The sequence below is a fragment of the Limanda limanda genome, chromosome 2 (assembly GCF_963576545.1).
Source record: "Limanda limanda chromosome 2, fLimLim1.1, whole genome shotgun sequence".
Taxonomy (NCBI): domain Eukaryota; kingdom Metazoa; phylum Chordata; class Actinopteri; order Pleuronectiformes; family Pleuronectidae; genus Limanda; species Limanda limanda.
The window spans coordinates 8,412,146-8,555,482 of record NC_083637.1 but is presented as its reverse complement, the minus strand read 5'-3'; the positions used below and the strand labels follow the sequence as shown (position 1 = coordinate 8,555,482).

At 42.4% G+C, this 143,337-nt stretch overlaps 7 protein-coding genes across 9 annotated transcripts in view; 6 read left to right on the top strand and 1 right to left on the bottom strand.

The window, feature by feature from the left end:
• Positions 1–65,431: 65,431 nt before the first annotated feature.
• On the top strand, positions 65,432–73,964 carry frg1 (FSHD region gene 1). The gene is made up of 9 exons (XM_061089864.1): positions 65,432–65,548; positions 66,672–66,739; positions 67,361–67,483; positions 69,883–69,940; positions 70,279–70,393; positions 71,486–71,590; positions 71,728–71,819; positions 73,212–73,322; positions 73,817–73,964. The coding sequence occupies exons 1-9, from the start codon at positions 65,490–65,492 to the stop codon at positions 73,851–73,853; spliced, it is 768 nt and encodes a 255-aa protein (XP_060945847.1). The 5' UTR covers positions 65,432–65,489; the 3' UTR covers positions 73,854–73,964.
• A 1,618-nt stretch (positions 73,965–75,582) lies between these two features.
• On the top strand, positions 75,583–80,178 carry asah1b (N-acylsphingosine amidohydrolase (acid ceramidase) 1b). Its single transcript, XM_061083959.1, has 14 exons — positions 75,583–75,700; positions 75,790–75,836; positions 76,620–76,710; positions 76,805–76,891; positions 76,981–77,059; positions 77,159–77,233; positions 77,323–77,368; positions 77,461–77,605; positions 77,695–77,749; positions 77,820–77,901; positions 78,137–78,268; positions 78,652–78,775; positions 78,861–78,917; positions 79,521–80,178. The coding sequence occupies exons 1-14, from the start codon at positions 75,632–75,634 to the stop codon at positions 79,608–79,610; spliced, it is 1,179 nt and encodes a 392-aa protein (XP_060939942.1). The 5' UTR covers positions 75,583–75,631; the 3' UTR covers positions 79,611–80,178.
• A 618-nt stretch (positions 80,179–80,796) lies between these two features.
• pcm1 (pericentriolar material 1) lies at positions 80,797–103,385 on the bottom strand. The gene is made up of 45 exons (XM_061085768.1): positions 103,238–103,385; positions 101,536–101,646; positions 101,053–101,301; positions 99,580–99,891; positions 98,621–98,791; positions 98,016–98,135; positions 97,568–97,754; positions 96,524–96,633; positions 95,961–96,234; positions 95,731–95,881; positions 95,273–95,479; positions 94,979–95,145; positions 94,606–94,835; positions 94,266–94,408; positions 94,022–94,151; positions 93,512–93,682; positions 93,245–93,426; positions 92,875–93,102; positions 92,493–92,775; positions 92,187–92,332; positions 91,840–92,105; positions 91,391–91,571; positions 90,974–91,290; positions 90,540–90,701; positions 90,252–90,308; positions 89,925–90,097; positions 88,946–89,074; positions 88,225–88,351; positions 87,708–87,785; positions 87,523–87,620; positions 87,178–87,312; positions 86,884–87,087; positions 86,709–86,801; positions 85,554–85,650; positions 84,733–84,830; positions 84,377–84,511; positions 84,083–84,286; positions 83,907–83,966; positions 83,668–83,812; positions 83,383–83,531; positions 83,230–83,293; positions 82,921–83,114; positions 82,720–82,812; positions 81,665–81,788; positions 80,797–81,473 (listed from the first exon to the last, which is right to left on the bottom strand). Exons 2-45 carry the CDS (start codon positions 101,629–101,631, stop codon positions 81,448–81,450), a joined length of 6,966 nt encoding a protein of 2,321 aa, XP_060941751.1. The 5' UTR covers positions 101,632–101,646; positions 103,238–103,385; the 3' UTR covers positions 80,797–81,447.
• Positions 103,386–106,311: 2,926 nt separating this feature from the next.
• sart1 (spliceosome associated factor 1, recruiter of U4/U6.U5 tri-snRNP) lies at positions 106,312–109,103 on the top strand. Its single transcript, XM_061085922.1, has one exon. It carries the CDS (start codon positions 106,615–106,617, stop codon positions 108,955–108,957), a length of 2,343 nt encoding a protein of 780 aa, XP_060941905.1. The 5' UTR covers positions 106,312–106,614; the 3' UTR covers positions 108,958–109,103.
• Positions 109,104–109,949: 846 nt separating this feature from the next.
• On the top strand, positions 109,950–119,775 carry osbp (oxysterol binding protein). 2 transcript variants are annotated; one of them, XM_061083499.1, is made up of 17 exons: positions 109,950–110,036; positions 110,921–111,091; positions 111,330–111,538; positions 111,647–111,809; positions 111,933–112,044; positions 112,136–112,334; positions 112,439–112,553; positions 112,673–112,736; positions 112,847–113,014; positions 113,108–113,353; positions 113,618–113,738; positions 113,861–113,964; positions 114,074–114,169; positions 114,353–114,537; positions 114,618–114,847; positions 115,201–115,248; positions 117,202–119,775. In XM_061083499.1, exons 2-17 carry the CDS (start codon positions 110,958–110,960, stop codon positions 117,342–117,344), a joined length of 2,337 nt encoding a protein of 778 aa, XP_060939482.1. In that variant the 5' UTR covers positions 109,950–110,036; positions 110,921–110,957; the 3' UTR covers positions 117,345–119,775. The 2 variants fall into 2 exon arrangements, with proteins under 2 accessions (XP_060939482.1, XP_060939483.1); XM_061083500.1 differs by lacking the exon at positions 115,201–115,248.
• A 1,154-nt stretch (positions 119,776–120,929) lies between these two features.
• casp3a (caspase 3, apoptosis-related cysteine peptidase a) lies at positions 120,930–127,363 on the top strand. The gene is made up of 6 exons (XM_061086289.1): positions 120,930–121,063; positions 121,782–121,915; positions 124,822–124,950; positions 125,041–125,216; positions 125,320–125,431; positions 125,529–127,363. The coding sequence occupies exons 1-6, from the start codon at positions 120,996–120,998 to the stop codon at positions 125,756–125,758; spliced, it is 849 nt and encodes a 282-aa protein (XP_060942272.1). The 5' UTR covers positions 120,930–120,995; the 3' UTR covers positions 125,759–127,363.
• Positions 127,364–129,209: 1,846 nt separating this feature from the next.
• The window catches only part of stox2a (storkhead box 2a), a 19,591-nt gene continuing 5,463 nt past the window's right edge, over positions 129,210–143,337 (top strand). Inside the window, exons 1-3 of one of the 2 annotated variants that reach the window (XM_061086643.1) lie at positions 129,210–129,732; positions 139,435–139,587; positions 142,649–143,337. The exon at positions 142,649–143,337 is cut by the window's right edge and continues 1,850 nt beyond it. In XM_061086643.1, the coding sequence (XP_060942626.1) occupies positions 129,399–129,732; positions 139,435–139,587; positions 142,649–143,337 (1,176 nt within the window). In that variant the 5' untranslated portion in view covers positions 129,210–129,398. Of the gene's footprint in view, positions 129,733–137,824; positions 137,970–139,434; positions 139,588–142,648 lie in introns of those variants that run through there. The other variant, XM_061086644.1, reaches the window with a different exon arrangement.

Here is a 143,337-nt window from a genome sequence, read left to right as displayed (position 1 = left end):
GGACGACATGAACCGTTAATGACAGAAAGCGTTAGCAACACTTTGTCTTCACAAGTCCTGTCGAGTCTGACAGGAACCAATCAGGAAGCAAATGTGGGCAAATACCATTGTTTCAGTTTCTACACGAACTACAAGGTGTCGCCCTGGAGTTGTGTAGTTGGCCTTCATGCAGCTGCAGTGTTACACACACCGTTGTGTGGATGGAGCCTAGGCTATCAAACCCCTCCTTGTCTCACCTGTATAAATCACAGGGGTCACGTATAAAGCCAGTGCAACAGTTTTCACCTTGTATGGACGTGACCACCCTCCAAACCCCCCCGACGTCCTTGTGTGGTTTCCAATGCTTTGCACTGGAGTCGAGCCAAAACAAGGAAAACATTACATTAACGGAAAGTGGGAGGACGGTGCAACGCTTTGGGGACAGTCAATGTCAGACGTCAAGCAAGATGTTTGGATCGCCCTCCGTCCCCCCTCCGCCCCCCCCCCCCACCCACTTTGTCCCCTGTTCCGTCTCAGTGACTCTGCAGGAAGCAGCTCCGATGAACTATCTTCAGGAATCACAGGCATTGACACGTCGGCAGCAGCTGGCGTCGGACTCTGTGTCTGTGTGGCTCGAACCCTGTCGACAGTTCGGGTTGACAAGTTCCCAGAAGTTTTTCACAGCATCTGCAGCTTCCCCCTGTCTGTGGAGAATTTGTCACGGTGGTGATTGCTGCAGCGGTGGCATTAACAGACATCACTGTGCCCCCCCGCCCCCCCCGATGGTGCTATATAAGCCGTCTTTGATGAAAATATTCACTGAGCACATGAAGGAAATGCACTCTCTCTCTCTCATGCAGACCCCATACTGACAAGTCTCGGGGAAACTTTAGGGACCGGCTCTTCCAAGGAGAGGGTCAGTCCAGAGCGGGGGGTGGGAGGGGTTGGGGGGTAGACTGACGTGACCTTCTTCCCCGCAGTGGCAACTGGTCCCGTCAACGAAAACTGTAACACAGACGTCGGCAGCTTTAAGCCCACGCCGTATTTTTGTCGCCGTTTGATGCCGTATGTTTGTCGCGTCACTCTATATATGGAAAACAGTGGGAAGTTCGATTGAGGTTCAGATGCTTGTGATCTTAAATTCTTGTGAAAACTGATGAGTCCCAAAAAACAACTTGATGAAATGTAAAACACTGTGAAGCATCTGGGATTTGACTCAGACGTGTTAAAAACACAAAGCCAACACTTGTCAGTTTTGCTTTTAGAGCTGGAGTTAAGAGGAAGAATGCAGTTGTGACTGTTGTTATCTTTTTTGGCAAAGTTTTGTCTCCGTACTCAAGAGAAGATCAGATTTCGGTCGCTCCACAATTATCAAGTTAGAAAATCTCTGATAATCAAAGATACATTAACATTTAATTAGTTTGACATTTTTAGAAATACCTGTATTTACTGTTTTGCTGAGAATTTGTGAAGATGCGAAGTTTCCTTATGTCCCTGTTTTTTAAGTCCTGTCTAAGAATCTCTGATCTCTCTACAGCAAATCTCCATCTATCTGTTTTTCTGTCTGAGGCAGGAAGTCATAACTGTCATCATTTCTGTTTGTTGGTTTTCTTCTGTCACTGGGACTAGATGATCAGCTGTGTTGCATCAGTCCCGATGATGAAATGCAGGTTTTTCTACTCAAGTTTTTAAAACAATCTGCAAAACAAACGATCAACAAATCAAACGTGAGTTTCTGTCCAACGTTGATGTGCAAATATTAGCAGTTAGTTTTGTAAATGTTCTAGTCAGGTGCTTTGAAGACATATTACACAATGGAGGCTGCAACAAGATGATAATGTGGGAAAAGTTATTTCTGTGCAAATAGTACCTGCTGTCCCATTAACAATTTATATATTTCCTTATATTCACATGGCATGTTTACATATTTCTATATTTTATTTGTCGACTTTTGTTACCATCCTCTTTTACTGCTGCCACACAGCTAATCTCCTCCCCTCTCCACATGGACCTGTTGTTTTTGACTGTTTCCATTCTGTTGCTGGAATTCAAATCTTTGGAGTCCCAACATCAACGAGATAAGCAACTTCACAAACCCGACAAACTTTCGCGGTGCACTCTTGGGCGAGTGGTTGCTGCTTTAAAGCTTTTTTTATTATAGTTAATGAAAGTTGCAGGAAAGTTCTTAAAGTCTCCTCCTGCTCCGTTCAGATAACACTGAAAACAACAACAGTAATTAATAAAAGTGCTCAGTCTGTTCAGACCTCACTATCTAATGATTTCATGTTGTTACACCGGACGTCTGCTGCCTGCGTGTGAATTAAACACGCCGAGATTTATTTGTCCCGTGGGAGCTTTTCTAAATACAACTTCAGGCGTCGTGAAGCTCGGTCTGATTGTGAGGATAAGAGCGACGGGCAGAGCTCTGTTAATTATGAAGACGCACGAGGTGGCTGACCCACAAACACCTGCCGATTTATATGGATCCTGTTGCATTTGTGCTCACAGCTACAGCAAATACGTCTGCATCTACCGTGATAAAGATTTTTGCACCGCCACCGCTCCTCGGTGATTTAAAGAGGAAAGAAAATCAATGCAATAAATAAACACATTAATTATTAAGTTAAAGCCGAAGTTGTGTTTGCAACAGTCTGAGAGGCGAGAGGACAGGAGGCGAGTTTTGGAAGCAGGTTAATGATTTGCCCTCTTTAATTTAGTCTGAAGTAAAGTCAATACAGAAATATTGCAGTTAAACACAAAAATAAACACACATACACTAGCGAAAGATACAACAAGCAGTGTGTACACATGTTGGGAATATGGCCTTGTCCTGTTTCCTTGTTTGTCCCTTATCCCTGTGTGTGTGTGTGTGTGTGTGTGTGTGTGTGTGTGTGTGTGTGTGTGTGTGTGTATGTGTGTGTGTGTGTGAGTGTGTGTGTGTGTTGCTTCATGATTCTTCCACACACACCTGAACAACATAACTTAATCTTCCCTTAAGGCTGCTGCACACTGGAGGATAACGATTCCGACTGGAGGTCACTTTGAGTCGATTGTTCACCCAAATAATCCTGAATTGTCCCAAAAAATTACGAAGAAATACGTTTCTTTAAGATTTCAGGTTTCTGAAGTTGTCGATGTGAAATCGTTTCATACAAACAACAAGTGTTTGGTCTGAGTTTCTGCTCAAATCGTCCAGTGGGTGTGTTGTGAAGATTATAAGATTAAAAATCGGTTAAATCTGTGGCTTCAAACCTTTTAAAAAATCGGTCAGGAGTCTAAAATCTTCTAGTGTGCAGCTGTAACCTCATACACACACACACACACATACACACACACACACACTTGATGTGTCTCACCCGTGTCTCATTGTTTCCTCATTTCCTTTAATTGTCAGTTTGTCTTGACACCTTTGAGTTTAGCACTTTGTTTAGTAGATTTCCTTCATCTTTGACCTCTGATCCTTCTGCCGACTTTTGCCTCATCACTCTGTTGCACTGAACTTTTCTTAAACACTTAAACACTGTTTCCAAATCGAATAAAGTTGTGAATAGCATGTTTTTTGATGAAATGTAAAAGAGGAACAGCCATTTACAAGAGATAATTCATCAGTTATGCTGCAGCTGAATGATTGACAGGAGCTGATCTTGCAGAGTGGGAGTAAATTTGACGATGAATAACTTGCACCTAGAACTTTTTTTTAGAATATTTCCTCCCGAGTGATTGAGTGCTAAGAACCGTACTAATGGATTTAAACACTGAAAAGATTGAGGTCATTAATAAATCTCTTTGTAATTACAGCGCTCCTTCATTGGGCTGAACTTCCATTCACCACTTGTCATTGTGCAACATTATTTGATCCTCAGTTTATTAGACCTGCTTGTCGAGGCAGATGAGATTTTTTTAAACCAAGTGCAAAAGCCCATTGTGTGTTTTTTACGACTGTCAGATTTTTACCATCAGAGGAAACGAGGGCTCTGCTTCGCATTTAACAAAGTTGACAGCTTTAAAATTGCTGCTGATTTGTGCGTAGTTATACGTTTCTGCTTTCTCGCTAATTACAGTTCCACATTTACAAGCATGTTAAACCACAAACATGTGTTTTGCTGCTATTCCGGTACAATGAGAGAGACAATACGATTATAATTGAGGTCTCCGGCTTTCCCTGTGTTTTTAGTTTCAGCTCATTGGATTTATCATCCAAAACATGTGTAAACAGGAGCGTGCCTATGTTCCCACAGCCCTATATTCCCACAGCCCTATGTTCCCACAGCCCTATGTTCCCACAGCCCAATGTTCCCACAGCCCAATGTTCCCACAGCCCTATATTCCCACAGCCCTATGTTCCCACGGCTCTATGTTCCCACATTTCCAATATTCATTACAAAATTAGGCCCTATGTTCCTACAGTTCCCACATTTCTACCCCTGCCTGGTAGTTAAGGGTTCACCATTCCGTAGCTGGCGATTTGAAGGAGCTAGCTAGCTTCCAAACTCTCTTGAGCTCAACACCGCTTACCCTAACCCTAACCCTAACCCTAATTATCAGAAAAATCTAGAAATGTGGGAACATAGGGCTGTGGGAACATCGGGACTAATTTTTCAAAATAAATCTGGGAACATAGGGCTGTGGGAACATAGGGCCTAATTTTCAAAATTGTCAGTGAAAAAAAAATCCTTAGAAATGTGGGAACATAGGGCTGTGGGAACATCGGGCTGACCCTGTGTAAACTACTCGTTTGGGGCCTTTTAACTCTTGATCACAACGACAACAAAAGGCAAAGCTTTCTCTTCAGGTTTTTAAACGGCTCGCAGTTCTGGAAAGTGCCGCTGGATTCCCTTGAGCTTCATCAGCGATACCTTTTGATGGCTCCGCTGGTTTGAGAACTCGGGGCACAAATTGAATTCACTCATGTGACACGACGAGGGGCTGACACCATTTCATCTCGGTGGATCGCGGATGCCCCCTTTCAGGACCCGTGTTCCGTTTCGGAGCTTCCGTCTGTGCCCGGGGGGGGAAGCAAGAGTCACCTTCTCGTCAGGTAGAGAGCCAACCACCTCGGAAACGTAATTAACCGTCAGGACCGAATGTGAAATGACTCGGGAGAACGCTGCTGTCAGCTCCGGTGCACGGGTGTAAATCCTCAAAGTGGATCGTGCTAATTAATGACACACCACGGGGTCGTCGATAGAGAACTCTAATTGGAGTCAAATGTTTGACTCGTCCAACTGTTTCCTCAAAGAGTTTGTACACAATGAAAGGATTTTGCTCATTATAGCTTTTAGAATGAAAGTATAACTGCTTCCAGGGTTCTGTTCGACAGAATCTATTATTATTATTATTATATCACCATTATGTTAAAGTGAAGGATTTTGTAATTCGGCTACTGATATTGACGTACCTCCAGACTTGTGCTCAAGCTTTTCCAATTTGATTAAAAATTGTTTTTCAGTAACTTAACCCTGGAGTCATCAAAACCAATTTTGTTTTTGAACATGTTAATTATATTTGTTTGCGAAGTACTTTATTAGATGTGATTATGAAAATGTTTAATAGTTAATAATAGTTTGAATGTTCATGTACAGTTTATTGCATTAAGGTTCAGCTGACGCTTCCTGTCAGAAACTGCCAGGGAGAACGTTCCCTCTCGTAAACGTTCGGGATTAAAAATAAACTTAGGACCAGGGTGATGCAACTATACGACTGTCACTCATGGCCACTGAATCTCAACTCTGCAGGACCTTGATGATTTTATCAAAGAATTCCAGAGAAAAATACTTTTTCTGTCAATTTGATGATTCATGTAAACTATCATGATAATCCTCCCATGGCTTTGAGGGCCCTAAATATAACCATATATGAATTACACATAATAAGTATTTGACATTGACGTGTGCAGGTTGCAACTTGTCACACATATAAATCATTAACATAGGTTCACTGTTATATTTATTTAAAACAGCCCTAACCTGGTGGTCTGAGGGTTGAGGTGTCAGGTATGAATCACGTCTCTCTGACCTCACTTCTCTCTGACCTCACTTCTCTCTCACCTTACTTCTCTCTGACCTCACTTCTCTCTAACCTCACGTCTCTCTAACCTCACGTCTCTCTCACCTCACTTCTCTCTAACCTCACTTCTCTCTCACCTCACTTCTCTCTAACCCCACACTGCCAGACTTGAAGTATATTTTCCCACTCGTCCTCCTCAGACTTCCACTGCTCTGATATTCAGGACATGCTCTGCCTCCTGTGTTATCCCCAGAAACTCGGGTTAGCTTTATGCAAAGGCCTTAAAAAAAATTTGACATGGACATATTTCACTATGACTCGTTATTATACAACGTGATAATTCGGCTCTTCCTCATTCACTGGGTTTAGGCCCTGCATCATCTGTAATGGGGTTCCTGGACAACAGTCCTTTTCCTGTCTCTTCACAAACTATTGCTCTCTCCGGAGCTTTTAGCTTCCTCTCCACTGCCTCCTGCCTCGGCCTTATCAATAGCACACAGCCGAAGTGAGGAGTGCGTCGTGCACATAATTCTATGGCAATCCCCCCCCGAGCGGTGATAAGCTTCAGGAGGAGACGTGGCTCATGAGCCAAACTTTCTCTCTGGTTTCCACCTCACTGGAAGAAGCCTAACAGGATATGTCTCAGCAAAGCTTACTGTACTGTATGTCCAGTCACTTCCACGGCATTAGCGATGCATGAGCTCAACACGCTTTCATTCTCTACTTACTTACGCCTCATCATGTGTGAACGAGCTGGAACCGAGCGCCTGAGTTAAAGGGATATTCACTGAAAAGGTGGAGGAAGTTTGAGAGTCCACAAAAATCATATAAATCCAATAGTTTTGGATTTGGCAGCAACACTCTTTACCCCGAGACTCCAAAGGTGTTGCTGCCAAATCCAAAACTATTGAAGTAACTGGTGACGTATGAAAACAACAACAACAAAAAACATAAAACACCTGCACACTCCTCCTGTGGTGTCATCCAAGTGTCCACAAGCCCTGAGATTCAAATTCGACTTGAAATTAGATCAATTACACCATGTTCTTAGGCTTAAACATTGAGGTGGTCACCATTAACTTCAATTGTTTTAGATTTGGCTGCAACGTTGTTTACACCTGACATTCCAAAAATTGTTTTGTGGATTCCAACACTTCTCCCGCTGTCCCATCGGCTCAGTGGTGAGTGGATAATGTGTGAATTTTCTCTTTTTACCCATCTCTATAAGGACACAGTTTAAACAGGTTGGAAGCTAAAAGATTAACACCGACGTCACAAGAAAGCAAAACAAAGGGATTTTCATTCTGTTTAAACGGCTCCATTCAGGTGAAACCGGCGCTGCAGGTGTGGGGAGATAATGAGGCTTTTAGTCGGAGGTTATTTCCTGGATTTGATTGTGTTAAAGTAACATATGAAACATCCGGATGAGCCAAGCTTCCACTCGATGCACACACAGGCGAGAGAGAGCACGCTGTTAGGAGGCACTCACATCAGGGGATATGAACATAATAGCTTTCCTAGGAGCATTTGTCCCCTCATTGATTCATTGAAAGGGGCATTAGACAGTAATTCATTCTGTTTATTTGGCTTTTGCAAATTTTGTATTCATTACTCCACGAGGAGGCCATTCGGATTCCGTTCTCTCAGCAGCCTCGTGTTACCGTTGTTTAGATGCACTGCAACAATAAAAACTGGACGGAAGCCTGATTTCATTTCGCACAGGGCTTCACGGAGCTCATGATTTTCCCCATCGCTGAGTTTTATGAAAATGAAAAAAAAACGAGCAGTAACAAGAAGCTGGTGCATTGCTTTTAAACACTTAGACTCGGGATGAAAACTCACATTTAAGAGACAGGATCTGATCAACGCTCTTAATGGAACTTGCCAGCACAACACAAGCTGGAGGAAGGAGAAACGAGCAGTGAAGAGTTCCGGCCGAGTCGAGTCCACCAGACAACTGCCTTCGCTCCGTTTCCTTTAATAACCCTGCATCATAAATAAAGTGCTTTAAAATTAATATCCTCTGCATTTAAGAAGTTCATGGCCCAGAGAGGCTGTGTTATTACTGGATTCTCCGAAATGGAAGACTTTTTGTTTTCCACTCGACACACCGTCTGGAGTTCAGCGCTCAGGTATCCCTTCGAAAACAAACACGAGTCGGAAGCAATTTCACAGTGTGATTATATAAATGTAGCTGAAGCCGACTGGGGTTCGGTCCCGAAACTTCAAATGATGCAGATTTACTGAGTCGGAGTCGCAGACTATTTGATTCAAATGGCTTTTACTCTTTCTGAATGCTGATGTCTAGAGTAGTGCAGAGTGTGATTATCACAACAGGCCACCTTGATTGTAAAGCATGAGAAGTGTGTGTGTGTGTGTGTGTGTGTGTGTGTGTGTGTGTGTGTGTGTGTGTGTGTGTGTGTGTGTGTGTGTGTGTGTGTGTGTGTGTGTACTTCTACTACGTAAGCTAGCTTTTTCCAAGAGGTCTAAAATGTTGTTAAAAACCCATGGTGAACTTTTTCAATTTCTTCTTCTGCTTCTTTTCCGTCCTCAGTACAGGAAATGCACAACTGCCTCCTGCCGGTTAAAAACAACTTTGCTGAAATAATGTACATGTTTATTTGCATGTCAATTGAGCAGATCTCGAGTGGTTTCTTGAGATGCATGTGGAGATGTACTGTAATTCAGCTGACGTACTTAGAGCTGTCCAGTCGGGATCAGATCCTGCAAGACGCATGTTAATGCCAGGTCTGAACCACAGAGTGTAAACATGAACAGGGTCTTTCCATACCGAGCTCCCCAGCGTCCCACAGCTAGGGGCAAGGACTAATCCCTAGAGGACGTGTTGTTATTCATGCTATTACTCATATTATTTATGTGTTTTTAATACGCCTCTGTATCCATGATGCATTATTTAGATCACTTCAGTTATGAAGTGGATTCAACGGTCATGAACCGGTGTCTCTGCAGCGCTAGGACTTGAAGTGGACGACAGCATGTACAGGAGAAGTGATTTCTAAATTAAAAATTGAACATTGAGGAGGCATAAAAAAACGTGCGCCTGCCCATAAGTGCAGAACGTGTGGCTGCAGGCCGGAGCGCCCGTATGGAAATCAGCCGCCGCCTCCAAGCCACAGACTAATGTAAACGGAGAAGCATGTGCAGAGTTAAAGACTGGAGCAGCCTCAGAGTCTGCACTGAGGTGAAGCCTATTTAAGGCGCAGACAGGCCGACTCCTGCAGGAACCGGGCAGAGTAAATGACAGAGTAACACATCGGAGCGGAGAGCAAGCCTCGCTCTGAAAGAAGAGGAGGAAAGAAGAGGAGGAGGAGAGAGAGAGAGAGAGGGAGAGCGGTTGGACTGAGCTGAACTCTTCAACCACACAAGTAGTCACAAGGAACTCCTGCTTACATCATCCTCTGAGTGCTGGAGTTTACAGTGTCTCTCTATAGGTACACAAAAAGGATAGGAGTGCAGATGTGTTGATTAGGTGTGTGTGTGTGTGTTGTATTCTGTGTGTGTTTTTGTGCTTGTGTGTGTGTGTGTGTGTGTGTGTGTGTGTGTGTGTGTGTGTGTGTGTGTGTGTACGCACATGAGAGTGAGGATGGAAAAGCTGGAGTGAAGGCGAAAGAGTGTGAGTCAGAGTTTACACAGAGTTCAAACCGAAAGAAAATAATGACTCCCCTTCAGACAGAGGAGTCCCAATATTTCACTTTCTTTCGTCTGTGTGTGTGTGTGTGTGTGTGTGTGTGTGTGTGTGTGTGTGTGTGTGTGTGTGTGTGTGTGTGTGTGTGTGTGTGTGTGTGTGTGTGTGTGTGTGTGTGTGTGTGTGTATGTGTGTGTGTGCTCACCCTCATATATCTCTCTTTGTGCTTTCGACCTTTAGAGTGAAAACACATTTGGAAAGTCGGGACATTTTGACTCTTTCGTATCTTCTCGGGGTTAAAGTGAGATAAAAACATTTTGAACAGCACCAGTTATACATCAATACACAAAAGACAATTTGGGGACATGGGGGTCAGTAGCAAGGGATGATGGGAGTTGCTGTCCTGGTGGGATTCCTACAGGTTTAATTATTTTTTTATTGTTAAAAATAAGCAGAACCAGCAGTAACACATGTTCTTGGCCACTTCTGGAAACATAAGCGAGGTAAAAAATAACATTGATTCCCACTCTACAACACCATCTGAAAATAAAATAAAAAACTCATACTCTTTGTACTATTTCTAACAGAAAATAACTTTTGAGCACATTAGTGTCATTTGAACATCACATTATGTCCTTATATTTATCTACAAAGTGTTTTTTCTGCTTGCTCGTGTAATAATCCTGTTGCACTGCGTTTTACTTATTACATTTCTTTATAAACCACTACAGCTAAAGGTGTATATTATCTTTAATGTAATTTAAAAATGTTATCCTATTGCCTGTTTATATATTGTTATTCTCTTGTCTGCCTCATTCTGACCTGCCTGCTGCTGTAACCACTGAATTTCCCCAGTGTGTGGATCAATAAAGTTTATCTTATCTTATCTTATCTTCAAGAGATTCAAGATTTTTATTGTCAAATGCACAGAGATAACATGAAGCAGTCGCTGGCAATTAAATACTTCGGTCACAGGCTCTCTTTAAGCAATGCTCAGTAATTTCAACCCCAAATAATAAAATAAAAATAGAAATAGTATAAAATAGAAAATCAATAAAATAGAATAAAATAGAATATCAAAAATTTTAAATAGAAAATAAAATATATATATATCTTAATATATATCTTTACAGATGAAGAGAAAAATAAAACAACAATAGTTCAATTTGTGCAGTAGTGCAAATATTCAAATATGCTTATTACGGTGCTGGTGCAAATATGCCAGGGTGCTGGTTTGGTGGAGTTATTGTAGTTCAGATCTTCTTAGTATCTTATCTTATCTTATGATGCGACCCACCTAACAAGCATCCAGCAGCCGAGGAGCAACATTGATTTGGAGTCCTGTCCCGGCCTCCTGACGAGCGATGAAGGTTCAATATGCTGCCAGTTTCTAAAACCCTCCTGAGGGAAGTGTTCTGGCTCTGCAGCTGCTAAATGCTTCACCGTGTCCAGCAGCTAATTGTAAATTCCTTATCTGCCATGTGGTAATGGACAGGTAGCAGCGAGTGGATTCACCAGAGACGTTCAGGCGCCAAACAGCTGCGTCGGGGACATTAGGCTGATGAGAGCGACGAGTGGACAAAACAACGGCGAGGTCGCGAGCCAGAAACCAAACAACGAGCTGAAAGACGCCATTAGGCCCCATCCAGCTGAGGGGGGGGGCTGAAGAGTGAAGTGATAATTGTCTTTTGAGTTCAACAACACAAGTGGCTCCTTTTAACGTAAAAACAGACATGTGATTTGTTTTGAATCCAGCAAACGCATTATGTCAATGAAGGTCGGCTTGAGCATGAAAGCACAAACATGCATATTAAAAATATTAAATCAAGCTCATTTGCAAACAAGGTTCGGTTTTCTTTGCTGCCGTTTGTCCACAACATCTGATATTTCACAAAAATTGGAAACCAGATATGTATCTTTCATAGATTAGGTCCATAATTGCAACGTGGCAGCCGCACCACTGTCTGTTTTGGTTTGCCATGTAACAGCTGATGGAGCCGAGCTGAATTGTAATTTATCGTCCATCAGAACAGGATGGGTCATGTTATTTCGTATCATTTGCATCTGAGAAATAAAGCAGAGAAAGAACAAAGTGCAGCCTGGAAGCACAAATATATATAAAGTTTCTTCTCTGGTTTCCAGTTGCTCACACGTTCACCCGTGTTAAAAGAGAAGGTGGTAAAAACAGACACTTTGTGAGATGAGAATTATGTTGAATTTTAAAAAAATTCCTCTGACACTCTATTTGCACTTTTGTGTGAATGCTAACTTGACACCTCCGCTCGAGAGGAGAGGAGCTGATAAAAGCAGAGGCGAAACGAAGGTGAGTGGGTAAACAATGTGTGTTGTGTGCGTCCTGCTGTACAACAATGTGTGTCTTTCATCTACAATATCGTCCATTTAATAATCCTGCAGTTACCTTATGCTGTAGAAGTACATTATAGAAATGACTTTGTCTACTTTATAAATTATTGTGTTTTTTATTGAGTTGTGCTTTTGTTGGCACTAATGTTAATATTAATACTATCTGGTGAGGTCGAAGTGGAACTTTTAACTATAATTTCTGAATTGTTTTTATTGTTGTGATTCATTTATGTTGAGTTGATAAATTTCCTCTTTAAGCAGGATATCCGAGTGGAACGTAACACAAATAGGAATCATTCACATCAGTGAACAAACTTTAATATCAGGGCAGAAAAAGCAGATTTTAGTTTTGCTTACAACTGGAATAATTGGGCTGATCCATCCAATCCTGGAGCCTTTTATCCCCTAAGTGTGGTAACTGTTGTCAGGTGAACACGGAGTTGTGTATCTGCAGCAGACGACACTCACACTGTGTGAAAACAGACGTGTGGGTACATTTCCTCTCCGGTGTAATTTACAGCCTTGGAAACAACAAACCCTTGTTCCTTAAAAATACTATAAAACATATTTACAGTTTCTTTGCATGACACTGGGTGAGAAGTGTATGATGCGATACATAATTAACTTAATGTATGTTTAGATATTGTTGTAACATACCAGTTACATTTACAGTATAAACACTTTTATTCTCTATTCTAATTGAAGCCACAACAGAAAATCATGTCGTCGCTGTCAAACTTTGAACCAATTAAAATCAGACAAAAAAGGAATGCATAATTAAAGCCAACAGAAATGACATATTTTAGAAACAGTCCTTAAAACTAGAATTAAAATCCCACCGAAAATGAACACTGATTGAATCCAGAGCCCTATTGTAGAGTGAGAGCCGTGAGATGGAGTCAGGGTCTGCTTACAGAGTGAACCTCTCTCCTCTTCATAATGCATTCCATTCATCCATTAGTTTGTGTAATCAACACTCTACAATGCTTTACAGTACAGTAAGTGGTCAGGCAGTACAGTTATCAGCTCAAGGTTTCTGGCATAGGGAGGGAGGAGGAGATTTTAGGGTTCCGATGAGTGAATTTCCGCCACCACATTCACCTCCAGTCTCCAGATTCAGATCCCTGGTCGAGCTCCTCTGAGTCCACTCATCTTCTCAGTCACATCCGCAGCATCTCTCCATCACGTCCATCAGTGTCCACATGCCTCTGGCGCCTCTTTTCCCGAGGGGTCTGAACACAAATAGACTCTTATTGATATCACTCTCTCTTCTTGAGCCCAGCAATACATTTTGGTTAATGGTCAGAAGAAGTGTCTCCTGATTGTTTCTAATCTCCCGTCTGTCTCCGTCTCATCACTGGGGACGCGTGGTGGACCCTTCAGCTACCGACCCTCTGCTCCTGTGGTTAAACTCCAGCTTCTGTGAGTTTCGCTGTACACACCCGTGTGAATTATGCAGGAGCACGAATCCACAACAAGAGCCCCCCCCCCTCCTCCCTGTAAAGTCTTATAGATATCTGAGGGAATAAATGCGTGAACATGGAGCTCCACCGAGTCTCTTGTTGTCAGAGTCGTCTCTCTCTCTCTCTCACTGAGGCTCTTGATTCATTCCTCTCAACTCTAATGACACCGTTTCCTCTCAAGCCTCATTTGCATTCTTCAGAATCACTATGGCTCCTAATGGAGGCACAGTAATTAACTCAGAGGAATCAGCGTCCCCTATTGACACACTCTGTGTTATCTTTGCTGTTCGGATAAGTGGCCAATATAATGGGAATAAAAGCCCATTTGTTTATTTGGGCTAATGCCAGTGTAGCAAATTACAAAAATTCATGGGTCAGACAACAGTCTATTGTTCAGCTTGGTATAAGAAAGGCAACAGATATGTAAGATCAATAGCAGGTAAGTCCATCTGCCGTGTGTCTTTCTCCTTATTTCCATTTAAAAAAGAGCCTCAATAATAAGACGGTAAAATTGATTTATAATTGCTGACGTCACTGAGCTGCTGCGGAAACCAGAGCAAAAGTGTAATTTACTGCATCACACACACATAAGCTCAGCGGTGCAGAAACATGTCTACATGCAGAACAGATTGAACATATTAGTGAAACCTCTACATGCGTGTACGCAGCCGGTAAGTTTAGTTCCGTCCGACTGATCCTCCTCTGAGATTAGAAACTCTGTTAAACCGATTCTCACAGTCTCCTCTGACCACGCATCCAACTTGTCATTCCGTTCATTTCCTCTCTGGAGCCGAGCGGTTTGCAGGAAGTGTCTCCTCGACTTCAATTAGGGGGAAATTGATGAAAAATATTTGTTTATCAGCCAATTTCTAAAAAAACATTTAACAGTCACTCTGCCGTTTCCTTTTTCTTAAATACATTTTTCACACCTAAAACACAAACAAGAAACCAGCTCAGAGGCAGCAGGGGATTGTGGGTCATCTTCAAAGCAACATCAGCTGGAGTGCTGAGGAGGGCTTGGTACCAAATTGGACCTGGATCATACCCAGGGGGGGGCGACCGACCCGGTGAAGATGGAGAGACCGATAATAATGAGATTAGAGCCAGAGGAGTTTGTATTTGGTTTTATTATCAATGGGATTTTAGTTAGATTTCTGCACTTATTTATGTCGGTATATTTAAGTTGAGTAAATGTGTTCAATTTCAACATTAAATTGGTTGTGGAAATAAAAGAGCTGCTGTTATTTATCGACTTTTGTTTTAGAAGCACAAATATATATAAAGTTTCTTCTCTGGTTTCCAGTTGCTCACACGTTCACCCGTGTTAAATGAGAAGGTGGTAAAAACAGACACTTTGTGAGATGAGAATTATGTTGAATTTTTTAAAAATTCCTCTGACACGCTATTTGCACTTTTGTGTGATTGCTAACTTGACACCTCCGCTTGAGAAGAGAGGAGCTGAGGCGAAACGAAGGTGAGTGGGTAAACACTGTGTGTTGTGTGCGTCCTGCTGTACGGCGTTGTGTTTCTTTCATTTACAATATCGTCCATCCAATAATCCTGTAGTTACCTTATGCTGTAGAAGTACATTATAGAAATTACTTTGTCTACTTTAAGAATTATTGTGTTTTTATTGGTCTGTATTTTTGTTAGGGACCAGGGATTTTAATTCAAATTTTAATTTTGCTGTACGTGCACATGCCTCTGGCACCTCTGTTCCCAAGGGGCCTGAACACAAAAGTTGAGTAAATGTGTTCAATTACAACATCAAATTGGTTTTGGAAATAAAAGAGCTGCTGTTATTTATCGACTTTCGTTTTGTGTTTTTAATTAAAGAAAAATGTTTCTAGCACCATTTGGCCACCGGTAATGTTTAAAAAGTAATGATTTAGTATCGGATAAATAAACAATCCCATACTATGTAATGTTTATTTATAGATTATTAATTGTCACCAGAGCTGGACCTTGATTATTTGATGAGCTTGTGGGCAGACATGTCTCTTTATTGGGAAAACATCAGTCGCGTGTGTGAAATGAGAATCTTCATAATTACAAAACTTGTTTTAGAAAAAAGTCAGAAAAAGGGTTAAAGACTAAAATAAAGTCAATGGAAGCGGTGCAGGAATAACAGAAAGTGCAGCGAGTTGCCTTCAGCCTGAAGTTAGTTTGGCTGTGGCCTCTCCTCCGCTCTGAGCCTCCTGCTGCTGTGTGTCCACTAAACACTAACATTAGAGGACAGTTTCCTCCCTGCAGCCAGGAGGCGCAGACGCAGCCTCCTCCTCTGATGCCTCCTCAGTATCTGAACCTGAGGTACAGTATGGTTGGAGCTCGGGTCGCTGGAGGAGAACTGCTGTTTAGCTGTGGATGTTATGGGGAAGAGAAATCGGACGACGTCTCCCCCATCTTTATTCTTCTCTGGGAGGAAAATGGATGTCGCACATTAAAGTTTGATGTGTGTGATGGCATGTTTGTGAGTGCATGGTGCTTTCAGACACTGAGCTCCTATCACTGCCTCTGCTGCCAGGCTTTGTTGTTGTTGTTGTTGATGGTCTTTATTTTTGGAGGGGCCCACAGAAAGCACAGCTCGGCTGCCACAGCTACTGGTGATCCCGTGATCCTGCCAACAAATGTGTCAGAGGTTCCCAAAGCTCATATCTCACTCTGTACCACAGGGTGAAATCACTGTGTGAGTCGGGTGCTAATAAATACAATCGATGCTTAGATGTAGGTACAATGTTAGAAAAGTCTATGGAAGCAACACACAGACATTTTATGGGATAGAAGAAACACAAAGAGGCATAAAGTGAGAACAGCCATAATATCACGACTTAAAGATTCATATTTCTATACATGTGAACTTTATTTATGCTGGTATTGGGGATAAACATCTTAACGCGTTCGCCTCGGCCACAATCTTCTGTCCGAGCCCGAGAGAAAACCAACCGAGCCCGACAAGCATTCAGCCTTTTCTGTCTGAACCCAACATGAGTCCAACGAGGACAAACGAAACGAAAAGTATAACCAGGACAACTGAACCCGATCCAAATGTCATCAAAACGTGTCTGAACCCTGAACACAGTCTGGCACCAACAGGACATGGACCCACATGTGAGAACTAGAACTATGTCCATGTAGATAAGGTTTTAATTGCTGTTTGTCTCATTGTTTATTTTATTATTTAATCGTTTGTCGGCTTGGCAGCAGAATTACACTAAAACAACCAAACCAATTTACAATTTACATTTTGTGGAAAGGTGGGAGGTGGCCCAAGAAAGAGCTCATGAAATCATGGTTTGGATTTAGCCTTAGCAGCGTAGGTACAATGGTTTATGGAAGCATTTTATGGGATAGAAGAAACACAAAGAGGCATAAAGTGACAACAGCAATAATATCACGACTAAAAGACTCTATGCATTTCTATACATGTGAACTTTATTCATGCTGGTATTGGGTATAAACATCTTTACGCTTTCGCCTCGGACCACAATCTTCTGTCCGAGCCCGACTGAGCCCGAGAGAAAACCAACCGAGCCCGACAAGCATTCAGCCTTTTCTGTCTGAACCCAACATGAGTCCAACGAGGACAAACAAAATGAATGGTGACATGGACCCACATGTGAGAACTAGAACTATGTCCATGCAGATAAGGTTTTAATTGCTGTTTGTCTCAATGTTAATTTTATTATTTAATCGTTTGGCAGTTTGGCAGCAGAATAACGCTAAAACAACCAAACCAATTTCCAATTTACATTTTGTGGAAAGGTGGGACCGACATGGCACAAGCAAGAGCTCATGAAATCCTGGTTTGGATTTAGCCTTAGCGGCGTATGCACTTGATCAACTTTTAGTTTTGTGTGCATTTGTGAAGCTTGTGTTTGGTTTAACACTGCAGAAAGAAACCTTATATATGCACCAAATAACATTTAGATTCCCAACATTAATTGAAGTTTAATGTTCAATTCCCTCTGTTTGCTGTGAGCGAGGAGAAAACTCTCTCATTTCAGCTCCGCATTTCTCTCTGCTGGGACTTTGTTCGGCTGCCAACGGGTGCAGTGCTTTCATGACATCCCTTCCTCATTTTTTAAACTAACAACCAAAGATGATTGCTGTCACATTTTCAACAAAACCCTAGCGTTAGAGGAGGGAGGGGGGGGCTTCTTCCTCGCCCGTCTGTCTGACAGTGAGCCGAGTCGTTCTGGTCCCGCTGTGCGGAGCCGGGCTTTTTATGCCAGGAGAGATTATAATCCAAGTCACAGCCCTGTCGCTGCCATATCTGCTGCAGTGTAAACACGCATGAGCAGCAGACAATGCAAATAATTATTCTGTAATGAGCAGAGAAAGTGCCAGAGTGGGATCCCACCAGAGAGAGGACCCCCGCTGCCAGACATGGGTTGCGTCTGTGATCACTTGGACTCGCTCCTTCGCAGAATGCAGTCGTCCTCTTTCTTTTCCAGAAAACAAAAACAAAAGAAATCAGGATTTTGATATGTTTCCAGAGCTTTTCCAGAAGTGACTGAATGTTAATGATGCAGAATGAAGCAGAGTTAACCTTTGATTGTGCTGCTAATCCTGGGTTTGTTCATTTAAAGACATCCAGCGGTTCGGTATCAAATTTGTTTGTATACCATTTTTAGCATGGTCAAGGTTATACAATGTTTAAAATCAATTAAAGAATAGTTTAAAACATTCAGATTTAAAGACAAATGCATAGCAAAGCAATCTCTAATGCAAAAGATGATAAAAGAAAGTTAAGATAAGACATGTATCATCAAAATTGTAATAAAATTTGATATAACAAGATACATTTTATCCTGATGTCTACTTTTACATTTACTAACATGTTGTGCAATAGGAGTAGACTTGACGTTGGCTAATCAAAAATAATTAAATTATTAATTGAAGATGATCAGTAATCAAATAACAATAAAACCACTAATGAGAAAATAGGAATTATCAATTAGAAAGTACAAGCTATCAATTAACAATGATAAGGTTATCAACCAAGAATAATGAAAATAATTAGTCAAAAACAATAAAATTATCAATTTAAGAATAATACTATCTATATTAATAATTGAGAAAGGGGGGCACCACCCTGGTTTCCCAGGGACCAACGATGTCAAGCTATAATTATCAGTCTCATAATGATAAATGTCAAATTAATAATGTCAATATTTTAATTTTAACGATTACTTAATAAACAGTGAAGGCTTCTAAGTTCGAGCACAGGCAATCATAATCCAGCTGTATTCACACACTTATGCACAAATAATCACAGACTACAGATACTTTAATTACAAAAGTATTTATTAAGAAGGGGAAATAAAGTTATGTTATTCAATGATTCCTCATTTTAACAAGCTCCAATATTTCAAAGATAAACACAGCAGCAGCACTTATCACAATTCAGAAAATACATGGACAACCTGCGGTCTACCTATGTATGTCTGTCTCTATGTGTGTGTGTGTCTGTGTCAAAGTGTCTCTGTGTGTGTGTGTGTCTGTGTGTGTGTGTGTGAAATAAAGTTAGTGTTATTTAATGATTCATCATCTTAACAAACTCCCATATTTCAAAGATCACAACAGCAGCAGCATTTATCACGATTTAGAAGACACATGTATCCACCTATGTGTATCTGCGTGTGTATGCATCTGTCTGTGTCTATCAAGGTGTCTGTGTGGGTGTGTCTATGTGTGTGTATGTGAAATAAAGTTAGTGTTATTTAATGATTTATCATTTTAACAAACTCCCATATTTCAAAGATAACAACAGCAGCTTATCACAATTTAGAACACGCATGTAACCTCTGGTCCATCTATGTGTCTCTGTGTGTGTGTATCTGTCTGTGTCTATCAATGTGTGTGTGTGTGTGTGTGTGTGTGTGTGTGTGTGTGTGTGTGTGTGTGTGTGTGTGTGTGTGTGTGTGTGTGTGTGTGTGTGTGCGAGAGAGAGAGAAAAAGAAGGGGCGTGGCGATGACGCGTAGTGACATCACATCTAAGATGGAGGCCAATCATGATTCGTGGAATCAAGGCCTAAAAACTCTCAAAATGGCGGATTGACTACAAAACAAGATGGCGGAGCCGTTATGAATTTAGAGCCAGGATGGGAGGAGAGAGAGAGCGGAGGCGTGGCAATAATAGACTCAAAATGGTGGGTTAACTTGCGTTATTCAAGATGGAGTCTATGTTAATGACACCATGTGGCCGGAGCGCACACTGGTGGTCGTCACATGAATTACACAAAGGAAATTTTAGACAAAGAGAATTCTTATCTCTGCTTGGCTTTGGGGCCGAATGGTTTCCAGATGTGTTCAGCCTCTCTAAGCATAGATTTAACTATGTGACATGACCTGTATTATAAATACAGGTCAGAAGTGTGTATAGGTCGGTTTAGAAGGAGAGAGAGAGAGAGAGAGAGAAAACATGTAAGGAGAGTTCAAAGAAGCTCTTAAAAATACGCCTGAGATGAGTTAACAGTGATTCACCCCTCAGCCCTCAAGCGAGCGTTGTGGGCCGAGGTTCTGATCGGTGAAATCACTGCAGACTCACACAGACGTTAACAGTGCGGGCGGAGGCGCTTCTCGCGGCCCTATTTACTGCAACACAAAACATTGCGATCAAACCGGAAACCGGAAGTAGCGGCTCGGAGTAGTGGCCGGCTAAAACAATGGAACACGGAAGTTCCATCAACAAAATACACTCAAGTATTAAATCAACACGCTACATATTAAAACTAACATCTGCCCAGACAACATAAGCCTCTTACTGTGACCGTGATTTCGTGGGTTGCATGCGCATTGGCGCGAATCCCCGGAGGTTCAGTGAATCGCTTGAAGTCTCTCAGGCGGGCTTTCGTGAGCACCGCAGCTGGGCCGGAGCCGATCCGTCGTGCTCCGTGGCGAGATGAGGTTTCGTCTTCTTCTGCAGCAGCGGAGATCGTGGTCACTCACAGGAACGTGCGGCTGTTTGTAGCCGTTGTAGATCGTGCGGAGAAAGAATAAAGTAAAGTCCGTGTGGAAAAGGAAACAGTCTGAGATCGTCCAGCGAGCCATTTCCTGTTTGATCTTTCCAAGTTAAAACAGGAAAAGTCCTTTCCAAAATAAAACGTCAACTAAGATAAAAGAATGAATGAATGAAATGAATTGAAATGAATAAAACAAACGTCTTATCGTCTCCATTAGCTTACTGGGTCGACTATGAAGACCCCCGGGGGGGGGTCTAGTGGGGACGTCAGCATCGGAGGAAAGAGAGAAAGAAGTTAGTTGCCTCCTTAAGTTGCTGGGTTAACTGGTGAGACCCCGGGGGGGGTCCCGTTGTCACATCAGCATCGGAGTGAAGAGAGAGAGGTTTCTGTGAGCTCAGCCTTTTTAAGTCATGTACCAGGTGACTCCCCCCTGGGAGGAGGGGTCAGGGGTCAGTGTGGCCCCCGGCCAATTGAATTGTCAGGATTTGGCCCCCAGGGGCGGGCTTACAAGGGGGACCCAGGAAGTGACCTGCTGCCACATGGAGATAAGGGCCCATGCTGGATTTTTAAATGTAAGGGGTTACCCGAGCCTGGCCTAAGGTTTTACGACTCTTTGTTCTATGTCAGATCACTGGGCCTTGCCCAACAAACATATAGGAGGCAGGGTTTATGACCAGTGTTGCAGCCAGACACCAGGGGTCAATCAAGATGGGCTGCTGTGGCTCAGGGGGAAGAGCGGGTCGTCCTCTAACCAGTGGGTCTGTGGTTCGATCCCAGTCTTCCACATAAACAACTTCAGTGTCAAAGCTCTTTGAGTGGTCACTTCAAAACTGCTGTAAATAAATAAATACAGACCATTTGGATTCACTATCTCTCGTGATATTATTAATAATATAATTAATAGGCTATGTCTTGATAGAGCAGACAGGATCAAACTTCTCAAACTATTTGGTTAAATGCCAAATTGGAATCTTGGTGAATGGAAGACAAGTAATGGAATATGAATTGTCTGACATCTCATAAGCATCACGACGTGAGGAAGGAACAGTTAAACTATGTCTACCTACAAGTACACATCTCGATTTGTCGAACCACAGCTGAGCAGCTCCAACATCTCGGTCTGAACTCTTTCCTGTTCCGGTGAAGAGAGAATCTGAGACCGGCGTTAACGAGGTGAAGCTGCTTGTTAGCGAGCTGCTTAGTAGTCACGGACCGGCTCACACGGCTGAGAGCAGAGAGTGGCCACAGATTAGGGCCTTGGCAGAGCAGAACCTCTCTCTTGTCAATGCTGAGTTCAGGGAGTTCTGGATTTCTGTCTCACACACTGACGAGTCAAAGTTCACACAGAGAAGTCAAGTAAAGTGGAAGACGTGGCTCTGTGAACTTCTCCTCTTCTGTTTGATAGACTCGTTAAAGATGTGTTTATCCGATTTGGTTGTTTTTGTGTTGGAAATACAAAGATTTGTGATTTGCAATTTGCAGACAGGAGCTCCCGAAAAGTTGACTAAATAAAGTTGACAAAAATATGAATTTAACGTATCATTTCAGCACATTGACGTCGGCATCTACCCTTATCACCGAAAGCTCTCAAATCGTAATGTCTTTTTGAGTTCTCCAGAGTTTTTATTCTCTTCGGAAAGTTGTGGCAAATTTTGGGAGTTCCGTGCATGTCTGCAAACAGCCTTAGTATTTGGAAAAGACCGATTTTTGCTCTGGGCTTTCGTCCTTAATATAAGGCACTTTCAATCGAACCCTTGTCATTGATTCGCTCTGGGGTGCAAAAATTGAAGAGTGTATAAAAAAAACGATTTGTGAGAAAAATCCCAAAACACTCTAAAAGCTGCGAGTCAGCACTCTCACGTCGGTGTTATCGTTTTAAATCCAATGTGCTTTATTGGAAGAACCGAACCTGCAGCCACTGACCACACACTCCCAGCGCCGCACTGTAGATAATAACAATATATAAAGTGTTATATTTAAGTTATTTTTTAGAGTCCATTCAGTTGCTGTAATGTCTCGCTCCACCTCAGATGAGGACAAGGACGTCCCCAAATGGTTTCTCTCTCTCTCTAGCTCTCTCTCTCTCGCTCTCTCTCTCTCTCTGTTTGTGGACGAGCGGTGCTAAATTCAACCAATTTTCCCTCAATAAACAGCATAAGACAGATGGAGTGCTTTCATCCAGTCAGCAAATCACGTTGGCAAAGATTGATGTTCCTTCGCTTTTCTCTCTCACACACACATTCGCGCACAATCCCTTTCTCATCTCTCTCTGGTCGTTGTGCAGGCGTTTGTGTGTGTGTGTGTGTGTGTGTGTGTGTGTGTGTGTGTGCGCGCTCATGTGGTCAGCAGCAGGCGCTCTAAATTGGCAATACAGGGAGAACTCTGTCACTCCAGGTTCCACAGCCGCCTTCTTATAATCACATTGTTGAGACACACAAAATCGACTATTGACGCAGTTTGAGATAAGACGCCACTTCCCTGCTTCTTTCAGTTGTAATGGATGCTGTGATTATAAAGGACTGATTCATGCAATGGAAGAAAAAGAGGTCGAGTGAAACTTCATGACACAAATCATCCGACAGTTCCTTTAAATTCTGCACCAATTCTGTCATATTTAGTTGGACATAAAACTACTGAAGATACATATAAACCGTTGATTCTCCTTTAAAATCCACATTATTACAGAAACACATTTGTGGTTATGTCGTGTATTCGTTAGAGTAGAACATGTTGGTGTATGTTCAAAACATAATTACGGGCTTACGTTTATGATACCTGCCTTCTGGACTCTCAGACATTCTCAGAGAGTCCTCCAGATGTTCATCTTAGAAGTTCTCTACCTTTTTGAAATGACCTTTGACTCAGGGAGTGACCTTTGACTAGCTAATGGATGGGAGTAGAAGAAATGTTCTTGACCAATGTGTCTTCATGTTCGGACACAAAAACATGTCCATCTTTAGCCAGAAATCCCATGGGGGACGGCATTTACCTGAAGTCATGGGCGGAACCAAACTCTCTATATAATGTGTGTTTGACCAAGGCCTGTCAGACTTCACCTTTTGGCTGTGTGATTTCTCCGAGTCTCTAGAGCTCGTCTTGACCTGTGAAACTTCTGTGTAATAAACACTCTGTTATACTGCAAGTTCTGGGTCCGCGGTCTTTTCCTTCATCATCAACTTCTACAACCACATCAACCTCTCGGCCGACCAGAATATACATCAGTAGTTACATGTTTGTAGCCCTATTTGTTATACCCACAAAATTTGCAAATATATATTAGCACTCTACACATGCCAAGTTTTTTCGTAAGGTCAGACAACAACGTGAAAGGAGGTAGAAAGAAAATGTATAGATCTGCATCAAAACTCAATGGGTTCTTCCCTGATCCATAACGCACACTTCCACCAACCGCGGTAATCTGTCCAGTAGTTTTTGAGTTATCCGGCTAACAAACAAACAAATGGACAGGGGGGGGGACATAACCTCTCTGGCAGAGGAAACAAGCAAACTTCACAAAAGCAGCCGTTTGTCCGACCGAGAGAAACACAGTCATCTTCTTTTATTTATTTTGGTAAAAATGCTAACAAGCAGTTCACAGTTGATTCCTAAAGATTCTCCCGATGTTCTGTAAATTCTGTTCACTGTTGCAAGCAGGTATCCGGAGTAATGGCTGTAAAAATCCGTCTGCCGTTGTATTGTGGCGACAGCTCGTCGATGATCCCGGAGGATTCCTCCAGTAACTGGGGGCATCTGTGATCCACACTGGTCTTTTCTCATTGTGGGTTTGGCAGCGATTTCAGTCGAGGTCAAAATTCTTCCGCTGGCGCTGCTGTCCTGAGAGTGAATGTGAGGCGTCACGCTCCACAGAGGCTTTTAGACAAAACACTGGAACATCACCAGAAAAGTGAAAAGACGAGCAGCAGTTTAACAAAGTGACGAGAGGCTGCGTAAAAATACACGACTGCCATTTGTTCCTTTATTTAACAGCACACTGTCCTGGAAGAAGAGCAGCTCGGTCAAAACAGTTAAAGAAGCTATTTAGCGACCGACCGCCTCACGCGATGAAGATTACGGCCTGGCCAGATGGCCGGGAGCTGATGGTGAACAGGAGGTCACGGCTCAAGGGAAGTTGTTTGTAAATATTTGCAGTGGTAAGATTAATACGGCGTTATTAATTTAATGCACATTATATGTAAAATGCAGCGTGAGCAAACCCGCCGCGTGTAATTTGCCAAGACTTAACCCCGAGTGGTGCCGGCGACCCCGGCAGATCACCACGACGACGGTCTGATGCGCCGTCACTGAGAAATCACTCACCTCCAAATGCAAACACGCAGGAAAAGGTCACAAGAACTCCAACAATTTACAGGAGGCCGACTCTTTCCCGGAGGGAGACAATTAGCAGAAGCACAATCCTTCATTTCATCTCAGAAGAATCTCTTCTTAATCTCAGCAGTGTTTTCCGCCGGCGCCTCTGCCGCGGCTTCATTCACATTCCGAGCAGCAGCCGATTTATCGCCGGCTGGATTTCTTGTGAAAACTTCAATATGGATCTGGGCTTTTGACTGACTTTGTACTTTGGAAGGTCACCGGCAGGTTGAGTCCGACAGCGTTCAGAAAAGAAAACCCTAGTTAACTTTAATCCACTATTACGCCGTCTTATTCTCAAATAAAGCCCCTGTGGCGGTTTTAGCATGAGGGCATTTTTAAGTGGACAGATAAAGCGCAAAAGCTCTGCCAGACTGAAATCAGGTGATGTGGATGTTTTATGTTATTTATTAATGCGCTGAGAAATAACATGAAGTAGATTTCCCCACGTAGCAGGTGAGATGGGAAACAAAGAGCCTCGGTTGGATGTAAATTTACAGTTGAAGCAGATATTTTTGGGAACCTTCCAAAACTACTCAGATTACAACATTTCCTGGCAGATTATTTTAATAAAAAGTAACTAGTTCTTAATCTCAGAGGCTTCTAACTGTTGCTGATGATGAATTAGCAAATATTTGGGGGGGTGTTGGTGTAAACAGCGGATATCTGATCGTGAGTGGAACATTTCTCCACACAAAACACAAGTGGCCTCTTCATAAATCGCCTCCAGTTTGCAGAATCTGTTTATAGAGAATATTAAACTCTAAACTTTTCCAAGAAAATTCAAAGGAACTGTCATTTGGTGACTCAACAAAAGCAGGAAGTGCATCTATGAACCAGTGGATTACAAGGTCGACCTTGATAATCTATCATAATGCAAACACATGTATTCGATCGCCTTCTGCAAAATTAGATGACCCACAGAGGATTTACGTAGAATTGGGTCTTTATTTGGACTAATCTTTTGGCAGATGACCCCTTTACGTCTTTGATCCGAGTTTCTGAAAGTGAATATTTGCCAAACGTGAGTGCGGTTTCTTGCCAACACAGCATAAATCCCCCTTGTCTCTTTAAAAGAGAGGAGTACTGTGAAACAGTGCAAACGATAGTGGTGTGAAGAGGACCAGTGCTCAGTTCCCCCGAGCTTAGGAGGAACAGATAAAGCCGGTGAAAAGGCTTTGTGTCAGGCTCGATTAATCCGCGGCTGCGCTTAAGAACTGGTTGTTAAATCATCTGTGAGTGTGCGGTGAGGTAGCTTAGTGCTGATGTTGCACCTCATTCCACAAATGGGAAAAGACCTCCACAAGTTCCTCTGCAGCTTTTTTTATTCTCTAACTGCCAAGATCCACATTTACCTGCCTGGAAATATCAAAGCAAATAGAGGACGGACTGAAATTCACTTTTTCTTCTCACATAACGATGGGATTTTTTGTTTAAAGTGTCTCTACAGCTGATCAAATCTACTATACGCTGAATATATAACCATAGACATTCATGCTTTCTACATACAGGATGAATTGCAATACCAATAACATTTTTATTCGTCAAATTCTTTCTTAATGATCAAATAGCTGAAAAACCACATTCCCATCGGCCTCAGCTGTACATTGTATACATTACTGTAAGCAAATGTTAAAGCAGCACTATGCAGCTTTTTTATTTCACCCTAAAATAGCAGCTTCAAAAGCAGTTTGACGGTTCACTGACTCGGAATGAGGTGAATGTTTCCTCTTTCATTCCAACTCTTCACCCTGAATACCTGCAACACACCTGCACCGATGAGGTTAGGATTTGTTTGATATTTAGCAGAACCGCACAAGAACTACTGAACCGATTTCCATTACAATCTGAGGCGGGTGGGACGTGGCCCAAGGAAGAACCCATTACATGTTGGAATGGATGCAAATTCTTTTATAAACTTTTTTTGAAGTAAGCAAGACCTTGGGCTCGGTCGAGGTGAACACAGTCACAGTAGCTGCTCTGTGAAATCTGCTGTGAGAAGTTTGAGAACTGTCACAGGTGAAATTGTCAGAATCGGGTCCAGTTCAGGAGAAGTGCTGAGGTGTAGATCCGATAAACCAACTTGAAAATCGTAAAAAAGTCTGCTTATATAAGAATATGACAAATTCTAGTTTGTTTTAAAAGCGTATGAGGTTCTCTTACAGTTCTCTTAACAATCCCATAATGTAATTGTGATCTATGTTACAGTGTGATCATTTTATTAGACATCACCAGCCTTTCACTTTGGGGTTCAACACATATCAACACACATTTAATAACCGGCTCCGAGCGCACCCACCTCCACACCTCCTTTAATTAGGAGAAGAATTTAAATTTAGATCCATTGTGCGTGTGTGTGTGTGTGTGTGTGTGTGTGTGTGTGTGTGTGTGTGTGTGTGTGTGTGTGTGTGTTTCAGACAGAGGATTAAACCAATGTGTTGAGTATCTTGTCACAGTTGCCATTCTGGGTGTCAAAAGTAAAAAAGCCTAAGGACAGATAAATGACTCCACTCAGACTCTCCCCTCCTAATGGCTGCAGCGCCGTGTGGCTGTAAAGAGGGGGAGGAGCCTGTAGGCCCCGATGGTGACGCTTCACGCATCAGGAGCCGAGCAGGGTTAGAACTCACGCCCCCCCGTCCCTCAGCGGCGCGCTCACGTGCATCTCATTTGAAACAAAATCACTGTATTTAAAAATCAATAGAAAACTCTCTCCGAGGAGCCCATTCTGCCTTATGAATCTATGAATGTGTAATTTGGAGGAAACCTGCTCACAAATTAGGAGATGAATGGGTGATATTATGCCGCATTTGTGTGGTTTAAGAAAAGGATCCCTCCGTGTGTTTATCTATCGGTAGAAAAAAAGACTATTCACGTCTCTATTTAAAAGCCGGGGAGTGGACATGAATAATTCATGGTTTCAACAATGAAATATTGGCCCAAGTGACACGTCGCTGATTTTCCGTGGCAGTTATCACCTCGGAGGATTTGATGGGAGGCACAGGAAAGTAAATGAAAATATACTTCTATTAGATATAATACATTAATGCATGTGACATAAATGTGTCAACCTTATCAAAATAAATCTCACTGCAGCGCTGTCATATGTGGATTAACGTACAATGAAGAAATAGCTGCACACCCACTCTGCTTTCTTTTCTTTTCTTAACTTGATGAGACTGAGGATTCTTTTTCTTCAGGCCTTTTAAACATTTGTCATAAATGTGAGTCACACTCAAAGCTGATTTATCTGTAGAAAGGTGGAAGGTTTGTGTATTTGACTTTATCCAAACTTATTTAAATAGGGTAATCGACCAACTACAGTGGAAACTCTGGGTATTATCCAGCCACATCTTTGTCTGAGGCGCTGTTAGCATCCTGCATCTCTGTTCTCTGGGAAACTCTCTGCAGCTGAGGGCGGATCACCTCTGCTTCAAACTCAATAATTATCAAATATCCACACACAGGTGTATAATTAATGAAACTAACATTTGAAGAGTGTCTTTAATGGAAGATGAAAGTGGACGAGGATTTCAAGGACATGCCTACAGGTGACTGCAGGGCACAGAAACCCTCCTCCTCCATTGCGGTGGCCTAACACTTATATATGGTTGTGTCAAATCCACCTGACTGTGAATGCATGTGCCGTGTAGCCTTCAGAATGTAAACTAATGTTTCCCACTGCGGATTTCTGGCCTTCCATCACTTAGCGCACACGTCTACTCACCGTGTGGCCGTGTGCGTACGGAGCTGGGGCTTAGAGGGAGGCAGGTACGGCTACTAAGCAAGGTCGTATTTCATTTAATAAATATGTTGCCTCCTCTGAAGGAACACTTAGAGTCAGGGAAACACAGCAGAGAGAGAAACTTCAAGCTGGTTTTGTTACCGGGGATAAAAGACTCCACACGCCAGCCGGGCGAGGATGTGGAATTATGGCCTCTGATGTGAGAGAGTGACAGTGTAAAATCCCAGTGAGCAGAGTGAATACGCCACGACAGGCAAACTCCATAATATTCAGTTGTCAAAATGATGCCTCAAGATAAAGCCAATGTGTTCATGCAGCAGTGCACCAGCACATTAGCCTGGGTTCCAGACCTCGGGAATCATTGCACACGTCTACATTTTGATTTACAGACGTATCATTTAAATCAGCACATTTCTTTTGTGATCCATATTTTGTATTAAAAGCAACAACAGTAAACTAGTGGCTTCAAAATTAATTTGACGGTTCACTGATTTGGAATGGTGTTGCGCTCAATTCCAGTCTTTACCCCAAACACCTGAGCAGGTACAGCCTTCTGTGAGAAAAGTGCAAACACAATCAGAAAATCAGGGAAAAGCTTAAGGTCGTTTAAAAACGTGTTTATCTCCAATACTCAGCGAGGAAACTTTTAAAAGTTTGAAGAATTATAAACAGAGTTTGGTGCATTTGCTACAGCAGCGCCTCTTCTGGTTTCAGGAAGCCGGGGATTGTGGGTAATATCTGAACGGTTCCTGTTGTGTATCAGTTCAGCGAGTGGGACAATGCTAGTGTCGGATGTGCATACTCCAAATCCTTCTGAAATGAAATGAGGATACACATGTGTACTCATTCAAAGGTATGAATGGAACCGTGGGCGTGTACATTTGACAGGAAGGAGCACGAAACTCAATAATCCCCACATGTGGCTGCAGAGGGCGCTGTTGCTCATTAAAAGTTACACACTGTTGCTTTAATATTAGCTCAACTTCATTATACTGCATGAGCAAAGTATTTTAGCATCTTTCAGCTCATCGTTTTGGATTCACAGGCCGTTCACTTCCCCTTTCTTTAGTCAATCTCATCGTCCTGACTCCAGCCTGATAAACCCGCTCGACGCCGCCCACCCAGCCCCAAACATAAGAGAGACAAATTTAACAACTGCACATGGCGGAGCATTTAGACGCTGAAGAGACGGATATTTCCCTCGAGGGTTTGGAGGAGAGAAAAACAGAAGAGGACCTAGAATGAATATCTGACTGAAATTGATCACAAGGCCTAAAACCGGGCTGCAGATGCATACTAATGATGCTTCCACCGCTGGATGTGTAAATAGGAAGTTGTTTCCTTGTACGCTTGGCGTGAGGAGTTTATAAAGTGATATGTGTCAGTGTTGTGTTTGCAGCTTGTTTCACTGCCTCAAAGGCTCCAGGAATCAATTAGAGTTTAAGTTTAAGTAAACGGCGCCCGGCACTGCAGCCGCGTCTGTGTGGACTGAACATGATGCTGATGTCACTCATCCGTCGTTCCTGCCTCCGGAACAATTAGTTTGAAATTACAAACCAGCAGCAAAGCTACAAACAAGAATAAACACAAAAGTGTGGGCAGAGGATAAGCTCAAGAAATATTCCATATGCACTTCAACTCAAGAACAAAAGAGGAGGTCTTTATGATTGTGCACCAGAGTGACACTTCTGTCATGGTCTGAAGGGGATGACAATTTTCTGATCATAAAGAGTGGAGAGAAAAGGTTTTAAATCAGTGTCAGTGGATGTCAGAGCAACACCTACTCAAAAGAATAGAAAGATATTTTTCATTTTGGTAGAATGTATGATAATAACATAGTTATAACTGTTCACATAACTGTTCCCCAAATGTGAAGCCAAATTGTCTTGATCACCCCCTAGTGGCTTGCTGCAGTACAGGTCTTAAAATGCTATTTTCCATGTTAGTGGATAGGACAATGGCCAAACTAAAAAGTAAAAGTACATAATAAAAAACATCCCTAAAGTGCAGACTCTGGATATAAATAACCTCAAAAGTAGACAATGGAAGCACGTCCATCTTTATTTACAGTTTATGGTCATAATTAACATGATAAAGTGGAGCAATTGTTTATCCCAACGTTAGTATAATGTTGAATTTGCATTTGAGTTAATAAATATGTTTATAATTAAATTTACCTTCAGGTTTCAGAATTTCCTCTACTATCATAATTTAGAGCTTTATTCACGTTTCTGACTATGCTGCTTGTAATTAACGCCGCCTCACTTGTTCATGTGTAAGACCCAGGATTACCTGAGATAGCTGATAACCAGATTCACAGGTCAGACGAATGTTGAATCTAGATAATGAAAATTCTCGGTATGTTGAGACCCGAGGTTCATGCGGCTGTGAGAAGAAAGAAGGCCGGATTCTGATGTGTCCTTGTTGAGGCACGGCCATCATATCTCCTGAGCCCTTATTCTTTATAGCGGCGGGATATTAGGTCACGTTTTGAAAACATATTTATGTCCTTTATTTAAAAGTTTTCTTATAAATTCAAACTCCTCTTTCTTTCATTCATTCAAACTCGAGGAAATGATGTTGAATTGTCGTCAGGGATTCATTCTGTCCCTCGTAATCTGAAATGTTGTTGCAGTTTGTGAAATCCCGTTATGTGTTGACCTTCAGGATCACGGTATTCATCTCATCCCAAATAGTATCACATCCTCTCATTCAGTCCCGCGATTGCTCAGATTGCCGCGATGCGGACAGAGGGTCGAACCATAATAAAAACGAATGAGCGCTGAGCGACAGGCTTTTTTTTTTTAAGGTGTCCTCGGAGACACGGTGAACTTCTGGGCCAATAACGACCGAGATGAACCCCTGTGATTGAGGAGGAGGAAACCGCAGGCTGTCCTTCCGACGATAATTCAAGTTTAATCTGAGCTCTGCAGACGCTCACACACACACACACACACACACAGACACACACACACACACACACCACTGCAGATTTACTCCCAGTAGTCTAATGTTATCAAACTGCAGCAAGTAAACACTCACACACACAGACACACACAGGCACAAACAGCTCTAAGAGAACTCTGGATATAACCTGAATTACTCTGATTGCCAAAGAACTTATGGTTGATAAGGGAGGAATTGCAAGGAAATTGTGTTTACATGCTGGGAGCTGATACAAGGAGCTATCTCCTGCAACACAGAGCGTGATACCGATCGCGTTCAGCCACCAGCACGTTTGAAAGAAGTGTTTCACAGACACTCCCCCCCCACCCTCCGGAAAAAAGAAAAGTGGAGACTGGCAACATCGAAGTACAAAAGCGATGATAATTGTTACCATGGTGACACTGATTAAACTGACAGGCTGTGATTCTGCCATTGAGCTACAGGTCCAAACACATTTTTTGATAAATACATGACACGATGAAAAAGATAAGTCGGCTGCGCTTCGTTTTTCTGAGAAGTTTCTGTATCGTTTCCTCGGTGCACAAAAGGAAATACAGTCTTTATTGTGTTACACAGGGAAAGAAACAGTCCATCCATGTTTATGTATTTCAGAAAAAGGGAGAGAACAACAGCATTGGTTGTGTAATGAAAAGACACACGGATGGGCAAATTAAAGGAAAACCCTGAATAATCCCTCATTCACAGAAAACGTCCTTCCAAGAAAACATAAAACATAATTTCTTTCCGTTCTCCCCACAAGAAAATGACTAGATGTTTACATTGAAGCCCGGAGGCAGCTGTAGTAATTATGAGTATTTTTGGGTACGAAGGAGGAAGTGAGGCGGTTTTATTTTATATTCCGCAGAAGAAGGAGGGTTGGGTCAACTGTTCATTTCCTGTTATCTCCCCTGAAAGTCCATGTTTTCCCTCTTTTCACCACGACTGCAGTCGTTCCCACAATGAACCCAAGTGGTTATTACTGTCCCCATGATGAAAAGGGGTCGCTTCTCAAAGTGGTCATTTTAAATCCGAGCAGACGTTAAACCATATTTGAGTCTGTGGCCTAAAGAATACAGCGTTACAGTATGTTGTTGTTGTTGTTGTTCCATAGAGCCTGGACCAATAATTCACTGTGTTGTTTAATTCTCAAGGACTTGTTGACAATCCGATCCTTTGTGGTCGATCTGAGTGGAACCACGAATGTGAACCAAGGCTCCACACTCTTCTGGGCAGTGTCAGATTCTGTCTGGATGGTGAACAGCCAACTCTGCTTGGGGTGGAGATTAATTCAATGATATCTTAATGCTTATTAAAAAGGTAGAAATAGCCCAATTTCATCATTATCACTTTTACTATCATATTTCACAAGGAACACGTTGCTCATTTCCGATATAGATCTCAAAGAGTGCGTGACACTAAGAGGTGTTTACAGCAACTTTGACACATCCCCTCTTCTGTCAGACTCCAGACACTAAACTTCACTTTATCCATGTTGCTTTTTTGAGATCACGTCCTAATTGGTTGATGTTGAAGCCCTGAGAGCTGTTTCAGTGCGTTTGCCCTTGGGTAATGTCAGCTCTTTTGTCAACAGCAGTTGATATACCCTGAGTTATGCCCTGTCGAGCTGATTTGTCACATTTGGCAAGATGAATGATCACGGCAATATATTCATCCTCACTGTAGCAATCCATCAGACGTCAGCATTGTGAGGGGGGGGGGCAGTCTGCTGCTGCAGGGCTGCAGGGAAGAGAGAGGGGAAACAGCATGTGGATCACACATCAACAGTTGGGAGTCAGAGGAGTTTGTTCAACATGGACTCAAACAACATGAAGGACACAATGAGATTTTAATCAGGCAACACATTACACTTTGCTGATCCTGTCATGACAGAGAATTATGATCACACTGCTAACGAGTGATTCTATTGCCGCCTTCTGACTTACAAATCACCGGCGAACTTTTTATAAAATCGTGTCTCTTTGTGTCTTACGTGAAGAATATATGGGCACAAACTTAATAGTAGTGGATAGTCCATCAAGCCACTCAGTTCCCTGCTGCTTCTCCTATTACCACAGAGGAGTCCGAGAGCCCCTAGGGGAAAAGTGGCACCAAAAAGCCTGAGACCACTACCGAGTGTCTTCCTGAGAACTGGCTACAGGCAGAGTAAAGTGTTTGGGAGAGTGAAGGCCGTATTTTGTACATTAAAGGAAAAAGGAAACGGGTAGGAGGCAGTGTGGTTCGTTACTGGCATCAAACACGAAGCTTCAGAGTGAAGAATCACGGCCGAGCTGCTGTTCACAGACTTTTGATGGGGGAGTTTTTGTTTGGTCTAAAAACCCGACATCACCCATTCACTAACATCTGGCTTTGGTCTGTGTGAGGCTGTGATGCACACTGACCATCCGGGCGTTGGCACGGAAATAGCCATGTACATTTTGTTCAGGGGCGTCGTCAACAGACAGAAGCTACAAAAACCAAGTGTTTGAGACAGAGGATGAAAAGAGGAGCTGCAGCTAATATCTGAGGGAAAGTGATTGACTGAACATTATTAAACGTTTTCACGCAGTAGCACAATAACAATTATGAACCTGAATATGGATGAGGTTTCTTTTATTGTGACATATCAAAAGAGGGAGACAGGCTAAAAATAATTGAAATAGTCACTCGCTGTCACTGTAGAAGTCGATAAGAGGAGTTTTGATAATTGGTTGTCTTTCACATTAAGTCTAAAAAAATTCTCTTTGTTTGTGGCTTTTATTTATTTTTCCCTAAGTGATGCAAATATTTAATAATCAAATTATTCATTGAATTTAAATGGCAGCTCTATCAGCAACAGTTCATTACTGAGTTTAGTTGACTGAGCTCTGAAATGCTTCTCAGAAATGGACTCGAGCACAAAGCTGATGATTAAAAAATACTTTCAACTTTTTCAACAACAGGCTGGAATGAACTAAATGTACTCTGCAGTTTTAGCTCAATTACTGTTGTTTTATAACCTAACGGACATAAGTTAAATTAAAAAAACAGCATAAAGTGTCTCCGTCAGGGGTTGGCTTGGTTGGATTATTGAACTTGCCTAACTGGTTAAGTTCCCAGGAGCAAAGAGGGTCACTGACTCCAGTCAGGTCTGCCTCATTTAACAGAATTATTTAATCAGCCCGGTGACTAATTTGTGGCTTTTTCAGTTTTTTACATTTCTCTGCGTCCTCCTGGAGTAAAAACGATTGCATTTACTATTGAAATGAAACAGTCAGATACATTGAAAATATACAAGTAGATAGCAATAGCTGAATTGTCCTTAAATATGTTACACAGGTTTTGCATTGACCATATGTTTCACATTAAAATCATTATTTTTATAAATAATTAAATTTCAAACCCCTCAGTGACTCCTCGTGTCCCTTGCATTGAGGTCAAGGTCAAATGAGGTTGTTCAGCGTCTCTTAAATTATCATAACGTATTATCATAAATTATCATAGCAAATTGTTTCTATTAAAGTCTCTGCATTCATTAGGTCTCTCCTGTGATGTCTCAGGGTTTTGCCTTTGATTCGTCTCAATCTGTTTGTGGTTGGAGACGAGTGCGATTTCAAACCTTTTAACGTTTCTGCAGCTCACAGCAAAACACCAGTCAGGAACAATCAAGACCCCAAGCCCCTGCAGGAGGTCTCAGTGTTTTCTAAAGTGCTCGGAACAAGGAGGGGGTGAAGGTGACCCACAGTGTCGACATGACACAAAAAGCAGGTTGGGGACAAACTTTGGAGAAACAAGTCAGTCTTGGAGGAAGGAGTAATAGAGGAGAGTGTTATATAAGGATATCCTACAATAACCTGGTGGGATGTGGGAAATATGTGCCAGGGTATTAGTTTAAAACTTCTTAAACCCCGTGGCAGGCAGCTCAGTGAGCACTATATCGGGAGGCTTACTTGACAAAATGTCAGGCTTACTTTCTTCCCAAGTGTAGTTGATCACTTCACGGCTCAGACTGTAAAACAGCAACGTGTCGCTGCACTTGAGAGAGTTGTTCCTCGTGCAAAATGTGATTTGGAAGAATTCTCCACACTTCGTTTGAGGCAAAACTACATATAGCTTTTAAATGTATATGTTACCTGGAGTCTATAGGAACAAATTGTGTGATGATAACCGGAGAGCTTCTTCTGTTCTATACACTCACTGACATCACTAAGACTTTAAGTAGAGTTCTTTCAAAAATGTATTGGTCTCATATTTTATTCTGCTTTTGAATCTTTGATTTTGTTTTCTCCGTTTTGTTATCAGTGCCATTTGTTATCCTCTTGTTTATCGCCTCATCTGTGGAGATCTTATTTCTCTCCTGAGCTTTGGCTTGTTTAGTTTGTTTTGATTTTAATTATTGTTAATCTAACAACCACTTACATTCCCCTAAAGAAGTTATGTTAATGAAGAAGAAGAAAAAAGTTACATTAATGAAGAAGTTATGTAACCAACACAGCTTTAAAGAAAAACCATAATAAATCAATAATAATTAATAATTTATGATTATAGTATGAATGAAGTTGACTTGTTTTATCTAGATGAATTTGAATGAAGATACTTTAATAATAATGATTCATGTTGATTTTAACATGTCAGTTAGAGATAAACAAATATGCTTTATTTTTCGCATTGACTAGCTGATACATGCATGTCTGTAAGATCAAATAAAATGCACATACTGTAAAAACAAATATCAGCAGAGAGCACAACCAAATAGCAGAAAGTGGAAATGTCGTCAGAAATGAGTTCCACAATGAGACGTGCTGAGGCAGAGCGTTCTGAGCTGTGTTCTCAATATATTCAGCCAGAATCCCATCTATCCTGACAGCTTATCCTCTTTTTAAGCTTCCTCCTTACTTCCTCCTCAGTGAAGGCAGAGGCTGATAGACCTGCAAGCATTTCAGAGATCAGTGCCTGAATTGGACAAACTTTACTTCAGTTAAAGAGATAGAAGTGGAACTCAGGTAAAAAGATTAATAATAAAAACATGTCCAGTGAAGGGACCTGGGCTTCGATGAGAGAATGTCTTCACACACTTCATACTGGTGGATCTTCTTCTGAGAACTTTGGTTTGGAGGATGATGAGTTTTCTTGTTTCCTGTTTGTTTTGCAATAACTGACCCTGTGACTGTGCATGTTTGGTGTCGAGAGTCTCAGTGTGTCCTTCATTCCACCAAAGTCAGACAAAGTGCCGCAGTAACAACAAGCAAAACTTTGAATCTCCGAGTACTATCGTTGTTTGGTTAGATGTCCTCTCCTGCTCAGACCGGGTCAAAAGTGCAGAATGTCCAGTTTGATATTTCAGAACTGTTCTCGCCCTCCAGCCTGTTGTAGGGACAAAGTAATATTTTCTGACTGTCTGACTGATATCTGAAGAACACCTTGAGAGAATCTTTTCCAATTTGGTACAAACTCTCACTCAAGGTTGAACAGATTCGATTTTGGTTGCCCTTATGAACGCAATATCTCAGGAACACCTCAAGCAAATTCTTTAAAATCTGGTGCAAATGTTTACTTGATCTCACGAATGGCCTGATTCGATTTTGGAGGTCAAGGGTAAAGGTCACTGTGACCTCAATACACCCTTCTGTGCCTCATGAACATGTTATCTTAATATTACCACGAGAGAATCCTTTCATACTTTAATTTAGACTCAAGGATAAAATTTGAGTGAACAAAGGTCAAGATCTTAATGGCGTCATGTTTTTTGGCCTCTCGAACAGGATATCAAATTTTTCAAATCTAGGCCAGTTGTCACTCTGACCCAAAGACTAATAGATTTGATTTCAGTGGTCAAAGATCACAGTGACCTTATGTGAGTCTGGAAAAATCCTTATGTGGACTGAAAGAGCACTGGTTGGCAGAGACAGACAACTGCAGTGTGGAAATTCATTTTTCAATATAAACTCCCTGAATAGGACCAAATTAAATACAGCTTTTATTCTCATTTTCTCTATCTATACATGCAGCCACAGAAGTTGGCACGAGGAATAACACTTTGGGTCGTGTGAATTAAAAATATCGGCGTCTGGCTGCTGGATGTTTTCACTCTCTGTGCCCACTGTTCAGTTTGCCACCACCTTCTGTTTGGTTCATTTCTCCATATCAGTGAAATGTCTCCTCCATCATCCAGCGATTCTCTTCGGACCACAACAACAAAGTAACCAAATGTGTTATCTCTCTTCGAGCTGATTTCATGTGGAGCCCCAGATATTCCCTCGGGGGCTGTTCTGCACTTCCCCGTACAAGGGCATCAGATTTTGTTCCACAGAAACGTCTGTGGCGGGATCCAGACTGTTTTTGACATCACAGAGAAGTGTGCCAGTGACATTGGACTAAAAGGAAAGCACTGCTCTGACAGACAAAGGGTTGGTCGTAACCTCTCTGTGCATCTCGTCGTTTGTTCGATTGCACTTTGATGTCGGTGGAAGACAAGGTGTTTGGGACACACGCAAAGAGTTTCCTTTCCACACAGCACCTGCATCATGTTCCATTAACTGTGCTTTATGTCAATCCTGCTTTGATTCTGCAAAACTGAGCCGCAAGGCACAGAAGCTCTTATAAAATCAACCTGTTTACAAACCCTGTCTTCCTTGACATTATCTTAGGGAAAGAATAAATCGCTTATCCACAGACAGGATGGGATGGGAACTGGACTGTGGATATCTGAAGTGAGCCTGTCAGAAATCTTGAATGGTATTGGACCTTTGGATTGGTCACGTTGGCCGAGCTATCTATTGGATTTTGTACGCTGCACATGCCTGTAATCGAGGAAAAAATTGGAAAAGATAGAATTCATATAGCATTCTGGTCGGCGTCGGCTAATTTTCTCCCTGGCTCTGTCGGCTGCAGACAGAAAAGAGGAACCCTAGTCTCTAGTGTGACAGTCATATGCTTCATATGCCCACCACAGAACCACAGACCACTCCACTGCCTTTAATAAATGTAGTGCTTCATTCAGCTGTCCATTTGTGTTAACTTCTATATGTATAATTTTAGGTATTTAGCAATAGCTTGAGGTTAAAAGTGTTTTTTTTGTTAATCCACAAGGACACCGTGAGGAATAAACAACTGAAGAACTGACGGGAGAATTAATTAGTTTCAGAAATGTCTGACGTGATTCTCAGGGTTTTCACTCTCCTGCCATTTTATCGCAGCTCGGAGGTAAATGTAAGAGCTTAAGTCAAATGTTGTTTTTTGCTGGATCTCACACAGTGCATACAAATCTCTTCAGTGAGATAATCACATTTTAGTATTTCTTTATGCAGCACCACTTACTTTTCCGACCCACTCGAAAAATAAGTACTTAGCCACTAACAGCACCTTGGCAAAAAAAGTGCCTCATTATAGTGCGAGGTTAAAAAACCAAAGACATTCTTAGGACAAACTTTTCACTATTGTTTCTGGGGGTAATTGCAATTCCAGTCTCCAGTTAATAGGGAAATATGGAACATTTAACCGCCTATAAAATAAATCTCCCTTAAGAAAAGCTCCACATTTTTTCCATCCCTTGGTGACTGGTATTAGACATCAAAGCAAAATCCAATTAAGAACTGTTGGGTGAATTAAATACCACCACCGCCTCCTCCTCCTGCCCCTTAACTCGTACCTCTTCAGTCCTGTTTTTGAAGCACCTCTCTTATGCTGTACTTAACTCTCAGCTTAGCTAAAGCCCAACACCACGCGGAAGTTTGTCACCGTTGTTTCTTTATTGGGTCTGACTTTGGATGGCACAATCGGAGCAGTTCACAAAAATTGTAACCAGCTGTTTCACAGAGTGGGAGGATAATCCATGGAAGGGCTTTACCAGACCTTCATATATATTTTTTTGACACTGCCAATAATGTATTTCTGGTGGAGAAGTTTTATTAGAAATTTTTAAACATGGGGAAAAGTTCACTGCTCAGTCTGTTATCTTCATCCATCAATTATCTACACTGCTTGTCGCTTATGTGTGGCCGGGCTGGATCCAATCCTCGCTGACATCTGGCGAGAGGCAGCGTGCACTCTGGACAGGTTTTAGCCTAACCCCAGTTTGCATGTCTGTTGACTATTGGAGGAAGATGGAAAAACTCATGCAGGCACAGAATGGACCCGACCAGGCCAGGATTCAAAGCAGGAACATTCTACTTAAACTCAACTATGCAACAATACTAACCTCTGCACCATTGTTTTACTATCAGTCTGAAATTATACAAAACTATGTTACTTAGACAGAATCTTCATCTGTTTAACTCACATTTGAAAACCACCGCCTTTTTAATTTTTGTTTTGCCTGAAAGGAGGGCGATATTGGAATTTGTCTATAACTCAACCACGGGATGTAGGGTATATTTATTAAAGACAATTCTTCATACAAATTTCAAAAATCCATATATATATATATATTTGTGTTGTACATTATACAAAATGTTTCAAACAATACTTAAACCCAGAAAAATCCTCAATTTTATCCAAGGTAACGGGAAGTATCATTTTGATCGGCTCAATATTGCGTCAAAATCGCTTTACCGTGGCTTTGTCCATCTAGGCTGTAGCTACCGAGGCAGATGACTGATGAGGAAGGAAAACACTCAGGTAGCCAGTTAGCTAATCTGCTTTTATCCCCTAGCATTGTGAAGAATACTTCAATAAGTTACAAGAACAACTCCTATGATCCCTGCTTCACAACGTCATCAAACTATGTCTGTCATTGTTTTGGCCAAAATTGCACATTTACGTTCTAACGTGTAAATACATTTGGCTGATAAAAAACGTTATAGACACGTCTACAGTCTTGAAGAGTGATGATGCACCACAGAGGGAAAAAATCACTTCTAATAAAAATCTGGACATTTTTAAAATGTATTTGTGGGAAAGATTTCATCAGCAGTCTGTTGTCTGACCTTGGTATCGTTAGGACTCCTCTGTGACACGTTTACAGCCGTCATAAAGTAAGACAGGGGCATTATCAAAGCTTTATTTCACCAGCCCCTCACTTCCTCTGTGCAATGTTTAAACCCAGTGAAGAGACAACTTGACAAAGGCCGGATTAAAACAACACTGAACAGCTGCTCAAGAATCACTGAGTGATCTTATACCTAATACCTCTCAGCTGCCCCCCCACTGGAGGATAACTGGGCAGATTTTGGATTTGTTTCAGTTGCGGAAGTGTTTTCAGATTCAAGGCCGGTCGCCAAAAATCATTGTGCACTCCTGGGGTGAGGATCCTCTCTGCTGACCTCCACACTGACCTCTCTTATGTGAGGGCTGGAACTGCTGCTGTCTGGTGTCTGATGTCAGATGGTAGTGATGATGCTGATGATCAGCTGGTTTTCCAAGTTTGGGAAAGTCAGTCTTGAGTCTTATTAATAGGCCGGATAGTAAAATTGGAAATATCCAGCAGTTTTTTTTCAATATTTATTAATTCATATACATTTTGTGTAACTTAACTTAAGATCACGAGCTTTCATTCTAGATATTGAATTCCCCATGAACCCGTAAGACAGATTCATGTTGTAGTTTTTCTACTTTGTGTATGGCCTTCAAATAAATCCACAAGCCCAACTCACTGCACAATAATAATAATAAAAATGATTCATATTGCATTTTTCCAAACACATTTAAACACATTACAAGTACAAAAAAGTAAGAATTGAAGCCAAACAATAGAGAACAATTAAAAGAAATGTGAAGATCACACAGCATTAGAACACAAATCTAAGAATAAAAATAATACGGATGATCTACCTATATATTTTATCATATGATATTTTAAGTCCACATATATACGGTTACTGGACCTTTGGCTTAACATTGTATTCTCTAGTTTTAAACACGGAGAGAAGAACAGAGTGTTTTCTCTCTGTGCAGCAGTGGGCTCCCACTCTGACAGGCCCACACCACTCTCCCAGGAATCTCATGAATATATTTCGGCCTATTAAACCATTTTTAAACAGCTATTTTGCATGCATACAGTCTAATCATTACAATGCAAATGAGACCGGTGGGATGGTAAATAAGGTGTGAATGAGAAAAATGATAAGGAAAAACCGAGTGGATGCACATCTGTGGGAGCAGAGATATTTGTTTGGATGCCTCATTTCAGACAACTTTTATTTGTGTTTTTGTTGTTTTGATGTCAAGCTGCATAAATACACACTGTAATTTTCTACAACAACACAACCTACCGGTGTGTATACACAGGCTTGTGTCACACACTAAACAATGATGCACGCTGTCCTTTCGCATTTGCTATTAGCTCTTTTTGAGAAAATACGAAGAAATCAACAACCGTGAAAATGAGAAACGTCCTATTAGAAATCGAGGAGACGTTTGTCACTGCAGCAGCGTGTGGTCGTGATCTGCTGGGCGGGGGGGGGGGGAGACGGGCCTGTGAAGGGACGCCTAAACTCATCATCCTTATAAACCACCGGGGGTCCTGCCACACAAAACTACACACTCAAACAATGAGGAGGAGCTGCACACAAATGTTGTCATCCGTCTCATTTTACAAACACGACTCGCGTGTGTGTTGTCGGTGATGGGTGTGGGGTGAGGGGGGGGGGGGGGGGGTACAGAGCCATATAAAAGATGTGGGTGTTGTGTGATATATTTGTGTGTGCTAATAAATACCAGACCAATAAAACTCTCAGGAAGACGTCGTGAAAAATGTGTCTTTGATAAGGAGATTTTTAACAAACTAAAGAATCTGGTGCAAATAAAACACCTACATTTTTTAGATTATAACCATGTTTGTAAACTGTGCTGACTATTGTTGTAATAATCCACCCGGAGTCTTGGTGTTGCTATGGGGACGTTGCTTTGAAGATGGCGATTTCATTAACCTAACACAGGCTACGTGAGGTGAACAAACCGTTCCTTGCAGAGTTGGATCAGGAGATACAGTATCTGTTAAATTAACCCCTTATTGCCCGAATTAATTTCCAATTATATAAAAAAAATATATTATTTGTGTTTTTTGCTGTCATACAGATGCTAAATTAAGTGGAGATTGTTCATTTCAATATAGCAAATACAATAGATATACATTTAGGTATGAAGCAAATTAGCGACATTAGGCATAATGGGGCATAACCTTAATTTAACAAATTTTCCAGTCTCTGGTATGTAGATTATTATATTGATGCTGCTTTTGCTTGAAATTGAATAACAACATATGTTTCTGTACAATCATTGCAGTTCCATCATCACAGTATTTCAAATACAGCTTAATATCTCAAAATAACTTTGCTGCACAGTCCCAAGGGGCTAGTATGTTTTTTCCACTCCGACCACTAGATGGCGGCAGACTGCTTCCAATACGCCATTAAGACCGGAATGGGGTTTAAGGCGAATTCGCGACATTCGTCTGCAAGGGGTTAATTAGTCAGGAGAGCATAAAATGTTACGATTGGACCTTTTGCCCTATTTTTCCCTGTGTCCCCCCCCCCCCCCCCCCCCCTGCCTCTCTCCTCACATGTCATCCGTCCCTGTTTCGTCCTTGCCTGTGTAGACGTGTGTGGACGCAGCGTTCTGTCCCCACTTCCCCTCGAACTCATCTGAACGCCTGATCTGCATTCATCAGCCGAGCAACAAGACTCGTCCACATCCTCTTTCTGACTTTGGGGTCAGACGCTCTCTGCAGCTGCGTCTCAGTCTTTTCACTTTGAAGTCTTTTCACCAGCCTCACTTGCTAATACCTGTTTTTGTCTGCGCCCGGGATGCCCCCCCCCCCCCCCGTTCACCTCAGCGATATCCGCTAAGCCCACCTCGCTCTGCCCTTTTCTCTCAGCTTTCGACTTCTGCTTGGTTCCATGGCCGCTCCCCTCAGATGGAACTCCTGTAAACCTGTCAACCTGGCTGCCGGCTCACACATTTGCATCCTGTTATCAGTACATTTTTTTTTATTCAACTGTTTAAAAAGCTCCTCTTTGTCTCTGCATCCTGGTTCATGCACGTACAGAATCCAGCCACATTACTGGATCTTAGCATAAAATCGACCAAAATTGACAGAAACCTTCGATCCTCAGCGCCGCCGACACATTTCAGTCGGCCCTCACTGGGTGTTGAGGTCGAAGTGAAGGTTTTGAAACGGCCTCTATGTTGGGCAACAGAATATACAGATTAATGAATAAATAAAACATGAAAAGGACAAGGACGCCTCGCCTCCAGTGTATCTGATATCCCGGTGACGACCCTGAATCCAGTCCGGGGCGATAACTACAATAGAATAAGTCTCATTATATCGTAATCTGTTTCTTAATTGATCTGTAAAACCGAAACTCCATCAAGACAGATCCGTGACTAAATGCTAAATAATAGTGCAAACACTGGACGGGCGATAATTGGTTCTTCGGCACTCGCTCGGTGTAAAGATTACACTGCCTGGCAGCATCTATAGCAGTGAGCTATACTATTAGATCTGTGATGTATCATGTGTCAGTGCAGGAAACAGATTCCGGCGATAAATCAGGGCGGCTAGGTTCCCTGCTCCGTTCGCCCAAGACGTCATTAATTAACACTCGTCTGAATAACACCAAGCCACTGATCTTTGCCTCTTCATGAACACCTATTTTAATTAAAAGGAAATACTGCCGCGTGCGTAGATTAGCCACTTCCTTCACTCTGACCTCTTCAATTAATCTTGCTCTACAATGGGAGTCATTACAAATTGTTTTGGTCCATTTGTTTTGATCATCTGTCCACACTTAGATGTGTCCAGCTTTAATTTATGAGCGTGTCCTCTTTCTTTGTGTGGCATACGAAATGGCTTCAGGTTATGTCCATACATCCATTATCTGTAGCGCTTATCCTTTGGCTCAATTCCCTTGTGACCCGCAATCTCACAACCTGGTTCATAGGGGAAGCTGTTGGGGAACTAACAAAACAAAACGGGTCCTAAAAGGTAACGGTGGGAATAAAGTTCCCAACCATCACCCACCAAACCTATCAAAAGTAAAGAATAACATACGAATTGGACCTAAACCAAAAGATAGTGGGAGTCACAGAGAAAAGGGGGAGTTTAAATAAAAAGAGGGCACACGACAAAGTCTTAGAATAAACACGACCAACAACACAAACTCAGAGAAGCAATTGACCCTCTGACAGCAAACTCCTTATAAACCCTCCCAGCCCCTGATTGCCACCAGCGGAGGGAGGTCCCAGATGCATCCCATTGCTCCATTTGAACTGGGGAACCTGTGACCTTTCTGACCTCTATAAGATCTCCCTGGACGTAACACTACTCACCACTGGGGTGAAGCAGAGGGGGAGGGGGTGAAGTGTTGGAGTCCACAAAACACTTGTGGAGTTTCAGGGGTAAACAGTGTTGCGGCCAAATCCAATAGAGCTGAAGTAAATGGTGACAGATTATTTAGAGGTAAAAGAAATGTCTCCATTCTGCTCCTGTGGTGTCGTCCAAGTGTCTGGAACGCCCCGAAAATTCATATTTTACTCAAAACTGTGTCATTTACACCATGTTTTTATCCTTAATGTCCTCTGTGAGGCTCTGGAGCCACATTCGAATGTGGATCATCGACCTCATCTACTCTGGAAGCACTCAAATATTGTATATGTAATGATCTTGGTGGATGGATACTCATACCCAGGTTATTATTTTTTTTTTTAAATCCCTGCCCACGGTGCAGGAGCATGTCAAGCTCAGAATAAAGAGCCGAATACATGACAGGCTCATTAAACGACCTGTCTCCAGGTTTCCTTCAGGTGAGCCCAAAACAAACTTAAATGATTAATGCTAATTATGTAAATAATGCACAAACAAAAACCTGCCTCTCTGGCGCCGAATCTGTTTTCTGCACCCGGAGGTCTGAGGCCCTGGGACAGTTCCTGGCTTCACATGATCCAGCTTTTGTGTCGTGAGCTGAAAATAAACACAAGAGGGCAAAGAGATTTGAAACCGTCTTTTATACACTGATCCAGTTCATGTGTAGAAGGCTTCTCATCATGCTGCTCCTCTTCGCCTGCTCACACTAAACCAAACAAATGGGCAGCGAGTGTGTGATTTTAAATAGCGTGTCTGCGCTCTGGAGCCGGGACAAGCAGCAGAGCAGCGTTCTACAGGGAGGCAGAATAAAGGAAAATATTCCTGCCGTGAACAGGCTGTGTGAATGAGGCTTTAGAGGGTCCCAGGGGAGATGGAGCCGGTCTCCTCAGACATTGGGTCAGAGGCCGGGTGGACGAGTAACCGGCCAATCACAGGGTCAACTCAAGCACAAGAAGTCCTGACATGAAACTTCACAACTTTCAACGGGTCTTTAACAATGCTCCAAATTAAATTTGCAGAAATTGCTTTCTGTGTGGCCAGGAAATGTATAGAAAAGACTTGGAAGTCTGATTCCCCGACTCTCATAGACCGATGGTCTGTGGAAATGAACAGTTGTATTCCTCTTGAAAAGATTACATATAGTCTCGGAAAGAAACATAAGTTATTTTTGAAAATCTGGCAGCCTTATTTGGAGTACATGGATACACCACCAACGGTACCATAGGACTGTAACTATTTGGAGCTCTGAATTACATTATTTACTGTCATTGCGGTATTTCTCTGTGATGTGTCCTCCTATGCACCAACTTTTTTTTTGTTTGTTTTGTTTTGTTTTTTGTTTTCTCTTTGGGTGGGGGGAATTATTTACTTTATTTATTTAATTAGTTTTATTTCATCTATGTGTGTATTTTTTTTATTTTGTTATGTAATTTTCTGTAATGTTTAATGTAGAGTGTTCTGTATGCTCTGCATGTTCTCTTACATTGTGAAAATATTTGGAAAAATAAAATATTCTAAAAAAAGAAGACCTGACATGTTCTTCACATTGTCTTAAAAAAGAAAATGCAAATATTAGAGTCCAGGCATTTTCCAGAATTAAACCCGGCTGCCTCCTTGGAAGACGCCCAGGAAATGTTTGTGTGAACCCATGTGAGAAAACAGCAGGAAACAGACAATGACCCAGAGAATCTCCTGCTACGTTCTTCATATATGAAAGACAAACACATGTCCAAACCCAATTTAGCGTGTCTGAATAACCTAACCCCCAATCTGCACGTCTTTGGATTGTGGGACAAAGCTTTTAGTTGAATGTAGGAATTGTCCAAGCAGGTGACATTTTAAATGGTAAGAAACTCTCATCTACTCTGTGACAATGAATTCTCCAGGCTCCTGAAATTCAGAAAAATAACCCAGTGTTTCAATATATCAATTTTCTGTAGCTGATGGAACTGAATTCATGTAATTGTACCACTTGATGGACCGAGTGATCAAATAATGGCCATTAATGGATGTTTTTGCTTTCCAGTTATTTTCCTTCTTCAGCTCTGACATGCTGCCTCATTCCCTCAGAGCGCCGGGCTGGTTAGCGTATATATATTAATATGAAGTTATGCAATAAGCCCGTCCCCACGTTCATAACTAACCCACCACAGGCCCAGTCTCCTCCCTCCCTCCACTCAGAGATGACTGCTCGTCTTTTCATCTGCAGCTCCGGCCCCCTTTAGCATAACCTCACACCCGAGTCTGGAGATGATTTGGTTCCATCAAAAGAGTCGGAGTCATTCCACTCTGTGTCTGCGGGATTGAATTCCTCACGTACACACCTGCGTCTCCTCTCTAATGTCACTCGCACCTGGGTTTGCAAAATTCCGAGAATATTCCAAGTTGGAAACTTTCCATGGGAATTAACGGGAATATACGGGAATAAACGGGAATTAACGGGAATTAACGGGAATTAACGGGAATTAACGGGAATAAACTGGAAATGTTGTGGGTAATTTATACTAACTGTATTTACCTTGTCATATACAGACATAAATATAAACATTTTGTTTGTTATAGGCTGATTTGAGCCCTGAGGAAACTTTGGGCACCTGACTATATGCTCCTGCATCGTTCTGTCATTCTTAACAAAGGTCTTTGCACAGTATTTTCAAATGTACACAGCCTTTCCTTCTACATTGGATGGGGTGAAATGCCTCCACACATGAGATAGTGCACGTGGCATTGTTCTGTAGAATAATATGAGAAAAAAGTTTGTAAAAAAACACTAATGCAATGCCAGAGATATAAATAGTTAGCCAAACAATTGGAATCGTCTGTAATAATATTTTACAGTTGATGGATAATTGAATGGAAATAGGCTAGATGAACAGATGAACAATCCTCAATCAGCATGCTAATATATTTTCCCCAGTAATATCATTGAAACTTACCTGACTAGTCCTGCACACTACAGCAGGCCTCAATAGCCCTGCTGTAGAGTGAAGGATGCTGGGAGTTATCTGTGCATGTGATGGAAGAATGCACAGTGGAGGGTTGAAACTCAACGTGCAGTGTGTGCTGCATTCCATACATCTTTAAAATAGAGTTTTGAATGATGTTTTTATTGCTCAGCGTTTAATTTGAGTAGTTTTTTATTTTTTCAAAATTCCCCAAATTCCCGAGCTTAACTTCCCATGGAAAGCTTCCTGAAAGTTTCCAGAAATTTACCGGAAACTTTCCGCCCCTTTGCAACCCTACTCGCACCTCACTATTCTCCTTGTTATTTTCAGTCGGCAGCAAAGAAAAAAGAGCGAAGAGAGGAAAAGGTTTTTTGTTGTTGTTTTGTTGACAGAAACACGGAGTGGCCTTTCTCTGCAGGGAGTCGACTGTCATCGCATTTTTTGACGCGGCCACAGTGGCATTAATGATCGGCGTATCAAACTGCCGGCAATCGTCAATTACGTTGCATCACTCAACAACAGCGGAGGCTCATTCTCTCTCCGGGGGGGATCACTCACAATGAAGTGCGTGTTCAGTTAGCGTTGCTCCCTAATGGCCGTACCTGCAAAACCTACTTTTCTCTCTTTGAAGCTGGAGTGCGTTCGAGAGTACACGTGTGGGAGGTGGATTTATACTGTACACAACCCAAACTGAGTGCTCACTAAAATGATCAATAAACACAAATTCTATGAGTGGAATGTGGTTTTATCTGTTTGTAAGAAGAAAGAGGAAATATTTGACTTCTAAAACGACGCTGAAGGTCGACACTGAGGAGCTGCAGCAACAGGAAAAGTCTCGGCTGCCTTCATTAGTCAGACTCCAGGCGTCCACCTTGTATCTCTGATGACACGCTCCGTCCTCCTGGGCAGGGATGTGATACCTGTCTCCTTCAAATCTGCAGAGAGATGTTCTGACACTCTTCACAGACGGTTCTTTCAGCCGCTCTTTGCCGGAGGGGGTTTGTTGCTCCGCACCTTCTGCTTTAATACTCCAAAGGTGTTGTGTTGGATTCAAGTCAGCGTGACATGCTTGGTCAGGTGTGAGTTTTTCCTTTTTGATAAAAGCTGCTGCTCGCGGGTTCTTTTATGATCGTATTCGTGATGTTATTCTCAAAATCACAGATGTACTTACCGCTGTTGCGTGGGCGTTGTATACTTCAAGGCTGGGTTTTTTCAATATAACCTGTTTTTGTTTTTATTCGTTCATTAAAATAAATACGCTTTGACTTTAAAGGAATGGGCTGTGGCTCAGGGGGAAGAGGGTGTTGTCCACTAATCAGAAGGTCAGAGGTTCAATCCCCCTCGCCTCCATCACTATGCTTTGTGAAGCTGTTGAAGTCTGCTACTTGTCAATGTAAATCCACCCAAAAAAATCCCTCTGGCAGACTGGTGTCCTTGTTACACTACTTTTTGTGTTGAGTAATAATGAGAAAGTAAAATAATAATCCTCATGCAAACATGCGATTATTTGTGAGGATTATTTTTTGTAAACTCGGGCGTCTTTGGCTCAGGACCACTGGTGTGAATTCAGAGGGGAGACACTGACCTTTTTATTATATTTTATTCTATTTTGTTATATATTGTTGTTTTTATATTGTTGTTTTATGTAAAGTGCACCAATGACACCAAGGCAATTTCCTGTATGTGCAAATATACTTGGCAAATAAAAGAATTCTGATTCTGATTCTGATTTGTCTTTGACATAACTTTGGGCTGTTTGGCTTCGCACCTGCATATTCATCCCAGCTTCAAACGCAAGGTGCAGCGACGCCTCGTGAAACACCGGCTCCTGGAGGGATGAAGACGAGCGGACGAGTGTACATTCACTTACTCTAAGTATGTAAAACTTTCTTTTTTTCTCTTCTGTCCTCAAACAGTTCGCAGTTTATCTCTGTCCTCTTTACTTACTCTCCCTCTTCCTCTTCGTTCCTCCTTCTCGCATCTCTAATCTGGGTCTGTCTAATGCCTTGCCAATCAGCGAGGCACCATCAGCATACTGAGAGGCTTTAGCCGAGACAGGAGCAGGCGGGAGACATCTGGAGGGCGCTTACTAATTCATTCGCACATGATAAATGACTGATTGTGTGTTTTGTAATGGCCGAGAGAGCCGGAGACGAGCAAGAAATGGATTTTCTCAAATTGTGTAGAGAGAGAGGGTGGAAATCTTTGTCTGTCCTCCAAGACATTTGATCCCGTTGATTGAGTTTGAGAATCTGTAAGAGGTAAATTAGAGAGGGATTCAGGCTGAGAGGACAGGCTCAACAAATGAGAATATGCTCACGGTAAATGGATTTAATTCATATCATATCATATTGTAGTACAATTATCTTAAGTATCAGTGACCCTGTCTCAGACTGCACCTTGGCTGCTCCTCTTTCACCCTGTGTGTGTGTGTGTGTGTGTGTGTGTGTGTGTGTGTGTGTGTGTGTGTGTGTGTGTGTGTGTGTGTGTGTGTGTGTGTGTGTGTGTGTGTGTGTGTGTGTGTGTGTGCTCACTTGTCCATAATTATGCTCCAATACATCTCTGTGTAGCCACTCGTAGCCAGATTATTCCTTTCGACTACCCTGCTTCACCCATAGCAGGACTTGAGTTGTACCAGAATCACCACAATAGCCTTGTTCAGAAACTCTACATTCAATCTTTTATTATTCTGCTAATCTTTGTCTGAGTTTTGCTCTTGGTTCTGGTTCCGAATTAAAAATCCCAGCAGATGCATCCACACACACCGACGGCAGCAAGAAACAACGCAAAGTAAGTCATGTGGAAGTTTGAGCCAAGTTTCCCCTTTGTTTCCAGTCTGTAATACTAAGTTAAGCTAATCAGCTGCAGGACGTAGCCTGAAGTCTGTTTGGTGAAACCATTCCTCCAGAGTCTCCACCTTGCAAAATGGAAACTGTCCCACTGTGACTCCTCACTGCATTTTCGGTCTGATAGAGTTTTTAAAAAATATGTCTTAAAATCGATTATGCTGTAAAAATGTCTCAGTTTTCCACTGTGACCCATTTCATTTTAATTTAAGCTGTGCTACCCTCCTGGGCACGGTGGAATCTTTCCCTTTTAAATGCAGCCGACTTGAAGTTGTAAAGAGCGGCAGACTCCACGGAATGACTAAGCAACCTGTGGCCTGTGACATGTCTCAGTGGATGGGAAGGAAGAAATACGCCCTGCATCATAATCACCGCTGACCCTCATCTTCCTAAGACTTGATTGGCTCCTCCGTGACCCCCTGGGTGTCCTCCGAGCCAGGAGCAAGGTCCTGACACGGCCAATGGGAAGAGACCTGATGGGAATATTCACGAGCGTGTGTGTTTGAAAGCTATAGGAGGCTCACATCGATCGGTGTAAAGATACGCAGGAGGTGCTGCTGCCACGGGTGGACGCCAAGACAAAGACAACAAATCTGATGAATGTGGAAATGAGAACATTCTGTACAAACCTCACAAATTCAAGGGCTGTTTGAGGGACTATGGTTTAGCTTGAGTTGGAGGTGTGTGTGTGTGTGTGTAGAGTTATATTTAGGTAGGGTTTGGGTAAGGTGCTACTGTAGGGAATGCATTATGTGTAATGTGTGTTGTTTTGAAGATAAAACTACACAAACTTGATTTCTCAGGTCCAGGTTAACTTAAGGAGGAAGATGTGAATGGTGGGAATAGGTTAAGGTTTGGGTTAGGCAGGAATTGGTCATGGTCAAGGTTTGGTAAAAGGTTTTAGTCAGGCTGTGATCAATGATTAGAAGTCAGTGACTTGGCAGAACTGCTTTTAGTTTCCTTGCAGCTACTGTCTGTAACTCAAAATGAACCCTTCAGTCCCCCTCAGGGAATTTAAATCCATTGAGCTTTATCTTTAGTACGTATGGATTTCACCTGATGCTTCATGTTTATATACTGTGTTAATTTCATTCACTATATCTGTATTTTATCGTATCCTGTCACTTGCCATATTTGTAAATGAGGGTTTTCTTCAAGGAATCTTCGGGTGAACATAAAGATGAATTATAATAAAAAAAACATTAGGGATGGCCTGTGTGTGTGTGTGTGTGTGTGTGTGTGTGTGTGTGTGTGTGTGTGTGTGTGTGTGCTCACTTGTCCATACATATGCTCCCATACATCTCTGTGTATTTACCTTTATTCTAGCAATCATTAATACTCCATGCTTAATATGGGTCATCACCATATTTTACAGATGCTGGTTATTTATCTCTCTTCTAATAAACATGGTAGCGAACAACATTGCTCACATTTTTCTGGAGTTAAATGCAGCACCGCCTCTTTGAAATCCCCACCGCTGTTACTGCATTGGTTGTATTGGTGCTGAATACAGATGCCCTGTGTCTGGAACCCGTGGAGCTGCACGTCCACGCTCCGTCAGAGTTCACAGTCGGGGTCATTTTTACACTGTGGCTTTATTTTATTTTTTTACTACGGAGGCGATTAAAAAACAGTTATGTGTTTTGATTAGTGTAAAAGTGATAAAGACACGATCTTTGTAAGAAAATAAGAAATAAGAGGCTCTGTGCTATTAACATGTATTCTCGTAAATCTTTTTTTTTATAAAAACTATTAAACAAATGACTGTATATGATGTGAAGAGTTGTAATAAACTCATAGAGCAGGGGTTATTTTATCTCAGTCGAAGGACCCCTACAAGATACTATGGGGCACCCCCGACACCCCCCCGGAGTCAGCTCTCGTGAGATGCATTCATATCCACCGGTTTGTTTGATTTAGCCAGGGGGTCTGGGTAGAACATAGCACCCAGGAGAGAAATGTGATCAACACACCCGTCACCCACTCAAGACAATCTTCTGCCCTATTCACACACACACACACACACACACACACACACACACACACACACACACACACACACACACACACACAGACTCTAGATCAGACAATACACACACCACAAATCTGGCAGGTACTGATTCAAACACTTGTATTGAATATCTAGAAAAATTCCGGCCTGCGCTACATGTGTGAACTCAGCTTAAATTAGCAATAAACATCTGTAATAGTGTTGTGTTTCTCTCATCAGTGGATTCAGGTCAAATCAGAGCTAAAAGGACAAGGAATATTAGAATCACTTTTTTCAGTTTGTGACATTTTTAGAAAAAACACCACTAGGTATCCCTAACAAGGTGATAATATGTGTGTTGTGGCCCTGAGGATGAAAACACAAAGAACACAATAAGGTTCATGAAATATGTTGTTGTCTTTTGACCCCTCAGGGCCACCGTAGACACAAAATGAGCGGCTGCAGCTTTATATCAAAGGCGAACCTTAATTCGATCTGGTTCTCCGCTGCTATTGGTCAGTCTTCACACACAAACACACACATACACACACATTCCCATTGTTTCCCAGAGCAGTAATAAGAGCTCAGCATCTCCAGTTGCCCTCAATTGCATCAGTTATCAACCTTTACTTTCGTCAACAAGTCTGACAAACAGTGTGGACGCAGCGGGAAAGGAAGGAGGAAGGAGGAGAAGTTTGAGCGGCTCAGCCAAGCAAACGCTGGCTGGGTTCAGCATCGTGCTGATTGACGATATTAACTAAGAGAAGGAGATATAGATTTGTTCAAACGGGTCAAAGACACAAAGCATTTGGGTTTTCACACATCATTAACTCCTGGTTCACCCTCACACGTGTCTGACTAACTGACCCGGACACGAGATATGTTCATTAACACATTGAGTTTGTGTTTTTTTTTCCTGATTTAAATAAAACTGATTGATAGAAAGAAGAAAGCGTGACTTGTAACTCTTTGCTGGTGTCACTTAGATCTGTGTTTCTCACAACGGAACAAACTGTGCTTACAGAATCCCGAGGACACCTGTCTTTACCTCAGCGAGCGAGTTTCAAGAAAAACAGCAACTTCTCGAGCTACTGGTTTTAAGCATTTCAGTCCGGAATCGCCGTAATTTGACGTTTTCTTCCTTACATTCACGCACATTGTGTTGCCGATGTGTTGAAATCCAGCAGGGTGTCGTCTGTGGGTTACACCGGCACACAGAACACCAACACTCTCTCTCTCAACGCCTGGAATGCAAATGAGCGCATTTGATCTAGTGGCTGTTGTTCACAAGACATTCTAGAGGCGAGAAGATTGGCTACTGAAGTTGATAATTGAAATAGAAAAAAAATTCTTCTCCCCTCCACTTCCCACATTTATCAGCAACAGAGCAAATTCCTCCCAGCGAGAAATTATCTGTAGCGGCAGACGGACGGATGAGTAATGTGTGGTAGTTAAAAGCAGAGGCAGCCACGCGTCAGTTTAGTGGATGTCAGAACAAGATGGTGGCTTTCTGCATGCCTCCATTACAAGGCTCTTCTAATCCAAACATGCAAATCTGTGTCTAAAAAGCGCCTTTTGTGCATAATCCTAACGCAGTTTCTATGGGATTAAAATGGGGGCAAGAAGAAGAGGAGTGGATGCCAATACAGTATCAGTCAGTGCTCAAAAAATGATGTAGCATACAGCTGAACACAGAGAAGCACATTTGGAATTTATTTATCCTTTATGTGTGTGTGTGTGTTTGTGTGTGTGTGTGTGTGTGTGCGTGTGTGTGCGTGTGGTGGGTAGAAAAACTATTCAAGTGTGATGAACTGGCTTTAGTTTCTGCGAATAATCTAACTAAATTGTATTTTCACAATGAGCTGAGTCATTATCACAGTGAGTCCCACGTTTACTGTGGTGGTTAGTAAGCTCCAAAAATCTTTTTACATTGATTTTCCACTTGAACTGTGTCAGTGGAGCTGATTATTTTCTAACAGCGGTTTGTCTAATTGAAAGGAACGACGTGACATCGCCCCGGCTCCCATCAATACTTCAGTCGTCTTTAACAAACATGCAGCAGCTTTTATTTAACCAGCGAGTTCCCCCGGGCATCCAGGATGTTTGAAGACACAGTTTGTGAACAAAGACTTAGTGAGTTTATATTTACATAAATAACTAAATGTATGTACTTGTTGTGCTTTTGTTTTTATGCCTCTGCATCCATCTGTTTGTGAACATGCTATTTCAAGGTTGCCTTGAATTAATTTCTTTAAATGTGGTACAAATGTTCCATTATCGTAAGGATGAATATGGGATTTTAGTGGACGTGATATATGAGGACAGTCTCCAGCAGATCCTTTCAGATTTGAATTCACTTGGACTCACAGATAGACTGATGACCTCAGTGTGAGTTTAAGAATCGTTTTATTGTTTCCTCATGAACATGATATCTCAGGAACACCCGATTAAAATGTTGGACTCAAACATGAGCTGATTCGATGTTGGTGGTTGAGGGTCAAAGGTCGAGATCACAGTGACCTCATGTTTTTGTGAACATCATACATGAGGAGCCCCTGTTGTGAATTAAATCTCATCTTCCATATTGATTCAGCTGAATTCATCGATTAACTGTTTAGATTTGTGTGGCCAAAGGTCAAAGGTCACGTTGGCCTTACAAAACATGTTTTTGTCAGTGCAGACATTAAACCACAGGGCTCTTTATTTCCCTTTGATAGCAGCTTGAATCCCTCTCACCCCCTTTCCCCTAAGTTACATTAAAATGCAACTCATTCGCAACATGAAATTCCATTCATTGCTAATTGCAATTCATTTCTGCAGGGGAAACCAAAGGTCTGGTGGTGGGATGGAGCACCATTAAGAAAACACAAAGCCCTGAGTTTACATCCTGTCTCCTACGTCCTGATTGTAGGGCAGTTTTAATACTAAACTGTAAACACGATATTAACCTCAACCAAGTGGTTTTACTTACCTAAACATAACCGTAAATACTCTCGGTGTTGAAAGCATCTGTTCTCACAGCTGCGCATGAAATTTAATAAATACATGAACCTATTAAGAATACTGGCACGTCGCCTCGCAGTGTGCCGCGATTCACTTTTGATTTTGATGTATGAGTCCAGTTTCCGTCGGCACCTGGGGAAGTAATCTTGTGAATGTTGTGCAGAAAGCAATCCCACCTTGTTGATGGCCATAAATGTCCTAATTGGGCTTCAGCTGCCACAACAGGCGGCTGTGAGGGAGGAGAAATGGTCTGAATGAATGGCTCTGCAAAAATAATTATAAAATAGTTCATCCTGAAGGTTTTTTTGTCAGTATGTCGATGGGAAAAAAAGATAATGAACAATCACATGTTGGCTGCACACGTCCACTTTATACTTTCCAACACACATTGTTAATGTATAAATAACAGGCTGTTGTGTGCCGCAAGAAATTGAAAAATTCCTTATTTATTATCAGTGACATTTTCAAAGAGAGATGTAAGCCTTTGTGTGTGTGTGTGTGTGTGTGTGTGTGTGTGTGTGTGTGTGTGTGTGTGTGTGTGTGTGTGTGTGTGTGTGCGTGTGCCAACGCCACCACAATATGAACACTCCCACTGCAATATGTTAGGGACAACACCTTGCAGAGAGCTCAGCAGACAACAGTTCATTATTGCATGATTACCATATGCTTGTGAGACTGTGGGTTCAAACCTGGTTCAGATCCAGCTGGTGATTCATGTCCCTCACTCCGCCTCGTGCTGCTGTACAAGTGCAGACCGCCTAATAATCAGAGGTGGAGTAATTACACAGAGACACACGCTGTCTTTAAATCTTCTAAAATTACTTAATATGAATAATCAAAACACAATTTCCCTGCACTGGTCACTTTGGCGATGGATTCCTGGCTGTTTGGTCGCAGGTGATGTCAAACTGAGTTACTTCGCTCGGTTAGAAAGACGAGAGGGAAAACACGAGGCCATCTGTGCTCGTGTTGAGAAATGGAAACAAGCTTACACATCCCACTTTTTTCAGAAGTGTGTGTGTGATGTGTGTGTGATGTGTGTTTGTGCGAGTGCATCCCATGTATTTGCTAACTGGCAGTGATTCAACGATAAAAGCCTACAGAGATGTGCAGACGCTAAAAGATTAACAGCACGTCAGTGTCATATGATTCTCTGCATAATAAATGTAAGGATGAGTTTAAAAATACACAAGACCGTGAATTATTCAGCCACTCCCCTCACATTCTGAGAGGCTTTTCCACTCGATGCTGCACAGCCACAACCGGCGAAAAGGGCAAATTACTGCGGAGAGCGTCAGAGATGTTATACTGGAGGTGCCATGTTTGATGTGAAACAGCATTTATCATCAAAACCTTCAGCCGGGTTTAATTGAAACAGAAAAGGGTGCAATCAGTTTATTGAGAGAAGTGGAATAATTAGAGGGAGAGAATGCACCACCCATGGAGTGTGTAAATGAGGTTGTTTATTTGCTATCGCACGGCTAAACTCGAGAATAATCTGAGTTATTTCACCTAGAACTAGTTAATTTTTTGTAGATTGGAAACACTTCTGGTTGAATCCTTGCAACTAAACCAAGATCTCGAGGAAAAATGAGCCCTTACCATATGTCTGCTTTGTTCCACGACCCATACATATATGCATGAGTCAAAAATAACTAATTTTGACTTAATACAGGGTCCTGCCTGAAATCCACATTGGCAAACTGTGATCAGCATGTCACGCTGGCCCTCAGGTGGCTGCTGCCTGGTGCATGGAGGGAGCGACGTGTGAACACTGCCACCCAGTGGAGACGTGCAGAACCCCAGCCCCGGAGTGAGTCATTAATGCAGCCTGCCTGCCTCCATCGGCCCTGCTGCTGCAGAGGGACCCGGACTGGATAATAAATTAGTCTCTTTTAACATTCACAACTGATGGAAGGCAATCTCAAGGTCTGTGAAGATGGAGTTGAAAAGAGTGTGTGGACGGCAAGCGCAGAGTGGAAAGAACAGGGGAGAGGGGGGGATGGGGGAGTGACAGACGGAGTGGAGCAGGGATTTGGGAGGAAGCTCTGAAGCAAGAACCAAGCCAGCAGAGCAGAGCCACAGATGCTAACCACTCAGAGCAAATACCACAGCCACTGTCACTGGTGCAGAGACAGCAAGAGAGAGAGAGAGAGAGAGTGGGGGGGCAGATGTAGTGTGCAGGTCATGGTTTAAACTGGGAAACGTGCACGCTCGCTGCAACCCTGCAATGCTACATGCAGAAGGTTTCCAACCCCCTCCCAAAGAAAATAAAGTCAAATTCACTGGCTCACAAAATGATGACTGGTTTCGGGGAGTTTATAATTAGACGGCAGCCCGGGTGCTGTTTATAAAAAGCTGGCACTGAGCACAGTCATCAAGGGCAACCGGCTGTAAAAGGCTGTAAAAGTGTTCAACATCTTTTTATTTCCTCCATAACCTTGACGAGAAACATGTGTCGGAAAAGACGTCATTGATAGCAGCGACGGTTTATGATCCTCGTTCTCGTTGGCAGATCTCTTCTTCGGGATCTCGTGCTTTATTTGCAGTTCAGGAGGATGTTTAGCTCTGGCTTGTGGCGAGGAGTAGCGTTGCAAAGGGGTGGAAAGTTTCCGGTAAATTTCCAGAGACTTTCCATGGGAAGTTTAGCTCGGGAAATTTGGGAATTTTGAAAAAAAAGACTGCGCAAATTAAACGCTGAGCAATAAAAACATCATTCAAAACTCTATTTTAAAGATGTATGGAATGCAGCACACGCTGCACGTTGAGTTTCAACCCTCCACTGTGCATTCTTCCATCACATGCACAGATAACTCCCAGCATGCTTCACTCTACAGCAGGGCTATTGAGGCCTGCAGTAGTATGCAGGACTGGTCAGGTAAGTTTCGATGCTGATTGTGGATTGTTCATCTGTTCATCTAGCCTATTTCCATTCATTTATGCATCAATTGTAAAATATGTTTACAGAAGATTCCAATTGTTCGGCTAACTATTTATAACTTTTTTTTCATCTTATTCTACAAAACAATGCCACGTGCACTATCTCATGTGTGGAGACATTTCACCCCATCCAATGTAGAAGGAAAGGCTGTGTACATTTGCAAATACTGTGCAAAGACCTATGTTAACAATGACACAACGATGCAGAAGCATAAAGTCAAGTGCCCAAAGTTTCCTCAGGGCTCAAATCAGCCTATGACAAAACAAAATGTTTATATTTATGTCTGAATATGACAAGGTAAATACAGTTAGTATAAATTACGCACAACATTTCCAGTTTATTCCTGTTAATTCCCGTATATTCCCGTTAATTCCCATGGAAAGTTTCCAACTTCGAACATTACCGGAATTTTGCAACCCTAGCGAGGAGGTGGAAGCGGATCGGTGGCATCATTCAGGAGCGATTCCCGAGCCAGAGAGTCAGTAAACATCACATTCAGTGCAGAGAGATTTAAGAGAAAGCATTAACTACGCGGTAGAGTGGATTCTGTTTCTGCAGGGGGAATGTCACAGGTGTTTATCCGTCCTCTGAACTCCCCTCGTTCATATCCTGCAGCAAAATTGCCATAAGACCTCTAAGTGACTGTAGACTGTAGTCAATTTCCAGGCCCAGAGCTCCATGAAGTCGAGTAATGCTGCAGCCCAGTCCAGCATGAAATGTGTTTAGGCTGGCGCTCCGTTCATCCGAGGATAAACAGCTCTCCCAGCACCTCTCAAGTTAATCTTTTTAATTGTGTCTTGTGATGTTAATAAATGCTTTTGCGCCCCTCCAGTTAATAAATGCAGGAGTAAAAATGTCTATTCGGCACTTTCTCCTCCGAAACATCTTTCCTTTTCACTTTGTGTTCAATCCCAATATTCCATCACGGGATTAACGTGTGACAAAGTCCTTTTTATTCAAGGGAAGCTTCATCGCTGCAACCTTCATGATATTATCTTTTATACAACACAACTTGAGGGACGATGAATCAGATTTAATAACTGTCATTTATTAAGCTGTTACATGTACCTTTATGTGTGATGATTTGTCAATTTTGTGAAATGTAGAGTGGAAATATAACCAGACATCACACAGGCTGAATGGTTTAAACAGGCCAAGCATTTAAATTCACCACCTGTCTGACATCTCCGTCTCCTCCCCAGATTACATCATTACGCCCTTTTTAACGAGGAGTCCCCCCCCGGGGGCCACGGAGCTGCACGATCCATCTTCCTCTGCCTCCCCCGCTCAGATGTCCACATCATAAACCCGAGGACAAAACCTGCAAGAAACACGCGGCAGAAACAAGCGGAGAAAAAACAGGATGTGAAGGAGCGGTGACATTGACAAAGGGAGAGAGCGGCCATAGTGCAATGTAACAGCAAGCTGCCGCTTCTCGAAAAACACCTGCTTCACACTGTCAGCAACTTAACCCCCCATCACCTAAATCCCCGGAGGAGGATTACAAGTGACAGATGTGGGACGGCAGGGGGTCAGGGGGGGTGAGAGGGGTGAGGTGAGCAGAGGGGAGACTTCCTGAGTAAAAGTTTTTTAAGAGAAGGATGAAAATAGAAAACCTACAGGAAGGAGGAGAGAAGAGAGACAACGAACAGCCGAGAGAAGTAATTAGACGACGTGGGAAGACACTTCATTAGCTCGTGCAACATAACGACAAGCAGGAGCCATTTAATGATACGTTCCTGAAGACGGCTCTGGCTCCTCTGTTGTGAGGCCAATTAAAGATTCCCACTGTGTGAGGCTGTGAAGTTATCGCTCCTTCATCCCTCAGTCAAGGCAAAGTTTATATCTGTGTGGCACATCTCAACAACAAGACAATTTAAAAGTGCTTCACGTAAAATTAGGGTTGCCAAGGGGCGGAAAGTTATCGGTATATTTTCGGAAACTTTCCGGAAACTTTCCATGGGAAGTTTAGCTCGGGAATTTTGGGAATTTTGAAAAAAAAAAATACGCAAATTAAACGCTGAGCAATAAAAACACCAATCAAAACTCTATTTTCCCTCCAGCGTGAATTCTTCCATCACATGCACAGATAACTCCCAGCATCCTTCACTCTACAGCAGGGCTATTGAGGCCTGCTGTAGTGTGCAGGACTAGTCAGGTAAGTTTCAATGATATTACTGGGAAAACATATAAGCATGCTGATTGAGGATTGTTCATCTGTTCATCTAGCCTATTTCCATTCATTTATCCATTAATTGTAAAATTTGTTTACAGACGATTCCAATTGTTTGGCTAACTATTTATATCTCTGGCATTGCATTAGTGTTTTTTTACAAACTTTTTTCTCATCTTATTCTACAGAACAATGCCACGTGCACTCTCTCATGTGTGGAGACAATTCACCCCATCCAATGTAGAAGGAAAGGCTGTGTACATTTGCAAATACTGTGCAAAGACCTATGTTAAGAATGACACAAAGATGCAGAAGCATATAGTCAAGTGCCAAAAGTTTCCTGAGGGCTCAAATCAGCCTATGACAAAAGAAAATGTTTATATTTATGTTTGTATATGACAAGGTAAATACAGTTAGTATAAATTACCCACAACATTTCCAGTTTACTCCTGTTAATTCCCGTATATTCCCGTTTATTCCCGTTAATTCCCGTATATTCCCGTTAATTCCCGTTAATTCCCATGGAAAGTTTCCAACTTTGAATATTCCCAGAATTATGCAACCCTACGTAAAATACAAAAAGGCACCAGGACAAATTGTAAAAGCAACAGAAGATGATGCAAAAAGAAGCATTTAAGAAGAAATAAGAATAGTTAATTACAGAATTAATAAAAATCAATAAAGAACCGTTGTTTATAACGTAGCAGGAGACCCGAAAATATATTTTGGCCCTAAACAATTCAGCGCTTTACAAACCAGCAGCAGGATTTTGAAGTCAGTTCCTTGACGGACAGGGAGCCAGGGTGAATTTCTCAGAACCGGAGAGATAAGATCCACTTCCTCTGTGTCGGTGAGGACTCGAGCGGAAGCCTCTTGAATTAGCTGCAGCTCTCCCATCGATTTGGTTTGAGAGACCTGTCAAAACAACATTACAATAGTCAAGTAGGCGGAAGAGAGATGCAGGTTTTTCTAAATCCTCCTGAGACATCAGTCCTTTTCTCCTCGATATGTTCTGAAGGTGGTGATAAGATGACTTTGTTAATAGTTATAATGATTTCTGACTTGGTTTGTGGTTTGTAGCGTAGAAGATTCAAGCTGAGCACTGACTTCTTCATCCGGTTATCTTTACTGGTTATTCTTTGAGGGTCGCCTTGGGGCTGGAGAAGTGAGGGAGGATCCTGGAAAGATATCGCAGATCTGACGTACAGAGACTAACAACCATTCACATTCACACCTACAGGAATCTCCAGCTAACCCAACCTGCATGTCTGTGGATTGTATGGAAACTGGAGAATCTGCAGATACAGGGAAACAGGATCTAACAGCTGCTGCTTAACGTTTGTACATTTTCATTTATTGTGTTCTTCCCTCCGTTTCGTTCCCTCCAGCTTCACTTCCTGTCATGTCTTCAGTTTCTCACCACACCTTCACCTCATCACCAGTCAGTCACAATGTATGAATACACCTGCTCACACACCTCTTCATATCCAGATCGTCTTGTGTTGCCTCTGTGACCTAAGCTCGCGCGTGTGTTTCCCAGTGTTTCTTCTGAGTGGGTGACTAAGTGTCATAGATATGATGATGGTCATTCAGAAACTTCACCCTTCGATGTTGGTGGTTGAGGGTCAAAGGTCGAGATCACGGTGACCTCATGTTTTTGTGAACATCATACATGAAGAGCCCATGTTGTGGATTTAATTTCATCTGCCATATTGATTCAGCTGAACTCAGGGATTAACTTTTTAGATTTTTTTGGTCAAAGGTCACGTTGGCCTTACAAAACATGTTTTTGTCAGTGCAGACATAAATCCGCAGGGCTCTAGAATATGTTTATGTGGAACAGCATCTAAAAACCCACAACCCCAAATGCACGTCTCTTTATTTCCCTTTGATAGCAGCTTGAATCCCTCTCACCCCCTTTCCCCTAAGTTACATTAAAATGCAACTCATTTGCAACATGAACTTCCATTCATTGCTAATTGCAATTAATTTCTGCAGGGGAAACCAAAGGTCTGGTGGTGGGATGGAGCACCATTAAAAAAACACAAAGCCCTGAGTTTACATCCAGTCTCCTACCTCCTGATTGTAGGTCAGTTTTAATACTAAACTGTAAAAACGATATTAACCTCAACCAAGTGGTTTTACTTACCTAAACATAACCGTAAATACTCTCGGTGTTGAAAGCAGCTGCTCACACACCAATCCCGACACCAATCTTAAAACAGTGTGTTTCTGTGTGATCAAATTCAAGTTTTCAATCATTAACATTGGCCTCAAAAGTCTATTATATGGACATTAATTATGATGAATAACTCAAAACCAAGGTGATGCTATGTACAGAAAGACTATGATTCACTATATGAATTGGGATGTATCCTCTGAAAACCATGAATGACTCCAGGCAATCTTTGTCAAGATATTATTCACTGGACCAATGGGCTGATTTGAAAAGTATGACCTCAAACAGAAGATAAAACTTTGCTTTGTCCTAATTTTTACGTCGATTTCTGGACAAAACAAACAAGAGGAAGATTTCACCTCCACGAGAACGAGTTAATTCCTTGTCAGCGCCGGTCGGGGCTTTTGTTCCGTGTGTGCATAAGGATGATAGATGTGCTTTTTCACAGATGAGAGGCAGCTAATGGAGCGAGCAGACTTGTTAGACAAAAAGCACTTTAACAAGGACATGAGAGACACAAAGGACATGGGAGTGTTCGTGGATTAACTCATCCTTCACCGGATGACAGATCTCACATTCAGACCGCGGGTAATACTGCTCCATCATGATTTGCATCACTTGTCTCGTCCCACGTGTTGTGTCGAGGATTTTCGGTCCATCAAACTTTTCTTTGTCGTGGCCGACGTTGTGATGCATCTGTGAGGCGATGGCTGATTTGCATTTTCTGTCAAAATATTATTTTTCTGAATTGTTATTCTGTCACTTTTAATGGACGTTCATCACATGAACAAGTTAGTTGTATGTTTTTTATATTATCACCAAGAACAACATCAATGTTAACCTAATTTAATGAAGGCAGATCCTTCCCATGGACTGTCCGACCGCGAACTTTCTTGAAAAGAGCTGATAAAAGGTTCTATAACAGAAAGCAGTGTGTTTATAATAAAAGTCTGAAGGAAGACGCTGCTGTAGCTTCTCTGCATCAGGTGCCGTGTGAGTTACACCACTTTGCCTGACACTGGCTTCCTTCAGCTCTTCCTAAATACTTATGGGCTTAGCCACTCAGCTTCCTCAGAACAAGTTACGAAAGCTAAATCCCATCAACAACAGGGATTGCTGTCGAGGCATCATTGAATTTGACAAACGACCGGCGCACAAATACAGCTCAGGGGGGAAAAATGTTGAATCATGGCTTCTAAACACCATACTGGCCAACTTCCTCAAAGCTCCCAGGACTTTCTCTGACCAGATTAAGCTTCCGAAGTCTCTGACTCAAACTTTCCTTTTCTCCGGGGACGGCAGCATCAGGATTCTCGTCGAGGTATTACTGTAGTTTCCCTCCTGCGTCAGTCGTGACGTGCTCTGTTGTGGGGAATCTGCCTGGTTCTGAGCAGCTTTCATCAGGTTTTCATCCCTCACGCAGTTTCCTCTCCTCTCTGTCAGATGATGGAGTTCTCACCAGGTGAGTTTTACTGCAGTGGGCAGGAAACACAAGCCCCTGTCCAATTTGTTTTACTTCTTGACAGTGTCTTCAAATGATTTATCGCCTCCTGTCGCAGGTCCCGGATTGGGCCATTCCTGTCTAATGAGGCGATATTAGCATCAACAGTTATATGAGGTCACCACTCTTCAGGTCATCCCGCTCCTGTCTACATTACTTCATGTGACGGTTTTGAGGGAGGGGTGTGTGTGTGTGTGTGTTTGAGTGGGCGAGCAAGAAAAAGCCACCTCTTTAGACCCTGGAGCCTGATTCGTCGTGAATCTGAAACAGATTATTCTATTCTCAGTTAAACTGACTATACGGCAAACAAAGGTCACACAAAGGTGGAGATTATAAACCATTAAGGTTGTGAAATCATGTGGACTGGGGAGGACGCTGGGTTTTTACACATGTGTTGACTTTGAGGATTAAAAACAAGGGAAGTTAGGAAAACTACAGTATCTGACATTCTAACGTTTTAAGTGTTAACTGTATTAGCTACTGGATGTTCTAAATTTCCCTCAGGATTAATAAAGTATCCATCTATCTATCTATCTATTCCAATGCTGCAAAAATAAGCTTGTGCATATACACTGATACTGATGTCTGGACTTAGCCAATATAGACATACATAAATATATATATACATATATATATATATATAGCATCAACTGGGCTAATTTTCTTGTTGGTTTTACTTTTCATACACAAGTCACTGTGCAAAACCTCTTTGCAGTCCAATTATACTTTTGAAGTACTTATGCTAAATTTGATGTTAGATGTATTTGACAGTTTTATTATCTAGTTACTTTTCTACCGGGTGTTTAATAAGTATGCCACCTGTGTTCTGTATTTTGCATTTCATATTTTTATTCTGTTTTGTACTTTACTTACTCTCTTGTCTATACCTGGATGCATCAGTTTTAGGATTAAATTGAATATGCTACAAAGCATCAGTGAGAAAATTATTCTCTTATTTTAAACACTTAAGCATAATATCCCATTACTTTTACTAATGGAGTATATCTGTATAAGTACTTCTGATGCATGCTTGTTATGAAATCGCCTTCTGGTGAACTGCTTTGGAGTTTGAATGTCCCTCTGCGTCCGCCGTAGCATCACTCGGTGTTTGCTAGCTGTGCTAACCTGCTAACCTCCGGGCTAGCTGCAGAAAATGGCTGAATATTCACGGGCGAAATCGACCAAACTGGTTTTGAAAGGTCTCAGTAAAGGGTGAGTTCCTCTATCACGTAACAGCACACGTCCCTACAGCCTACTTTACTTTATTATGAGCTAACCGAGTGGATTCTCTACAACTTGTGCTAGCTAGCTACTAGCTACAACCTGTGCTAACTAGCTAATGTAGCATAGGCAAGAACGAGGAGGCTTTGATCTTTGCTTCCCTGTCTGTGATCAGTAACGTAGTTAAAATATCAAACCGTTACCAGCTAAATATGATAAATATAAATATGGTTCAAATGTTTTCACTGGCTGTCGAGCTCAGTCTGCGGTTAGAGGCGAGCTAACACACGAACACTAGTTATGCTAACAGCTAGCATCTCAACCATCAGTCAGTTTGGTGCAAATCAAGCAATGCTTTGTCTTTAAAATGTTGAATGGCACATTGTTGTGTTATTATTTGTGTTATTAGTAGTGGAACTAAATATGATCACAGATAAATAACTGCCTAGAAAACCTATACGTTATAGGATGCAGAATATTAGATCACAGCAGACTCTATAATTATAAATACTAGAATAATTAAGCATGTGTACTTCTTATATAAGCCTCTTTTATACTTAATGTGATAGTAAAAATGTTTAAATTGTATGTATTCATAAACATATAGGAACCACTTTGACAAAATTATCAAAACTTAAGTAACGTAGCTGTTTTATTTCGCGGCACTTCTGTGTCATTCTGCAAATAATGACATGTAATTGTTAAAGCAGTATTTATTTTAATATTAATGCATAAACTCAGTGTGAATTGTTTTGTTGTGATGATTTTAATTGTATGCATCAACCCAAAAAAATCAAACTTTCAATTCACGCTGTAGCTCCACAACATGTATTAAGAGACCTACAAGTCTTATTTGTGGAGGCTCTGCAGCTTGTGTCATAAAACTTTCATTCATGATCAAACTTGAATGATAACTTATTGATCAGTTTTCTATATTCAGAGTCTTGGCGTTGCATTTCAAGGAAAATATATTCACCTTTCCCAGAGTCAGCAGCTCCCAGAGTCCTAATGTTTACTTATGTTTTACAAGGTCAACATGTGTAGTTAAACATTTAATAGCCACATCTTCAATTAGCATTTGACGTGATTGCATATTTGTATTTTTTCTTCACAGGAAAAAGAAGAAGCATAAGGATAAGAAAAGAAAAGCGACAGATGATGAACAAAAACCTGATGTAGTTGGTGTGTTTATCTACTTTATTTATAAACTGTAAAAAACCACCTAGAGAAAACATGACATCAACATTAAGCTGCATGCAAGTGGCTGAGATGTTAAGGACAGTTTAGTATAGTTTCCTCCAAGACATTTAATTGTATGAATCATAATTTGTTTTTATTTATACTGTTGCGGATGATTGGAGAAAATCTTTGCCACATGTTATGTTATGTTTACGACAACATAATTACGATTTATTTAAATATGTGTAATGGAAAAGTTAGAAATATTAACAGAGAAACAATTTCATAGTCATAAACTGTTAGTATTTATAGATGTGTGCCTGATACCAGACTTTTAGGGGCTATATTATAATATTTGCTCACAGCTTGTCACAAAAATGAGAAGAACCAGCTACGAGTAATCCGCTACCCCGAGGTAAACACATTTTTAGCTGAGGAAGCATCCAAATCAAGATTTTCATAAACTCTAATCCTAAACACAGCTCATGCCTTACATCAGCACTGTTTACTGCAAAAAGAGACAGAGAGTGTGGATTACACCTTTGTGTTTCTGTGACTTTAAAGCAAACAGTGATGCCGTGTGTTATTGCATATTCTGACCTGGGTGTTTGTGCTCCTCAACAGATGGTTGGTGGTCCGTCACCAACTTTGGAGAAATAACGGGATCGGTTGCCCTAGAAATGCAGACCAACGCGTACATCCATGCCATGGATACCGGACTTTTCACCGTCGGTGCACCACACAAAGGTGAGCAGGTCATTTAGCAGAAGAGACGTCTCCTTCACGCTTTTATCAGCACTTTAGAAACTGTATATATTGTTGTGGATACCTGACATGACATTAGTGGTGGGGGAAAAAATCGATTCTGTTCCGTATCGCGATATTTTTCTCAATTTAATTGAAGCTCTAGGCTACTCTTATTTATATGATTATTCTCAGGTTTATGTTACTCTATTATGTCTGCTTGATGTTACTGTATTGTATTTAAATAATTGTAAGTTATGTGCTGGGAGCTCAGCGTTCATGTGAGAGGTCTCCTATTCAGAAAATAATTACAAAGGTCCTGTGTCCTGAATGTTGAAGGACAAAGTTTTTGCACTACCCTTTCTTAGTTTTTGCACTTCAGTTAATGTGTAGAAGACAAATGTTGTTCACAGAATTAAATGTGACATTTGAAGTGAGGTGTGCAGTCTTATTTTCCTAATTTTTTGTAATGCCTTTGAATAATATGGGGGACATTAAATCGCAACATATCGCAGAATCGAATCGCAATACTTGCAGTATCGCAATATACCGCAGAATCGCAATACTATTGAATCGTCACATTTTTGCCAATTCCCACCCCTACATGACATACGGTGTAATCACAGAATAAAAGAGATATTTCTGAGCTTTATACTAAGTTTCCCACGAATGTTTTGTGCTTTAATAACAACATCAACTACTATAAGAGTTATTATTCCTCTCACTAATGCATAGTATTATACAAACGGCATTCTCCTTTATTAGTAATTCCATTTCTACACAAATTCCTTGAGTTTCCCTGCTTATTTAGTGTAAAACAGACATCACTACCTGGGGAGAAACTCACTGTTATTGTCCGTCACATTCTAGTGGAATTGTATTGTGTTTGATAGAATCATGTTGTGTTACCATTAAAGGAAAAAAAATGTTTGTCCAGGTAATCACTCAAAACAAATTCTAATTAAAAACTAACAATCACTCTTTAGGGTTTTAGTTTAATAAGGGAGAGGAAATAAAACAAGATGATTGTAATTCATCGCCCCCCGGGCTGTGGAGAATTTTTCAATATTTCTTGACATGTTATAGACAAAGCAATTAATGGAGAAAGTAATTACCATCCGTTCAGCATCCGTCTTTCTAAAGCCGAAGCATGTCCGTGCGAGTAAAGATGATCATCTAACAATTAAATCTAACAATGTACATTGTGAGGAAAGTGGTGCAGTACTAGTTTACAGCGTTGGTGTGGTTTTAATTGTTTTTTGCAGAGTGATTGACATATTGGATAACGTGTATAATTAAAACAGTTTGGACAATATTGTAAACAACACGTTCTGCACACACTTCAGGCTTCAGGTGATTCTGTCCAAAAAGCTAAAAGTATTTGAGCAGAAAACGGGTTGAATTGAGGGGAAGGGCAGAGCTAACTTAGTGTTTTCACCCACTTCTGAAGGAGCGTTGCTGCGCTCACGTTGCACCAGTCCGCCGGGGAAGGAGAGAAGCTCTCACAATGGATTCAGCCCACGTTTTGTGAGAACCAATGAAAACGGTTCGGAGATTGAAGCATCCCAACTCCCTTAGTGGGCCCTCGTCATCTGCATGCACATAAGCTTGTTTCTGGGAGATGAAAGAGAGCGCGAGCCAGCAGTATAGAAAGAGAGATTATAGATTTTCCACACGCGCAGCACAGTGTGTGTGATGCAGTCTTTTGGAAAATTGCTGTCATTCACCTGCAGGTCAAAGGAAACATGCTGATGGTCTCTCAGCCAAACCCGAGGGTCATCCTGATATAAACAACAGATAATAAGCCTTTTGAAAAAGCAGCTTATCGTATTTTACTCTTTTTAATGCTTCTTGTGTTGATGTCTAGTCGACCCTGCTCCTCCTCGACCAGATGCCCGTATCACGCTCTGATGCATCGTTAAAAGCCAGGAAGTGACCTGATCGCAGGCGGGTCACAGTTCTATGAAATCTCAGGGCGCCCCGGAGACCTCAGTGTTTAAAACAAAACATTAAAATGCAGCACAGCAGTTATTTCCATATCATGCACTGGTCTGAGATCTGCAAAGTGCTCCACAGCCAGAGGATTTGAATGTATAAGACAAATATGGGATTTGTCTGAAAGATAATCTTGATCTGAAAAGAAATATGCACATTTTCAGTATATGATTCTTTCACAGTGAATAATTCAACACTGCATTATCTGTTTTGTGTGGCATTTCTGTCACAACTGACAAATCAGGGTTAAGTAACAAGTCAAAGATCTTGCATCAGAGAATATTTTATTTAACTTAGCTGCTGGCTTAGTACTTTTATTGTCACCTTAACAACATCTGTTTTCGTAGCAATTTGAAAAGTAATACTGACAAAGATTTAAAAGGTCAAACTTGTTCTGTTTATTTCAGAGGATGAAGGACCTGACCCTCCAGAGCAGTTCACTGCCATCAAGTTCTCCGACTCACGGTGAATACACACAAACTGCTCCTCCTGTTTGCATCTACACATTATCCTCCACCCACCGTATTATTACCCTACTTATGCATTTCATGTGAAGGATTTGTTTGTGTTGTCTAGATGTAGAACAGTCATTTATGCTTCCACGAGCACTTTCTCCTTTCAGAGGTTCTGTCTGTTAGAGATCTATTTCTCATGCGGTGGTTTAACCTTTCCTGTCGTAAAGAAAAACATTCTGCAGGAAGAGCTAATGATGTTGTGAACATTAGATTCGCTTTGTTGGTATTGTCTCCTCCGCTGCCAGGGAGAAATTCTGATCCTTGTTGTTGTTGTTGTTGTTGTTGCAGAATAGCCTTGAAGTCTGGATACGGCAAATACCTGGGAATAGACTCTGAGGGTTTGGTGGTGGGCCGCTCGGATGCCATCGGCGCCAGGGAACAATGGGAACCAGTCTTCCAGGATGTGAGTGAATCTTTCAATGTTTCATTTCGGCCATCCTTATCTTATGAGGCCAGTAGTAGAACACTATGTCACATGTATTGAGCAACAGCGCCCTCTGCCACCACATGTGACTATTCAATGCTTTTGTTTGTCACAAACTTTGTTGGATAAAGCAACATTTTAATCAAGGTTATCTTTGGTTTTGGGAAAGTAAACAGATACCTAAGCCTTCAACTTATATTTAAATATCAAGCTCAATAACTCATGTGTTTATTAAATCAAACAATCAATCAATCAAATTTTATTTGTATAGCCCATATTCACAAATCACAATTCGTCTCATAGTGCTTTAACATGGTGAGACATCCTCTGTCCTAAACCCTCAGCAAGAGTCAGGAAAAACTACTAAAAACCTTTTTAACAGGTAAAAACACGTAGAAACCTCAGAGAAACATGTGAGGATCCCTCTCCCAGGACGGACAGAAGTGCAATAGATGTCAAGTGTAGGAAAAACTTCATCGGGATTAAAGTTTTTAGCAGCATCGATGAGGGTAAACATTTTGAAGGATAACTTCAATACTATATGTCAAGCAGTCCTGCTGCATCGTCTCTGGTCAGCAGCCAGCAAGATCACGATCCAGCATCCAGATCGGATCCACTGTAGTCCACAGTCATTTTCCACTGCTAAATGTCAGTTGCCCATAAATACTTTTCTTAATTAAGTGTATTTGTGTCGGTAAAGTTATTATTTGTTTGTTACCAGGGATTGATGTTTGACATCTGAATAAGTACACATCTTTTATATTTGTGATACATCATGTTAGTGCTCCCCTGCCTGTCACCGCTCGCCTGATGCTGGACTGGAGTTCAGCCTGAGAGACACGTTGCTGTAGCACTGAGCAGCTCCTTCATTATGCAGAAAGCCGTAACACTGTAGCACGTTGCCCCCCCCTGTTGCTTTGTTGAGCCTATAAACAACCTGCCTGGCACAACCCTGAGCCTCTTCCACATCAAATATCAGGCAACATTTCACGCCTGTCACAACAACCAATCCCACTGCAATTCTATCTAATCTACTGCCTTCTCCTCTGTTTCCTCTGCGTTCTGCCTCAGGGCAAAATGGCTCTCATGGCAGCAAATAGCTGTTTCATCTCCTACAGTGACATCGGGGACATTGTTGCCAAGAACAAGACGGCGGGGGACGGCGAGATGCTGAAGGTGATGTGTAAATCCTGTTCTTCCTTCAGGATGCATGTTAATCCGAAGAGGAAGAAGGGGCATGTTTGCGGCCCCTCCCTTCAGGGGACTCCAGGTATTGAAATTGAATCTCTTTCTGTTTGTCCTCCTCTCTCCAGATCCGATCGAGTGCGGACAAAGACGTCAAGCGCAAAGATGACATTGCAGACGAGGACCAGGGCAATGTGAAGTCGTGTGAAATCAATTATGTGTGAGTAAGGTCTCGCCGACTCATTACACAGGCAGCAGCCCAGTCACAAACACATGAGGGAAACCCATGTTGGAACTCTTATTCTCTGATAAACCCAGTAAAGCCTTTAACCAATTTAAGATCTAAAGTCCATCCATACATTTTCAGCCACGTTGAAGTTATTTCACCCAAGTTCCTTCAAATTAACATCATGAATAGACAGATTTAGCAGAGTGTTATCTTTTGGAATCCTTAATATTGTTAAAATTATTTGTAGAAATACTGCACAATGTTAATATCCCTTTTTTAGGACTTCTCTATTGAATTGTATGTTTTCTGTGTTTTCTTGGCACTAATTTTTAAATGATTAATAGGCTGAAATTGTTTCCTCTTAAGGAAATCAATCTTTTATTTCAAGTATTTTGGTTCTTATGTTATTTGTGTTTCTCTGCATCAGTCTACTTATATGAATTTATAATATCTCTTGTGTGATTTAAACTACATTGAATACATTGCGTGGTGTAACACATATCTCTCAGGTTCTGCGTTGTTGATTAGAATAAAATCAAAGCAATCAAATTCTATTTCGCAACAGTTTGACATTTTACAGTTTAAGTGGTTTACCTCGTAGCCTCCTCTAGAAAAAATGCTAAATTACTTTATTCTAATCAAAAACAAAAAGACTTTATTTCCTTCATCATCCACACATTGTGTCAGACAGACCAGAATTTAACAACAACAGATCACGCACCTCAGCGACTTCCTCCTCAATCCCATGTGTTAAAGATGCAATTGATGGAGTGTTGTTTGGAACGAGGAAGCAAACATTACCACAGTTTAGCTTCTGATGCTGTTAGTGCTTTAATGTACGACCCGTCTGTAGCCGATCCAGTTCCAGGCAATAAATCTGAAGCTGTTGTGTTTTGTTTTTTTGGCTCTGCGTTCTTTGGCTTGCGCTCCCGCTCTATTATTTGTTTGAGATGAATGCTGGGGAAATGGACTCGTCATGTTGACATGTTGATAATGGCTGCCCTTGAGCCTGTGTCTTGATGTAGTGTTTAGCGTCTGAAATGCCTTTCAGGATGGAGCGCAGCCGGGGAATCATAAAACACAGACAGGCAAACTAAATATCCAAGAAGTTTCTGACAAGGTGCCTCGGTTGTTTTATAGCAACATATTTAATAGAGGTTAATTTTGAAGCTGTTTAAGGCATATTTAAAAGAAACAGCATTCATGAAGGAATGAGTCTTTACAGCCTGTGACGGTGAAGTGTTACCTTGAGACTTTAGTGTTTCTGGGGATATCAGTTGTGTATTTGTTGTTTTGTCGCAGCTAGCAGGCTTAGCCACTAACCATTTTCCTTTTGCACGACCATTGGTATTTGTCTTATTAATGTTGCCGTGTGTATTACAGGAAGAAGTTTCAGAGTTTTCAAGATCGGCGGCTCAGGGTCAACGAGGGCGACGCCGTCACGTTGAAGAAAGCCCGAACGGACGGGAAGTTCCATGAGTCTCTGCTCGACAGGTGTGAAAACAAGATCATAGCATATTCATTGTAAAATTTCTGCTGTCATTCTGCTTTCTGATAATTCTCTTTTGTAAATGTTCTTTTCTCAGAAAATTAAATTCATACAAAAGGTTAAATTTCCACAGAAACTTGGGCTAAATTCAAATCAATGCTTACCAGTGTATCCATATGCAAAACAAGCCAAATCAACAGGTTGACATTCAAGATCAATTCATCTCTGTTCCAAGATCCAAATTATAAACCTTAAATAAAGTATAAAAGTAAAGAAGTGCACTTTTCACTATGTTCTTGATGTGTAGTGTCAAAAGAAGCAATAAACAAAGCAGCAATTTCACTTGATGTTCAAACTGTTAAAAACTGAATTTTACTGAACTGAAATCTGTTTTTTAACTTAATGATACAATAAAGTCAAAGAGTCATAATTTGGGGAATGATGATAACATAATTGTTTGCATTCTTTGTGTTTAACCTGATCTTTCTTTTCATTTCAGGAGAAGCAAGATGAAAGCCGACCGGTACTGCAAGTGAAGATTCAACTCTGCTGCAATGTCTTTGTAAATGTCACCTTTTCATTATTGTGGTCTTTTAATCTCAGATTAGATGTTATTTTTTAATAATAATAAACATTACAAGGTTAAATCTGTTTTGTCTGGGTAATTATTCTACTTTGCAGCAAGTTGGATTAACCGGGGCGGTGACATTTCTACACATGAGCTGATCCACATTGTAAATAATCATCTATCGTTTGACTTTGCTATGAATCAACTGTTGCTTTTTTTTATTTGTTTGTTTGAATGAGGATTAGAAATACACAATATAAAAAGGCTCATAAATCCAACACTTAAGCAAAATTACGACACAATACATCAAAAGTAAAAGTGCTAGTTATGCAGAAAACGTCTGTCGTGAAATACGTACATGGAATATATGAATGGGCTACTATGAGTGATGCATCATTGTGTAAACTACTTTTGTTGTTGGTTGAGACACAACAAATATTAGATATTCTGCAAAACCAATATTCTTATGACTGCATTTTAGTACTTACATTACAAGTGGAAAGATAAATGTTTTAACCAGTGTTTACTTATTTAAATCAATGTGCTTGAAAAACTGCTTGGAAGAGGAGAAGTGAAGCTGCTGCACAAGAACAAGGAAAAATTAAATTAAATTTTTACTGCACTGTCAGATTTCTTTCCCCCTTAATATCTGATGACTTGAACAAGAAGAATCAAATGAATTCCTACCAGGCAAAGTAACTAGATAAATGTAATGGAGTAAAATGAACATTTACCTCTGAAATCATGTGGAACAGAATTATAAAGTGAAATGAAAAATAAATACAAATCTCACTGAAAGTGCAGTGTTTGAGTAAATGTACTTTTCTTTACAAACTGGAACCTAAGGTTGTGTCTCATTTTGTAAAAATGTGTTTGATCTTAGTTTGAAGACTGGGCGAAGAAAGACACTTCCAATGTTTGTACAATTAACCTTATAATATAAATAAATTCCATATATTAATAAATGTAAAGTCACTGGTAGGAAATTGTGCTTTGCTGCACTTATCTGATGCTAATCATTTTAAAAAACAAAATATATCAAAACTATAAGAGCTTGTAACATTTGTAATTAGCAATAGAATACACTCTCAATTCATTTCTATTTTTGTATATTTTGATTGATTATTATTTTTTATTTCGCATTGTATTTTTTTCTGTGTTTTTTTTGCCATATTTCCTTACTTTATTCTAAACAATGACTACAAGTACAGACAGCTAAGGCTTATGTCATCATTTCAAAGCTTTTGCTGGTGTTGATAAAGTATTAGGTAAACAAAATAACCCAATAAAAATAGCACAATAATATAAATAATTTATAAGAATAGAGAGGTCCAGTAAAATGAAGTAGAATTATTGTATACAGATGTTTTTCTGTGTATTTGTACCTTGATGTTATTGTTTCTGTTCTTGTCTCTGTTGTTAATAAAGAAGAAAAAGTGGTCATGTAATTTTACTTCCGTGTGGAATGGACGAATGTGCGTGGAGGGGTGTTCGTTATCACCGTGTTAATTATATTCATCAAGCTTTTCACTTTAATGCCAAAAAACATAAATTTTACTGTTTAATTTTACGATTAATCATAAATTAATTTAACTTGTGATTTTTTTTATTGGTTTGAAGGGTGTTTTATCCCTCCTCGGTAACTTCCGGTTCCCGCTGTGTTACAGTTATTCCCGCCCGCCGTCACCTGATATACCTCACGCAGTGGACCGGGCACAAACCCATTCTGGTTGAAAGCTGGTGAACATGTCTCCGGGTGTTGTCCTCCTCGCTGTCTCTTTCCTCTCCGTCGCTTCGGCTCAGTTCGTCCCTCCGGTGAGTTTTCGTTCATTTAAACTTTAAACTCGTCCACTGGAGAAACGAGTTGAAGCTTTGTACCTGAACGTGTTGTTTTGTTTCCACAGTTCACTGAGGACTGTCGCTCCGACATGTATCCGCCCAACGGACCCACGTGAGTAGCGTAACTCTACTGGGGCTAATGGGAAGATAATAACGTTTGTATCGTTAACAGGTGGAGAATCGCTGTTTGTCTACGTAACTCGTGTTTGATAACAGCTGAGAGCTGCTGCCTTCACTTACCCCTCGTTAATGTCCATGCTCAACTTCCGCACCCTGTATCTGATGGTTTTTAATCTAATTCCGCACAATGTACCTGATGGTTTTTAATAAAATTCCACACAATGTACCTGATGGTTTTTAATAAAATTCCACACAATGTACCTGATGGTTTTTGGTTAAATTCCACACAATGTACCTGATGGTTTTTGGTTAAATTCCGCACCTTGTACCTGATGGTTTTTGGTTAAATTCCGCACCTTGTACCTGATGGTTTTTAATCTAATTCCGCACCTTGTACCTGATGGTTTTTGGTTAAATTCCGCACCTTGTACCTGATGGTTTTTAATTAAATTCCGCACCTTGTACCTGATGGTTTTTGTGTAAAGTTCTGCTGCTTATAAAAAAAATGTTTGTCTGCTAGTGGTGGAAAACCGCCATGAAACAAACAAAATATAGTAGTTTGTTTATTTCTACTTCCTACTTTAAAATTAACGTATTACTCTGCTCCATATCTAACTATAAGTTTGAGATAATCTTTAAAACAGTTTATTGATGTACGATTAGCTTACATGGCCTCAACCTGATAAACATTGACCCCATCAAACGAGCTGTGATTGGATGTTTTCTTTGACGTTGTTGTGCTGGAGTCATTTCACATCTGTTCCCTCCTCCTCAGGTTCCGAGGGGCCGTCAGCTGGTACACGGTGGACCTGGACTTGCCCCCCAGCAAGAGGTGGAGCGCTCTGATCGCAGAGAAGAAGAATGATGTAAGTGAACTGCAGAGGACGTGACATGAGTAATTCACCCTAAAGTCTCTGAGTCTCACCTCTTTTATACTGGTGGTGTTTTCCTGTTTTTTAGCTGGTGACCATGATGCAGGCCGTCCGAGACCTGGCCGATGCCTTCGTTCCCAGTGGGAGACTCATCGAGCTGGTGGACGTCGCACTGGTGAGTTTCGCTTCTCCTGGGAACTGGTGTCACGTCTGTATTGTCACAAAAAGCTCTTGTGACTGAAGCGTTTTTCCAATTTTCCTCAGCCCTTGATGGCGAAAACTCTCCCGAAACCGTACGGTGAGGAAATGAAAGGAATTGCTGATGTTTCGGGGATTCCTCTCGGTGAGAATGCAAATGTTTAAACTTTTTTAACTCTTTGAAAAAGTCTTAAATTTACCTGTTCAATGAATTTTTCTTATTTTCTTAATTTCTATCATGTAGGTGAGGTCGTCTTGTTCAACATCTTTTACGAGGTGTTCACCGTGTGCACGTCAGTCGTCGCCGAGGACGATAAAGGTGGATCATCGTCCGAGACGTGTTGAGTAACGAACTTTAAAGTGATGCTACGTCAGCGCTGACAGGTTTTTGTCTCTGCTCTTTCTCAGGTAACCTCATTCATGGCAGAAATCTGGATTTTGGATTATTTATGGGGTGAGAATTTCAGTTTTTTAAGCTTGATCGTACTCGGGACGAAAAAAGACCAAACATCTCATTTCATGACATGAATTTGTCGCTCCTCGCAGCTGGGATATGAAAAACAAGTCGTGGATCATCAGCGAGAAGCTGAAGCCTCTGGTGGTGAACCTCGACTTCCAGAGAAACAACAAGACCGTCTTCAAGTCCACAAACTTCGCTGGATACGTCGGCATGTTGACCGGCATCAAGCCTGTGAGACCTTTGCTCTTTAACATTATCTAACATCACATGATGGAGGTTCCACATGTAAGAAACTTAATTACCGTCTAATTTCCTCTCAGCAAACATTCACCTTGACCATGAATGAACGCTTCAGCCTCGATGGAGGATACATCGGTGAGTAGAACCCACTCAGCTCCTCAGTTTGCACTGATTCATGATTCAATGACGACTCTCGTCAATGCAGGAATCCTGGAGTGGGTCCTGGGCCAGAGAGACGGGATGTGGATGAGCTTTCTCACTCGCTCTGTGCTCGAAAACGCAAACAGGTATTATTTTCTCATACTTTGACCTGGAAAAATCAGACACAAATACTCAAAGTTATAAAGAAAAATTCAAAAGGACACACAAGCAATGGTAACATATCTAATTTAATCAAATCCACTAGCAGACGTCATTTCCATGAGTTAAGTTCTAGATGTTTTGACTAAAACTTGAATGGTGTCTCTCCACGTCATGTCGCTGTCCCCCCCCAATAAATACATGTCTCTTCTGTCCCCTCAGCTACGAGGAGGCCAAAACCCGCCTGGCAACGACCAAGCTGCTCGCTCCGGCCTACTTCATCCTCGGTGGAAACCAGACGGGGCAGGGCTGCATCATCACCCGCTCCAGAGAGCTCAATATCGACTTGTTGGAGTAAGCACTGGAGCAGTTAATCCCAACTACACACAGAATTTTTGTTCTTGGATCTAAAGTCGAGATTCCAAAGGCCTCTTCTGTTAAAAATTCTGTTTGTAAAATCCCTGTTTAAATTGATTTTATACAGTAAAAGTCAGTCCTGGGTGTAAAGCAATCGAATGTAATCTACTGAAATGCAGCAGTAGAAGAGGTGGAGCCACAGGTCACCATGACTCGGCATTCCTCGTGTTTGTCTTGTGAAACATTAAACTGCTTCCTTAACCAGGAACTGATGACAGCTCTGGTTTCAGATCAGCTGATTTGATCCTATTTCACAAACCTGTTTTCATGTGGAGCAGCTGCCTGTCACACGCCAATGTTGTTTCCTCTGACTCCTTCAGGCTCGACCTGAAGCAGGACCGCTGGTTCGTCCTGGAGACCAACTACGACCACTGGGAGGAGCCTCTGTTCCTGGACGATCGCAGGACCCCCGCCATGAAGTGCATGCACCAGATCACTCAGAAGGTGAATATCCCGACGACACCGACTTCCTGTCTCTGATTTAGAAGACGTGATGCAATCATGTGACTCTGTTTATCTCTCGGTGTAGAACATCTCTTCAAAGACCATCTACGACGTTCTCTCCACCAAACCGGTGTTAAATAAGGTGAGTCTCTCCCTTTAATCTACCCGTCAAAGCTATTTGAATGATTTCAGATTAAATAACATTTATTATTTATTATTTATTATCTATTAACCCCTTGTAGACAAATGTCGCAAATTTGCCTTTCCGGTCTTTTTATCCCACTAATGCCTGATGGTGCAAATACTACACATACCATGAAGGTATTGGAAGTACTCTGCTTCCATCTAGTGGTCGGAGTGGAGAATACATACTAGCCCCTTGGTACTGTACAGCAAAGTTATTTTGAGATATTAAGCTGTATTTGAAATACTGTGATGATGGGACAGCAATGATTGTACAGAAACATATGTTGTTATTCAATTTCAAGCAAAAGCAGCATCAGTACAATAATCTACATACCAGTGACTGGAAATTGTTACATTACGGTTATGCCCCATTATGCCTAATGTCGCTAATTTGCCTCATACCTAAATTTTATATCTATTGTATATGCTATGTTGAAATCAACAATCTCCACTTAATTTAGCATCTGTATGACAGCCTAAAACACAAATAATATTTTTTTTATAGATTGGAAATTAATGCAGGCAATAAGGGGTTAATTTGTCCCTGTGTCTTTTCCAGTTGACCACTTACACGACGCTGATGCAGGTGTCTAAAGGGAGCCTGGAGTCGTACATCCGGGACTGCCCCAACCCCTGCATGCCCTGGTGAGGCTCTGATCTGAACTCTGATCAGTTTGTAAACGCTGAGCCGTCGACAGAAGCACTGAGTGAGACGAGCTCAGCTGATCTGGAGACAGAACCACAGATTGTCTCCCGGACCAAAGTCTGTTTGTCTCCCTGATGTCACTGTGATGTTTGTCTTCCCTGCTTCAGACAATTCAGGAATAACTTTAACCAAAATACTGAATCTCGCTTTTTCTGTTCATGAGGGAAACTGGTACGAAAGTGAATTAAATTTGTAAATGTTTTCTTTCTATTTTTTACTGTGAATCCTACATTGTTGCCCATGTGTAAAAATAAATTAAAGAAAATTTTAATGCTTTATATGGTCATTGTCTCTAATGCTGCCCATGCTCACCAGCTTTTACTGCCGGATCACTCTGAGTGATGTGTCTTAATCCAGGTTGTTTCCTTCTGTCACGGTTGTAACAGCTCAACCGTGACAGAAGGTTACAGGTACGGTTTTAATCACAGGACTCCTGATGACGTAACACTGATAAATGTACCTGCTGAACATGCTTTTTTAAAGATTGTTATTAAAATAATTCACACAATTACACACATTTTTTTTATTTATGAAGTAACTAAATGAATGCGTGTTGATTGAGATCTCAGTTCTTGTGTAGTCGTATTAATCATGGCGGACATTAACTTAAAACCATAGACTGTATAAAGATGGAAGTGGAACTGAAACCTTGTCATTGAACCCTACTTTCTCCCAAGGGACAAAAACCAAACTCAAGTCTCAGGTCAAATACACTTTTTTTCAAAGCTGGTTTTTAGATTTTAGATGGATCTGACCACACTGATATAAGTTATTTGATGCTGTAACAGCTGAGGCTGTTTGGCTTCTTCTCTGGATAGTGAGGAAGTGGAGATGAGTCGTACATCTTTATTTACCAACCAACCGGTCCTGCTGAGCTAAAACGCCGATTTGATTTAAATACTTATTACAAAATCTCCAAACTAGATCTAGACCAAGTCTCACAAAGTTTTTAAATGATGTAATATTGTGCATACAGTAAACCTATGGACTTGCCTTGTTGCTAATGTAACCCTTATGACCGTAACCTTTTGAGAGCAGCGGATCCGTACGAATGACACACAGGAGCAGCTCCACTTCTAAAGAAGAAAGGCGTGATGCTGAATCAGCATTAGTAAGACTCACACCATCATTTGAAGGTTCCAGTATTTTATTAATTAAAACTTATGACAGTAGTCAACAAATTTATAACATGGAAAAAAAAAGAAAATCACTGGAGACTAAACATTCACAGAAGGAAACGGGGATAAAAAGTAAAGTCTGAGCTCATCAGGGAACAAGTGTTGAAGCTGGAGAAACGAGACCGGCTGCATCTGAACTCCCATCGCACCCTAATCTCTTTAGAACTAGAAGTCAAGTGCAGAAACGACGACTGTACAAGAGTAAGGCGACACAAATAAAACATTTTAAAAAACTCAAATCGCAACTCTTGTCAAACTGATCCCAGAACCGAGGAAGAGACTTCAGATCGAACGGAGACTGAACCGTCAGAAATCAGCAGCTTAGAAACAAACCCCGCCCCCCCAGTAACAGTAAATGACATAAAGCAACAATGAACAAACTTAGCTACGTGTTGATGTTTAGTTTTATTTAGTGTGTGTGTACGTGTGTGTCTGTGTGAGTCAGCTAACTTGTGACCAGTATTTAGAGCCGTCTCTATTTTCTTTCTTTTCTTTGAACTAGCAGATTAAAGAATCAACAATCATAAAACCGGAACAGATTAATGGTGAAATCATAGTGTTGCTAAAAACAGTAGACTTTGAGACGTCGCCTTTGTGTTTCCTCACAGACTCTCGGCGTCGACAGTGTCTGGAAAAAAAAAAAAGACGAAAAAGAGAACACAACATTTATTCAAGGAGCAGCAGGAACGAAACGGGGCGTGCACAGTGTGTGTGGATGTAACCGCGGCAACAAGATACGGTGGCTTGGCTTTTGTATAAAGTGTTTAGCAACAGCACAAACAAACTGTAATCCTGACCGACAGGGACTGTAAGCCTCACCTGGTTTCTTCAGCGCCTGAGCGTTCCCCACCAGCACTGTCAGCGACTCCGTGTTCCCGCTGAGCATCTCCACCGACAGGTTGTTGTTCTGCTGCTCCTCCACGATCCGCTTCTGAAGCTCCTCCTAACAGCACACACACAGACAACATCCACTGGATTAAAGGAATGGCTTTAAAAAAGATGCACATTAATTACCTCAACCACCAAGGAGGTTTTACTTTCACCCCGGTCACAAATACTCACAAACTACAGAATTGATTTCTATGAAACTTGGTGGAAGGACGGGACGTGAGCCAAGAAAGAATCCATTCAACTTTGGCAAAGATCTCAAACAAAGGGGTCGATCCAGGAATTTATTTTCTTGTCTCTCTTTACTATTGTGAGATTATTTATTGACATTTTCAGGGATCTTGACGAAATCTAGAAACCCCTCACTGGGGTTATATGACAGAATCCAGTGCAGTACAGAATCATGTGATCAGTCACCGTGAGCCTTGACCACTCAAATCTAATCCAGTAATCTTTGGGTCCAAGTGATAACTGGTCAAAATTTGAAGACATTTACTAAAGGCAGATTAGAGATAAGATCACCGTGACCTTTGACCTCCAGATCTAATCATTATACAACATTACATGTCATTTAGCTGACGCTTTTGTCCAAAGCGACTTACATGTTTAGTCACTCAACATTTATGTGTGGCCATTTAGGGATTAAGTATCTTGCCAAGGACACTTCGGCATGCAGTGGAGAAGAGTGGGGATTGAACCGGCAACCTTCTTGTTGGAGAACACCCACTCTACCCCCTAGGCCACACCGCCCACTCAATCAGTTCATTTGTGCCAAATTTGAGAGGATTCTCTTGAGACCTTCAGGTTTTGTGAAATCACAGCGACCTTGATGAAATTAAAATCATAGGAGGCATAATTAGAGAAGTGATGTCTATGAGTATGTGCAATGTGGGGCATCTTTATTGGATTTAAGCCCACTGTTGAGCCTGATGCAGAGGTGTGTGTGTGTGTGTGTGTGTGTGTTTGTGTGTGTAGCTGTAACACACCTCACACATCACTGAGAGCTGCAGTGGTAAATCATCCAGCTTGACAAAATCGTCCTCATCTGACCTCTGACTTGTGTTTCCTGAACCCACCTCCTGCATCGGTAATAAAGAAATTAGTACAGAGCAAGAAGAAAAGAAGAGACTCTACTTTCAAACTATTTCAGTAACGATAGGACGATCACAAATATAAAATGGACTTACGTCTACGTTGATCATGACGGGTGAGTCAGAGTCAGGGCTGCTCGTAGTGGACGACTTCTTGGGGACATCACAGAGTGTGGTGTTTTCTTCTGAAGCAGCAGCTGCCTCCTCCTCTTCCTCCTCAGGACTCTGGCACTCCGCCGTGCTACATTCATCCACTGTGCAATTCATATTCTCAATCATTTCATTAACTTCTGCAAGACAAAGATTTGGGATAAAAGGGGTAAACAACTGGTGTGAATTGGATCGACCCAGTTTCAAAGTTTACAAGTTGGAGATCTTCCTCTAAAAGCCTCCAGGGGGCCTCACCGTCATCGTTCTCTGAACTCCACTGTCCAGGCTTCGTCTCCCGGCTTTCACCGGCCGTTGTCCCCTGGAACACGACACAGTGACACAGATCAGACTGAGACGGTTTTTCTAATGTGCTTGTTTGTGGAAAAACAAATGAACGGTGTCTCTCACCTCCTGCTCCACTTGTCCGTCAGCAGAAGCCTGCAGCGAGGTCTGGACATCGACAGGTCCGGCCTGGAACTCCTCCATTTCCTCCTCCTCGTTCTCATCCTCGCCGCTGCCGTAGTTTGTCAGAGCCTGAGTCTCTGCTTTGGAGAGACCTGCGAAAAACATTTTCTTATTTATTCGATAGTCAAAGTTTTATTTTGAAGAGAAAAAGTAGGAAAGAGATATCCAGTCAGACACTGTTTCCTGTGTAATCTCAGGGGCTCTTGACATAAAGCAAACTTCTCTCACTGATTGACAGAAGGATTCCCTGTCCCGCTCCTTCATCTTCCTCTTCGGCCTCCGAGGCTTCACTGCTGCTGTTGTTCATCATCTCCATCTGCAGGTAAAACTCCTGTCGTGCAGAATCACTTTCCTGCTCGGCTTCATCATGGTCCTGGAAGTAAAAGAAAAAAGCGATATTATTCCACCACAGTTTACGGAGGCATCAACTGTTACTGATAATGTCATCATCTGAATTAAAGACTCACCTTGTCTTCATCTGAGTAGACAGGAGAAACTGATTTATCACAACCAGCTGCTGTATTTTCCTAATTCAGGGAATAATTTACAAGAGTCCAATTAGTTTCATTCAAAATTTGTTCGGTGTAAATTTTAATCATTTAATTAAAGTGCAGAGTGGAAACAGACAAAACAAACAACTGACCTTGAGACGGAGTTTATCTTTACTCGGCTGCTCCGTCCTCTTCTTATTTTTCTGTTTGGTTGCCGAGGCGACGAAACGGCTGCTTTCCGGACCCTGCATGAGCCCAAAGAAAGCCAGTTCCTTGGAGAGGATCTCAGAGATCTCCACCAGAAGATCCTCTCCGCAGTCCTTCAGGGTGCGGCCCATGAACTGACTGAGAGAGTCCTGGTGCCGGGAAACAAAATACAAGAACTGTTAGAAAGACGTCCTTCACACGCAGGTCACAGGGTTTGAGGAATGTGACGGTGATGGTACCTCCACTAATGCTCCCGGCGGCCTTTGGAAGTGGGGAACAAACTTCTCTGTATCGTCGTTTTGCCGCGTGACATCACGGACCACGAGCCGCACGGACTTCAACAGCTGCCGGGAAAACACCTCGTCCTTTCTCTCCTGGTTAGAGACAACAGAAAAACTATATTAGTACTGTTCACGTTCACAGTATAAACAAATCATTGATAAAATATCAGATCTCCGACAGGATATTTATTTTTGATTCAGCCAGGAAACCTTTAAAATAGGAATAACTATTAACAGAGTTTGGTGGATTTGTTACAGCAGCAGATTGTCGGATTCAGAGTTTCTCCCGCAGCTGCCTGTGTGGGTGACTCTACCTTTAGGAAGAAACTGACTTTGGCCATGATGGCTTCAATCTGACGATCCACCCACTGCATGTCGATCTGTGGACAGCGCATGTCTCCAGCTGCTGCTCCTGCTCACACACAAAATGTCACCGTTAACCAAGAATGTAAAAAAATCAGCTCAATTAAAAAGCACAGTGTTCTACAGTCACTACAGTTCTTTTCACATGGGACAAGCGGGCAGGGGGTCGGGTCCCTTCCACGGGACGAGCTGGGTTAGCAGAGGGATGTTCAGCGTGTGAGACTTCAGAGCCACCTGCACCTGCAGCGCCGGGGTTAAATTCAGCTTTTAGCTTCATGCGCTCATACTCGCTAATCCTGGCCAGAGTTTTGTCTAAATGAATCACCGTGTTGCCTATCTGAGCAGCGTAGAGAGTGAGGAGAGCAGGGAGAAACAGAAATGGGATATGAATATTTCAAAAATCAATGCAGCAAGAGGAGAGAGAAGACAGTGATGGATATTAATACACCTGCAGAACAACCAGGCTGACGCTAGAGGATCAAACACAGTATCCCAGGCTTCACTTATTAATATGATACTGATATTCTGCAAATTTGAGAGTCTGCCATTCAGTCCTCTTCTGAAAGGATATATTCTTAAATTTGGCAGAGTAGAGTTGATCCTGTGTGTAAAAACTGATTGTTCACCCAGAGAAGCTCTGCTGGAAAAGGGGGGAACCTCAGTCAAAAGGCAAAGCAAATCAGCTCAACCCGGAGATGTGGACAGTGACAGATTCCTCAGCTTTGAACCCTGGCTTTCCCAAATCAGAAGCTTTACACATGCAGAACCATACCCAGGTCGTCACTCAGGTTGGAGGGGAAATAAAACGACTCTCCATCATCCCGCTTCGTCATCCTGTTCTGTGTGTTCACATTCTTCTCCACCACCTCCTGCAAAACACAATCATTCTGTTCTGAGGTTGTTTTCAATATAAGACAATGGAGGATTCACAGATCCACTTAATAATCAGCACCCTAAGAATTCACAGTGTTTATGCTAAACAACAGCCATGGTAGCCTTTCCTGCTGTTCTACAAATATGGAGAATGAGACATTCCCTCCGTGACTCCTGAACAAAGGCATAATTTAGACAGGAAAACGGCCTGGCTTCCAATTAGCACAACTCTGGGGACCTTGGCCCAGAACAAAGGATTCATGTCTGATCTAGGAACAGACAACATCCACTGGATTAAAGGAATGGCTTTTCACAGGGCTGTTAAAAAAGATGCACATTAATTACCTCCACCACCAAGGAGGTTTTACTTTCACCCCGGTCACAAATACTCACAAACTACAGAATTGATTTCTATGAAACTTGGTGGAAGGAAGGCACGTGAGCCAAGAAAGAATCCATTCAACTTTGGCAAAGATCTCAACAAAGGGGTCGATCCAGGAATTTATTTTCTTGTCTCTCTTTACTATTGTGAGATTGTTCACTGACATTTTCAGGGATCTTGACGAAATCAAGAAACCCCTCACTGGGGTTATATCACAGAATCCAGTGCAGTTTCAGTCTACAGACCTTTTACAGAATCGTGTGGTCAGTCACCGTGAGCCTTGACCACTCAAATCTAATCCAGTAATCTTTGGGTCCCAGTGACAACTGGTCAAAATTTGAAGACATTAACTAAAGGCAGTTTAGAGATAAGGTACTCAAGAGGCCAGACACATGATTGGTGAGGTCACAGTGACCTTTGACCCTCCAGATCTAATCAGTTAATTTGTGCCAAATTTGAGAGGATTCTCTCGAGACCTTCAGGTTTTGTGAAATCACAGCGGCCTTGATGAAATTAAAATCATAGGAGGCATAATTAGAGAAGTGATGTCTATGAGTATGTGCAATGTGGGGCATCTTTATTGGATTTAAGCCCACTGTTGAGCCTGATGCAGAGGTGCATGTGTGTGTGTGTGTGTGTGTTTGTGTGTTTGTGTGTGTAGCCGTAACACACCTCACACATCACTGAGAGCTGCCGTGGTAAATCATCCAGCTTGACAAAATCTTCCTCATCTGACCTCTGACTTGTGTTTCCTGAACCCACGTCCTGCATCGGTATTAAAGTTCAGTGCCAATTTTAATCATACTATTAAAGTGCAGTGTGGAAACAGACAAAACAAACAACTGACCTTGAGACGGAGATTCTCTTTACTCGGCTGCTCCGTCCTCTTCTTATTTTTCTGTTTGGTTGCCGAGGCGACGAAGCTGCCGTTGTCCAGATCCTGCATGAGCCTGAAGAAAGCCAGTTCGTTGAAGAGGATCTCAGAGATCTCCACCAGAAGATCCTCTCCGCAGTCCTTCAGGGTGCGGCCCACGAACTTACTGAGAGAGTCCTGGTGCCGGGAACAAAATACAAGAACTGTCAGAAAGACGTCCTTCACACCCACGTCACAGGGGTTTGAGGAATGTGACGGCTGTTGTACCTGCAGGATTCCTCCCAGCTGTCTGTGGAAGAAGCGAACAAACTCCTTGCTTTCGTCGTTTTGCTGCGTGAGAGCAAGGACCATGTGCCGCACGGACGTCAACAGCTGCAGGGAGCACACCTCGTCCATGTTCTCCTGGTTAAAAACAATATAAGAACTGTTCACGTTCGCAGTATAAACAAATTATTGATATAAGATCAAATCTCCGACAGGAAATTTATTTTTGATTTAGCCAGGAAACCTTTAAAATAGGAATAACTATTAACAGAGTTTGGATGATTTGTTACAGCAGCAGATTGTCGGATTCAGAGTTTCTCCAGCAGCTGCCTGGGTGGGTGACTCTACCTTTAGGAAGGGAATGACTTCTGCCATGATGGCTTTAATCTGACGATCCAACTGCTGCGTGTCGATCTGTGGACAGCGCATGTCTCCAGCTGCTGCTCCTGCTCACACACAAAATGTCACCGTTAACCAAGAATGTTAGAAATAAGTTCTTTGCACATGTTGCAGGCGGGCAGGGGATCGGGTACCTTCCACGGGTCGAGCAGGGTTGCCCTCATACTCGCTTATCCTGGCCAGAGCTTTGTCTAAATGAATCACCGTGTTGCCTATCGGAGCAGCATAGAGAGGAAGGAGAGCAGGGAGAAACAGAAATGGGATATGAATATTTCAAAAATCAATGCAGCAAGAGGAGAGAGAAGACAGTGATGGATATTAATGCACCTGCAGAACAACCAGGCTGACGCTAGAGGATCAAACACAGTATCCCAGGCTTCGCTTATTAATATGATACTGATATTCTGCAAATTTGAGAGACTGACATTCAGTCCTCTTCTGAAAGGATATATTCTTAAATTTGGCAGAGTAGAGTTGATCCTGTGTGTAAAAACTGATTGTTCACCCAGAGAAGCTCTGCTGGAAAAGCGGGGAACCTCAGTCAAAAGGCAAAGCAAATCAGCTCAACACGGAGATGTGGACAGTGATAGATTCCTCAGCTTTGAACTCTGGCTTTCCCAAATCAGAAGCTTTACACATGCAGAACCATACCCAGGTCGTCACCGGCGAATGGTTCCAGGTTGGAGGAGGTCGACATGGTGCTGTCGTTGTCCACCGACTCTCCATCATCCCGCTTCTTCATCCTGTTCTGTGTGTTCACATTCTTCTCCACCACCTCCTGCAAAACACAAGCATTCTGTTCTGAGGTTCTGAGGTTGTCTATGGAGGATTCACAGATCCACTTAATAATCAGCCCCCTTAGAATTCACAGTGTTTATGCTAAACAACAGCCAGCTATGGTAGCCTTTCCGGCTGTTCTACAAATATGGAGAATGAAACATTTCATCCGTGACTCCTGAACAAAGGCATTATTTAGACAGGAAAAAGGCCTGGCTTCCAATTAGCACAACTCTGGGGACCTTGGCCCAGAACAAAGGATTCATGTCTGATCTGGGAAACAGAGACACGGAGAGATGAGGGTCATTTTCTCTACAGACAGGCGTCTGAAGCTTCGCTGTCAAGTTGAATTCAAAGACAATGAAAATGGGGCGAGGGACAATTAAAATCAGAGAGCTGATTCAGAGGGCAGAGACAGATGGAAGGTGAAATGTCTGAGAGAGAGACTGATCAAAGATGTAAATGTAGAATGGATAGAAAGTAAAAAAAAAAGGGAAAGTGTAACAATAGACTGCAGAACAGGCTTCAGCTTAAACAGAAAATAAGAAACATGATGGAGGAATCTCATGCTGGGAGGCGATGAAGCGTCTCTTACTGCATCACTGGTATCCAGACTCTCGGGCATCTGCTCGGAGTGGGAGCCTGTGGCCCACACCACAGGACCGAGGGGGGGCAGCCGGTCTTCAGCTGCACTCTTCTCTGCCAGGTGCCGAGTCACGATATCCTGAGACAGACACAGACAGACGCTTGTAACCATGGACTGACGTTAGCAATGAAAGATCTGAGGCCAGGGTCGGATCCCATGTGATTCTAATATCAAAGTCAGATTTTATCACACAAGCAAAAACACAGGATTAAATCAAAATATTAAAAATAAAAGATCATCTTATCCAAACCACCTGTGCAGGATTTGGATTCTCTACATTTCCCTAAATTTCAAACTAGCATCTTACATTATTGCCAAAGCTAAATTTAGCATCACTAAATCATTAGATTTACCAAGAAAACAGATCTAATCTGATTTATAAAGCACAATTCATTAGAACACGTTTACATTCAAACAAAATGGGTGAACTCATTGGAAGGGAGTGCGTTTTATTTTTGTGATTCACTCACTTCCACTTTCTCTATGGTTTCAGACACGCTACCCAAAATAGTTTGAGGCCGCCAGCTTAACACTACATTTATCCTTAAATCCCAGTCTGCCATTTAAAAATGCCCTTTCTCCTAATTGTCTGTGGTCGCTGTCTCCTGAAGGTCTGTTCTGCACAGACAGCACCGACTTTCTAATATGACCAGAGGCTTACAATTATGATGGCAGCCCTAATAGGCGAAATCTAAATCTTCTGTGTAACCACTGCAAGATATTCTGTCATAAAAAAAACTCTTATGACCTAGAATATGATGAATAATTATCTTAAATGGAAAATCAAGGGATAAATCAGCTGGGATATTATATTATATTAGATAATTAGAACCCAGTACTAGGAATATATTCAGATTCGATTCAAAAAGCTTTTTTTTTGTCTCTCGTCACAGAGGAGCAGTAGGCAGATGCATGGGTCTACGCTCACCTGGAGGGAGTAGAGCGCCCTCTGCCGTAAGTAGTCGGTGTTGAGCAGCTGCAGCTCATGAAAGAGCTCGATGAGGAAGTGGGGCCGGGACTCATTCTGGGAAATCAAGGTCGCCACCTCAGAGTAGATGGTTTCCCTCAGAGCCTCGAACAGAGAGAAGTCGCTGCTCGCATCTGGGTTCAAGAGGAATTAACGGTCATTCACAGAATCTCCTCCAGGGGTGAAAACAGTCCTCGCACTTAGAAGCTTCAGTTTTAGATTTGCATGCAAGTGATGTTTAGGGGACAGAGAACTGAACGAATGCTTGGATTTGCACTGTGACTTTACCTGGTGCTTCTGTGCATGCAATTCTGTTAGAGAGGAAGGGTGTCCTCCAAGCATAGGCTGTGAGTAAAATAAATTAAAAGTGACAAAGCAATTTTGACCCAGAATTAAAATAAACATGTGACAAATGAGCAAAGAAAAACAAAATGATGTAAAATGACAAAATTAAATAATTACATTTAAAACAAAACATTTTTAAGGAAAATAAGCAAATCGTGGATATTAAAGAAAAATTTGACAGACAAATGAGTGCTGGTGCATAACATTCACTTGGGATGTTTCTATCCATACCAGAGGACAGGTCATTTCTTTTATTCCCAGGCTTCGTCTTGCTGTTTAGTTTCTCTTGAGTCAGCTTGTCGAGCAAACTCTGATTCTGGTTCTTCGGACGAGTCGGGGCAGCCCTCTCCTGGATGAAGTCCACGGTGCTGCTGACGCTGTCACTGTAACTGTCTGAGGAGCACACAGCAAAATTAAACAAAACCACGAGTGAGAGCACATTGACACCTGTGTCGGCCATCATCAGGGTGGCATCGTTAAAAACTCATATTTAATAAAGTATTTTTAGGCATTCGTTTTGTTTTTTCAGTTTTGCGTCTGCTGTGCGTTAGAAACATCGTCACTTGAGGGGAAATCTCCAAACTCACTCAGCTTTCACCTGGTGACTCGGTGATTTGCATTCTCACCTACAGCCCCTCCGGATAATTTCCATTCCACTTTCCTACCTTCGCTGTTGTTCTTGTGCCCTTGGTTCCACCTGCGACGACTCTTGGTGTTGGGAGTCTTGCTTCGGGAGGCCAGGTTGGCTTGTGCCGAGGCCTTTCGCCCAGCCTTGAAAGTCTTGGTTACAGTGGTGGGGTCAAAAGAATCGGGCATGCTGGAGAAGCTCTCCAGGGACGCCTGGTCAAAGTCTTGAGGTCTGGAGGTGAGGTTCACAAAAGGAGAGAAGGGAGAGGAGGGGAGCGACTCTTGGGGGCTATTTTTAGACGGGTGAGTCTGGACGGCGTTGTTGGCGTAGGAGGTGTTAAGCCAGCCAGAAGCTCTAAAAGATGTAGATCATGTAGACAAATAAATATACAGACCACAATGTTAGATGATTCAATTTAAAAAATGTATTTTAAGGCAAAGCATGACGGACATACCCTCTTCCTGTTGTCTTGTTAAGAGGAGAGCGCTGCAGCGGAGGAGGGAAACTCATGTACTCTGTTTTGATTGAAGTGTTGGGGTCTAATTGCTGCTTCTGGTGGTCGGACGCAGCGTGACCTGCTGCATCCTGAGGGAAGTCAGCCATGGGAGCAGGGAACTGTGGATACAAGTTGAAGCCTGTAGAGTGAATGAAAAACCAAATTAGCTTATGCTTGTGCATTAACGATCCAAAAAAGCTATTAAATCACGACAGCAGGACATTTGGACTGAGTCACTTAAAAATATATTCATGACTTCAAATTCGAATGCACCTTTTAAAATGCTCCGACTTAGAATGTATTTGAGTAGCTAAGAGGGTTATTGGAACTCTGCACTACTTAAAAACCAAAAAACATCTATGAATGGTCTGTCAAAAAAGCATTTGTTTGCGAATGATGTGCCATACTGGGAGGGAACAGGGACATGGCAGCTGGAGACATGTTGTTGGTATTAGGATGCAGGGCAGAGGAGAAGGGGAAGACGCCAGGAGATGCCGAGGGAGCAGAGCTGGATTCCTGGGATGAACTCTGCTTCTGTGTCTGCCAACCTGCTGTTGAAGAGGACGGCTGCTGCTGTTGTTGTTGCTGCTGGTGTTTCTGCTGCTGCTGCTGTTGTTGTTGCTGCTGCTGCTGCTGCTGCTGGCAAAGGAGGTCGTTCAGGACCTGCTTTAGTCTGGAGGAGAAGTTTGACATTGAAAAAGATGTTCCACTTGTTACAAATAAAGCGGTGTGTGTATGTAGACTATTGCTTCACCTTTGTATGTTGTTTTGCTGCCAAGCCAGCTGTGTGTAACACTGGTTGAGCTGGTGCATGACCAGTTGGACCTGTGGCGTTGGCAGGTTGTTCGGTAACGTGCTGTACTGACTCGTCAGCATGGTTTGCAACATGTAGGACAGGGTCTGTGGAAAGAGAAAAACACAAAAGGTGAATTACTTTTTCGTTTTATTTTGAAAGAGAAAGAAAATCCACTGAAACTTCCAATTAAGAGGAAGAAATGCAGGCTTGTGTCCATTAACCATTCATTGACTGTGTGTGGATGTTCTTGTTCAGTGCACCGACCTGCTGGTCCTGCAGGAGAGTCTGACACATGCTGGTGCTGAAATCCAGCTGTCTCTGCAGCTGGCTGATCTGATCCTGCCAGGGAGACGAGCCTTCAGCAAAGGACAGCTCTGAAGCCCAGCGGAGGTTCTCCTGCCGCCGCGTTCCTCCATGTTCGTTTGCAGACTGGTTCAAACTCCTTGACGGCTGCGGCTGCGGCTGCGGCTGCTGCTGCTTGACCTTCGTCTTGTTATGAAGATTTCCACCACACTCACTTGAGAAAGCTGGTGGAGGCTTCAGGTTACTGGAGACACAGAAAGGAGAGCACCTGGTTTTAAAATACATCTTATAGATATCAGAACTAGAAAGTGACATCATTCATACTGGCTCCAGTGTTTCTCACCTTCCTTGATTATTCCTGTTACTGTAAGGGCCCTGGTTCCTGCTCGAAAGGTAGATGTGGATGTCGTCGTCAGAGGTGCTGTCTGCACATGCTTCCTGCTCGTCTTCCTCCTCTGCACGTATGTCTGTGTGATATTCATCATCATCATCGTCGTCGTCGTCGTCATCATCATCATCATCATCATCACCATCGAGGGGGCACGGAGAGGAACCCCAGGTTGCCATTGTCCTAAAGACACATCAACAAAATGGTAAAAACATTGTTTGTGGACGACTGATAAGTTCAAATTCCTATATCAGTTAAATAAAATGATTGACAAGTGCTCTACAAAAAGAAAGAAATACCAATACTGGAACAATATGCCTCATACCTTTCATCCCTGCTGACAGTCAGCGAGGGCGTAGCAAGGCTGTCTTGGTCGTCGGTCCGGCGAGGAGAATCCCCGACGCCACTACGTCTCTGGTGTTCAGCCATCAAGGACTCTAAGTGCTTCCTGCGCTGGCGCAGTTCTTCCCGCAGGATCTGGTGGCGTCGCATCTCTGACCAAAGCTGCTGGCGAGGCAAGAACAAAGGGGAGTGAATTCTGAACGTGCAGATCCCATTTTGACCATTGACTCGTTGTGGTCGAGGGTGTTACCTCATTGTCAGTGACTGAAGATGTAGCTGCTTCTGGAGCAGTGGGTTTGAGGACACCCGAGTTGATTTTTAGTCCGGAAGATGAAGAAGTCTTGATAGTGGCCGGAGTGGAAACTGCAACTGGGACCTTCTTCAGCAAACCCTGCTGACTCACCGTGCTGGACACAGATGACTAGAAAGATACGGATATTCACAGTATAAATAACGTAACCCACAGGTTTAAGAGGTTTACAGAGTTTCCAGATTGTTAAGTACACTTAGCTCAAACTACTGCAGTCCAATAATCGTACCATGAATCCGAAGATTAACTCCAAACTGAGGTGTTGATTTTATTTCATGATTATTTCCGAACCTGCAGTGGGGTCTGCTATAACTGCTTCAAATGAGGTGGATGATTCAACAACATGTTTCAAATCTAATATCAGTTCTACTTCTATTATATTCTACCTATTCTGAAATCCTAGTTTATTTTCATGGAGTATGACAGGAAACCTGTGTGTGTGTGAAATACCTGGAGGTCGGGACAAGCCCACTCGAGGTCGTGGATCTTGTCTTGAATTTCAGTGAGTCTCTGACGCTCCTCGTGGAGCTGCTTCAACTCGTGTTTCTGCTGAAGCAGCTTCTCCGCATACAACTTCTCCCTGCGTCCAGAGTAGTTTTAATTCAAATGTGAATTAACCACTTTTAAAAAAACAATGACAAGAAATAAACAGAATATACTGAAAATAATGTTTCAGATCTTTCATAAGCTGTACCTGGCCTTGCTGGAGAGAGTCAGGTCTCTGGAATTCTGTTTGGATCCCGATCCCAGTGGTCTCACTGCAGTAGCTCTGGTGTTATTCGGCTGTTGGTGTAAAACCTCATCCTCGTTGGCTGTTGTAGCATCTGTGTCATCACTCTGATGTAGGCAAAACACACACTTTAGATACAGGTTTGCAAATAGCCACTGTTTGATGGCATACACAGGAGTCAACAAAGTCAGGAATATTCAGATCCAACACTTTATACTACCACTTTAAAAACTACACTTTACCTTACATTGTGACAATTTAGAAAACAACACTACAGGGACAGGATGCAGTAGATTAGTCTCACCTGAACCATGGCAACCAGTTCCTGCAGCTGCCGGAGTTTCTGCTTCGCCGTCTGACGATGGACCTTCTGGGGAAATCCTCCATTGTTCCCCAGGCTGCTCCTCCGACTGGACCCCGATGCTTCGCTGTCCGGAGCCGCAGCCTGGGCCCCGGTGTCTTGATCCAGACTTTCCTCGTCTTCAGCCTCATGGTTCACCTGGTTATAAGGAGTGTCCCTGTTGTACTGGCACTCTAAACGGGAGCAAAGTTACAGAAATATTGAGATTCTGTTGGTCTGTGTAGTCATGTCATGTAAAAACGTGTTGCTAGCTCCCTTTAAACGTTAAATTCAGGCTTTGTTTTCATGCAAACACTCAGTGTGTCCATGTGAGCACCTATGGCTGAGGGAAGTTTGAAGCTGCGGAGGTTGGCTGCCGACCGGTTGTTGATCTCACACTCAGTGTTCAGTCTGCCGTCCCGGTTGTTGGTACCACCGCTCCTGACACCGCGCCCGTTGCTCAGGCTGTTCAGGTCTGTCCAGTTCCCTCTGCGCTGTGGGTTTCTAAGTATCACATGCAGCATCTATTACGGTTAAATGCCAGTAGTGGAATCGTGCTGTAAACCGAGTTTGTTGATAGTGACTTTTTCTCCTCTGACATTTAAACTAATTCATTTATTTACACACTCACCTGATATTAGTCACAGGCTGGCGGTTCTCCTGCTCAGAGTCAAACATGCCTTCAAATATAGAACCGTCCTCCGTTTCATCTTCCTCATCGTCCTCATCCTCTTTCACATTCTCGTTGACCGCATCCACCATCATATCAGACGTCTGCTCGTAGTACTGAACTAACTCCCGCAGCTCATTCAAACGCTTGTGGACCTCCTTCAGCTTCCTGTGGGGGGTGGAAAATTGGAACACAAAATATGTGAATGAGGTTGATGTATAAACATTTCAGATTTTGTGAAGCAAACCCGAGCAATGTCTCTACTAACAGAAAGCACAATGTAACACAATGTAGGTTTTGTTGTTACCAGGTTACACTGCAGCACCCTGTGTTACACACCAGGCAATCTACAACACAACGCTGCTAATACACAACATTCCAATTAAACTGCTAGAAGCTGGGAATAGTTTTGAGCGTACCTGAGCTTGTCTGTGGAGTTGGCACTGTCCTGGTGTTGTGCGAGGGACGGATGAAAGGAAGTGGAAGCCGAGGCTCCATTAGTGCACAGAGCAGCTGCACCATCTGAAGATCCTCCAATACTCAGGCTGAACTGCGCCGACAGGCCACGACCTGCAGGAAGCCACATGATGCTCAACAACACTTTACAGGAAGAGATGTTACAGAATGTTGTGATAAGCAATATTCTTACTTGAGTTATTGTTGAGAGTCTGGTCTCTCAGTGAATGCAGCTCCTGCAGGATCTTGTCCATAGTTTGCTTTTTGTCGTGGAGTTCTTGGAGCTTGGTGAGTTTGACGGTGGCAGCTGTTGCTCCAGTGTCGAGTCCAGTGTGCGGGCCGGAGGCTGAGTGGAGCAGTGGCCTGTGTTGAGGTGGGCCGACAGCCTGGGGAGCCCTGGACCAGCACAGCTCCCTGGAGAGGGAAAGACTCTGCGCCTGGCGACGGTTGTCTGGCACCGCTTTAGTCTATAGGACATAGATAACGAAAGTCTTGAATTATAACTTCCTTAGTAAATTCAACAGTTACGTTATATTTCTCGATAAAATAAAGATCGTGAAGGCACCAACAAGACTTGTCAGAGGGAAGAGACGGACTGTGGCTGTTCACGCCAACCTTATAAACAAAGGTCTTTACAAACATTTTCAAAATGCATTTCTTTTTTAAACTGCAGTACATGACTGTATGAAATATTTCATAGATGACATAATGGTATTATTCATGGGGAAAATGGCCACCCAGCTGTCTCTACTGTACCTGAGAGTCATGTAGCTGGTTGTGGAACCGCTGGATCAAATCGTTTAATTCATCATTCAGTTCTGATGTGATGCTCAGGCCGGATACACTGCCGGTGGTTTCTGTGACAACTAGTGACAAGAACAAAACGCACAAAAGGAATTTAAACACAGAAAAGCATAATTAAACAAAGAGTCAAGTTCAGACGTATTTGAATAGTTATAATTTTTGTTCTATAGGCTTTGAGCCTCAGCAGTTTTGAACTAAAATAATGGATGCTTGATTAAAGTTCCAGGTCTCAGCTTTAATAATATATTTGTATCAATATAGAAAGAACTGTGTGAGAGATTTGGCCTTTAAAAAGACATAGCGGCTCAATGATAGGATTTCATCAGTAACTGGAAACTTGGCTACTGCAGGTTTCTAGGGCAGTTCTGTGTTTAATGTTAGTCCATAGATGTGCCTCAGAGTTGAGAGCTGCCATTTACTCTGAGAAAGAGATTACTGTCAAATTGAGGAATCAAATTATGGTTCCTGAGAAATGCATGGAAATGACAAACAGCTGTTAGACAAAGCAACATCTTGTGGATGAGCAGCTGTGTGGTGAAGAAAAACTCCTTTATCACACAATACGTTAAGAATGCTCTCCCGGATGTTGGCGTATATAGAATGCGTCCTTGTCAACGATCAAGAGACCAAGGCCTCATGACCGTAGACCGTGAAACTACTTTATGACAGAATTCTACTTTTAACTATGTTTTTCATGTTATAAATGTGCCTTCGTGTCGGAGCACAGGAAGATGGACATAAAAGCTTTCCTGGATTTATTTAGGATTTCACTGCGGATCCAAGCAACGTTTTAGGCATTTTGAGACGATGGAGGTGCTGTACAAATTCAGTGATGTGTTATATTCTATTATATATAGGTTAAAAGTATTCCAGTTACAGTTGCATTCCAACCTGCAATAAAGGTATTTTTTGGAGTGTGAATGATCTTCCTCAACTCAGCACACAACATTAGTCTGTGACCATGTCAGTGACTATGTTAGTTAGTGTGTATCTCACCGGTGTCTTCGATCACAGCCATTGCCTGCTCTGCGCTGTGCTGCATGGCCATCAGAGCCTCCTGGCGGCCCTGCAGGGCCCTGAGCTGCTCCTGCTGCTCCAGCATCTTCTTCAGCAGCTCGTGTTGCTTACGCAGATTCTCCAACTCCTCCTTCTGGTCAGCACGCACAACTTCTGACCTACCGCCCTACGAAAATGTACACCCACACACGGTAAAAACACTGAGTCTACCAAAGCCCACAAGAGCAACACTGCAGAAATGGTAGAAGAGAATAGTCAGGTATTGACAAAGCAAATAAGCAGAGAACACGTGCAGTGAAAAGGGCAAAGCAGGGACATGGTGCTGTGGTTCCACTTCCTCATGTCAGAATTTAAAGACAACATTGACTACAATTGTAATACTACTAGCAACAGAGCATTAACATTAGTACATAACAAATATACACACCATAGCATTTGAGGCTTCGGAAGAGCGGACCTCAATGTTAAGAGAAGTGCTCTCTACCAGGGAACCTGAGCCCACGGCAGAGTCCAGGGTCCCTACATCGTCCTCCTCATTCTCCCGTGCCTAAAGACAAAGAACAGCATCACTCAAACAAAGCTACACAGGCAGGTATACAACAAAACATGTTTGCCTAGTATAGAGGTGGAGAAGAGCCAGTGAATTTTTGTCTTACAAGTGTGGTAAAATTTACTATATATATATTTCAGATAAATGCTTAAATCCAGTTACAGTGATCATAAAAATATATCCCACAGCAAAACAAGGTGCTATGCTACGTCCCAAATCTATCACCCCATGAAACATGACTCCCCTGTTGGACTGTTTCAGGCCACAGAGAGAGACAGTCATTAAAAATACATGTGTGGCAGGCAGCCTGGAAACCAAGAATAACAGGTTACACTTGAGCTATTAGTTAGATAAGAAACATTTACTTTGCACATGACACAGCACATTTGGTCAGATTTAAATAGTTTTGTCTGCTGGAGTCAGTAGTAAGGCAAACAAGTAGATTATCTTAAGGAAGGAAGCTTTTAAGTGGATAAACTTACCAGCATTTTCTGCAGGAACCGTAAATAAGACTTCTCCTGCTCCTTGAGGTGGTCGATGAGGTGAGAGAGACGCTCCACGTTGGCCGGCACATCGTTCTTCTCCACCAGGTCGTCCCGCATGGAGCTGGCCTTGCTGATGTACTCCCGGATCTGGATCAGCTTGCTCACCACCTGAGACCATGCAAAGAAAGGTGGGCGGTGTATGGGTGTGGGTTTCAGAGGAGCACACGAAGAGAGGACAAAGACGGACGTGAGGGAAAGTGAGCGAGCATCTGTAGCGGCGGCTCAGACTCGGCTGAACAAGGGCAGAGAGGGGGTTGGGCGCAAAAACTCACTGGGCACCGAGGGTGGCATATTTATAAATTGCCCTAAATACAGACAAGTTTCAGCTGCACCCGCTCTCGCTCACATTTATCCTAGTTCTGGTTCCACAGTAGAAGTCTGAGAGCAGTGATACACAGGCATTCACCATATGAACATGCAAAAATGTATTATTTTCAATTAGAATCACTAATGTTTTGTTTAGTCTTTGTACAAAATTACACGGGGTTCATCATGTCAGTTAGCGACTGCACTTCATTAGCAGTCAGACTAGACTCCTACTGTATATTTGCTGATGTTACACATCTCCAGACATCTCCTGAACTAGCCCGCTGTTTCTCAGAAACTGTTTAAGCTTTATATAGCTAATATCTATTTGTGGTGTCTGTTATGTGTGATTGCACATGTGGACGAATTGTGTTGTACTTTGTTGTGCAATGACAATTATGGAGTATATCTGTAAAATGCAGCAAGATTAATCCCTAATTATTTTACCTATTCAGTGAAATATCTCAGCATGTGCTTGATGGACTGGCACCAACTTTGCTGTGCATTTTTTAGACAAACATTATTCCACGGTATCCTCAGACAACAGGACATTAAAACCAAGCTTTACAACCTACAGCACACAATATTACCTGGCTGCTGTCTACTTGTGGCTCCCCTCTCCCATATGCCCGGTGCACCAAGGGCCCTCTCTCGGCACCACCGAGGCTGAGCCGAGGAATCACAGGGGTTAACGTATCCCTGAATCCTGGGCTCTGCTTCTTGGTTTCCTTGGTGATGGCTGGAGTGGCTGGGGCAGAGGAGGAGGGAGGCAGCAGCTCCTTGCTCTTGTTAGTGTTGACATGCAGAGGTAGGAAGTTGTAGGGTCTCTTGTGCTCTCCGGCTAACTGCCGCTGGTTGTTGGCAGCTGTGACACGCCCCTGGGAGTCACTGCCGATGCTCCTCTGTGTAAGAATAGAAGAGGATTCAGACAAATCACAACTTACAATTCTGCTAATGCATTTTCTCTTTTAAAAACCTCAGATACTGTAATTGTTCCTGTAATTGTTATGGTTTTGCTACTGTTTTTTTTTCTGTACCAGACTTCTAAAATTGATTTAGGTGATATAATTTTAGTAGATTTGAATTCTGTTTGTTGGAGGTCAGGTCTGTGGGATTTAGTGGCGTCTAGTGGTGAAGTTGAATATTGCAACAAACTGTTAACTACACCTCAGCATCTACAGTACTTCCAAGCCTGAAGGAGAACTACAGTGGCCTTCAAGTGTGCTACACAAACAATCTTGTTTTGTTTTCCATCTATACATATGCAGGTAAACATTATGTAACTAGTCCAGTAAATATAATGACATGACAATGAACTGATTGAAAAAGTCCTCTGACTCCAGCTTTGTCCATCAAGGTAGAAGCTTAAATATTCGGTAATAGATTAACTTTGTTGTTCTCCCCTCAGCAAAGTTTACGTATTCTTTCATTCTTCCAATGCTCTGTCTGCTATTCTTCAACTGCTGGGACAGAACAAGGTCAAATACCTGACTCCGTACTAAACTATGAAAAACATTCTGATATCACGTCCCCCACTGGCTGCTGGAGGATCACAGCAGTGATTTGGCATTTATTTGTTGAAAAATTACTACAATTGTATTTAGTAGTGTGATAAGATTGTTAGGCATCTGCAGACGGTAGGAATGAGCGTTGTGTTATTCACTAACGCTTGTGGAGTGCAGGTGAGTTCTTCGACACTTGCTGGTGCAGTTATACAGCTTAGATCAGGTTGGCTCATTAAAACATTGCCCTACAGTGTTTTAGTCAAACCCATTAGATTATAATCGAATTAAACACCCATCACTACAAGATCACACATTTCTCACAAAGCTTATTGTCAGATTTTTATTTGTGTTGTGTTACTGCACCGACTGTCAGCAGTCAACAGCAGGAAATGGAGCCAGTCATCATGAGTCATGAGGACACGGATGACATAAAGCTACGTGTAAGTTCCTCAAGCACATATATGTCAAATACAAATCCATTTTTCTGTATTCCTGGGACATGAATTGACCACAATGAGCTAAACAAAATACTTCTAATGGGATGCGTCAGATGTTTACCTCATCCAGGTCTGTGAAATTGATCCGCTGACGCAGCTTGTCCAGCTCAGCTTGGTCCGGGACAGACATCTGGGTGGTGTATTTGATTTGTGGGAAAGAATGAGGAGTGCGGGCCCTCCTGCGACCGGCCCCGGGGGTGGACTCGGGTGAAATGTCATTAGTCAGACGGCTCTCCACCACCGTAGCCGACAGCTTCTTCTTGTTCTTCTCTGAGGAGCGGTTGGCTTTCTTCTGCTGCACACCCCAGTCCTGAAGAACAACAAAAAAAGAAAATGCATAGGTTATTACAATTTGTGATTATTTTATTTGGACAAAATGTGTTAACCATTCTTTTCAGACATATTGTGGCACCAATAAGCTATGACAGCCACAGCTCCAGTAATACTGGCTGTGTAATAAAAGTTGAAAGTGTCCCACAAGTGTAACAGTATGTAAAAACTTCCATTTGTGAATAGTTTCTACGAAGTTCTATGCAGCCCTCACCATGTTGTTGAGTCTGTCTTCCAGACTGCTATTGGTTACCGTCCAGTTGTGCAGCTCTTCTGAACTGTCATCGAAAGGAGCGCCTCCGGTTGCCATGACTCTCAGTTACTGCTGGGAATTCAAAACAAAAAAAACCACAGTGGTCAACTCACACAGAAAGGACAGAACACACGACAACTTTTACAAGTGCGCATTAAAAAACCTTAGACAAAAGAAGGACGTTGTGTGAGTGCACATGTGGATTGTTACACATTGTTTTGGTACCTTGTTGTGCAATGGCAATAGAGGAACCTGTCTGTCTGCTTCGCCAGATAGTTCTTATTTGCTGAGGCAACTCAAAAACATTATATAACCCGACACCCAACCTCGATTAATCCATTAATTTGCAATGCATTTACTCTCCAGTACTACTTTAACTAAATCTCATCTTGCTCTCCCCTTACGGATCTGATTTCACTTGTGATGCAGACTCTTGTCTTTTATGTGTTGTTCTAGAAATGTCTGCTCACATTGCTCTATTTTTTTTCCAAAAGATGTTGCTATAGAGGCACATTTTACCCATTTGTAAATATGCGACAAGACTGATCTCATAAAAAGTCCATCTAATTCTTTTACTTAAATGTGTAATAACTTAGAAAAACATCTCAGCATCTGCTTGATGGACTGGCACAAACTTTGGTCAACAATTTGAGACAAACAGCCCAGATTGCAGCTCAGGTGACTGTGTGGACCTCTCACGCTAGATATGAAGATTGGATACACTTCACTGTCACTGAAACACACAACATTAAATGAGGTTTATCTCATCTTGACACAGTTGACTTATATATACTACAGTCAGAGCTAATGCATTCACTTCAGATCAGGTGGCATCATTTCTTACCGACAGCCAACGTTGACACTCCAGAGAAACAACCTCTCAATCACTAGTTTCCCTGCGCGCTGACCGTTTGTGTTATTGTTGTTGTTGTGTGTGTGTGCGTGTGGTTGTTTGTGTATGTGTGTGTGTGTGTGTGTGTGTGTGTGTGAGTGTGTGTCCCGCTGAATTTCCCGGGTGAGAACACAAACAATGCCCCGGTTCCCTCCATCACGCAGCGGGGTTGTTTACCCCTGGAACAGGCGCAGGCTAACCGCTAGGCTAACCGCTAGCTCACCTGTCAGGAGGTGAGGGAGAAGCTGGAGTCAACCGTGAAGAAAACTTTAAACTAGCCTAGCAACTCCATCCAGAGCCTAACCCGGGTCACACAATCGCCATGGCAACACGGGCTAACCCCCACCCCCTCCTGATGAGCTAGCCCACTGGTTAACGCCACTGTCACCATCAACCGATTAACCGACTATATCGATCAACACAACTAATCAACGTCAACCACCTTCATGCTAACGAGTCGCCCAAAGTTGTGTAGCCTGGTTGTGTAGCCAGGGGCTAGCTAGCCTGCTAACAGCGGCTCGGTGCTAACTTTAAACGTGACGGTAAAAAGTTGACGCAGACCCCCGAGCATCTCGGCTAATTTACCGCAGCTCTGATTAGCTAAAGCTACGAGGGACAAACTGTACGTGACTCAGCATCGTTAGCATCGCGAAGCTAGCGACCAACGCAGCAGGTTGATGAAAACACAGCCTTTTAGTGGCGTTATTACAAAAATACAAACGAGCTAGCTAAGTTAGCCTGGTTTGAGTCAGAAAGGGGGGTCGGTGTTACCATTCAGAGGAAGGGGAGCGAGCACCGGATGGCTAGCGGGTCGCAAGCAGCCGTCGAGGCTTCGCAGATTCCCGCAGAGTCAGGTTGGAGACATCGGATAAATAAAAACGTCCGATCGGTCCCCAAACGAGAGACAGCGAGCTGGAGTCGTGGCAGCGGCAGCTGGTGAGAGGCACTTCCGGTGGGAGCAGGAACTGCCACTGATTTGTAAAGGCAGCTCTTTGGGGGCCACAACTTATTCCCTGAGATGTATATGTAGTTTATGGACGTTTATCAGCGAGTTGCTGTTCTGAGCACCAAGAATAATACATTTATTTTCCTGTTTCCTTGCACCGTGTACCCTGTACAACACTCCGCTCCATATATTTGTATATTTATACCTTTACTATATATCATATCATATTTATCATACTCTTTGTATATTATTTGTATATATAAGTCTATATACACATATTTATACATGTGTACATGTTATTATTATTATTATTATTATTATATTTACTATTATTATTATATATATAATGTTGCTGCCATTATTACTATATACTGCTATTATATTGGTATAATTACTATCATATATAAATATATATTATGTTATATTATATACTATATATACTGTACTATTTTTATATACTGTCTAACAATAACATTACCATCATATCATCAGTACTATTACCATCCTCTTGCCACTGCACCTTATCTACCTATTTATCTTGTGTTTCTTTTTTTATTCTTTCTACCTCAATATTTTTTATTTTATTCTATTGTATTGTATTTTATTGTATTCAAATATACCGGCTGCTATGACGACTTAATTTCCCTTCGGGGATGAATAAAGTAATCTATCTATCTATCTATCTATCTATCTATCTATCTATCTATCTATCTATCTATCTATCTATCTATCTATCTATCTATCTATCTATCTATCTATCTATCTATCTATCTATCTATCTATCTATCTATCTATCTATCTATTTCTAGTAATTGTCTTTCCTTCACTTGCCTTAAGCCTAGCAGCTTTAGGTCTTGCGATAGAGACAATTTCAAAGGTGTGTTAGCATATTGTGATTTATACAACAAATACAAAGTCAGTTGTACTTTTTCCGATCCACAGAGCAGTCTCTGGGAAAATCATGTCAACACTACCCATGTGATGTCACCAGTTTCTGATGCCAATGGGAATCGTGTGTCTTTATGTGTAATTACCTTTATTATACAGGCATAATTTTTAATATCATTACATTTCCCTTCATTTTAACAGGATAAGCCAGCCTGTATCAATATGGCTGTCCAAGGAGTAAATACTGAGGACATGAGAATAAAACTGGGTTAAAAGGTTTTAGGTCAGTAGCTGTTTGTTGTGTTACAGCCTCGTTGTTACTTGTCTAGTACATGCACTGATGTTTTTACACCATAGAAGATCATAGCCTCCGAAAAATATTTAGAAGTTGAAGGAGTAACAATAAGTCTATTTGAAATGTTCATATGGATGTTTGTGTATTTCAAATTTGTAACTAACAATTTAGTAGCACTTAAATGGCACTTACTTATAGCAGTTTGTAGTTTTGCTTTATTTTTGAAGAAATTGTACTTTCTTAATTCTTGTTTTTCTGAGTTTGTACCCTCGGGGTTGAATGCACTTATTGTAAGTAGCTTTGGATAAAAGCGTCAGCTAAATGAAATGAAATAATGTAATAATAATAAACTAAGAATCCTTGGAGAATGCCTATGAGATCCAGTCATGAGAAAAAAAAACATTTAGGCCAAAGTCAACTTCTGAGAGTAAATGAAACTGTAAATGGTTTATACGCAATTGGAAAGTAACATTTTGTGAGTCTCTCTTTGCTGTCTTGTAACACAAAAACTCTGAATACATTTATACAGCCTAAAGAGAACTGCAAACGTAGGCGTCTTTTAGATTCCTGGGGACTATCATTGCACAGGACCTGAGGTTGGCAGAGAACATCAGCTCCACCATCAAGAAGGCCCAGCAGAGGATGTTCTTCCTGCCGCAACTGAAGAAATTCAACATGCCGCGGAAATTGATGGTTGAGATCTACACAGCCATCATTGAGTCCAACCTCACGGCATCAATAACCATCTGGTTTGCCTCCTCCACTGCCAAGGACAAGGGCAGACTGCAGTGGATCATTCGGTCAGCTGAGAAGGTTGACTGCGACCTGCCGGCTCTCATAGACCTGTTCCACTCCAGGACCAGTAAGAGAGCAGGCACGATCAATGCTGATCCTTCCCATTCCGGTCACCACCTTTTTCAGAGACTACCATCCGGAAAAAGGTTCTGGGCTATCAGGACTAAAACCTTGCGCCACCTGAAGAGTTTTTTCCCCATGGCAGTGGGTCTCACAAACATGCTCCCTGCATCATAATGTATCCGAAACCAAACACTGCACCTTAGCACCGCACGTGCCAATAACTTATTGTTTCTTACTGTATATAGTGTTGTCTAACTGTATATATTGTTGTTTCATGTCCAATTGTTGTTTTTATGTTTTATGTACAGTGCACCAACCACACCAAGGCAATTTCCTGTATGTGCAAATATACTTGACAAATAAAAGAATTCTGATTCTGAATATAAATGGACAGTGTGCCTGGTCCTACCGTTAATGAAAACTTTGTTCCTTTGTGGTATTTTAAGACGAAGAAGTCCTTTAATAGTTATTGAGTCTTCTTTGGTGCAGTTGCAGTCAATAAATTGCTATGTGCATCAATAATATTATGGAGGTATTCAATGACAACCCCCCCCAATCACTCAATGGCAGCTGCCTTCAAACACTTATGGCATCAATGGCAGCTGCCTATAAACAGTGTGACATCAGAGGCAGCTGCCTTAAAAAAGTGTGACTTCAATGGCAGCTGCCTTTTAAACAGTGTGACATCAGAGGCAGCTGCCTTGAAGTTTCTGTTGACACCGGAAGTGCCTCCACGAGCTGCTGCTGCCACGATTTGCCCAAAATGCACCAACTCCGGGATATAAAGACTCCCGTCCAGCAGGTGGCGCTACGCGGGATCCGCTTGCTAACTCTCCTGCAGCCGGAAGGAAACTGTGTTATGGTCGTAAGCAGTGCGTTCGTCGAAGGGTCCAACTTGTGCAGCTCGACGCGGAGGACGGGGTGTTAAAGTGGAGAGAAGAAAGCAAACAGATGAGCCACTTCACCCACATCGTGTCTTGAGCTGGATTCATATCTGGATTTTCAGTTCGAGTTTCCATTTTGAGCCTCAGTTAGCCTAGTAGCCTCCAAAGCTAATGCGAGCTAGTTAGCAAAGGGAAGCTAACGACATCCAATCAAAGAGATATCTATTATTTTTTCTTTCTTTTTAAGTTTTTGTTTTTGTGACCAGCCGGGGACACGATGGGGTCCTCGAAGAAACACAAGGAGAAGAGCCGGGACAAGGACACGGAGGACCGGCGCCGTGAACACAAGAAGCATCGCCACAAGGAGCGAGACGCCTCGGAGCGGGACGCCACCCGGGACCGGGCCAAGGACAAGCGGAAGCGATCCAGGTCCAGAGACAGGAGCGGGCGGGAGGGTCGCAGCAAGCCGGAGAAGGGCAGCGGGGAGCCCCGGGTGAAGAAGGAGAAGGTGGACGCTGCCTACGAGGAGAGCAACGCGGAAGTGCAGCCCCAGTCTGCGAGCGGGGACGCGTCCCTCAGCATCCAGGACACCAACAAACTCCGGCTCAAGCTGGGTCTGAAGCCTCTGGAGCTGAACGAGGAGAAGAAGGAGCTCGGCACCAAGGAGGATCCCATGGTGGCCGCCACCATCAACCCAGTCCTCATCAAGCAGCAGAAGGATATGAGAGAGAAGCTCGCAGCTCTGAAGGAGAAACGCATCCTGAACAAGAAGTTGGGGAAAGTGAAGACCCTGGCTGAGGAAGACTGGCTGGATGACGCTTCTGCTTGGGTGGAGAAAAGCAGAAACATGGCAAAGGAGAAAGAATTGGCGGATAAAAGAGCCAAAGTTCTGCAGGAGATGGACGAGGAGTTCGGTGTGAGCAGCCTGGTAGAGGAGGAATTCGCTCAGACCAAGAATGACCCCTACACGTGTCGAGATTTGAAGGGACTGAAGGTGCAGCACAAGGTGGAGTCCTTCACCGAGGGTCAGACCATCATCCTGACCCTACAGGACAAAGGTGTGCTCGAGGAGGAGGAAGATACTCTCGTGAACGTTAACCTGGTGGACAGGGAAAGGGCAGAAAAGAACGTGGAATTGAAAAAGAAGAAGCCAGAATACAAGCCGTACGAAGAAGACGAGAGCGTGGACGACATGCTCACGTTAAAGTCTCACGCGGTTCTTTCAAAATACGACGAGGAAATTGATGGCGAAAAGAAAAAGAGCTTCCGGTTGAGTACTGGGGGCTTTGCTGACGGGGAACGAGAGCGGGAGATCCAGGCCATGAGAGAGTCTCTGCGAAACCAGGCCCAGACCTTGGAGATGCCCGCCCTCGCCATCGCCTCGGAGTATTACACACCTCAGGAAATGGTGGGCTTCAAAAAGGTAAAAAGCAGAGTGAGGAAGATCAGGAAGAAGGAAAAGCAGACAGCCGCAGATGAACTCCGCATCGACGACACCCGCAGTACTGACTTTGGCTCCAGGTCACGGGGTCGCGGACGCAAAAAGGTGGATTTCGATGGCACAGAAATAAAGGAGGAAGAGGGGGAGGAGAAGGAAGAGGAGAGCAAACCATCACAAAGTATCCCCCTGTTGTCCGATGACATCAGAATGGCAGAAATGGAGATGAGCGATGATGATGATTTCACACCCCAAGAGCCAACTGTGATTGAGGAGGACGAGGCCGAGCAGGAGCTGCAGAAGCAACTGGAGAAGCAGAGGAAGCTGAGGCAAAGGCAGCTCCTCAAAGACCGTGGGCTGAAGGTGGTAGAGCAGATCAAAGCGCTTGATAAAAGCGAGAGTGACAATGATCCTGACAGGAAGAACAACATTGTTTTCAACGACACTTCAGAGTTCTGCAGGACTCTGGGTGATATTCCAACTTATGGACTGTCCGGTAACCGAGAGGACCAAGAAGAAATTATGGACTTTGTTCAAGAGGAAGAGAAGGAAGATGCTGGAGGCTCAGACTCAGAAATTGATGAAAATATTGGATGGAGCACAGTTAACTTGGATGAGGAGGTAAAGCAGCCCGACTTCGCCACAGGCTCTGCCACCATTTTAGATGAAGAGCCCATTGTCAACTCCGGCCTTGCTAATGCCTTGCATCTGTGCAAGAACAAAGGTCTGCTGGACACTCAAATGCAGAAGGTGTCCCGCGTCAAAGCAACAAAGGGCGCCCTGCCCAACGACAACTACTGCATCGAGGACAAAATGGGCTTCGATGACAAGTACAGTCGCCGGGAAGAATACAGAGGCTTCACACAAGATTTCAAGGAGAAGGATAAATACAGGCCTGATGTCAAGATTGAGTATGTGGACGAGTCTGGGCGGAGACTCACTCCAAAAGAAGCATTCCGGCAACTTTCTCACCGATTCCATGGGAAAGGGTCTGGAAAGATGAAGACGGAGAGGAGGATGAAGAAACTTGAGGAGGAGGCCCTGCTGAAGAAGATGAGCAGCAGTGACACTCCTCTGGGGACGGTGGCTCTGCTTCAAGAGAAACAGAAATCTCAGAAAACACCATATATTGTGCTAAGTGGGAGTGGGAAAAGTATGAACGCAAACAACATCACTAAATAAGTAAATGTGCAAGAGTGAATTATTATAGGTGCAAACACACATTTTCACACACAGGATCTTTTAAGTAAAATAACTGCATGTTCTAGTTCATGCAAGCTTTGTTGTTGTGCAAAATTGTTGAATAAAATGAATAGCAATGAGAGAAATGTCTTTTCCTTTTGTGTTTGAAATGTTGTCAACTATAGAAATTGTGTAATTAATTTTTTTTAAAATACCTATAATACAACTAATTTGAACTTTTCCACTTTTGTGGTTTCATCACAACTTAAATTATACATTTAATAAACTAAGTGAGGTAGTCTTTCACAGGAAATAATCATGTTTTCTGAATCGGGTTCAATATAGTAATCCACAGGCTTTTAACTGACCTACAATACAGAACAACCCAATAATAAAAACCTTCATGCTATAAATGTTTACAGCTTCACTTCATAAAAGTAGGGTGTGTTTTTTTATAACCAACAGAACTGGCTTGTTATAACTCAAGATTGCTCATGACTAGACATGCAAATAGAAAATTACACGAGCTAATTAAGAAAACAACCTCAAAGTGATGAACCTGGCTTTAGATCAATGCTTTATGAAGTTACATCACAGCTGACGAGCAGCAGAAAGTCTAGTGACTTTGTTTAACCTCAGTGAGTCTTTAAGGCCTTTGATGCCGCACTCTTTGAACTATTCTCAAAGTCTCCCTTTTATTTTACGTGATATTATTATAAAAATAGGCTTTAAATTCTGAAATTTAGTCAACTAGATCATCTGCATGCACCCAGTCTGCAATAAAAGATATTCTCTAAGAATAACCAATAAAGCCGATACTATGAGAATGAATTATATTAAGTGATACGATAACAATGATAAAAATATAGTATTTTTATTATTATTATTATGATTAGCTGCGAGATGCGGAATATTTTTTTGTATTCCGTTTCAGCGGAACTAAAGTTGATGGCTAAGGGGGCGGGTCGACCGCTATTCCGGTGCACAGCCAAAGTAGTTAGCACCCAGGCTAACAGCTAGCGAGCTAAGGGCCGCTTCATCCGACGCGACATGCCCAGCTGAAGTCCTGCACGGAAAAGGTGAGTTTCCAGGAATAACAGGAACAAATGTGGTGTTTATTTAACCTCGGTGCAGAAACAGACACACGAAGAGAAAGTCGAGCGGTTAAAAAACGTTTGTTTCGCTTCGTCCTCGACGTGTCATCTCGTTTGACAGCTTCCTGTTGTTTAGCTAGCACCAGCAGCGAGCTTAGCCTCGGACGGTATTAGCAGCTTCTGAGGTTGGGAAATGGCTTCTTGTTCCTCCTAGTGATTTCCAGACTGGGATGCGGACATGAAACCAGTGGCATCAGCTCACTGGGATCGTTCCTGACTTGTCTCTGTTTCGAGGGGTTTTCTCGGTAAGACGCATTAAAACGCTGGCTAAACCAGCTCAGAGACATTCGTGCTCTTCATCGTTTGTTTGGTTTTTATTTGAAGAGTCGAACTTAGATCCGATATGAAAACCTCTTTAGAGACATAATGAACATGGCTTAATACTAATCTCATAACCTATATAGTCATTTATATTGTTTTACGTAACCTCCAGGGCTGTGACGTTAAGTAAACAACAGTTGTCAAGCGTCAGTCTAACATTTGTGCTATAAATTCTTCTGATTGCTGCAAACAGTACGTGGTAAGCTTTTAATAGGAATTAACGTTTGCTAGCGTTTGCTATTTCCTTCCAAAATGTTCCAGCTGACACAACATTAGTCCTTTCTTGCTAATGATTGATTCATGCAATGATAAGATCTCATTAATGACCTTGTCAGTCAAGTTAAATAGCTTTGGCAGTAACGAGCCTATTTCCTTATTGATGCATGTGTCATCAGACCGGTTTAGGGCTTAGGAAACACAGCAGAATGTTCAACCATCAAATATGAATGTGATCCTATGGGTTGTTGGTTTGTTTTCCTCTCCCTCAGGCTGTAAACTCACCCAGTGAAACCACCGGCTGCTGCGATGTCAGAGCCGAAGCCCCCGACTCCGACCCCTGGAGACACGTACAAGGGTTGGCTCTTCAAATGGACTAACTACATAAAAGGTTATCAGAGACGCTGGTTTGTTCTGAGCAATGGACTGCTGTCGTATTATAGGTAAGTTACATCTACTTGTGAGATAGCGTTGGGGACTTTTCACAGCTATAACTTGCATTTTCGTAACTATAAACTCTATTTAAACAACACTAGACTCCCCTAATTTAATCACATTTTCAGCAGCCTTATGAAAATGAAATGGTTGGATAATGAGGCTAATTTTGCAAACCAGTTATTTAGATCTGTGTGTTTTACTGTCCTTCAATCATTCATTCATTCATCACTTGTGTGTCTTCAGGACCCAGGCAGAGATGGGTCACACATGCAGAGGCACCATTAACTTGGCCACAGCCAATATTACTGTGGAGGACTCGTGCAATTTTGTCATCTCCAACGGCGGAGCGCAGACCTACCACCTGAAGGCCAGCTCGGAGGTGGAGCGGCAGCGATGGATCACGGCGCTGGAGCTGGCCAAAGCAAAGGCCGTCCGTATGCAGGCCGAATCTGGTGAGAGAGCCGAAACGTTGATGGGAGACCCAATATGAAAATCCTCGACAGCTTGTATAGCAGCATCTATGTGTGCAAAATTCGTCATTTCATCTTCCTCTTCCTCAGACGACTCCGGTGACGATTGTCCCACAGCTCCACCCAGCGCAGGACAGGGGGGAGGCGGCCGTAACTCAGAAATCCAGTCCACACTGCGAACAATGGGCAGCAAGGTGGAGGACCTCACCACCTGCAATGATCTCATTGTCAAGCATGGCTCTGCCCTTCAAAGGTATCCGTTATCTTAGCAGTTTGACCTCTTGAGAAGGAATTATTCAACAAAAAGAGGAGTGACGGTAATTTAAATACTTGATGTGCTTGTCCCCCAATTTATTCCTCTCTTCTAAACACACAGGTCTTTGTCAGAGCTGGAGGGGATTCGTGTTGGAGGGGACATGGGGGAAAAGATCAGACAAGTTACAGAGAGGGCCACGCTGTTCCGAATCACCTCTAATGCCATGATCAATGTATGTTACCGCCAGGTGAATCATGTAGGACCCCACTACACTGTTCTCTCTTTCCCTAACACGTTACTGTTGTGTTTGCATGCTCCCAAAGGCGTGTCGAGACTTCCTCTCCCTGGCCCAGACCCACAGTAAGCGCTGGCAAAAGTCCTTAACCACCGAAAGAGACCAGAGGATACGGCTGGAGGAGACTCTGGAGCAACTGGCTAAACAGCACAACCATTTGGAACGAGCTTTCAGAGGAGCTACGGTTCTCCCCTCTTCATTCAGCAATCCCGCCTTAGGTAACAAAGGTAGGGCGCTCAACCCCAGCTGAACATTTTTTTATATTTTGACCATTCCGGGACCAATTGGGCTTTATAGTTGTTCATTCTGTCACCGTGTACCTTCACTTTAGGCGGAGGTTCAGGAAAGGGAGATGCCAGTGACGAGGATGATGACAATGAGTTCTTTGATGCTATGGAAGATCCAGCAGAGTTTATAACTGTCCCTGCCGACCCCAAGTATCACAGGTTATTTGTTTTCTTTTCTTTTTCAAATCTCAGTCATTTTGTACATCTTAAACGTTCATTGTATATTTTTGTTTTTGTTTGTTTTAAAATATCTGTTGTCTTGTTTCTCTGTTCCACAGGAGATCCAACAGTAATCTCAGTGGGTTCAGCAGCGAGACCGGGATCGACGATCAGTCTGTGAATGTGTGTTGAGTTTGATTTTACAAGCAAGTTTGGATATGTTTTCACTTCTCTGCCTGTCATCATGTCAAAGTTACCTTACCCTCAACAATGTTTTCCTTTTCTTCCTTCAGTTTGATGAACTGTCTATGGCATCTAACCCGGAGTCTCCTCAGACTCTGGAGCTAGAGCCAGTTCGACAAAGACGGACTCATATTCCTGACAAGCCCAACTATTACCTCAATCTGTGGAGCATCATGAAGAATTGCATTGGAAAGGAGCTCTCAAAGATACCAATGCCTGTAAGAAACATGTTCACTTTTTGATTTGTAAGGTGTCTTTTCTTATAGAAATATCAAAAGTAACCAAACTCTTTGTGGTCCTGCACCCGCCAGGTCAATTTCAATGAGCCCCTCTCCATGTTGCAACGTCTGTCTGAAGACCTGGAATACTATGAGCTGCTGGACAAGGGTGCTAAATGTCAGAGTTCTCTAGAGCAGATGTGCTACGTCGCCGCTTTCACAGTCTCCTCCTACTCCACGACTGTCCACCGCACAGGGAAACCCTTCAATCCACTGCTGGGAGAAACCTTTGAGCTCGATCGACTCCGAGAGTGCGGCTACCGCTCCCTATGTGAACAGGTATGATGAAATAACATCCCAGCTAACCACGAAACACAGTTAGAGTTAACAAGCTATTTCTGCTGTTTCTAACTGTTTCATTTGAGATTTACAGTCTTTTATAGTTCCGTGAACAAGATGACATTCATGTTTCACCATAATCTGCCTCTGAAAAATAAACATGGTTGTAGTGTTTAAAAAGACATGTTTGTTTCCGTGACGAGGTTCAAGCTCCTGACTGACTTTGTTACATCTTGTCTCACCTCACTCTTCGCCTCTTCTCAGGTGAGTCACCACCCACCTGCTGCAGCTCATCATGCCCTCTCTGAAAAGGGCTGGACACTCAGACAGGAAATAAGTCTTGCCAGCAAGTTTAGAGGAAAATATCTCTCGATCATGCCCCTGGGTGAGTTAATAAGTCTCATTTAAAAGATCATACCTTCAGTTTGTAGTTATACCAAAAAAAGTATTTTCATTGAACAGGACACAACATTCCCTGATGTAAAATTGTTCCATCTGTGTTCCCAGGTTCTATCCAGTGTTTGTTTGATAAGGGCAACAATCATTACTCTTGGAAAAAAGTAACTACAACAGTCCACAACATTATTGTGGGGAAACTGTGGATCGATCAGGTAATTTTACGATGATTTAGAAACAAATAAATGCTATGCCTTCGTGCACCACAATGCTTAAGTCGTCTGACATCTAAACATGTTTTCTCATTCCGCTCTGTGCCTCCAGTCAGGGGAGATAGATGTGGTGAACCACAAGACAGGAGATCGCTGCCACCTCAAGTTTGCTCCCTACAGTTACTTCTCCAGAGATGTACCAAGAAAGGTGGAGTCTCACATGTATTTGTACTTTGTTCTTTTAGGTTGTAGAACTTCCTGTATGTAAACCATAGTTTAGAAGAAAATAGAAATACAAATCGTTAGAAACTATTGAGCTACCCTTAGAGTAGGAGGTATTGTGCCTTTTTTAATATTACATTTCTCACTGATGGCTGTATTTTTCTCTCAGGTAACCGGAGTAGTAACTGATAAGGATGGAAAGGCCCACTACGTGCTCTCAGGAACATGGGACGAGAAGATGGAGTTTTCCCGGGTAATGCAGAGCAGTAAAGGGGAGAACGGCACGGAGGGCAAACAGAGGACTGTGTATCAGACCCTCAAAGCCAAAGAAATCTGGAAAAAGAACCCTCTTCCGTAAGTTTCTGGTTTTAAACAAATGGAGCCGTGTGGTCCGGCTTTGTGCATCTGATCGTTTTATTGTTTTGACTTTCCAGAGAGGGAGCGGAGACCAGGTACTTCTTCTCCACACTGGCCTTGACTCTCAATGAGCTTGAGGAGGGAGTGGCGCCAACAGACAGTCGACGACGCCCTGACCAGCGATTAATGGAGGACGGCCGCTGGGACGAGGCCAACGCGGAGAAACAGAGGCTGGAAGAAAAACAGCGCACGGTCCGTAGAGAAAGGGAGAGGGAAGCTGTTAAGGCCGTCTGCTCACCTGAGGAAGGTAGGAAAAAAAAGATGGCCGCTTGGGTTTGTTTGGTGTTGTCCAATGTTTTTCTGTCCATTCATCTTTTGTCCACTCTGTCTGTCTCGGTATATTTTTGTCTGCTTGTCTCTGTCTCAACCCTAAGCTGTCACTGAGGATTCAATCAATGACTCGCCCTTGAAAAGCAAGTACTCTTGGCTTAGTCTTTCCCCACCCTAGCTCTACACTTCACGTTTATTCTAGAATCTTGAACACACAGGCGCCTGTTTGTGTGTGTGATGTAAGAAGGTGCTGTGGTTAATTTCTTCAACGTCATGTCAGTAACTTCTCATTCACCTATGACTGTCCCTTCCTCCGTTTGTTTCATTTAGCTGATGCACAGGAGACTGGCACAGAAGCAAGTGAGGTTTCTGATGAAAGCAAGTATCACCATGGTTAAACATAACATGTACATTTTAACAGTGCTCCTAGTGGCATTTTAACAACACTGAGAAAGAGATGACCTCGGTATATCCACAGACGCCTGTTTCTCTGATCTCAAGACGTGATAGATACTCAAACAAGAAGCAAGTCGATATTTGGAGCAGCAACACAGTCAGGAATATTTAACCGTTCTTCTTCATGGTGGACAAAGTTATGTTACATATCGACAGAGGTCATCTGCCATTTTATATCATTGCATTTATACAATGTGTGCTGTGAAACATTGGTATAAGTCCTTCAAGCACCCAAGGGCAGCACTGAACAGCGTTTTGCAGTTTCATTGGCTTTTACGTTACATTTTCTAAGATAAATAAGAAACTCTTGTCTATTAGTTTTATGACATAATAGCACTAGTGGTTACATCTGCCAGTCCCCATATGAAACCACATTTAGATTCACTAGATCTGGATCTGCACACACTCATAGGTGTAGTTGTTTGAATCAAGAGAAATCTACGAAAATGGTAAAACGCCCAATATGACACTATAAAAGAAAGTATATCAAATTCCCGCATCCGCACTAAAAATAAATGAGCTCCTCCATGAAATTTCATCTGTAGAGTAGTTTTATTAACAAACAAGTGCAGAAAAAAAACACAACCTCATTGATTCAGATTAGAAGGTATTGTATGCCTGTACAAATGGGCGGAGGGCTTGTCAGTAGTTACGAAAAACGTGAACAGGAGAAGGGAAGTTACACTTTGTAGCACAATTAATGTGAAGTGGGGTCTTTTATTTGAGAGAAACATTCCGAAGTTCACTGTTGTACGAGGTGAAGATCCCAAACTGGCCTCATTATGGTCAAAGAAACTGTTACAGATCAGTCTACTCATCACAAACAAGAGAAACTAGTCTCTGGTGCTTAAGATGCCACGAACAGCACTTTCAAAATGTACACGAACAACAGATTGGTGTGGATTTAATTCTTTTGAGTTGTGGATTTACATCTTCTTTTTGTGCTGGTGTTGCTCAGCTGACACAGAGGACTCTCCCCCTCTTACACCTGTTGCATGCAAGTAGCCCCTTACATTTTCACTGGCTGTTTTAACTTTTGTGTCATTTGCTCATTTGCCGATCGTAGCCACTCTTTTGTTTCGTAACTTCCAAACATTCATTCCTTCATCCCTCGTTCTTTTTTCAGCCCCTCATGGACCATCATTCCTCCCCCTTTTAAGCAAGTATTCTGGTCGTGGTATTACATACAGTGCAGTTATCTTAGACTTTCTAGTAATTTAGTAGAATCCAGATTTTTTTATTTATCAGTAGATCGTTCACCCTCCCTCATTTCCTCCTTACGCCCTTTGCAACTGACTCTCTCTTAGTGGAAGGCAAGGACGATGCTAGTGGCGCTCCAGTCAAAAGCAAGTAACATTAGTCCCGATCCCCGTTGTCCCTCCTTTGTTCCTTTTTGTGTTGTAAGCGTGTATCCATGGAGACTAGAGTCACTAATGGTAGAATATAAAGAATAAACCAAGCTTTGTGAAACTGTATTTTAGAGTAGTGACCATTTAGACACCGATCACAATACTCTGGTCCGGGAGGTTAGTGAAGTAGTTGTGAGCCCTGCTCTCTCCGCATGATGCCAAGTGCAAACTAGAGCCCAGCTGATATGGATTTTGGCCTGTTCAGTAAAATAAAATTTTTCATATCGGCAAATGAACGCTCACGCAGATACTATCGGCCCGACTTGTATATCTGTTGGGCTCTAGTGCAAACCAGTTTTGCCTCCTGTGTTTGCTTTGAATAAGGTGCATCTGAAGACTTCCTCACCTCCATCGCTATTTGTTACTCAACCATCTGAGAGCATATCGGCTTCTTTTAAGCTCTGATACGTTGCCTTGGCTCAGTGGCTCCCTTCCATCTTGTTAAAAGACATTTCTCTTACTTCAGGTGCCCATCAAGACAACCACCAAGCGATGTGGTTTGAGAAGATCGACGACCCTGTATCCGGAGAGACCTTGCACATCTACAAGGGGGGTTACTGGGAGGCGAAGGAGCAGGGCGGCTGGGACATTTGCCCCGACATCTTCTAACCGCAGCAGAATTGGCCCGTTTTCCCTCAGCGGTGTTCAAATGAGAAGGTGGTAAGAAGAGACCCACCTGACATCGGCTAAGAGTGTGGAATCGAGCCTGACGTCAAACTTTCTTTAATGTCTGTAGCTTCAACCGATCACCTCAATGTAGACACACTGCACATTGAGCTTTGTAGTAACATCGCGTCTGGTCAGTGCTCAGAAACCCTTCTCACTGCCTCTCAAACACTCTCCTTATCTTTGTCTTCTTCTGCTACTTGTTCTCGCTCCACGGGCCTCTATGGGCTCAGTGTTTCCTCAGAAGCACTAATGTCAGGCATCATTCATCCAGACGGCATTATTATTGATAAGGTTTGCTTAGACAGAGTGAGCCACAACCTAACATCTATTAAGTGTGATTCTGTTTGTTGTGCATTCCTGATGTTTGTCCAAACGTAGAATTCATTGCATATTCCCCAGCACAGCACCACTGGGGGTCAAAGTTCAATCCCTCTCCGACATCTTTAAAAGGTCACACAGTGGATATTTTCCGACACCAGATCCCGACCACATCTGGATTGAAATGCTTTCGGTGGTTCTGACAAAATTGATTTTGTTTCCAAAGGATGTAGATTTGTCATGTCAACAATAATGTAACAGGGTCTGCCTTTGACTATATGGGGAATTGTGGTGCTTCAGCTCTAGAGGTAAACTACATGTACACATCGATGCTGGGTAATAAGTGTAAAAGACATGAAAGTGGATGAGAGATGTGAAAGTCGCTCATTACGATAATGCCCCTGCTCTCACTGTAATTTGGCCCGATAAAGTCTGGTTTGGTTGTTTTAAGAATCCTTTATTTTGAGTCTTTATTGACTTTAGATTTCATTCTATATGCAGGTTTTGTTTTACCCTTGAAGAGTAATTCATTGAATCATAAATATTCTTTATTTGGTGTTTTAAATACCACATAAATTAATATAATTTGTGTTCTCATGCTAATTTGTATTGGTACCAATGAAAAATTTGATATTTGCAAGAAATTGGGGGGGAGGAGTTTCAGCCCTGTTGTTTTTGTTTGTTTTTATTGTTTTGTCTTTTTGCCTAGCTGTTAACAATCTCCATAAATGCACCAGCCTCATCGTATTGTCTCATAAAATGTATTCGACTTTCCCTCTAATCCTTAATGTTTAAGATCAGTGTGTTAACAAGTCGGCTTCTCGCTATTAACCGTTTTAATTTCTGCTTTTCAAAGTACATGTTGAAGCTCACAATTTGAATGTTAGGTGATTAAATTCGGAGCTAACACCGAGCCGTGTGCTTGATGATTCGTGAAGTGATGTGAATATGAGGCAGACGTCTTTGGTCCTCCTGGTTTCCGTCAAACTTACCGATCACAGCTTTAATCTTGATATTTTAGCGTTTTGTGTGTGAAGATGTTGAACAGACAGCAATAACAGTGCCTCAGTGCATTGATAGACTCATAATGGCACAACATGAAATATGAGGACAGTGTGAAGGTAAAAAAAAACAACTACAACTTCAAAACAAAACTTCAACCTCTGAATTCTGTTTTTGTCTCTGCTGCTGTTTGTCACTGGAGTGGAAAGACTGTCTGAAAATCTGAATTTCATTTTATATTCAAGTGTACTTAAAAAGGAGAAACACTGAAAATGAAGATCACAAATCATGATGTTGCAAATATTTATGTGTAAATATATGAAATAGTAAAGTAGCTGTGATATTAACTGGTTTTGTTGATAGAGAATCTAAGGGCAGCGATGCACTTTTAATTTGTTTTCTTGGTCATTTTTATTTACTCTGATCCGGATGCAGTTTCTTTTTCTGAGCTTTGCAACACGTTACCACAAATCATCCTTTTCCACATAGGATAGCTTTATACGTTTATATTTTCATCTTTGGCTTTACTCAAAATTGAGGTAGATATCCTGATTCTACATTATGTCCCTTCAATTACAGAGATTACAGTTTCTTTTCAGTCTTTTGATACAATATAATTTTAATTTTTAACCATTGGTCTTAATTGTTTAGCCCTGTTATCACATTCTATGTTTTAACTTTTAAGTTTCTACCTTCTTTTTCATTCTTGTTATTGTTTCCAGTCCTTTTTTTTCCGCACACAAAAAGAGACTGAAGGTGTTCTTGCACTTTAGTACAGTACAGCAGCTACTTAATATATCCTAATTGATTTAACTGATAAAACAGTCAGCTGTTGGTGTTCGCTAATGAAGACTTTGTGAGGTTGTTTCAGAAACTTTTTCCTAAACCGTGTGCAGTAGTTCAAAACATATGTTCATAAGTAAAAAAATATATATATACATATGTATTGAAAGGCATTGATTTCACCCTTTTTCTGTCCATTAATTGAGTTTTTAGCAGGATTGTGTTAGAGGTTGACAATATTAAAGTCTGTTTGGAGATGAAGTGCAAATCTCTGGTTCTGTCGTTTGTGTTCATTTAAACGTATCATAAAACAGCTCATGTGAGTTAATGGATTCATAAAGCAGATGTTTCATCTTTATATATTTTGAACTAGTCTACATTACCCTCAGAAAAACAATGTTACATATCTGATCAGGGTAGAGATTTAAATCATACATATACTTATATACTTATACGCAATATGTGATGAATATTAAGAATATTGTAGTAGAGGGTTTATATAAAAGGGTAATTGTGGACTTAAACAATGATTTGCCTTAACAATACATGATAGTATTGTTCAGAAGTAGCTTTATAACAACGGCGAGCTCTTGCATCCAATTGAACATAACAAATATCAGAGTGGTTGATTTCTGAGAGTTCAAATGACTTGATAAGGGATGCATTCATGTTCCAGCAGAATTTGAAAATTTGAAAAAATTATTATTCCAATTAAAATACCAGTAAACATCAGGAACATCTGAATTCTGTTTTTGTCTCTGCTGCTGTTTGTCACTGGAGTGGAAAGACTGTCTGAAAATCTGAATTTCATTTTATATTCAAGTGTACTTAAAAAGGAGAAAGTTATATAAAAGGGTAATTGTGGACTTAAACAATGATTTGCCTCAACAATACATGATAGTATCGTTCAGAAGTAGCATTATAACAACGGCGAGCTCTTTCTGAGAGTTAAATTATTTTATAGGGATGCATTCATGTTCGAGCAGAATTTGAAAATTTGAAAAAAAGGGTTATTCCCATTAAAATACCAGTAAACATCAGGGACATGTGACCAGTGTCTCTGGGACGTTTGGGGGAATTCTGTCAAAATAAAACTGAAACAAGTGGGGTTTATTTTCAGTATTTCCAGTTGAGTTTGTTTTCCCCCAACTTGTTTTAGATTCAATAAAAATACAATTAGAACAACATCTATTGTGAGCTAACCTCATAAAGAAACAAAGACATATCTGAACTCAGTGTTTGAGACACCCTACCAGCGGGGAGGAGATAGTGCTGAGTCAGTCTCCTCTCACACAGGGAGGCCTTGGTGACAAAAACAAGCGCGTCTTGTGCTGTTGACGCCATCATCTATTGTTTACTCGCAAGGCGGAGCTGCTCCCTCCTCCTCCACCTCCTCCTTCTCCTCCTCCTCCTCCAGGAACACAGACACAGTTTGAAAGCCGAAGACACCGGAGTTCACCGCAGTGTCTGACCCGATAGAAAGGAAACATGTCGGCGAACGGAGCCGGACGAGCCGGAGAAGACTCCACGGACGCGAAGCCCAGCGACGAGCCGAGGTGAGCTCGATTAGCCTCTTAGCTGTTTGTCTATTGTTAGCATAGGAAGCTAATAAGAGACTCTATGTTCCAGCTCATCTTGTTATTCTCCCCGCGTTTCACCTCCTACCAGCCCGCTGGGTGTGAGCCTGCAAACCGGCCAAAGCTCCAGTGTGCAGGACTATGGGTCTATTACATGACAAAATCCCAGTGATGTGTATTATCATTTAAATTGTAGGAATTGTTGTTTTCTTGACCCTAGATTAGAACGAGCCCCTTTAATTCACAGCTGGAGCCTCTACGGAGGCCGCCATGTTTTGTACAGTAGCCCAAATGGGACAAACTAAAAAACCCTTTGTCACGGTTTATCCCAGAATTCACTAAACCTTAGTTACACGTTATTACCTTTAGAGTTTTAAATAATTCATATGGTTTTAAAGAAATACGTTCAAAATATAAGCAGGCCTACTTGGGTTTGTGTCATTTAAGGTATACTGTATGCCTTGGAATTCTTATTGTTAGTTTAAATACTACATTTCGTCACTTTTTCACGTACACACCGAGATTTCACAAAATGTTTGGTCATGGAAATTTGGTTCAAAGTTATTGAAAAGTAATGGAAATCCATTGGTCAAAATGTGTATGAACCCTGAGGAAGGTCTCATGGGAGATGTGGGTCCTACACTTGGTGTTGTCTGAATCTGATTGTGTAACTACTGTTGTGTTTATTGTCCCTCAGGTCCGAGGCGTCTTCGTCTGCTCCCGAGGAAGTGGACGCCAAGGCCCAGTCCCACAGCTTCAGGTACAGCCTGGATTTCCCCAGCATCGGCCAGTGCATCATCATCAACAACAAGAACTTCGACAGGAGAACAGGTGATGAACGAGGTCTAGTTTACTTTCAGATGAATGGCACTGGGATGAGCACACACGTCCACCAGGGCCCAACAAGCCCTTAAAATCCAGACAAAATGAGCCATTGAGAGACACAAGGTTCAGTTCTCGTGATTGTTACGATTGTTATTTTCTATGATCTAAATTGTCAATACAAATTTCCGGTCATTTCTTGTATTTCTACTTAGATTTTGTCGTTCTCCTTTTGATTTTGGGTTCAGGGTTTGTGTCAATCCACACTTCGGCTTAATAAAGTAAGGTCAGCCTAAGCTTAATGGGTCACCTGGCTCAGATGTACTCTGTTTAAACTTTGAGTAGCAGTGAGGTGTTCGCTGTCTCTAGACGTCCCTGTGTTGTCTCTGTTGTAGCGTCTCCAGTTTCCAGTTTGTGTACATGAGCGTTTCCCACTCGGTCTCCTGGAGGTGCCGGACTAGTTTGGACTCGTTCGCTTCCATGTCAGAAAGCTGTGGTGTCATTGGCTCTAAACTGTACAGGTTGTTGATTAGCAAGTTCTTGGTTAAGTTGAACACCAGGGTTCAGTCTTTGGGCAGTGGGGGGGGCACTGTAGTTGAGGAGGCAAACCTGTAATCATTTGTAATGTTTATATCTCCTTCAGCAACCATTTGCTTCAACACTGCTGTGTTTACCAGTATCCAACAAACATGGTCTTGACCCGTGTGAGTTCCATGAAGAGCTTTCTTTCCAGATATCTTGGCCTCTATTGATAGGACAGCATTTCAGTGTGAAAGGAGAGAGAGAGAGAGAGAGGGAAGATCTACAGCAAAGGGTCCGAATTGAACCTGTGGCCACTGCAGTCGGACTCAAACCTCCGTACGTGAGACGCCCGGACGTCTCGGTCTGAAAGCCCAGCTGCTACACTCACTATCTCAAATGGGACCAATGTTCACCTGAGACCAGAGGCAGTAAAGTCTGTAGAGAATGACAGCCAGCAGGCCGTTGCAACATAATTCTTGTGTTTCATCCTTTTTTCTTTTTTCTGTTTTTTTTTAACAACATAACCACACTTCAATAACTTGTGCTGTGAACTGTCAGTATCAGATAAGGAAGTCGAGGTTTCACAAATAACCTTCCTCTTTAGAGTTTGAAGTTTGATGTGGTTGCTTTAAGAGGACGGTGTCAGCCTCTGCACTTTGAGGGACTGTAGAGAGGGGGGGGGGAGTGTTTGTACCGAGCAGCAAGACACAGTGTGAAACCTTGAGTCCTTTTCTACTCTAAACAGGAACATTGTGCGACCTGAGCTCAGAGGAGCCGTGTCTGCTCGTACTGAAAGAGGATGTAACGTCTGGCTGAGAAGACCTTGGGTTTCAGTAAACACAGCTTCAGTCTCTCCGCAGTGTTCAGAGCATCAGAGCTGTTTTTAACAAACTCGCTTAGCAGGACTTACTGTACACACACGACTGCTTGTTCAACACCAGTCAGTTTGATGGGAAATATCAGCCTGTCAGGTTCTTTTTATTCTTTGTAGTTGATCACCCAGAAAAGGTTCTTGTCGTAATTGTTTTTTGCATTCTCAGAATTCCCCGCGTCGTCTATACAATGATTTATTTGAATAGCTATGAACATTTCGTGTGAAGGGCTAGTTAGTTGTTCAACAGCCTCACTCCCACGGACAGAGCAGGTGATCACAGCTACTGTACACAACAGATTCAAAATGTTCAATCCCCCGACACACACAGTGGCCTGGAAGCAATGGTTTGTTTATAATGCAGCAGTGTTGGGATTTGAATAAAAGTTACATCCATACTCGGTCGGGGAAGTAGACAGTATACGATGAGTTTTGACTAATAATATATCATTTTATTAAAGTTAATTATTAACTACATGTGTCTTTGGTTTGTCAAGTAATAGTATATCATGTAATGAGGATTAGTATGTTATTAGTATGAACTAAAACATCATAATTATGTATTGTTAGCATAAGTGCGTTATTAGCATTAACTAATTACATAACAGTGACTTCAGTATGCCGTGACAGTGAAGCAGCAAATTGAAATCAACCATCACTAATTCAGTTATTTACACCTGTGTTGGTGTTTTCACTTTTTCTGGCCGATCAGGTTGGAGTCATGTGTGTTGTCAACAGACGTTATGCACTGATCAGAATGAATCCAGCTGCGGGTGGGGTTTGCTTTTCACTTCACAAAACACAGACACTAGACCTGTGATTCTGTGCAATGACAAAAATGTCCCTGCCTGACAGCAGCCTTTTATAGAATAGATAATTAATCTATTATGTAAAGTATTTCATGCACTAGTCTTCTTTAGAGTGGACGACTGTAACTCCCTCCTCTCAGGCATAATCCAAATGTCACTCTCCTGCCTCCAACTAGTTCGGAACGCAGCCGCTCGGCTTCTCATTCGTCTTAAAAGGCAACGTCACATCTCTCCGATCCTTGCGCATCTCACTGACTGTTTTAGATTTGATTTGACGATTTTACTGATCACTTATAAAGCAGCTCGGGTTCTGGCCCCAAGCGACATCACAGAGTTGTTGACCCTTTATGTGCCTGCACCCAGCCTTAGCTCCTCAGGTAGATCCGGCTGGCTGTTCAAAAGTCGAGGTTGAAAACCTAAAGGTGACCATGCTTTAGCCATCATCACGATCATTTGACGGGCAGCCAGGGGTCCCGATTTCATTTATCCCACTGGTGAATCTAAGATTAATCCCACAGAGAGATCAGCAAAGTCTAATTAGCCCAAATACTGTTTTAATTGACTGTTGTACAATAGGTGTTTATGGCCTTTAATATTGAGGGAAAATACGTCAATATCTGCTTTGTATTTAACTGCCTACCTAAGCATTTCCTTTATAAATGTTTTTTCATTGTATTTGTAAGTAAACAGAATAATGTCTTTTTTTACAACAGGCATGAATCAGCGGAATGGGACCGACGTGGATGCGGCCAACGCGATGAAAGTCTTTGCCAAGTTGGGATATAAAGTGAAGGTTTACAACGACCAGACAGTGGAGCAGCTGAAGCAGGTTTTAGTTGGCGGTAAGTACATATACTGTACATACATCATTTACCTTTTTCCACATCAGCCCCTTTAAATAAATTTACTTTTGTGCATGTTTTTAACGACAGTATCGAAGGAGGATCACAGCTCCTCGGCCTCGCTCGTGTGCGTCCTGCTGAGTCACGGAGACGAGGGCGTGTTCTTCGGCACCGACGGCTCCGTGGAGCTCAAGTACCTCACCTCGCTGTTCCGAGGCGACCGCGTCAAATCGCTGGTGGGAAAACCCAGACTCTTCTTCATACAGGTATTTAAATTGTTCCTGCTTCGTCTCCTCTCAGCTTCCCTCCGGCTTTTAGTATCTGTGACCTCTAACCGGTTCCTGTTGTGTTGGTGTGCACGTGGAGTAGGCTTGCAGAGGCACTGATCTGGATGGAGGGATTGAAACAGACAGTGTAGACGATGGTACGACCAGGATCCCTGTGGAAGCGGACTTCCTCTACGCCTTCTCCACAGCCCCAGGTGAACACTCACACACAGACACATGAATCTCCTTGCTCATGTATTGTTTCCCTTTTCTGAATATCCATATCTTCCATCTCTCCTCTCCTCTCTCCAGGCTACTACTCGTGGAGGAACACCACCAGTGGCTCCTGGTTCATGCAGTCGCTGTGCGAAATGATCAGCAAGTACGGAAAGCAGTTGGAGCTCCAGCACATCATGACACGAGTGAACCACAAGGTGGCAGTGGAGTTTGAGTCTGTCTCCTATTCACCAGGTTTTAATGCAAAGAAACAGATCCCGTGCATCGTGTCAATGCTGACCAAAGAGATGTATTTTACCCCCTGATGTTGGTTGTGCTTGTGAAGTTTACACATTCTGACTGAAAATCTCCTGAAACCTCCGTTACATAAATCTGTCAGAGCAGATGTGATGCTAAATTGCTTTTACTCAACAAATTTGGGATTACAAGGTTCTGATTGCACTGTTCTAAAAACACAGAATTGGATCTTTCTTCTCAGGAACACATCTTTTTTTTTGTACACATTTAAACTTGAAATATCCTTCTTAAAACAATGCATGAAACAATAATGTTATAAAAACATTACAATTTCGTTAAAATCGTGAAAATCTGCAGGTACAAGAACAATTGGCCGTGTAATTCCCAGTTGGTTACCAGTAGAGGCCTCTTCGCTGTTTACACTTTACAACATTTCAGGGAATTGCTATCTGGAGCCTCTTTAATAGGAAGTTTGACTTTTTATATCTGTTTAATCATGAACATGCATTAGGTCAGTCGTTTGGGGTATTTTCTGTGTCAGTTGTTCTTTATTACACCACTGAGTCTTGATAAACATCTGCTGTCTTTAAAGCTGTTTTCAGACATGAACTCTGGAAAATATTACAACGTTCAGCTGAAGGGTGGCGTCTGGATAGATAACGTATTATGTCAACTTTTGAGTTTTCATTTAAAGCCAAAAGCTCTCGACTCATTGTTTTTCCAAGTTTACATCTTAACGGTGTCTTGCACGTGAATGGCTCCTCCTTTTCATACTGAGATATTTGCATTCCTCCATTTCTACATCCGTTAGAATCCACACCCACTTATTGCCTGTGAGTTTTCCTGTAAATTTACTGCTGTATTGCAGGAACATTTCTGGAAAATGTCTGGAGCAACTTACTCTGTGCATTTGCATTCTCACACTACAGCCTCTTAAAGAAAACTTGTCAGGTCATGTCTGGCTGTGTGGAGCCTGAAGAAGGCACCACTTGCACTCCATAGGTTCATTAAATGATAAAGTTGTGTGGCACATTCAGAAGCACCCAGTAAGCTAGCACGTGTGTGTGTGTGTGTTTTTTTTTTAGTGTTAATGCTTAAGAATACAATTCTTAATATTATTCATTATCTATGGATTTCTTTGAAGGAACAGTTGCCTGTGATTGTCATTCTATATGTGGACACAAGCTTCTTCATAGCAAACACGAGTAAAGCCAGTCAACCTCCCTGATGCTGTTATATGATGAGTAATTGATACTTATTTCATTACTTATTCAGATGTTTTATTTATTTCTTATGGGGTTGTTTTTATACCTTATGACAAATTGGATACTTTCTGACTTCTTAAAAAGAATTTACAGCGGACTGTTTAAAAACTGAGTCAAACTTTTATATGTAATCATCAGGATTGAGTGGTTGTATAACTGGGCACAATTTGATCTAAGTTCTCATCGAGGTCCTGGTCATTTTTTAACTGACATCACAGTTTTTAATGCAGCGAACAATCTGAAACTCATGTGCGTTAAAAACAATATTCCAGTGCTATTAGACAATCCAGTCCTTGGAATTGACTTTAGTTTGCTATGAATCTCACTCTTTGGCTTCTTTGATGTAACATCACTGCAGTGTTACTTGTGTTTTGTTTTTCCTGAAGAATAAAGACCACTTTTCATCGACTTTTGTTCCTAGAAGAAATACTTGCATTATTTAAGTTAAAGTGGACGTCAGGGGTGTTTTGTTTGTATATTTTTTTCAGGGTTAACCTTCACAAACACTGCAAAGGGTCTATTTGTGTACACAAGTGCGAACAGGGGGGGATTACTCCAGATTTGTCATAGAACTGGGCCACCAGATCCTGAGGCCCACGGCCAAATAAAACCGGGCCTCGGATTCCTTCACTGCACCGAAGCTCTTTACCTCAACCTGCCTCCACAAACAACACACTTACTACACATTGGAGGCTCTGAACACAACGAATCACAGCTGACACCTCGGTGGTCAACACACATACAACCAGTTAGAAAGACATTTCCACTCAGAACCAAATATGAGCGTGACATGCATTCATTTTCTTTACCTCTATTCATGCTGAGAATATAATCTGGATACAATCTGCATCACACACAATCACAAGTATATCATGTCTAGCTGACCTGATTTTATTGACTATTGTGTGATAGTTGTTTGTATGAAAAGATATAATGTTACTTGAATTGGTGGATTTTTCTATAGACTACCTGTGGCACGGTGGCAACTGATATTTCAATCTCATGTCCAATACTTTACATAACTACTCACTTCGTTTTTATTGTGTTTTTTCAAATATACTTTCTTATCCAACTATGTGACAGTTTTTCAATATTAATCCCATGCACTTATTTGTATGATTATATTGCAGTTTATGCATTTATCAACTAGACTGCGAAATATTAGGAAACAGGGTTCAAATCATAATGCATAATGCTCATCATAATGATCTAGAATCTATGCATTTCATTTTTTTCACGAAATTAAAAATTATTCAAAGCACAATAATGTGAGATCCTGAAAAAGTTTTGCAAAAGAAATTAAAGAGTATATTTGGTAACTTAATTAATTGATGATCAAAATAATACATTTTCATTCACTCGACAGTTGCTGCTGTATAGTCTATGATCTAGTTTACTATTTGGTTAATGTGTGAGTTCTTCCAGCTGGAGGCGCCAATGAGCTGACACAGATTTTACTTCATATAAACACTTTATGTCACTTGATTTCTGCCAATTAACAGTCATGGAATAAATATATATATGTATATTATTAGATACATAGATAGATAGATAGATAGATAGTTAGATAGATAGATAGATAGATAGATAGATAGATAGATAGATAGATAGATAGATAGATAGATAGATAGATAGATAGATAGATAGATAGATAGATAGATAGATCATCATAGTATTTGCAGAAAACTTCCAATCCCTGTCCCTATTATGGTTTTAGAACAACAAACATTAAAAATCCGACTATTTTGTTATTAAATAAGATTAGATTCAACTTTATTGTCATTATACAGTACAAGTACATAGTACTTATTACATCATGTTTTACTGATTGATTGATTTGATGGTGACAGAGCCTGTTAGTGAACATCAGTGTAATAACACAACATGCAAACATGTCGAATATGTTTTACACTCTGTGCAGTAAAGTTTCTCCTCTGGGACAAAGTTGATGTTTCATTGCGTCATGCAGGTGTTTCTACATTTATTTCTACATATCAGTGTTGACACAACCTGCTGTTGAACTTACTGTTGCTTTCTGATTCTGACAGAAAAAAAATTGGCTGACTTTGGTGGAAAGTGGAAAGTGGGAGTTTACCAGTGACACGTGAACGCAGCACTGTTGAGTGTTTTGCAGCAGCTCCTAGTCTCCTCTCTCTCTCTCTCTCTCTCTCTCTCTCTCTCTCTCTCTCTCTCTCTCTCTCTCTCTCTCTCTCTCTCTCTCTCTCTCTCTCTCTCTATCGTGTCATGTTTCTCACTTCTCTCTCTTCTCTTCTCTGCACCTGACGCTGGACTCGTCGCGCTGCAGAGCTCGGATCACTTTGTTCTGACCTGGTTCTCTGTTCCTTAAGTGGCCCACAGATCAGTGTGTGGTCATTGTTTGGATTAAATATAAAAGCATCTGCGTCCTCCTGAAGGACCAGGATCCATGAGGAGGGGGGTGTAAATGGAGAAGTTCCTGCAGATCGCTCCTCACTCCCTGGCTCTGGTGCTGTCTCAGGTCTGCAGGGATGATGAAGATGAGAATAAAGATAAGGAGGACTCTGTTACTTCACAGCATCGCACCGGCTACGAGGTCTTCGCCAACTTCAAGGCCGTGAACATGCAGCACTTCTGGAACCAGGCTCTGACCCGAGCCCTGTCTGAGATCCTGTTCCTCGGCTGGATGGAGGAACATGTGCTGCTGGTGCAAGGCAGTGAAGTTCATCTGCAGGTGCTCAGGAACGGCTGGACCAGGAGGACGCTGAGACCCCCGCTGGGCTTTGACATCAAGTGCATGGGTGGGTATGTGTGGGATGGGAATAACAACAGAAAAAGTTCAGGAAGTTTGTTTAGAGGCCATGGTGGAAGATGTTTTGGTGATACAGGCAGAACTCATTCTCTAGATATAATGTCTCCGGCTTTAGGTTTGACTCTTGACTAATATGAGATTAGAAATCGAATTTGAAAGTCTTATTCCTGACCTTGAAAAGTCCTAGAAAGGAACAATGAAAACAGCATCACTCAGGTTTACATATTTTATTCTTATTCCTGTGCAATGATAGACTTTCTGCAGAACGTCCAAAACATCAGAAACACAGACCTGTAAGAAGAACTTTACAATAATGTGACATGAACATCGTGCTTCTGACTTTCATTTTACTCATGAAGATTTGATATGGATATTTATAAACAGTATCTGTCACTAAGAGATACTCAGATCCAACCTTTTCTCCTCCAATACCTCAAATAAAAATATCAATATGGACTATAGATAAAGTAACTGCATGCTTTTTTCAAATTTAAAATCTAGATACCTCGTTGGAAACATTTCCGTATGCAAATTTATGCAATATAAAGTGGAAAAACTATAATTTACACTCACCTTGATTAAAAAACAGTTTCTCATTGTTGAACCAAAAGGAAGCACACAGCTCAAGGTCCACTCACTTGCTTGTTGTGGAGCTTTCAGCTATGGATGTTCTCAGCTGGTGACATTTGATCCATGCTGACTTTTTCTGTCCTATAGTCTGCGATGCTGTTGTGTTTGATAATCTCAACTCCTTCTTCAGACGTATTTAGTTTGTGTTTCTTGAGATTTCTACTAGTTGACTCATGCTTTAATTGTTGGTTAATTCTGGAGATCCACCGGAGGTTTTCTTTTTATATAATATCCTGTCTGTGGGTGATTATAGGAGTTCAGGCAGTATCCAACCTTTTAATCTCACCCACTTTGTTCAAGGTCTTGATCTGAGTTCTGATGCAAGTTCCACATTCCCACGATCCCACTCATCCTCTTCTGACAAGGCTGTAATTCATCGTATGTGCTCGTACAGGTTTGGACGACCCGAGTCTGTCAGCAGGTTTAACCGCTGCACTCATCATACTGGCCTCACCACTTTCTGTATCAGTGTGTGTGTGTGTGTGTGTGTGTGTGTGTGTGTGTGTGTGTGAGTGTGTGAAAGAGGCGTACAGATGTCATAGATCATCTTATTTATGTCTGTTTCACAATATGATTTCGGTTTAGATCATCTATTAATAAAGGAGGAATGATGATGATGAAGATGAATGATTCTTATATTTGTATACTTACTTGTTCAGTCCATTGATCATTGTATGAAGCTGACTGACACACTGCATTCAAACAAAGGCAGGGCCAGTACCTATTTGGGAAAGACAAAAGTAAAATTGCTAGGATTTTTTTAGCAGAAAGAGAAAAAGTTTTAGGTTATTTAATGCAGCAAATGCAGTAAAAGTATACTATATAAAATGCATATATTAATATTAACAATACCCGGATTCTGCAGCGCCCCTGGACTCTGCATTTTAGCATCTTACATCTCATCGTTCTTTTTGTTCGTGGGTTTCTGGCAGCAACAGCCGGTTTTTGTTTCTTAGTGACGAGCTGGTAAACACAGTAGAGAGTTCAGCAGCTGAAGTTCCTTCCCATGAGAGTTGGCGCAGACCAAAACTGAGCAAAAAGGACATTGTGTTTCCTTTTTGTGTGTCAGTGTTGTTTTGACGACACACCGCACTGCAAACAGGTGAGACAAGAAATTCTGCCGTGTGTATTTTGAAGTACTGTTACACGTCTATAGATAATTCAAACTGATTCATCTCAAGCAGAAATTTTGGATTTGACAGTTTGGACATGGTGCACACTCCTAAACTCTTCTATGGCTCTGTGCACATTATCATATGTCCTCCTCTGAGCTTCTAGATGCTGATGTACAGAGAAGCTTCTCTTCCTTATGGTCTGTTATGGTGCAAAGTGAATCTTAAAACCGATTGTGATGGTGTGAAGCAGATTTTCTCTGTGTCGCTCCATCAGAGGAGGTGGCGTCGCTTCACGGACACTACTGAAGCAAACACCGATAAGCTCTGGAATGTTTGTCTTATAGCTAATAACTCACCACACTCTATAATGCCTAAACCAACACAGCTTATATGCTGTTGTGTGAAATTTCTTTGTCTTTTCACAAGTAGGCCCATAACCTTGTATAGAAATTAGCTCAGAAATCTGCTTGGATCAGAACCACTATTGAAAAGTGGTTGTGTTGCATTGTGTGTACCAGCCAGGAGGTGTTTGTCGTACTCACCTGTGCGGCGACCACAATCGGCAGCGTAATATCTCTTTAGTTTATTAGTAAGTTTGTGTGAATTTAACTGGCAGTTACATTTTAACCATTTTGCCTCCTTGAAATCACATGTTACCGTCTGATCACTGTGGATTCCGTTCAGTTTAAAGCATCAAGAAGTCTCATATTTTCATATTTCCCTGAGAATTGATAAAAGTATACACATGAAAACCAGTACTGCATGGAAGTTGTGTGGATAATTCTCTTAGTTGTGGTGTCAAAATGTAGTTTACACCCACAGCACAAGACCTGCAGTTTCACCTCGTCGGGATTATCCACCAAACCGCCAGAGAATGTTAGATCCGGGCCGAGACCCCCCCACAAAAACCAGCTGGATTAATACATTTACACACAAGTTGTGGATTTTCAACTGTGTGGAAACAAAGTGTGTGTTTTTAATACTGACAATTCAATCTGATTAACTGAGGGACTTTGTATCCGCTGGCAGCCGATAAACAAAGGACTGGGAGGAGTGTGTGCTCCCGAGGAAGGAAAAGTGGGACATTTGTGCAGGAAAACACTTGTGTACTGCATTCCCTGCCATAGCTGACTGCTCCACTGGACGGAAAGGGAGGCCCCCCCCCACCCCCCACCCGCTGAGAACCGGGGGAAATGTTAGACACAGCAGAGAGATTTGTTGCCGTATATCTCAATGACAGATCAGGATGTGTTATAGTCGGCTTGTTGTGCTTTTGTCTTTCCGCTCGGTGTCTGGCCTCCTGGCCTGGAGAGGTGTGTTTTCAGGAATGTTCCACTGGAGGGCAGACCACCAGCAGCAAGTGGAGGTGGGCTGAGGTTGTTACAGGTCACACATCCGTTAGTGCTGGACTGCTCATAGTGGCTAACTGCAAACACAGCAGGATAGTAGTACCCTCATGTCCTTATGTTCATATACTCAGCTTTATTCCAGTATAGGTCCACATACCTATCAATATAGAATAAAACTAAAAACACACGGAACAATATAAAACGAAAATCTCACTTTAGAAATGAATTTGTTTCTGTGTTTACAAAATATGGGTGTGACTGGTCCATCCTAGAAGCTGGAACAAGCACAGTATAACACATCTATAGATTATATGTAAGATTTATGATGGATGCAGGGTTTACCTACATATTTTTCTGAAAGTCCCAAGGTTCTGACCGGTAATATCAACCTCAATTCATAGGCTAGGTCATAATATTAAAGACATTTCTTGAACACAACGCAAAGACAACACAATGTTGTTTGTGTATCATCAATGTCAGCTAGTGGGATGGCACTGTATGCCAATTAGCAGACGTTAGCATACTAACACGTGGGTATTTGTACTTTTGTCTTTCCACTCGGTGTCTGGCCTTCTGGCCTGGAGAGGTGTGTTTTCAGGAATGTTCCACTGGAGGGCAGACCACCAGCAGCAAGTGGAGGTGGGCTGAGGTTGTTACAGGTCACACATCCGTTAGTGCTGGACTGCTCATAGTGGCTAACTGCAAACACAGCAGGATATTAGTACCCTCATGTCCTTATGTTCATATACTCAGCTTTATTCCAGTATAGGTCCACATACCTATCAAAATAGAATAAAACAAAAAACATTGGGAACAATATAAAACGAAAATCACACTTTAGAAATTAATTTGTTTCTGTATTTACAAAAATATGGGTGTGACTGGTCCATCCTAGAAGCTGGAACAAACACAGTATAACACTTCTATAGATTATATGTAAGATTTATGATGGATGCAGGGTTTACCTACATATTTTTCTGAAAGTCCCAAGGTTCTGACCGGTAATATCCATAGATTTATATATAAAGACTAGATGTCTCGTCTGCGTTGCTGGCCAACGGAGACGAACGTCCGCACATGGCGGCCATCTTGCTAGGGGGCAGCTCGCTCACCCATAACATTGTGTTGGTAGTGGTAAATAACCATAACTTGCTAAATTTTCAACCGATTTTTAAACGGTTTGGTTTGTTATAAACGTCAGAGATGTAGATATGACACTGCATACTTATGAATAATTATGTTATTTTCTAAAAAAAAAAAAATGTATGCAGTGTCATAACTACATCTCTGACTTTTATAACAAACCAGATTGTTTAAAAATCGGTTGAAAATTGAGCAAGTTATGGTTATTTACCACTACCAACACAATGTTATGGGTGAGCGAGCTGCCCCCTAGCAAGATGGCCGCCATGTGCGGACGTCCGGCTCCGTCGAACGAGACATCTAGCCTTTATATATAAATCTATGGGTAATATCAACCTGAATTCATAGGCTACGTCATAATATTAAAGACATTTCTTGAACACAACACAAAGACAACACAAAGTTGTTTTTGTATCATCAGTGTCAGCTAGTGGGATGGCACTGTATGCCAATTAGCAGACGTTAGCATGCTAACACGTTGGTATTTGTATCATCAAAAGATTGTAAGCTAGTAGAATGACAGTGCGGATGCTAGTTGACGGATCAGCCACGATTAGATGAACTGCCGTTACATTTTGTACGTTAATTTTCCCTTGAGGATGAATCCTACCAACTACAGTCGTCCTCGGACTCTTCTAGTGTCAAGTTTAAGCACAAAATACTTCTATAACTACTGACGTTCCCATTAGCCTCAGCTACATGCTAACACATCAGCAGGTGTTAGCATGCCCGTGTTAGCATTTAGCTCGAATCCAAGCACAGAGCTGCAGCCACTCACTCGTTGTCTCGTCCCTAACTAGGTCACGGACTCTGAAGACCGTGACGCTTGGGAAACCGAAGCCTCGCGGAGACCATCAATAATAAATCGTATTAATCTCCTCCAGGGCTACAACGTATACAAATGATATTTAGCATCAGGTTAATTGCTGGATATTTGTCTCACATAATCAATGAACGTTAAAGATTATAGTGCAAAATCGAAGCTAAAGGTCCCGACAGCGATGACAGTTTAAAAAAACTCAAGACATTTCATTCACTTCCACGTGTGTCAAGGAGAAGCTGCGGATTTGCTCATTTGAGAAGGTGAAACCAGTGAATGGAAAATGACTGAAACGCTCAATCAATAATTTAAATTCTTGCTGATTCATTTTCTGCCGATTGTTTACTCAATGAAGAAGCTAATCGTATATATCTGCTCTCTAAATGCCTCAGATTCAACGCAAACCAGGACTTTTCAAGCAGCAAAGACTGAGCCGTGGTCCCTGTACATCGATGGCCTACATGCTGCACGTGTATCTGTGGAAGCCTCTCCACTATCAGGACGCCAACCCCCCCCCCCCCACCCCAACCCCCCCGTTGGCGTACTTGTATTCTAACGCAGCGTGTGGCGAGAGGCGTCGGGTGTCTCCGTCCGTCCTCTCGTCCTCGTGGCGTCTGCCTGCTCTCTCCCGTCCCCCCCGGCAGCGGGCTCTTTAAGGGGGGAAACGGGCACTCGGAAAAGGTAATGGCTATGAGATCATCGGCTTGCGTCGTCATGGCAACAAAGGATGTTGCAGCACTACTGAGAAATAAAATGGCCGGCGCTGGTGTCGCTCTCTCTCTCTCCCTCCCTCCTCTCTCTTTCTCTTTGGTATCAGTGAACTGGAGCAGATTGGTTGTGACACCGTGGCCCCCTCACCCTCCTCCTCCTCCTCCCGTGCCCCCGTCCTGCCCTCTCACTTTGCCCCATTATTCCGTCCCTGCCTCCGTCCATTCACACTCCACACACATGTGAGTCAGCAGGAGGCCGCCACTCCGGACACCGTTCAGGGGGATGCTTCTTTTAGGGGGGGTGGTGGGGGGCCGAGAGGGGGGGGGGACTACTGGGAGTTCAGAGCCGCCGTCCGTCCACCCCACAGTGAAGTTACTGGGAATCAGCCTGAGGGGGGGGGGGGGGGGGGGGGAGCACTGGTGATGGAGGGAAGCACACAGTTTCATACACGGGTTCCCCCTCGGAGTGTGGCTTTATAGTTTGTGTGTCAGGTGAGACACACACAAAGGAGGAAGGAGGCCGGTTCTGAGGGGGGGAGGAGGGGGGGGTGAGGAGGGGTGAGGGGGGGTGAGGAGTGGTGAGGAGGGGTGAGGAGGGGTGAGGGGGGGTGAGGAGGGAGATTTAGGACTCAGACCTCTTCCACGAACAATCCATTCAGGGCTGGATTTGTATTATTTATCCAAATGTGTGTGTCTGCTTGTGTGTGTGAGTGAGAGAGAGAGAGTGTGTGTATGTGTGTGTGTGTTTGTGTGTGTAAGTGTGTAAGTGTGTGTGTTTGTGTATGTGTGTGTGTATAAGTGTGTGTGTGTGAGAGAGCTGATATCTGCTCTCCTCTCTCTGCCTTATGCATGTCCTCGATCTCTCTCTCTCTCACCCCCCACCACCAACCCCCCCCCAGCCTCAATCACCCAGACACAGACGCATGCATGCTCACGCAGGATCGCGCGCAGCAGGCGGGAGCGCGCATACACACACTCTCTCTCTCTCTCTCTCTCTTACACACACACATACTCACACACACCCTATCCTGGAGGTGCTGGGGAGCAGCTGCAGCATTAGCGTTGAGAAAGAGGAGTTTGCACCCCCCCCTCTCTCTCGTCCCTCGCTCCTCGCCCCCCCCCCACCACCACCAGCAGCCCCCCCCTCTGTGTTAATGAATGGATGCTACGGCGATCGGCGCGGGAGCTGCGTCCGTCGGATCGCGGGAAACGGTGGATATCTCTTCTTGAATTTATTTATTTCTTTTATTTTTCTACGCTCTCTCTCTCCATTTTTTCCTCCTCCTCCTCCTCCCTCTCCTCCTCCTCCCCCCCACCCCTCCTCTCCTGGCGTGCTGTTGTCGAAAGGGACGATGGGGTCTTGCGTGTAGAGAGAGAGAGAGATCGGATAAAGATGGAGGTGAAGAACGCTCCGGAGCTCGCTGTTCTCCGGATGTTCCTCCGCACACGAGGCGGCGGGCGGATGGATCTGTGATTTCTTCTTCTTCTTCTCTTTTTTTTTTTTTCTACCAACAAACGGGATCTTTTGTATATTTCTTTCTTTCTTTCTCTCTTTTTCTTTTTCCCGGGGAATCGGGGCCGAGCTCTCCTGTGGTGAACTGAGCTATTGTCGAGGAGGACTGGGGCCTTTTTTTACATCTTTGACCATCCGTCCATCCCCCCTCCTCCTCCTCCTCTTCCTCCCGCCATTCCTCCTCCTCCTCCCTCCTGCTGCTTTCCACTCATAAAGGGAACAAGTGGATCTCCCCCCTCGCCGTCCTCCTTCACTCCCAATGCCCCATTTCCCTCATCTCTACCCCTGCTGCCCCCCCACCACCACCTCCTCCACCTCCTCCTCCTCCTCCTCTCTCCTGCTCCCTCCTCCCACATCAGAGCGGCTACGTAATGTGCCTCCCTACGCATGCAAATGGGGATGCTACAAATGGTGGCTGGGACTGATGCCGATGAAAGGGTGATGCCTGGCGCAGTCACCTCCACCTCCTCCTCCTCCTTCACCTCCTCCTCCACCACCTCCTCCTGCTCCTGCTCCTCCGCCGCAGATCAGCCTGGGAGAAGAAGAAGAAGAGCCCAGCAGCAGCAGCCGAGGACCACCGCCCGCAGTGTGCAGGTGCGTGCCTGAAGGTGCACCCCGGGTTCCTCCTGCCATGTCCGGTGTGTGATCTCTCTACCGGGGACGTTCTTACTGATGCGGGGGAGGCACTGAGCCTGAGGTGGGTCGACCTCCCCCTGCACACCCACCCCCTCCCCTTCCCCTCCCCACCTCCCTCCTCCCTATACACCCCACCACCCCCCCCAGGGTAAAAAGGGGGTCACGATGAAGAAGACCCGCAGCAGCAATGTGCGCCGGGCCTGGCCCAGCTCGGAGCTGGCGGAGAAAGACATCCGTGTGCAGAAGCAGCATCTTCCTCCCCCTCCTCCTCCTCACTTCTCTCCGTCCCCGCCGAGCTATCGTGTGCCAGGTGAGTCAGACACGCCCACCCACCCACCAGGACAGGCTCCGCCCCTCGCCACGCAATACAACCCGCTTTGATTTCCTGGGGGTCAAAGGGCAGGAGTTCGGAGTCGGACGATATTCACTGATCCCTCTGATCCAAGGACACGTGTTCCTCCATCGACCCGCGTCACCCCAGAAAACCCCAACTTGTTCACGCATGTTCCACTTCTACCATCTACACCTTTTTGTGCGATTTGTCATGTTTTCCCGAATTCCCGAAAGGCCGGTAGTACCTCATTTGTCATGTTTGTGCTTTGTTGAGATTGCAAAAAAAGGGTCTCATTTCACGAATGGTCCATTTTATTACACGTATACCGTCTTCCTTGCTTCATGGTTCCACTGCAACCCCATCCCTCCACTCCATGGAGATGTGTACGCTCCAGAAAGACAAACATAGTACGGGGTAGTAGTCGTATTTTCTTCCTCTACCGATGCGCTGGCAGATTTAGCTTTTTTTTTCATGTTTACCAGGAACCAAGCAAAGCCTTGTAAAGCCACATGAAGCTTAAACGGCTGTGATACTAAGCAGAGATAACGTCATCGTGTTGCTTAGCCGAGCATTCAGCTGCGAGCGGTGAGGAGGCCGGGCCCTCAGCACGCAGCACAGGTGACAGGGCCCGGCAGCACCGACGGACAACACATCTCTCACAGGCATCACGTTCAACGGCTGCTGTATCCTACAAGACACCAGCAATTAGAATCACTGACAGATGCAAATCAAGCCGTGGAAGACAGGTAGTGGGGAGTGTGTGCTCGGTGCTGTGTGGTTCTCTGCCGATCACCAGATTTAGGTCAAAGGAGAGGGAGAGGGTGACTGCTGCACAGATGCTGCAGCGCTGGATTCGGTGCGCTGCCTCACAACCTTTCAGTGGGGCAGATGTTTCCTCTCACAGGCGCTGGAAGCCGGGCCGGCTGGTTGTAGGATGATCTCACTTCTCACTACTGCTGACAGCAAAGCCAGCTTAATTCAACAAAGGCTACAGAGCATTTCTGCGTGTAAGCTCCGAGAGCACGGAGCCAAAGTCGCTCGTATTCCGTTTCATTTCAAACACTCCTGACTCCGTTCTCTCCCGTTTGTCAGATGAGATCACGTGAGTGGGGGGGGGGGGTGGGGGGGGATTCAGGTGATCTCACACTACGGCTGCTGCAGCAGCTGCTGCCTTGTTTTGCTAACCTACGAGAAACGGGAGGAAACGAGAGGCTAAGGAAGCAGGGGGAGGAGGGGTGGAGCCAGGCGGCGTGCAAACTGCTGCTGTTTGACCATTACATCATAGCTTCACACGCTGCACCTGCTGTTCATTCATGATCTAACAGTTCTCCTCCTCCTCCTCCTCCTCCTCCTGCTCCTCCTCCTCCTCCTCCTCCTCCTCCTCCTCCTCCTCCTCCTCCTCCTCCTCCTCCTCCTGCTCCTCCTCCTCCTCCTCCTGCAGGTGACGTGTCTCCGATCAGCATGTCGCCCATCAGCCAGTCACAGTTCATCCCGCTGGGGGAGATCTTGTGCCTGGCCATCTCTGCTATGAACTCTGCCCACAAGCCCGTGAACCAGGAGGCTCTGGTGGAGCACCTCACTGCCAGCTTCCCAGGTACAAGCCTCTCTCCCTCTTCAATAAAGTTAACACAAGCTATTGTTGTGTATCTTAACTTGGTTTGTTTACCAGCTTTTTAGTAATCGCCCCTTTACTAAATTCTCCAAGCAAAGAATGTGCACAGTTAGGTTTTTATATTTTAAACACATCTACTGGAGACCAGCTCCAAAGAGCAAAGAGTCAAGATCAATCGTAATCATCACTTCCTGTTTCAGAGATTTATCAGGAACTGAGATGTATTAGTGCGTTAATCTTACAAACAACATTAGAATGTTTCAGGAGGAGTAGAGCTCGAACGATTGGTCAAATAATCAAAGAATCGATCAACAACTATTTTAAAAAGCAGCGCTGCTTCTTGCTTTCTTCTCTCATTACGTGTTAAACTGTTAGTTGAATAAAACAATCACAGATTTTTGACATTTATAAGACAAACGATTAATGGATTGAAGCCCTGAATGATGAGATGTTAAATCCTTAAAACAATGTTGGTGAAACAAACTCAAATGTACTCAAACACAGTGAACATCTGTGACTCACTGTCTGATCGTCCTCTAAGATTTTCTGACTTTAAATTCCATTCTGTTGTTCATTTTCTTCGCAATTGACATATAAACGTGGATTTATGCAACATTGACTTTGATACAAATCTTTATGATTCTCTACGTGGATGATCCAAACCTTTATCAGTTTTTCTACACTAAACAAAAACAACCAGAACAGCATTAACTGTTCAATTATCAGAACCGTCCTTTAGTGATTCTAATCACATTATCTCTCATAGAGAAGCTGAGGGTTTTTTAAAACCTCACCAGACCTTTGTTATCACAGATCTCACAAAGATGAATTCTTCCTTTTTTCTTAAGTTTTTTAGGATCTGGGCTTTTTTTTTATTGTCTTGAAATTGTTGCTATATTAAACAAAATGTTCACAATGTGAACTTATAGGTCGCCCCTTTACTAAATTCTCCAAGCTAAGAATGTGCACAGTTAGGTTTTTATATTTTAAACACATCTACCAGAGACCAGCTCCAAAGAGCAAAGTCAAGATCAATCGTAATCATCACTTCCTGTTTCAGAGATTAATCAGGAACTGAGATGTATTAGTGCGTTAATCTTACAAACAACATTACAATGTTTCAGGAGGAATAGAGCTCAAACAATTGGTCAAATAATCAAAGAATCGATCAACAACTATTTTAAAAAGCAGCGCTGCTTCTTGCTTTCTTCTCTCATTACGTGTTAAACTGTTGGTTGAATGAAACAATCAGAGATTTTTGACATTTATAAGACAAACGATTAATGGATTGAAGCCCTGAATGATGAGATGTTGAATCCTTAAAACAATGTTGGTGAAACAAACAAAATGTACTAAAACACAGTGAACATCTGTGACTCACTGTCTGATCGTCCTCTGAGATTTTCTGACTTTAAATTCCATTCTGTTGTTAATTTTCTTCGCAATTGACATATAAACGTGGATTTATGCAACATTGACTTTGATACAAATCTTTATGATTCTCTACGTGGATGATCCAGACCTTTATCAGTTTTTCTACACTAAACAAAAACAACCAGAGCAGCATTAACTGTTCAATTATCAGAACCGTCCTTTAGTGATTATAATCACATTATCTGTCATAGAGAAGCTGAGGGTTTTTAAAAACCTCACCAGACCTTTGTTATCACAGATCTATCAAAGATGAATTCTTCCTTTTTTCTTTATTTTTTTTAGGATCTGGGCTTTTTTTTTATTGTCTTGAAATTGTTGCTATATTAAACAAAATGTTCACAATGTGAACTTATAGGTTGCATCATTCCTGTCTAGGAGAAAAAAAACTTACACAGGGGTGATGTAATGTCAGGCAACACATGGCCTCACAAGACTGGTTATGAATGGTGTTGAGTTAATTTACAGGACGTACACTACGTCTGAAACTGGACCGATTGGTTTATCTATTCCAACATGGATGAAATCTCAGATCATGTCCTGATGTCAGTGTAATCGTAGATAAACAAACACACATGGTAGTTTGGGTGCGTGTGAGCTGAGGTAGAGGTCAATCAGAGAGAAGGAAAAACCGACTGATGTTGTAAAATATGCACAAAATAGATCTGATAATAATCTTCCAGTGGATTATAAAACAATTTAAAGGACAATTTAAAGAGAAGAAATTCACTAAACAGCTTTTAATAAGATCCTCACCAATGTGTTTTATCTGTGTCATGATGGCACAGACGAGTCATGTTTTAACAAACTGAAGTTTACTTTAAATTATGATATGAGTGAGAAAGAAGGCACTAATTTACCTTTTATACAGATGTCCCTGAAACATGTCTTTCGGAAAGAAGGTAGCATGAGATATCTAGAATATGTCAATGCAGGTGCATCAATAAAAACGTGGCAGCTTTGTTTTGGAAATTGTAATCAGGGTTGGCATCGTTTGGCTTCAATTAAAATATTGGAATAGAATATGTGTTTATGCATTTATACAGTTTGTGATACCATCATACAGTTTTCTCCTTTGTTAGTCAGAGGAAATGTGACAGGGACTTTGTTTTTTTGATGTTAAACAATACAACATAAAAGCTGCTCATCAGAAGGATTTCACCTCTATTTCCATGAAAGATCTGATTTGTCAGGTTATTTATACTTTGATCTGTTAAATCTCTAATGATCTTTCAATAATCTGCCAAAAGCTTCTTATTCACATTATAGTAACTCATACTAGAAGTTATAATCCAATAATAACCTGGAAGAATCAGGGAATTCCTTACTTCACCCTCTCTCACGCTGAAATAAAGTCTGTCATAATTTATATATTCTCCACCAGGTCTTATTTACTTCAAATAACCAAACATTCATTATTTTTTGTTAAAATAAAATGACTTTTTTCAGATTTGAACCCACAAAAGATTGTTGATGACTTTTTCTTTCAATCCTTTTGAAATGTTTTTTTGAGGATCAGCAAAACTGCCTGTAATGAAACTGTTATAATATAAATCTCACTGTCTTAAGATAAGTTTATAAAACTGTGTGTGAATGTGTGTGTGTCCTGCAGGCGTGCCTACACCCAGCTCTGAGGTTCTGCGACATACCCTGAACATGCTGGTGCGAGAGCGGAAGATCTACCCAACTCCAGAGGGCTACTTCATCGTCACTCCCCAGACCTACTTTATCACCCCCTCCCTCATCAGGACCAACAACAAGTGGTATCACCTGGACGATCGGCTGCAAGAGCGCCAACCGCAGCAGCAGCAGCAGCAGCAGCAGCAGCAGCAGCAACCTCAGCAGTGCACCTCGCCTCCGTCCGGCAACGTCACGCCATCCACTCACCTGAGAGAGAGGCCTCCTCGGAAGAGCCACGGTGACTCGTACAACTCGTACCGCGACGAGCCCGCCCGACTTCACGCCTCTGCGCTCCAGAGCAAGTCACCGAAGGAGCACAGGGGAGATTCGTATCAAAGTAAGCCGCCCAAGGACCACGGCGGCGGCGGCGGCGGGGAACCTCAACCGAGCACCACGGCCAAGGAGCACCGGGGAGAACCGCCTTCGTACCCCCACCCGCCTCTCCCCTCCCCTCCTGTGCAGCAGAAAACGCCAACTCAAGAGCCGGCCGACAAGAGCAAAAGCATCACTTCTTTCGCTTATAAAACTGACACTCTGACCAAAAAGAAAGAAGGAAGTGGTGGCAGCGGAAGTGGCGAGAAGCAATCCAAGAGGTTCGGACTCAGACTCTTCAGACTGAGT

Bases quoted from the DNA above. Each gene is read 5' to 3' on its own strand.
- pcm1 (XM_061085768.1), bottom strand. From the start codon at position 101,631: ATGGCAACCGGAGGCGCTCCTTTCGATGACAGTTCAGAAGAGCTGCAC. The intron at 95,480-95,730 runs GTACGCTCAAAA...CACCCCCCACAG, and splicing joins AACTCCACAGACAAGCTCAG to GAAGCTGAAGGAGGTCCACA. The intron at 94,409-94,605 runs GTGAGACTAATC...TGCCTACATCAG, and splicing joins AACTGGTTGCCATGGTTCAG to AGTGATGACACAGATGCTAC.
- asah1b (XM_061083959.1), top strand. From the start codon at position 75,632: ATGTCTCCGGGTGTTGTCCTCCTCGCTGTCTCTTTCCTCTCCGTCGCT. The intron at 75,837-76,619 runs GTGAGTAGCGTA...CCTCCTCCTCAG, and splicing joins TATCCGCCCAACGGACCCAC to GTTCCGAGGGGCCGTCAGCT. The intron at 78,269-78,651 runs GTAAGCACTGGA...TGACTCCTTCAG, and splicing joins CTCAATATCGACTTGTTGGA to GCTCGACCTGAAGCAGGACC.
- osbp (XM_061083499.1), top strand. From the start codon at position 110,958: ATGTCAGAGCCGAAGCCCCCGACTCCGACCCCTGGAGACACGTACAAG. The intron at 112,335-112,438 runs GTAGGGCGCTCA...CCTTCACTTTAG, and splicing joins TCCCGCCTTAGGTAACAAAG to GCGGAGGTTCAGGAAAGGGA. The intron at 115,249-117,201 runs GCAAGTATCACC...CTCTTACTTCAG, and splicing joins AAGTGAGGTTTCTGATGAAA to GTGCCCATCAAGACAACCAC.
- sart1 (XM_061085922.1), top strand. From the start codon at position 106,615: ATGGGGTCCTCGAAGAAACACAAGGAGAAGAGCCGGGACAAGGACACG.
- frg1 (XM_061089864.1), top strand. From the start codon at position 65,490: ATGGCTGAATATTCACGGGCGAAATCGACCAAACTGGTTTTGAAAGGT. The intron at 66,740-67,360 runs GTGTGTTTATCT...GCTCCTCAACAG, and splicing joins ACAAAAACCTGATGTAGTTG to ATGGTTGGTGGTCCGTCACC. The intron at 73,323-73,816 runs GTGTGAAAACAA...TTTTCATTTCAG, and splicing joins CATGAGTCTCTGCTCGACAG to GAGAAGCAAGATGAAAGCCG.
- casp3a (XM_061086289.1), top strand. From the start codon at position 120,996: ATGTCGGCGAACGGAGCCGGACGAGCCGGAGAAGACTCCACGGACGCG. The intron at 121,064-121,781 runs GTGAGCTCGATT...ATTGTCCCTCAG, and splicing joins AAGCCCAGCGACGAGCCGAG to GTCCGAGGCGTCTTCGTCTG. The intron at 125,217-125,319 runs GTATTTAAATTG...CACGTGGAGTAG, and splicing joins CCAGACTCTTCTTCATACAG to GCTTGCAGAGGCACTGATCT.